At 41.9% G+C, this 144,179-nt stretch overlaps 1 protein-coding gene across 1 annotated transcript; it reads left to right on the top strand.

Moving 5' to 3' along the window:
* The first annotated feature begins 36,360 nt into the window (after positions 1-36,360).
* SLC7A14 (solute carrier family 7 member 14) lies at positions 36,361-141,822 on the top strand. Its single transcript, XM_045539651.1, has 9 exons — positions 36,361-36,520; positions 72,928-72,932; positions 90,386-90,842; positions 113,850-114,086; positions 116,007-116,224; positions 124,822-124,968; positions 127,403-127,611; positions 129,478-130,355; positions 141,228-141,822. The coding sequence occupies exons 3-9, from the start codon at positions 90,539-90,541 to the stop codon at positions 141,548-141,550; spliced, it is 2,316 nt and encodes a 771-aa protein (XP_045395607.1). The 5' UTR covers positions 36,361-36,520; positions 72,928-72,932; positions 90,386-90,538; the 3' UTR covers positions 141,551-141,822.
* The last annotated feature ends 2,357 nt before the right edge of the window (positions 141,823-144,179 follow it).

Below are 144,179 nucleotides of genomic sequence, written 5' to 3'. Positions count from 1 at the left end.
TATTAGTCCAACTGTGACAGGGGAAGTGTAAATATCTTCTCATATTCAAACACTAGTAACAAACAATAAAAGTCTGACACCAATAAGTAAGTGGACAAAGTACATAAACTGGAGGATGCATTCAGAAATCATATTTGATGAACAAACGTGGGGGGAATGATCAACCTCATTTGCTCATTCATTCATTCATTCATTATGTATGTATTAAGCACCCACTGTGTGCCAGGTGCTACACAAGACCATGGGAATATGTAGATGAATAAAACACAGACCTCATCCTCAAAGGGTTCCCATTTTAGCAAGGAAGATCCATAAATAAGATCTATGGAACAGGTTGTTGTGTTCAGGGAACTATAAGCAATTAAGAAAGCTAAAACGCTGAAGGTAGGAAGAGTGAATATGGCCACAGGAGAACTCAAACAAATGCCATTTTCAATGAGAAATTAGCAAATATTTTTAATGTTAATATTTAATGTAGTGCTTGCTTCGGTAGCACATATAATATTTAATGTTGTAAAGTAATGATGAATTGGCCTGACCCTGTGACAACTTAAGTAGTGATGATCATAGTTCTCTAATTCTATTTCTGGAGTTCCATATTAAGGGTATAATCTACCAGAAAGTCATATGCCATAAGATGTTTATATGTCATATAATATTGTTACATATAATAGCAAAGGCCGGGCATGGTGGCTCATGGCTGTAGTCCCAGCTAATCGGGAGGCTGAGGCAGGAAGATCGCTTGGGCCCAGGAGTTTGAGTTTGCAGTGAGCTATGATGGCACCAGTCTGGGTGACAGAGCAAGACCGTGTCTCTAAAGAAGAAAAAAAATTGTAGTCATCCTAAATGCCCAAGGATCATGGAAAGATCAATGAATTATAGTATATGCATTTGCTTGAATATTCTGCATCTATTAGAAATGCTTATGGTATATTAACTGAAAAACTGAAAATTAAATGTACACTAAATAACAGTTATTTTAAAATGTGCACAAAAAATAAAACCTAGAAGGAAACACATTAATATGCTGACAGTGATCACATGTACGGTATTTTTTCTTTTTCCTATATTCCAAAACATTTTTAATATGATTACTTTTTTGTAGAACAAAAAGTCAAACTTGTATAAAATGAGTCCTACCTACATCATATTAGTTGCCGTTTTCTCCTGGCTTGATTTCAAACAGTGGGAAAAGCAGTGTTGTCAGTTGTGAGTCCTGGATGGAGGGCTCATGCCTCTAATCACAGTGTAATTTTGGTGGAGCCCCTTGTCTCTCTAGTTGCATTTTCAGAAAATAACATAAATGCACTGAATTCTCTCAAAAGCTCCTTCCGGCCCCCAAATCTATGAATCTTGACATTCTAGAAGGAAGAGTGTGTACCTCAAGTCACTGAAATCACAAACAGGCATTGAGACACTTCTTCACATAAATCAGGTGCAAAATGTCAGATGGAGCAGCGGCATAATCAGAAAATAACATGTTTGTCTCATCAGACATTTCTCAGAAAAGATTGAACAGTGTCTTTCCCCACTGAATTCCTAACATCCTCTGGTTCTTGTTCTTAAAACTAGTCTTTATGGAAGAGCAAGCTTTATCAATTATTTAACACACATGTCAGTCTATTGTTATTCAGCCATGTGGAGGCGGTACCTTACATGTAGAATTTGGGCTCTTATGCCAATACCAAACCTGTCACCCTAATTTAAAGGCCCTCCTGCCTTTTTCATTCACAATATAGCACACTCCAGGCATCGACAGATGCTGTGTCTCAAGCTAACGGTGATCCTGAATAGTAGAATCTACCTAATTTCTTCAGACCAGGGGAAAGTGCAGCATTAGTCGGGTATTTATTGGCCTACTTGTGCTTTGGGGCCTAGAAATATTCTCAATTTCTTTTTCCAATTAGAGAGGTTTTTAAACATTGGATTGGTTTTTTCTTAGGATTCAAAGCAAACACATAATCTCTTGGATTAAATGAGGCCTGAAAGGCTTCCCTTGATCAATGAAGTTCATCAGTGATTGGTGAACTGAAACTTGAAATAACTTTTATTTTATGGGTGGCCATGGGTGAGTTGATTTCCTCACCTGTAAAACAGAAGGCTTGGGCTCTATTCCTTCGAAGATCACTTCCAGCTCCTAACTTTACAGTCTTGCTATAGAGCATCTATAGCCACTAAGCCTTGCCTCACAAACCACTGGAAGATGAAGAGGTAAGAGCTTGCAGGCTCTCAGGGGAAGACCCATAAGAGTTATTTATACCCATGAAAACAGAAACACAAATGGGTAAATACTCTGGCAGCTGTGCAGAGCTTTCAACACAGAACCACTTCAGGTGACAGCCTACACAGTCACTGAGCATGAAACACCATATTCACACTTTCCCTCTCTTTTCCCTGCAGAAGGATTCCCAAGGTTCAGGCAATACCAAAACTAGGAGAGGTAGGCAGGAAAGAAACAAAAAGATCTGAAAGAAAAAAATTCTCTGCATACTTTCCCTGACCACTGAGGGCTTATTTATAGTGAAAACGTACACTACAAATCTTCAGAGAGCTTGACTTTCCACAAGTTGAAGATTTACTTCTGGTCTTGATTGAGCATCTCTGCAAAGTTACAGATCAGTCATGGGTTCCTTCTCTTCCCCAACTATACACTCTGAGGGTCTCATCCAGTCCTCAGGCTTTAAATATCGTCAGGCTACTGGCACCTCCCAAACTGATCTCAGATCCATGTATCTAACAGCTCTCCAGTTGGATGCCTCCTAGGGCATCTACAACTTAAATATCCAGAAGAAACCTCTTGATTTCCTGCCTCCCACCTCTAAATTTGATGCTCCCCCAGAAATTTGGGGAGCATCAGCTTGCTTTCCCCTCATCCTTCATGGTCTGTTCAGCTGGCAGTTCCACCTCCTGCTGAGATGCCCCTGTCCATTATTAGTGTCCATCTCCACTGCTACCACTCAGGTTCCAGCCATTGTCCCTTCTAGCTGGGCAACACCGACAACCTCCTAATTACTCCCTCTAGTTCCACTCTTGCCATCCTCCAATCTGTCTTCCACAACACAGAGGCCAAAATGTTCTTTTTGAAACATGATTGAATTATGCCATTCACCTGTTTAAGCCCTTTCCCTGGCTTCACACTATACTTCCAGTGAAATTCAGGCTCCCACTGTGGTGTCCTGGGTCACCCATGATGGGGCCTGTGCCCTCCTCTACACTCTTCCCAGGCCACACTCCCTCTGCCCACTGAACGCAGTCCCAGTAGTCTTAGTCATCTCAAGCGTGCCAGTTTCCATCATGCCTCGGGGCCTTGGCTCCCGCTGCCCACTCTTTCCCCTTCTCTGGTGTGGTTGAATCTTTCTTCTCCTAGAAGTTTCAATGTCAGTGTGACGTATTCAGAGAAGTCTTCTCTGGCCACTTATGTAAAGGATTTCCTGCCTTCATTTCTATCTGTGATAGTGCCCTGTTTACTTCTTTCTTAGCATTTGCTAAAACTTGTAATTATTTTATTTATTATTTCATTGCTATTCTATACCCTGTCTAGATTGTCAACTATGAGGGTACAGAGGTAGAGGTCCTGGTTATCTTCTTCCCTACGCATTTCACATCCAGCACATGATACGTGTTCGGTAAATATTTGTTGATTAAGTTAATTAATTAAAGAAGGTCATTGGTTATTGATACTTTATGGTAGTTGTTAGAAAATCAATCTGATTAACCTAATCTGACTGAAGTATGCTACTTTGCTCCCTCTACCTCTGTGCAAGTAGTTTCAGCTACAGGAAAGGGAAAAAAGAATTTGCAGCCTCATTTCCTAAAACCAATTCCTAGGGAATAGAAAAATCTATTCCTCTTTCAGGAGGGCATCTGAACAGTTTCTTCTTCTACAGCATCTCCCCTAGGAAGTTTTGATTTCACAGAGTATAGAGAATATTAATTATAATCATTGACGAGAGCTGCTCTCCATTTTATACTCAATTACCTTGCAGCTCAATGGCATTTATGTATATAATTCATATCATTAAATATGTGTCAGACTGATTTTCCTTTAAGATTTTTAAATTATAGCTCAAATAGTACAGTTATCCCTTTTTTAAAATTAGAGGAAACAATGCATCAACTAGATGAAATATTATGCAAGCATATAAAGTTATTATTACGGAAACATAACAAAATAACAATGTTTATGATTCACTTTGAAACAAAACCAGAATACATAATTGCTCTGATTTGTAATTAAAACTATCAAAGTAAAAATAAATAAATAATAAAACTATCAAAGTATGTATAAAAATAAGCAATTACTAATAGTAAATAAGAAAAAAACTTAAGTTTTCTAGTATGGTAGATTTATGTTTCTTTTTTAGTTATTTCTATTTTCTCAGTACAATATTAATTGCACAATAAACTTAGAGGGAATATAGGCTATAAATGTGATTGCTAGTGTGTACCTGCAGTTAGCTAGTGACTAGAAATATTTAGGGTCAGTCTGAGAAAGTCTCACTATTAATATTCCTGCTTATTTGGATTTTCTGAAAATCATGCCATTTTTGTTTAATGCCTCTCACTTTATCACCTGATTAAATCTGTTACTCAAATGTTTCTATCAGGAAATAGCAACAAGAATGAGCCTCTTCAAAATTTATATTTCCTATTCATTCTCCATGTGGGTATCTGTGTTAAAGTGTGTGTGGTAGTTTGGAGGAAGCAGAGAAGACAGTGCACTTAAAATAAATGCTACAAAATAAATTACAAAGAATAATATGGGTTTGTATGGAACAATTCCTAAAATATATTATTACATTAATTCTCTTTCAAAAATAGAGACATCTGCATACTGTGCTGGGATATTTTAAAAATAAAATAAAACAAAAAAGAAAATCAGAGGAGGAGACATATTTTACATATATATTTATACCTATTACATATGTAGAGATTTGCATAAAGCTTATGTTTGCATAAATATGCTACACATCTATAATATACAAGTGTATAGTATACACATATATATGCACGCATTTGTTTTTAAGCAAAGATGTATCTGGAAAGACAGTCAACATAGTGGTAATAGCGGTTTCTCTAGAGAAGAGAACTGAAGGAATAGGGGACTGAGGGATGAATGAGGCTTATCGTTCCCATATAATCTTTCATACTATTTAAAATATTTACCATGGGCATGCATTATCTATTCAAACAAAGGATTAAATCATTAATAAGACAGAGAGCTGTTTGCTAACAAACCAAAATAAACACATAATAAAATGAAATATGTTAAATATGTCTCATGAACAGATTTTTTAAATACATAAAAGGTAAAAAATAAAAAAATACAACTGGCATTAAGTGCTGTCTGAATTGTGTGCTGAGCATTCTGTAAGGCACCATGGGGCAAGGATGTGTTACAGAAGTATAAGATGTCATTACCTGTATTAGCTTGCTAGGGCCGCCATAACAAAAATACCACAGACTGGATAGCTTAAACAATGGAAATTTATTTTCTCACAGTCTGGAGCTGGAAGTTCAAGCCCAAGGTGTTGGCAGGATTGGTTTCTTCTGAGGCCTCTCTGCTTGGCTTGCAGATGGCCACCTTCTCACTGTGTCCTCTGTGTGTGCACATCCCTGGTGTCTCTCTGTGAGTCCAAATTTCCTCTTCTTGTAAGCATATCAGTCAGATTGGATTAGGGCTTGCCCTAATTGCCTTATGCTAACTTGATTGCCTCTCTAGAGGCCTTATTTCCATTCTAAAGAACTGGAGGTTAGGGCTTCAACATATGAATTTTGGGGGACCCAGTTCAGTCCATAACATTATTCTTGGGGAATTTTCAGTTTAGTCAGTGCGCTAAGCCATATATTCTTGGGGGGAGAGGGGAAGAAACAACATTAAAGGCAGAAAAAAAATGTTAAAGTGAGTAATAATATAGAAAATAATGAGCTAAAATTTTCTAGGGCAGTGACAATTTCCCAAGTACAATGTCCCATAAAAAGATGAAAATCAGGAATACATGAGGATGAAACCACTAGTTATTCCTTGCCATAGTCACTGTGCATAGGGCAAGGGGTCTGTCTGCTTTTGGTTTGGGAAAACAATTAGTTCATCAAATTATAATAACGTAATAGACATGCTACTAAACCAACCCATTAATTTAATCAATTCAGTGAAAAAAATATTATCCCTAACACTATTTGAAATTGTCTAAGCAAGAGAAAATTAGATTGTTGGACTGCTTTATTTGTTACCAGTTATTTTATGACAAGGGCAGGTGAGTGGGACCTATAGGTATAAAAATGCAAAAATCCCTTCATCCAGGAGGAGGCATTATAAGTCATCCCTACTGATCAGTTCATTCAGCAAATACTGAATCAAGAGCCCCTATGATGTACGTGGGCCATTTGGGGGCTTGAGACAGAGCAAGAAGGGCGTTACCATGTCTGCCTCCTGCACCACTCGTGTTGCTGACAACTGGAGCTTTCATTGGTTAAATAATTTACCTGTTACATTTAACACACTAACCTATCTTCTTTCCTTGCTTCTTCCTTCCCAATTTCTCCTCCTCATCTTCATTTTGTCCCATTCTGTGACCCATTTTTTTATAGACAAAAGAGCATGTGATCCATATCCACACCAAAGCGACTTAGTTCCTAACCTCCCAGATCCACAAATATCATGGTGAAACCATTCTACAACCTGCAGTGTACAGGGGCGCCTAATAATATTCTGTTCAACCTACACAGAAATTGTGAGGGCTTGGTTGGCAATGCATGTAAAAGCATTTTTAGAGCAGTGAAGCCCTCTTCAATGTTGGCTCTTACTACAGTGGAGAACTACACAAAATGAAAAACTAAAACAAAAACAGGGTCCCTTGAAGCTGGTCAATTGGTCAAGTCTACTATAACCATTAGGTATTTTGCTAGAGCTAGGAAGGTGTTTTTGCCCCCTCCAATGGCAAAATGAGGAGCCATGTCATTGGTAAATTCATCAGGAGCAAATATACATGTGGAACAAAGGGAACTTCAATATCCTCTTGCTTTTTTGTGAACTGTTTATAAATCAGTGTTTGACCTCAAGTTTTTTACTTGTGAAATATCTGTTTTGTAGGTGGCTCAAAAGGATACATCATAGAACAGAACAACATGGTGGCTCTGAATCGCAGAAACACACACACGAAAAGACCCAAGAAACTCAAGTGCCAGTCAGCTACCCAATATGGTCACTTGGTGCAGATGACACAGTGGCTCAAAGACAGTTTAAAATCAAACTAAATGATGGACTGGTAGCCTGCAGGTTGACTACAACAGATCCTCTTGCCCCCAAAATGGAAGCCACAGTCACATCACAACAGCATGATCTGTCTATGCTGCTCTCTGCCCTAAGCAGCCGCGGCTGCCCCCTCATTGCCTGGGCTGCAACAGCCACCAGGGGAGTGACTCTTCAGGACAACTCCCCATGCCATTGACCCAGGCTGGGTGTTGCCCTGCAATGCGGAATCTTAGGGGGAAATCCCAACAACAAAAGGGGCCATCAACTCCATTTCCTCAGTTTAAATCCATAGAGGAAATGTGCCATAGATTTTTTTTAATAACAGCAAAAAAAAAAAAAATCAAACCACTTTTTAGATTAATTGAGTCTCTTACACAGGTTTGTCTTTGTTTGTTTGTTTGTTTGTTTTTCCAACCTAACCAGTTAATCTAAATAGCAAATTCCATTTAGCCTGAAGGTCCAGCCTGGTTTTCATCAGAACACCTGTTTGTTTTGAACAAGAGGACTTCTTCCTACAATGAAGTGTTCACTTCCAATGTGGGATAAGGGACTTCCCAGTTACTCCAGGGGTGGGAGGGAAGCTCGGGAAGGCTGGCGCCACTACTCACAGTCTGTGACCTTTTCTACTAGATTACACCAGCTGCTGCAAAGCTGAGCCAGAAAGATGTGGAAAGCGCTCAGCCAAAGGGAACTCTTCACTGTCATCACTGTCTTCCTCCTTGCCCTGCTTTAGCACTTCCAAGAAGGGGGAGGCTGACTTGACCCCTCGGGGATCAGATCTGCTGTGCAGTTTACATGGACCCAGGGGTCATGGCTAGGCAGGACTCCTCTGGGCTGGCTGTGCTCACTTGAAACTTTCTCAAGCTCTCACTGGGCATATGTAAAAGGTGGTAGAAGAAGGAAAGGGGAGATGCCACATGCTGCACAGACATGGTGGCCAAGCCTCTGTGTCCTTCCTGCTATGAGGGTGTATGCTGAGAGGGAAAAGGAATGGGCTTTGGAGTCAGAATACTGTTTCTGCCACTGCATTTATCAGCCCAGGCTAAGGTATGCTGCAGTAACAAATAATCCCAAATCTCATGGCTTGGAATGACAAAGGTTTCTGTCTCGCTCAGGCTACACACCAATTGTAGGTCAGATGCAGCTCTGTTCCATGTGTTTGTCCTCTCAAGATATATGCCAAAGGAGCAGCCTCTGTCTGAGGAATTGATCTGTGGAAGAGGGAAAAGAGACACTGGAACCCTACGTTGGCTTTTGAAGTTTCTGCTCACATCATTTTCATTCATATTTTATTGACCAAACAAGTCACATGGTCGAGCCTGACACCAACAAATCAGGGACGTTTAATCCACACCCAGGGAGGGACAGCAAATATACTGAACAATAATACAACAGACCCCAGCCACTTACTAACTCTGTGTCCTCTGGCAAAGATACTGTGAGGCGAAGATAATGATGTGGACCTGGAGATGGGGATAGGATGATTAAATAAAACACGGATTTAAAATTGAGTATTATATATAAGGAACTAGATAAGTTAGTTCTCTCTCACACTTTATATTCTGGATGTATCAGTGAAAGAAATTCTCATCCCTTCAGAAATAGCTATTCTGATATTCCAATATGCAGATGTGCCCATGTTAATTATTTCTCTTGGGAAACATTTGCATTTTCATAATGGCTTTACATGCTGTTTTAACCTAAAGTCTTAACTCTAACAGTGAGAATTTCAGACCCTGAAGGTGTTGATCTACGTGACTATTTGCCTCCTGGAACCCCTGGCCCTCTCAGCTTTCCAGTTCGAACCATTTAACCCCAACCTGTGGATTCAGCCCTGGGCCAGGCTCTGGGACTCCTTCCCTCTCACTGGAGAGGATTACATAAGCCCAGCACAGACACTGGTGACTCGGTACCAACACAGCCTTGAAAATAGTGAAACAGCGTCTTTTCCTGTGGTTCCTACAGGACCTAGTGTCCCAGTCCCCTTGGGCCCTGGCCCTCAGGCAGTTTCTTCTACAACCTGCCCTGCTGCGACACTGGTCCCCACCACCTCGAAACCAGAGCCCTTCTGCTGACCCTTCAGCTTGTGACTTCCGATTTTACAGTCTTCTTATACAAATTAAAGAGTGCCACAGTGAATAAAATATCCTGCCAGGATATTCACTCTGTGCCTCCCACAGGACCTCTCTGACACCCGCTGCCCACCCATCTGGACTGCCACCTGCTGCCAGCTGATGGCACTGCCTATGCCCTCTGATGTCTTGGCCCCCGTTAGCCACCAACCATGCTCCAGCTTAGCACTGAGGGGTGGGGGCATTTTGTAGAGTCAAACAGTCGCTGGCACCAAAGTCAGGCCTGGCTGATAGCCCATAAATAGCTCCTCCAGGCACCAAACCATAAGACATTTTCTCCGATCACTGGGGTCACCACAGCTCCCCCTCGGTGAAGTCTCAATGCCACCACGCCAGCAACAGGGAGCAGGGCAACAACAGACAGAGGCAGGGAGTCCATGCCTGTGGTGACCAATCTGGGGTTTCTGAATCCCTCAAGGCTTTGTGATGATGATAATGAGGGGTCTGTGAACATGTTTTCATGTTTCAAAAAATCCCTGTCGTAAGATGCTAAGTGGAATGCTTTCTATTGCCCTAGGATTCGTGACTAGGTAGCTTTACTTTCTGTATTAGTTTATCTTGCATTGCTATAAAGGAAATACCTGAGGCTGAGTAATTTATAAAGGAAAAAGGTTTAGCTCACAGTTCTGCAGGATGTAGAAGCAGCATTGCACCAGCGTCTGCCTCTGGCGAGGGATTCAGGGAGCTTCCAATCAAGGCAGAAGGTGAAGGGGGAGCAGGTGTGTCACATGGTGAGAGAAGGAGCAGGAGAGGGAGGGGGAGGTGCCAGGCTCTTTTAAACAACCAGCTCTCACATGAACTAATAAAGTAAGGACTCACTCATTGTCATGGGGAGGGTACTAAGCCATTCATGAGGGATCTGCCTCCCTGACCCAAACTTCTTCCGCCAGGCCCCACCTCCAGCACTGGGGATCAAATTTCAGCATGAGGTTTGGAGGGGCCAAACATCCAAACCGTATCGCTTTCTAACAGTGCCATCTAAGGTTGGGCCACACACTGCCCCCAGAGCAAACTAAGAGCCAACAAAATATCCCTTACTCCTCCAGCCTCCACTCTAGCCCAGCCTCAGTTTACATGAGAAGACTGGGAGTTGGCAGAAGAGGGTGAGGCATCCATGCAAGGAGCTCATTGTTCATGGTAAGAGGTTTTTCTCTCTTTTTTTTGATGGGGGCATGGGGGAGCGTAAGGAGAGGCACTTTCTTCTCACATGTACTAGTTAGTGTAACATTAGCTGCTGTGATCAATGAACCCAAAACGCTATAATAGCTCAAGCACAATAGTTTATTTCTCATGTAACAGTTCAAAGCAGATGTTCCTGTTCAGCCAAGAGCTTTCCTCTGTCAGTTATTCAGGGATCCTGGCTTTCTCCATCCTGTGATTTTGCCATCATTTCCTGGGAGCTCATCATCTGCGATCAGCCATTGGAACAGAAAGAGTGCCTGGAATGGGCACATCTGCTTCTTAAATGCTTTGACCTGGAAGTATCCCATATCACTTCTGCTCACAGTCCACTGGTGAGAACCAGGCGCACGGGCACACTAGAGGCAAAGGGGGCTGGGACTTGGAATCCCTAGTTGGAAGGCTCTTTCTGAGAGACATGGGAAGGGGAAAGGGAGCACAAATTTTAATGGACACCTACCTACAACCACCACATCACCTAGTACCAACTGATGAAGAAAAGGCTCTGGGAGAATCACTTGTAGAGATCAGAGGTGCCCACAAGAAGGAAAAGCTACCACCTGACCCCTTGGATGGAGGCTTACTGAGCTGCACAATCTCAATCTTGCTCTGGTATTGCCTTCCAGAGAGGGGTGGAGTTCTTAGGACATCATAAACATACATCCACTGGTGGGGGAGAAGGAATGCTTCTGAGTACAAAGATTAGAGCTTGCTTTTTGTCCAGGTATTTCTAAAAAAGAGCTAACAGTCTGGTACCTGTCAATAATATATCAGGCCATGTAAGAAAATGATGGCTGGGACAGCCTCATCTAGTCCCTCATGTTTCTCAGAGGGTGTGAAGTAAACCTCAGTGGTTCTGATGGCATCATGCAAAGGAGCATAGAAGCCGTAGCAGGAGGGAGGAGAGGTAAGGTTGTCAGGGCAGCCGCGAGTCAGTCAAAGTGATACCCTACCAGTAGAGGAGAGTGAGGACCACTAGCTAAGACAAAAAAGAGACCCAATTGTCTCTCTATGAGGGGTCCTCAGTACCAAGTGTGAGGGTGGGATGGGAATCAGATAAAATTTGATGCTACCCTCAAGGAAACCTTGAATAATATCTGTGCAAAACCACCCCTCAGCAGAGGCCACCAGCATCAGACAGAGCCAGATCAAAACAGAGCTTGGCCAGAGATATCTCCCTATGTGGCCAGCTATGTAAGGTGACCCCTGCCTGCCCTGTGTCTCCTCCTGCCCACTCCCATCCCAGAGGATGGAGATCTACGCGAGGAGGAAAGATGGGCAAGGCGTGTGCATCTTTTCTCCTCTATTTCCAACATCCAAGGGTCACTGCTCAAACCTGTACTGCAGGGAAGGGAGTGTATCAGTTTTAACAGACTTTGAAACAGAACTGGACTCGGAGTTAGCAAAAGTGACAAGAAAGTTATGGAATCAGCTGGATATGCTATTGGGAAACAGAAAATGGGGGACTTATCAGAGCATAGCTTGAAGTGGTAATTGGAAAAAATAAAACTGTTATATTCCACTGAATTGAATCTCCTCATTACATTGTTAAATTATTTCTGAATCATTACCTGTGTATATTTGCCTGATTAAGGACTAACTTTCTAATTTCAGAGGTGGGGTTAAATCCAAGCTCTTTTTTCTTTAAATAATGGGCATAGATTAAGGAAGATGGGCCGGTAAGCATAGGTAAAACTTAACCAAGCTTTAATTCTGCCTTCCAATATCCCCTGTCGCAAAAGGGTCCCCCAAAGAAGATGGGGCTCCCAGCCAAAAGAAGAATAAAGTTCCTTCTCATTCTAAGCAGGATTTCATGCTCACAGATGGTAAAGAGGGGACGGAGTGATTCCAACTGCCTGTAATTTCCTAAGAAAATGAGGTCTTCTCCCTCCCGTCAGGGGAAAAGACAGCACAGGCATAGGTTTCAGAAGGTGCACCACCGCGGCATGCACTGGTGTGCCCCATTACCTTAGGCTGTCGTGGAGAGACTGGGTATAGTCCTGAATCTTAACAAGAGGGGCAAGCTCACTTCTTCACTGGTTAATGAATTCATTTAGCAGATACTGAGCACCATAGTGTGACAGGCATTCTCTGCTTCACTGTTGGGATACATCAGTGAACAGTCAGAAAAATCTCTATCCTCGTAGAGCTCACATTGTAGTGGGGGGTGGGGAGAAACAATAAACAGTGAAAATGTACTATGTGGCTTTTGAATAAAGTGAGAGAGTAGCCTTTGCAGTTACCTTAAGGAAGAACACCTCAGACAGAGGCTCTGAGGCAGGAGCTTGCCTGGACTTTTTGAGGAACAATGAGGACGCCAGTGTGATTGGAATGGACTTGGAGTAGAGGGGCATTTGGTAAGAGATAAAGTCAAAGAGGTTAGGTAGGGCCATCTTAAGGACTCTGGCTTGGGCTGAGTAAAACTGAGAGCCATCGGAGGGTCTGGTGCAGAGGGGTAACATGATCTGAATTACATTTAAAAAGGATCATTCTGGCTACTCAAAGAACACAAAGGCAGGCCCTAGGGACAGCAAGGGTGGATGTGAAGAAACTTAGTCGGAGGGTATGGCAATAATTCAGCTATGAGATTATGGGAACTTAGGCTGGAATAGTGAGAAATTGCTAGATTTGCGTATTTTTTAATGTAGGGCTAGCACAATTTTCTAATAGATTAGATCTGGGGTATGAGAGAAAGACAGAAATCATGAATGACTATACAATTTTTAGCCCAAGCAACTGAAATATGAAACTGTCATTAATTTAGATAAGGAAGATTTCAGTGAAGCAGGCTTGAAGGAGTATATCAGAAGGTCAGTTTTGATCATGTTAAACTCGAGATTCCCAGGAAAAGGTGTTGAGTTGGCAGTTAGATATGTGAGCAGCATTTAGGAAAATGGTCCAGGCTGGAGGTAAAAATTTGGGAGTCACAGGCATATCGATAGTTTTTAAATCGCAGAGACAAGATGAGATCACCAAGATGGGGGTGGGGGAAGTTAGTATAGACAGAGAAGTGGACCAAAGACTATGAAATGGGACACTGAAATGTTAAGAGGTCAGAGAAAAGAGGAGAAATCAACAAAGGAGATGGAGGAGGGACCAGTGAGTAGGAGAATAGCCAATGGTGTGCTGGTAACTTTATAACCACCAGTTCACCAGAAAAAAAAATCTTTATATGTAGAGTTTTCCGATTTCCATGGTGTAAATACTCCAACTATAACCAATGTTAAGTTAACTAGTGTGGCATCAACCATTCATGATGTTCTTAAAAATTTAACAATCACCAGCTTTCGTGAGCCAGTATTAGCCACCTCCACCACACCACTTCTATGACTAATAGGAACAACTATAAACCGATAAATATGAAATCTTAGTAAAAATGAATAACCTTCTTGCAATATATGGAAAATGACAAAATTGACACAAAAAGGAATAGAAAAGTTTTATACAGCAATTACCATTCAAAAAGTTATAATTGCAATTAAAGCTCCTTCTTTCTTCCAAAAAAGCATCACACTCAGATGGTTTTATATATGAGTTCTATCAAACTTAAAAGAACTGATAATAACTCTCTAATATAAGTTGTTCTAGAAGAAAAAAGGAAAGCTGTCCAACTTACTTTATAAGGATTGTATAATTTTGGTAATAAAACTTAAAAATGGCAATATAAGATTTAAAAATTTACAGACCAATTTCACTTTTGAACACAGACACAAAATGCAAATGAAAATGTTAACTGCCTCATTTGGGGATCTCCCAGAAGCAGACCCTAAGATAAGGCTTCATGGGCAATGACTTATTTGGAAGGAAACACCAGTAAGTAAGTGGAGAAGTAAGAGAATAAAAGGAAGGAACCAAATGCATTTTCAGACAAGTTGCCACTTTGAGTAAGTTGAGTTTAATGTATTGGGTTAGACTGAAAGCTAGTGTGGAACACATGCCTCAGTGTTATCCCTCCTAAGGGCCATGGAAACTGGGTTTTTATCCTCCTAATTACATCAGTCATTGGTGGATGGCTCCTTCTGCCTGGCATATACACAGGCAGAGGAAGCCCCAGGGACCAGAGAAAACTCTGAGGGCAAGAACCGCAGATACTGGTAGTCAGCTTGACATGCACAAAAATGGTCCATAATGAACAGATATGAGCAAAACAGAAATAGCACCTACTACTTTAGCTAACTGAGTTGAATAGCATATTAAATAGAATATTATCATGCTCAAGTAGAATTTAATACACGAATGCAGTGAACATTTAAAAATCTATCAATGTGGGGTTTTTTGGTTTGGTTTTGTTTAAATTAGTTTTTGTAGAGACAAGGGCTTGGTGTGTTGCCTAGGCTGGTCTCAAACTCCTGGGCTCAAGCAATCCTCCTGCCTTGGCCTCCCAAAGTGCTGGAATCACAGATTTTAGCCACCATTTATACCACATTATAGCACTACATGTGAAAACCCACACAATTATCTCAGTAGAGGCAGAAAAGTTATTTAATAAAGTCTAAGACCTATTTATGATTTTTAGAAAAGCTTTTAAGAAAAGAAGAGAGAACTTAACTTCCTTTTGGAACAGCCTACATGCATAGATACACATTCCCTTTAATCTTCTTTGCCAACTGGCCAGATGCCATGTGAGCAGCTTCATACGATAGTGTCAAGAAGCTATCCATCATTGCCTTGATCCTCAGTGTCAAGAAAGCTTATAATAAACTGATGCCCTTCCTTGTAAAGACTGTCTATGAGAAAAAATGATGTACTCTTAGTCCAGGCAAAATTATTAGAAAGCTTCATCACTCTCATGCGTTGGCCAGAGTATATGCTCTCTTTTCTGTACCTAATTCATAGGGTTGTATTGAGAATTAAATTAGAAAAGATCTTTCAAAAATATCCAGAATATGGCCATTTCTTACCAAATCTATCACTCCCACACTGATGTAAATGACCATCATTTCTCATTTGACATATAATCAAAGTGTCAAACCAAATCAATAGTGAAAGAACATACTATTTAGAAAATGATATTCGGGAAAAAACATCAATATGTTTAGAAAATTAAGTGGAATCTCTACTTCTTACTATATTTTTTAAAGACCCAAAACAATAAATTGTATAATTTTATTTATATAAAGTGCACAAAGCAAAACTAAAAGATGTTAAAAGTAAAGATAGTTGTAGTGATGGTTTCAAAAATTTGTCCACAAATTCTTTGATATTCCTGCCTTCAAGATATTTCTCTTCCCCCTTCAGTGTGGCCTGTACTTAAAGAATAGCTTCTAATAGATAGAATAAAGTGAACACGACAGTGTGCAACTCAGAACCTAGGTCATAAAAAGGCACTATGTTTCCTCTCTGTCTGTCTTATCCATCCATCCAACCATCTATCCACCTATTTATCCCTCTCTTCCCCCACCCTGGGGAAGTTAGCTACCATGTTGGGAGCAGCTCCAGGGAAAGGCCTATGTGGTGAAATACCAAGGCCTCCCACAACAGCCAGTGAGTAAGGGACGATTCTAGACAACAGCCGTATGAGTGAGCCTTCTTGGAAGCAGATCCTCCATTTTTAATAAAGCCTTCAGATAAGTACAGCCCTGACCAGCAACTTGACTGCAATCTCGTGAGAGACCCTAAGCTCAAACCACCCAGTTAAGCTGTTCCTGAATCCCTGACACTCAGAAACTGTGAGATAATAACTGTTTTTTTTAATTTTAAGGCACTAAGTTTGGGATAATATATGATATATGATAACATATGATTTATACAGTAATTTTAGGAAAGAAAGGGGGGTTCTTAAAGAAAAGAGAGCGGAAGAGAGGAATATATTTGTTTTGTTCTATTTCTTGTCCTGGAGGATGAACATAGGAGTGTTCATTTTGTGGTAATTCATCAAGCTGTACACTTATAATTTGTGTTAAATTTTATATCTATATTTCTATAAAAACCCAGCCTGGAACTTTTGCTAAATACAACTATATCATACAAAAGATTTTTGTTCATTAGAAAGACACTAAAAACAAAACTGAAAGATTGGTGATTGTCGAGGAGAAAATATTTATAATGTCCTAGACTGAGAATAGATTAATACCTAACATGCACAAAGAATTCTGCAAGAAAGGCAAGCAAATAGGAAAGTGGTCAAATAATAATAGCAATTCGCAGTAAAGGAAACACAATGAGTTAATAACTACATAAAGAAATGTTTAACCTCACCAGTAATCAGAGAAGTTCAAATAAAACAATAGAAAGATACTACTTTACACACATCTTATTAGCAAAAAATGGAAAAGCAGATAATATCAAGTGCTGCTGAGGACATGTGAAAACAGAAACCCTGTTGCTTTGCTAGTGGAAATGCAAGGTAGTGCAGCCATTCTGGAAAGCAATCAAACTTTCAGAAACTGTGAGATAATAACTGTTTTTTATTTTAAGCCACTAAGTTTGGGATAATTTGTTATGCAGAAATACATGACTTGTGCAGTAATTTTAGAAAAGAAAGGGGGGGGTCATAAAGGAAAGGGAGCAAAAGAGAGGCGTATATTTGCTTGTGCTCTAGAACTCTGTAATTCCATTCCTGGATATATACCCAAAGAAACTTTCATATAAGTGCACAAGGAAACTTGTAATTGAATGTTAATTGAGTATAGTTTGAAACAGTAAAGAATAAGAAGTAACCACTAGAGTATTTCCTAAGTAAAATGCAGTATATACATAAGAAGGAAATCTATGCAGACATCTGATAGAATGAACTACATCTGCATATTGCAATGAAAATAAAACTCAAATAATTCTGAGCTTTAAAATCAGAAACAAAGTGATATTTCTGACCAAATACCATTTCTGTACATTTAAAATTCACACACAATATTATGTACTTTCACTTATATATATATATGTATAAATAAATATATGAATTGTGAAATAGACATTCATAAAACAAGCAAGAATAGGTGCCTTTGAAGAAGGAGAGTCAAGTTGGATTGGAAGAAGTAGGGAGAAAATAATGAAATAAAATACTAAAAAGGAAAGATTTTCTTTGAACCAATGACAGTAGTGAGGACCTGAACTTAGGGGTAGGTAGGATGAACTCAGTTCTGTACCTTAGAGTGCAAAAGAAGAAAAGGAAATCCAAGAAGGGTGAATAACCCATTCCTAGACTACCCTGGATGGGTAACTAGCTTCAAAGCCCTCGAGGGCTCATTGTCTGACTGCCCCAGCTTCCACCATATACGTACCAGTCAGCTTCTTTTCCAGCAAGAATTAAAGAAAAATAAAGGTTCTCTGGTCTTCTTACCTGCAGTGATACTGTATTGGCTCCTATCAAGAGGTAATGCCTTTTACTTCTCTGCCCCCACACCTGTTCCCAGGAGGAAAAAATGCATTACTGGAAATAGCAATATTTAATTTTAGTAACTACCATTTATGGGGCACCTACTGTTTGTCAGGAACTATGTTGGCACTTTACATGTGTTATGACAGTAAATCCTCACTACAATTTTTCAAATTAAGTCTCTTACACCATTTTATAGATTAGCAAACCAATGTTCAGAGAATTAATTAATTTCCCCAAAATTGTACAGCTGGCAAATAAATGAACCAAGCTTCCAGCTCTATCTGGAGCTGAGGTCCAGGTCTGTCTGGCTTTCTACTACACTATGCTGACTCCGCACTGGTCTTAGGAAAAGGAACAAATATGAGCTCTTTGGAACAGAAAAATATTGACATCATGTGACTAGGGGATGGAAAGCCGCCCATGATTAAACATAATTTTTATAAGTGTGTCTCCAGAATTAGTGCATTTGTAAAGATGGTCTTGACGACAGCAATGAGAGCAGCTGCTGGGAAAGCGGGACCATGAGCCGCTGGCATACTGCACCTTTCCAGACACCCACCCTCCAGCTGCATACACATGTCCATGGCATTTGCTGCACTGGGACATGGGGACCAAGAGCACCTCTGCTCACTGTGCTGTTCCCACACTAGTATGGGGGCCCTTCCCTGGAGCCAGTGAATCACATAAGGAATTAGGCTGTGAAGGACCTGCGCTCTGTCTCTGTGCTGACAGCTCATCAACACTTCTATCTCCATTTGTCAAAATAAAGCCTGCCCACCCTTTGCCCAGCCTGCCCGCTAGGTAAATATCTTCATCCACTAAAACCACCATCCGTTTTAGAAATTAGTACTGTTTACTTAATCTACTCTTCCTGCCCAGAAATATCTCTTTCAGCACCAAAGACAGAAACTCTTTGTTTCTTGGGTGCATGGGTGGGGACCCTACCATTTTAAGAGCCATACTACGTTTAAGGAAAATGTCTTCAGCTGGTAAAAAGGGACTTATAAATATTGCCTGGAATATTGTCTGACCATTCCTGCCAAATTGACCAACCCTGCACTATTTCCAGGCCAGTTCACGGAATGAAAGCTGTAAACACTAATCATTGTTTTAGACAATCCCTGATTCTCTTAGAGTTTTCCAGTAGCACCTACCACAGTGAGCTGTAATTTTTAGTTAACTTCTCTGCCTCCCCTATTAGAGAGTAAGCTCCTGGAAGGCAGAGATTGCATCTTCTACCTGTTTATTTCTAGTAACTAGCCTGGCACTGGGCACATAAAGACTGTATAAATGGTTGCTTAAAGAAATGAGAACTGGAGCCTGATGATGAGTCTAAACAAAAACCCAGAGGATGCACAAGGCTTCAAAACTAAAATCAAGGGCTAAAATCTACTATCACTTCTCTTGGCTTCTCCCGCTACTCCAAGCCTTCCCCATCCCATTCATTCAGATTACCATATTAAATCAAAACAAGAATCATAAAACAATTCTTTCTATACATCTGAAAATATGATCTAAAAACTGACCATGGCTGGAAAGATGGGGAAAGGGAATCTCTATGGGCCAGTAGCTAAAGGAGGATGATCTCACTCAAGGTAATGTCAATTCCCAAAATCAAAAGAGAAATCAGAGGAAGAAACAAAAGCATGCAAGAAGTGCCCAGTGAAAAATGCCAGGAGATTGTCCAAAGCCAAAGGACGAGCAGGTATTGAAGTAAAAGTACCGAGTAAAGATTTAAAGTTGGTAAGATGGAAGCAAGAGCAAGCATAAGTGAAAGTCATTATTTTTGAGCGTGGAGGAATGAAGCAGAGTGCAAGTCATACTCCCTTTGTAGATGCTACATATCAAGATAGTTTAAGAGAAACTGAACACAAATCCCTCTTAATGTAATTTTTCCAGAAAAAAATTTCACAAATACCCCCCTGGCATAAACACAGACAATTTATAATCAAAGCACTTAGTCACTTCTGCCATCACTGAGTGGCTCCAGACATAATTTAACAGCAGTTCGAATTTAATATGACTTAAGATATTTTAAGAACTGTTCACTTAGTTTTACAACAGCACACAAGTGCTCTGCTCCAAAATGATGCACTTTTTGAAAAATCGGTGCTGAAGTATTAAATGATTCACAAACTCTGATGCATACTGTTGCAGAGTAAAGCAATATGGAAAAAGAAATTCCACTCATTTTTTAGAAATTCACAGTCTCTCATGCATGCCCTTATTTTTTACCTATTCATCTGTGAAATGAATAAAAAACATGATAATTTAACTGGAAGAGAATTTTAGTTTATTAAAAGTCTCCACTGAAAGAGAACAATTTGTTGCATGGGCATAAGGAAGCTCTGACAGGTCAATCATTTGAATGGCCATGACTTCCCATAGTGATGTCAACGTTACTAACAAACATTCACTGATGGTCAGAGAGGACCATCTGGCTAAAATGTTCTATAGCTAGTAAAACATATTTAAAATAAGAATGGCTTAAAGGATTTATACATTAATTTTTCTCACATAAAGGAAGGCTCCAGGTAGGAAGTCCAGGCTGGAACTGGCAACCTAAAACCATGAAGGATCCAGGGACCTTCTATCTTTCTGCTTCATTATCCTCAGCTCATGGTCTTTGTTCTCAAGATCACCTGCTCATCCAGAATGGCTGACTGGGCTGTAATGATCACATCAAAATTGAAGGTAGAAAGCAAGATAAAACAGATAAAGACCAAAAAAAAAAGTTGCAAAGCTGTCAGTTCATCTTTTAAGGAGATTTTTCAAAAGCAAAGTAGCCTAAGAAATGTAGACTTCATCTGGCACTTTTCCAACCAGAACAAAAAGGAGGTATTGTTACTAAGGAAGGAGAAAATTAATATCATGTACCTGAGTAGCCCTCATTATTTGGATAAGAAAAATAAAGCTAAAGTGGCTAGCTGGCTTGCTCAACCTCAAACAACTGGTAAAAATAGGTCCCAGACTAGTGTCCTGAGCATCCATTCCTTTCTTTGTCCTGTTCTCCTAAAAGAATTTTGATTTTCTTCAGGTATTCACTCCCCCACACACAGAGCCCTTATATTGACAGAAGCCATCCACACATCTCGCCCCAGAGGTAGGCTTGACTCATTTAAAGGCCATCCCATCGCCCTTGCTACAACTGCCTCTAGACTAATCACATGAAGTCACCTGTGTCAATTAGATGAAAGAAGTTGTTTTCCCATGGCTTCTAGAAAGTTCTTCCTTGATCTTCTGGGAAGAAGTCCCCGAAAGTAATACTTTGTCTCCCTCTGTCTGATCTCACTAGTAGACATATGAGGTCTAATTCTAGGGCAACTCCTCAACACCAGCATGAAACCAACATGCAAGGAAGAAAGAAGAACCAAGAAAATGGCACGAAAACAAAGGTGGAATAAATGGATTAAGTTAACACAGTGGTCTACCCTACGTTTGGATTCCAGGCAAATTTTCTTATTCTTTAAGGTGTTTTGAGTTTGGTGGCTCTTTCTGTGAGTTTGTGAGACACACCTGGTTTGACACTGGTCCCCGTTGCTTGCCCCCACCACCCTGAAATCCTCCTCTTCTTTCTATAGTGGAAGCCGTACTATTAACATCCTGACTGCACTTTGAAAATAACATGCAAAATGCCATGTAAGTAATAATAATTTTCTTGCTCGAATTTAGGCTAACCCTAAGGGTACTTTCATATTTAACTATTCACCATAGTAACTATAATAAAGTTTCTCTTTTTTTTTCTGCTTTCACAAATATCCATGTTTCCTTTCGCTACTAAAGTCTGGTATAATAGTAATAAGGGTCACAGCATGTCTTCTCTACCTCAACAATCATGTCAGCTTTGCTGCTTGACACAGATCAGGTATCTCTTGACTTCCTGTGGCTTAAGTCTGAATATATTCCTCATTACGTCTGATCTCCAGCTCCTATAACATGTCAGCTGTTTGCTTAAATTATTACTTTCTGGTGCATATTTATGGCAGCAATTTAATCAGCTGAAAGTGATACTGCTACATTTGGGAGGCGTTTCCATCACAAATACTATATTGCAGCTTGAGTGAACATGCCATGACCAAAGTCCACCAACAGGTTAACATCTATCAGTGACTGGCTTTTTAGAATTGTACATAAGCTGTCTTTACTGATGGCTGTTTACACATCCAACAGTGTTTGTTGATACCAATGCTCATCATTACTGAACATTTTAAAGCTTTTTTGGTTGTGCTAAATATTTTTGTTATTGATAGTTAAATAAAGAACAGACCATTAGAGGATGTAAGCACATGTATCAACAGGTGCACAAATATTGATGAGAGAGTTATTAATGAATTTTATTAATAATTAATGGACATCTGCCATAACAGAATATGCACAAATAGGTAATAGTGGCTATAATAGAACTTATTCATTTATATCAAGATTGAAGAAAGCATTTGATGTAATATTTATTAATAGGGGAAGAATATTAGCAAATTTGCTCAAAACAGACCTGTTTACATCTCAGTTATCAATGCAGTTTACTATAGTAACTGCCTATACAGAAAAATGTACTTCAATCTCAGATGTAGTAATACAGTATATATTTGGAGTTTGCTCTCTGAGGTCTCTTCTTCCTCAATAGTTTTAAACAGCAACTATTTTTATAAAGGTAGAGGGTATTACGCTTAAAAATAGCAACATTTGGGTAGTAAATGTTAGTTAATTTGCTACAAGCTATTATCAGTTTTACAACTGTAGCTTAATTTGGTTCTTTATTCAAAATATATACTACATATTACTTATAAGGGTAGAAACACAAAATGTTAAAAGCTAAAGGCAACTCAGCAATTATCTAGTGCAACTCCTAATTTCCCAGAAAAAGGTATTGAAGCCAGGGAGGTTAAGTGATTTGCCCAAGGTTGTGAAAATACTTTAGATATTTTAGAATAAATACATCCTAATTCTTAGCCTATCATCTTTCTACTAAGCCACACAGTATTGAATAATTACCATTGCTTATAAATATTTGCAGTCACCCTTAACCATAAACTTTCATTCATTTGCATGATAACTACAGCTTTTATGAGAGTACAAAGTTTACATGGAATTCCCAGGTGGACTGAGATCTCTGTAGTATTTCCAGGTCCAGAAACAAAATTCTCAAGTTCAACCTATAAAAATGTCTAATGATAAGAGTTTGTGCATGAATATAGATTTTAAAGAATTAAAATAGAACAAAATACATTTAGCACTAAAGCTAAATATGAATGTAATATGAATGTTTCTCAGTCTATGTCTGATGATTCAGAGGCACTAGCTATGTTTTAGGAGGCACCATTACAGATGCTAACACCGAACTATTAATTTATGGTTGCATTGGCTAGTAGAAATATCTTCCATATAAAGATCAAAATTGATTTTCCACATTTCTAAGGACCATTAAATTTTCTTAAGTTAAAAAATGAAGGCTAAAAAGATGCTTTATAAATTTTTCAAAAGGTAAAAACTAGAGTTATAAGTTGACATATTGATAACTAAATAGATGGCTACTTGTTTGTATTTCATATCCAAATCATTCTGATAATAGAAATCAATTTTAGAACATAGAGCCAAACATCCTAAGACATTTAAGGAGGTTCAGAAATCACTGCCTGGCTTTAAATATCTTAGTGTCATTTCTAAATCATCTTTCCTAGGGTTAAGAATGTAAAGAATGATGCCTGTAGTCCCAATTACTTGGGAGGCTGAGCCTGGAGGATTGCTTGAACCCAGGAGTTTGAGGCTGCAGTGAGCTATGATGGAACCACTGCACTCCAGCCTGGTGACAAAGCAAGACCCCTTCTCTCTTAAAAAAAAAAAAAAAAGAATATAAAGAATGCTATTCAAGGTGTTTATAGACTTCTAAAGCATAGAAAAGAAAGCTTCAGAGATAAGGTCTTCCTATTATTATCCACTTGTAAATTTACTGGTTACTGCAGGCAGCCAGGGAAGTTACCATTTAGTAAGCAGATACTATGTGCCAGGTACCATTTGGCACTGCATAGACACCAGGTTATATAACCATCCCCCAAATATTATGAGATCAATGCTATTATCCTGTCTGTGTTATGAAAAAAACTGAGGATCAAAGAGGTTAATGATTGACTCAAGGTTACATGGCAAATTGGTGTCTGTCTGTTCCAAAGCTCATGCTTTTTACCTCTGGATATTCCAAGGGGAATAATTAGTACAGTACCTTATACTGCAGAGCATAATCTCTCCCCACATGACACTGTCCTGGAATAGTGAAAATGTTTCTAAAAATAACTCCTCTGATCACAGAGGCATCCATCTGGTCTTTCTCCAGCTATTCCAAAGTCATTGTTTTCTGTGCTCAGCACCATATATCTAAGAGCCACTGCTGCTGCTTTTTTTCTGCAACTGGAGACTTGGGAAAGAACATTTTCCAAAGCAAATCTGCTGTTCTGGATGATTGCTCTGAAATCTCTCTTCCTTATTAAATGATGCCAACCATAAAAAAAATAGTACTAACATTTTCATTGTAAACTAGAAAAAAACTACTAAATTCATGATCTTTTCTTTGATAATAATAACCTTGGTTATTATTGGTAAATACAGTAAATATTATTTTAATTCCACTTATCCAATGAGAGACGCTGAGTTTCAGATATGAGATATGGGACTCACCCAGAGTCATAGATGGGATATGGCAGGGTCACGCCTTAAACAATGAATGCCACATCCAGTGATCTTTCTATTATCCCCAGCCTTCTCCTATAAATGGCCCAAGTCTGCCTGAAATCCTTTGTAGAATGAAGATAAACAGATAATATGTCAACGTAGATGGGAAAGAGAGAGAGAAAGAGAATATAATGATACGATACCACTCCGGTGGGCTTTGTTTGAAGTTGTTTCCCCCATTCCTTGGTAACCACCCATTTCACTCAGCACCCATATGTTTGAGGGGAAGCTAATCTCATCTGGCTTCTGGGGTAAGCAGACAATTAATCAGCATAATTCAAACATCTGGTTAGAGCTTTTGGACAGGAAAGGGTAGATGACCTAATCCAAGTCAGCAAGACTGGAGAGGATGTTCTCTCGGGGCTCATGGGAAAGAAAGGCATACTCTCTCCTTCTGGATGGCATATGGGGCCGATGTGAAGCCTGCAACCAGTCTAGCCATTCTGACACCATGAGAAGTAGTTCTTTTTGACCACTGTGTTAAGCCCTAAATCAAACAAACCCTGAACCCTGCCCTACATATGATCTACAGTATCTATCTATCTACCTATCTAACCATCCTTGTCCTAAAAGAGAATCTAAGGCAGACATGGGGTTATAAGAGCCAGTAAATCCCCTTCATTTTTAGGTCAGTTTGAGTTGGATTTTCCTTCACTTGCAAGCAAATGCATTCCCACTTATACATGCAAACATATGTTTATGCATTTCTGGATAAAAACAAATTACCTAGTGCTCAGTGGTAGTTACAACTAAGTCATTCCAATGTCACTGCCCTTGCACATAAATAAATAGCTTGGGATCTGGTCCATCGCTTTCTGCCACGGTTTGGACTGACAGCTAGAAACAACTTGCCAGTCTTCTTCCTTCAAGCAGCCCTTTCTTCTGCTAATTCTTATGCCATTAAAATAAAACATTTTCACCAAGGTAAAATTAATTAGCACACTTAACATCTTCATTGAGAGTTTTTGGGTCCAGTAAAGTGACAAGTTGAGCTAAGGGAAGCTGAGAATCAGGTATGATATTTTGACAACTAATGAATGACAAGAAGACTGATGTCTGGGTCATTGTATAATTAACTTCAGTTGATGTTATCTAAGAGCTGATAAGATGGTATGTGGAGGAAAAAACTTGATGAAATTTAAAGCATTGAACAAATGCAAAGTGGTACTATTAAGAAATTTATTCATTATTATTGTCAATATCGCAGTTTCTGGGGGTATCAGAAATCAGGCAATACTTTTTTTGGCCTTATTTACAAATAACTTTAATGGAGTTCAAGTATGAATCTCTAAAGCACAAGACTATGATAATTATGTGAAGTGATTTGGGGACTGGATCACTTAAGATGGGCATTCTACTCAAGAAAAAGAATTCCATGGTCAATAAAGTTTGGAAAATGCTCCACTGTTTTCACCTGCTTAGAATCTATTTCTTTTTCTTCTGGTAACAGTGTCCCAACCCCACTCCCAGTCCATGTGGTTTATGGAGTACTAACCCCACCTTCCAGAACTATGGTGGGCATAGGGTATAAACCAGACAATTATCATATTCCATTTCCCTAAACTTAGTGATTATTAAGTAGTGGGCAAATGACCCCAATCAGTCCAATGAGAGTCAGCCTTGGTACTTGTGCTAGAACTGTTGGAAAAGACGTAGTCTCCTTTCACTGGGGTTGTTAATCTGGTTTTTTAAAAAGTAAGCCTGGCCAGGCAGGGTGGCTCATGCCTGTAACCCCAGAACTTTGGGAGGCTGAGACAGGAGGATCGCTTGAGGCCAGGTGTTCAAGACCAGCCTGAGCAACATAGCAAGGCCCTGTCTCTACAAAAAATATAAAAATTAGCCAGGCATGGTGGTGTATGCCTACAGTCCTAGCTACTTGGGAGACGAAGGCAGGAGAATTGCTTGAGCCTAGGAATTTGAGGTTGCAGTGAGCTATAATGACACCACTCCACTCTAACCTAGGCAACAGAGCAAGACATTGTCTCAAAAAATTAAAAAAGTGAGCCCAGAGCCATTGGTGGTCATTTGCCACTTATGAAGAGAACTAGGCTAAGGATACAGTTAACTCAGAAAAAAACAGAGCTGAGAGATGAAGACAGACACCTCATGATGCTCTTTCAGCACCTGGACCCAGCTGTGCTTGAAGTCCCTAACTTTTCAGCTATATGTGCCTACCATTTAGAGAAGGCGAAACACAGGGAAGACTAAAGAGGCCAGGCCACAGTCACATTCCCCTTACTGTGCACTCAATCATAGACCACAGCAAGACTGGCAAACCGCTGGGCACCACTTGCCTCTCACAGGTCCATGTACTCTTCATTCATGTACATCGTCCCACAGTGCACACCACAGAAGGATTTCTCAGTCTGGTAAGCAACTCAGGGTTTTGAGCAGTTCTGTTCCTCCTCTCTTTTCTTTTATCTCAAAGACCCAGCCTGCCCACTATACACATACTAGGCTTTTCAGGAAATATTTTTTTTGAAGTTTGTTGAACAAATTTTCCATAGACAAAATGTTCAGAAGTTCCTTCTGGAGAATACATAGGTCAGATTTAGCCTTTAATTTAGTCATTCTGAGTTTATTTTGACTAAAATAGTCAACAAATGACTGAGATCTATGACTTTCCCAAACAGTGTCTGCTACATAGTTAGCACATAATAAGTGTTAGCCATTATAATTTTTATTTTTAAAAGTCTTTTGGATTCACACCATTTAGGATAGCCTTTATGGTGGTTATTTTTATTTTAAAAAAACTGAAAATAACAAAAAATAATAAGTGTTGGCAAGGATGTGGAGAAATTGGAGCCATTGGGCATTGCTGGTGGGGAATGTAAAATAGCGCAGCCACTGTGGAAAAAAATATGGCAGTTTCTCAAAATATTAACTATAGAATAAACCATATTATTGAGACATTCCACTTCTAGGTATATTCCCAAAAGAACTGAAAGCAGAGTCTCAAGGAGATATTTATACACTCATGTTCATAGCAGCATTATTCACAACAGCTAAAATGTATAAGCAACCCAAGTGTCCATCAATGGATGAATGAACAAACAAAATGTGGTACATACAGACAATGGAATCTTATTTAGCTTTAAAAAGGAAGGAAATTCTGACACATGCTATGTGTTGTAAGGATGCATCTTGAAAACATCATGTTAAGTGAAACAAGCCAGTCACAAAAGGACAAATACTGTATGATTCCATTTATATGAGATATGTAGAATAGTCAAGTTCATAGAGACAAAAAAGTAAAATATTAGCTATCAGGGGCCAGGGGAGAGGAAGGGAGAGTTATTATTTAATGGGTATAGATCTCAGTTGGAGATGAATTCTGGAGATGGATACTAGTGATGGCTGCATAACAATGTGAATGTACTTAATGCCACTAAATTGCACACTTTATGATATGTATATTTTACCACAAGGAAATGTAAAAATAAAATGCCTTCTAGTCTTCTTGATCAGGCTGAAATCTCTCTCTCTCTCTCTCTCACACACACACACACACACACACCAACACACACAATGTTTTTTTTTATTTGTGTCTTCTCCAGTTCATTCAGGTAAGCATTTCCTCCAACAAACGTCCTAAAACAACCCTAGCCTCAACAGGTGAGGCTTCAGACCACAGTAATCATTTCCATATCTCACATTGTTGGCAGTTATGTTACCATTCCTTCTCCAACTCACCCCAACATAAACACAATAATATACAATTTGGGATTCCTTCATCTTGTAATTTACTTACCAGATATGAGAAAAAGGCCTAATTCTCAAACTATCCAGTGCTACTCCCTTGACTAGACACGTGTCTTCTCACAGCCGGAGATCACATCTCGATTTGGGGCGGAACAAACACTCTACTGCCGTTCTTTATACACTGACCCCTTTTCTCTTGTTTGATGAGGACTCCTAACCAACTGAAAGCATTAGCATGTATGGGATAATACAAGTTTCATGCAGAGTTCATTTATTATAGCAAATAATCAGAGATGTTAAAGCTACTTACAGAATTCAAAGGAGATGGGCGCTTGCTTGTTAAACCAGCCATTGTCAGCATCTGTTCTGGACAAAACAATTATGGTCTTTAAGCTATTGTGAGATGGGATTAAGTTTGCCTCATTTCCCATTATAGCTTAAAGTACTTCTTCTGATGACATATGAATTGGTACAAATGTTCCCAGCACTAAACATAGTGAAAAGAGCAATAGCTGATTCAGCCAGGGTAGAAGGCTTAGGGCAAGGGGAGTGAGAAGGAAGCCATAGACATTGTTGTGGCACTGTCGTCATCATCATCATCACCTTATCTTCAAATTAGAAGGCAGAGATTCCAGAGAAGCACAAGACTAGAAACAGATCTTGTGGATGAAGCAAGCCATGGCAATGCTTGTTAGGGGGAGGTAAGGGTAAGGGGAGCTATCCTTATTTCTTATAACAGCATTATCCATGAAATAGGTGCCTCCAATTTGATCACCATCTTCACAGAAGATGAATCTTCCATTGAATATTGACATATAGCATAGATCAAACAAGAAAAATGTCAACGTGTTTCCTCTATAACAACATAGGGCTTGGCTAGACTATTAAAAACAGGACCTGCAGGGGCAGATCCAGGAAGCAGTGAGCCAGTTCCAGGCTTGGTCCAAGAGGCCAGTCATGTTTCAAGTTTGGAAACATGGATTTGGAAGTTTGCTAGAAACTGCCCCAAGTCACATGAGAAAGATGTCCCAGACCAGGCTGAACACAGAGTTCCTAAAGGCCAAAGTCCAGAGTGATTGGCCAGTCTGAAGACAGAGGGCCACAGGGAGAAGAGACTCAGGTGGAACTACAGAATCCTCCCAGTAGGGCATACTGGTTTTTGCTTTCAGTCTTCTTAAAGGCACTCCTGGTACCTGACAAAATGAGAAGTAGGGAACCTTAAGGAAAGGATGATTAAAAGCTACATTTCATGGAAGGGGGAGGAGTGGAGTAGCCAAGCTGTGAACTAACTCTCCCTCCCTGGGGATTCTGAAAACAGACATCTTGGTTGATGCGTTAGACTTTCCTCAGCTGGAACTTGGAGGAGATAAAGACTGGAACGTCATTCCTTTTCTAAATTGTCTCATCACTTTTATCTAATGTGCTGGAATGCTTTGTGAGTCTTTGGTCTTCTTAAGAGCTTTAAGAAATAAGTAAATGGAATGAAATATTCTCATTTTCTAAAAGTCATTGAATTAAACAGGAGAAAGCTTACACACAGCAGGTGAATACATATCTGTAAAAGGCTGACAATAATCACTGTTTTACATGATGGATGCTTACTCAGAGGGTAGTGATTTTCTTGCCCATCTCACAAAGGGAATCTGCTGTGGGCGTAATTGACCCACTACCAGTATAATCCATTACCCACTTGGTGGCATTTGCATGGGCTGCTGAGACTGGAGGAAGCTAACAATCCCATTAGAGTGAGCATCATTTCTTTCCCTCCAAATCTCTCTTGTACTTATTGATATTTTTATTTTGTATTCAAAGCTGCAGCTGTGGCTGCTACATCAGCAATGTGGCCTTTCTTACACGCAAAGGTGGCTAAAAAGACTACCCTTTGACCTGTGGTCATGCCTCCATTACCTATTGTTGTAACGGATCATTGGTTGGTGGCAATGGCAAAAGAAATGAAGCCCATACTGCCTGAGGCTCAGGGACTCTACTGATGGATCTAGAGACTCCTTTATTCAGTGTATAATTGAGCTGTTACCCTTCTGGTTGCTGCACTGGGTGTGGCTGCTCTCCAGACTATTCTCCAGCCTGTCCCAGGAAACCACTCAACTTCTGGCTTGTAGACTTGAGTCTATGGAAGAGCTAGTAAAAGAAATCTCTTCCCATTCCCTCACTTTTGTAAAGCACAAATGGAAACTGCCATGTCTGAGCTCACTCAAGTAGATAGAAGCTGAACCTCTTTAGTCCCCTCATATCCATCTTATTGTTAATAACACTGAAATCGCCACCAATATTGAGCAACAATATGTGCCAGACACTTTATGTATATTATTTTCAATCTTTACTACAATTCTGCAGTTAGGCACTATTATCCCCTTTCAGAGGTTGGAATACTGAATCTCAAAAAACTTGAATGATTTGCCAAATACCACATCACTAATACATAGTTGAGTTTGGATACAAACCCAGGTCTCTTTGGCTCCCTGCTTCTTCTCACCATGACTTAGTCCATGGGACAGTTCTAGATGCCACTGCTCTCAGGCTCTAGAGAAAGACTTCCCAACACCCACACTAGCCTTAACTATCCCGTCCTCCCAAGCCCAACACAAGATAAACTTCCAAGCGTCTGTCTGCTTCTACACCACAATATATGTCCCTTAATACTTTGTAAAGTTTTCCTAATGTTCATTATAGGTTTGTCATTGTGGGTTTGGAATGTATGTTTTATCACAGCCTTAGACTATTTATTTCATTCAACCATTGCCCTTAACGGCAGTACATGGAGTCCTATAGGGAGATGTTATCATATGGTAAAAAAAAAAAAAAAAAAAAATGGGGAGAGGGATGAACCTGTGGGGTGAGGAGGACTCACGAATACATTTCCCCTCAGGGCAAGACTGTGGCGCCTCATGTAGTAGCCTATAGGATCAGGACGTTTCAGCTGTTTGCGCATGCCTAATACACAAAGCCGAGTCTCAGGAATTCCAATGTCAGTGTGAACAGGTGGTCCCGTCTTCAGGACCAACACTGCCTTGCTCTCTGAGAGTGACTTTCCTACACTTCTTGGGAGAGAGTCTAGATTTGCAGTCTGGCATTGATCTGATTTATTTTCTATGTTGACCTTGACAAGTTATGTAAGCCCTCTGAGCCTCTATTTCCTTGTGTGAAGCAGGATAATAACAACTTGATAAGGATATTATGAGGACAAAATCATATTGATGTCCTACTACAGAGCCTAACACTTGGTAGAGGCCCTCAAAAAATAAGAGCCTCCTTTCTTTCCCTTCCTTCTCTTTTTCTCTCTCTGCTCCCACTCAATCACCCTGGCCACTTTCCCTTATCTCTTTTGATGCCCCCACTGACACTGAAGTTTCCTGGCATCCTATGTTCCCTCTGCCACTATATTGCCTTTCCCCTGTGCATGATGAGAGGGATCCAGGGGGAAAATGAACTAATATTGGCCTCACTGGCCTGGGAAGCTTGGCTGTAGGAGATTATGAGAAGGATCCAGATGACAAAATCAAGGATTGCTAGTCATGAGAAAACTATCTACATGGTACAGACTTGTACTGTTCACCTTATCTGATTCTACTCTTATTCCAGGCAGAAGGAAGTATTATTCCTCTCCAATCACCTTGTGATTGCAGTTGAGTGGGGTCATGCGAACAGTTCTGGCCCACGTATTGTGGGCAACAGTGATGTGCATCACTTCCAGGACAGAGCATTTGGTTTCTGGCGCAAGGTCCCCCAGCCCTAGTCTTGCCTCCCAAGGTGAACGCTGAAGTATAATTTGAAACAGGGCATCATGAAATAGCATAGAGTGACTATGTGAGCAGAGCCCAGAGTGGCCCACAGTGGTGGGCCCATAATGTGAATAATAAATAAACTTCTGTTATTTTGAACTACTAAAAGTTTGAGCATGTTCGTTACCACAAAGTAACCTATAGAATATAGCCATCCAAACCTTGACTTTCATGTTGTACCCCCTTGAAAAAGGATTTTTTCCCCTAAAAAAACAAGTAAATGGCCTTACAGACCTTTTGGGAGGAAGCACTGGTCTGGCAGAGGTGACCTGTGAAATGTGAGTTTCAGCTCTGGCTCAACTTACTATAGGACCTTAGGTTAGTCACATGCTCCAAGTCCTAACTTTTCTCACCTAGAAAATAAGAGTTAGCATCTCTCAAAATATGGGACACATACCATCAATGGTACTTTAGATTGTTGCTACTGAAAAAGTGGTCCAAGAATCAGCAGTACCAGCATCACTGAGATTGTGTTCAAAATGCAAGTTCTCAAGTATCCCAAGAATGGAAAAATAAGCACCACATGTACTCACCATCAAATTGGTATTAACTGATCAACACTGAAGTGCACATATAGTAATAACATTCATCAGGTGTCTGGCAGGTGGAAGGGAGGAGGAAGGGGTGGGTATATTCACACCTAATGAGTGCGGTGCGCACTGTCTGGGAGATGGACATGCTTGAAGCTCTGAGTTGGGTGGGCCCAGGGCAATATATCTAACCTAAACATTTGTACCCCCATAATATGCCGAAATTAAAAAAATTGAAAAAAAAAAGAAGAAATGCAAGTTCTCACGTCCCACCCCAGACCTTCTGAATCTAATTATGCATTTTTAAGAAGTTCTCCCAGATGGTTCCTATGTACATTAAAGTTAGAGAAATATTGCTTTAGATGGTCCTAGAACTCAACACTAATTGGCCTATAATCCATAGTGTCAAAGTTATTCCTTTTCCATTTACTCAATCTTTCTGATTACTTTATGGAGAAAGGCTCTGTTTGATGCCAGTATGTCTTTAACACCTCACTAACAGCTGCTGAATTTCCTTTCTAATAAGGAGAAAGCAAGGTTTAGGTTCCTGGGAAGGCAAAAGTATTTATCTTAATTACAATAGCATTATTTTATTTTAATTTTTGTATTTATTTAAATGGTTGTCTTGTATTTATGGCAACCGACACAACTTCTCTACTTAATGTAGTGACAGAAACCTCTTTAAAATCAATTAATATAAAAAAGTGAATGTATTTAAAGAATCACATAATAAATGGGAAGAAGTGTTTGCTTTAATGTTTCCTTCCATGTCAGGGAACTCCATCGGTTTGACATTCCTGACCTCTGACTTCTCTCCACAGTTTTACTGATTAAGCAACTTTACTTACCCTGTGGGGGTCAGAGTGGAAAGAGGGCTATTTCTGATTATAAATTTGGGTATGAAATGGGCATGCTCAAGTCAACATCCTCCTTCTTCCTCCCAGAATTTAGATACTCAGAGGGTAATTTACTCATAGGTAATTGGCTTATAAATTTCCAGTCCAATTGGTAGGATCCTAGCAGCAGGTTATTTGTTTAATAAATCTTTATGGTATAATAATGATACACTGGGTTCTAGTTATGTGTCTTATTTTCTGTCCTCCTGTTGCCCAGAGGTACTGCTCCCTTTGGAGAGCTTGGACCAGCCTCTGGCCAGGCTGTCCCAGTGTCTTTCATTTCTCAGCTTCTGAATCTGCCCAGAACCAGCAGTCAAGGGCATTGATGAGCTCAAGGTCCTTCTAGAAGAAAGTATCAGGTATTCATCATCATGAATCATGAGACAAAAACAGGTAATTGTTTTTAAGTCATCTGGCCAATCCCCTCGTGTCCTAACCACCATCATCCTAGCAGGCCAATCATGAAGGATTTTAGTGATTACTCTGCTAATGATACAGTTTTGGCAAAAGGCCCTAGGTAAGAGGCTGTGTACCTTCCCTGGAGAGTAATAGCATTTGTGTTTGGACACCACATTTTCTTATGCCAGTTCTCTACCACTTAACTAAAGGGATGCCCCTTCACTTCTTATTATATTGCTCTGTTTTATTTTCATCATGGTACTTATTTCCACTGTTTTGTTTACTTGTTTATAATCAGACCCTCTCCCCAGACTATAAACTCAAGGAGAGTAGAATCATTTCTATATTGCTCATGGCTGTATCCTGAGTGTTTAGAACACGTTGAATAAACAAATCAACAGCTCCATATTCCAACTGTTGGAGCAAGAAAACTAGGATGTGTACTTTCAAGATCTAATTAGCAGTCACTCTGTAATATCATTGTTTAACTCTGGAACTGAGATATGTGCCAATTTTTGCTGCTATCTGTGGTTCTAAATACCTAACTGTGTTTTTGTCTACTGCATTTCTATCTATTGATTCATTAATGCTCTACCTACAGCTGGAAAGTGTTTTCAGTGGCTTATGATAAAGTCAACAGTCATCAGGCCAAAGATAAAAGCTTATAAGGGAGAAGGACCCAAGGGAAACTTTAACAAGAAATCTTTGCTAAGATGTAACTTTCCATTGCACTCTATGCAAGATCTGTCCCCTTAGCTCCCTTTTCTGCCTTTTGCTGGGTAAAATTGACTTGGGCAGTGGTTTCTCATGCATTATCCCATCTAAACATCACAACTATCTTATAGAAAAGGCAGATAGATATTTTTTCCCATTTTAAAGATAAGACTCTGAGAGCCTGTGTGATTTGCCAAAGATCGTATGATAAGTAACTGGCAGAGCCTGCAGTGAGATTCCAAATTTCTGATTCTTTAACTTTACATTTTTTCTGCAATGTTTCACAGCTTCTTGGGAATCCCAGGAGATCTGACACACCCTACAAAACTACTCAGAAATTATGGGACTATCTCCAGACTTCAGGCCTGGATGCTGGTCCAAGGCAGTAATGAGTTTGAAGTAGGTGAACTTACCAGTATTGTCCTGGCAACAGTCAGCCATCTTTCTGGGGAGAACTCAGGGTCCTTGGAACCCAGGGCAGACTCATGACCTAGAGCTAGATTTGAATTGAACAACTCCACCTTAGAAAGGGGGTGTCAGTCAGCTAGTATTCTCCCCAAACACAAGCCCAGTGAATTTATTTCCAATGGTGGGGTAGTTACATTTCATCAGCTCCCATGTATTCTGAGGGCTTGGACCAAAGGTACAAGAATTCATGTAGATACCTTCCATCCAAATCAATCTATGAAATGCATGCTAAATATTTTATTCACTCAGACAGCCAAGCACATCTGGGATGGTACCATCTAGTCCCCATCCTTTTGAGACAAAACTTGGCTCTGGCACATTCACCTTAAAAGAACCAAGGCAAAATATAAGACTTGCGTTTCTCTTGTCCCCACTTAGACAGGTTATCTATCTAGCCTGACCTCACAGATGTCTCCTTCCATGTTTAAAAAAGATGCTTCCACCTACTAGCACATAGCACATCCCTTTTGTTTCCTAAAATTTATTTTAACAGAGGCAGGGGAAGAAGGACTCTCATTTACTGAACTCTCAATATGTGTCCAGCACTGGGCTGGGAAATTCCAAGAACATAATGATTTCTAACTTATGTGACAATCCTGTAAGGTGGTCATTTCACAGATTACAGAAGAAAGTTAAATGCTCCAAGGTCATGCAGACTGGAATTCCAGGTGAGTGTTCAAATCTCAAATCCATGGTCTTTGCATCCATAAGATGTTGTGACCCTAAAGATAAACTGGGACTACTTGAGCTTTGGAGAAGGAGGTGGGTCTTGTCCACTTTAGGAAGAGAGAAGAAATCAACCTCCACCATCCTTCCTCTCCAGCAGAGCTGAGGGAGGCAGAAGTTAAGACCAGTAAGGGCTCCGCAGAGGAGGGGGAAGCTTCCAGAGGGCGGGAAGCAGGTTTGGGTAGCCAGAGTCTAACAGCGGGAGCTGCAGAGACACCGACACTACACAGTCCTGCCCTCCCGCTGTTTTCCCAGAACAGACGATTGCCCCCATCCCCAGCCCCCTCAGCCCCCACGCAGCCTGAGACGCTGGAGGCGGCACCTGGAGGCTCAGGAGGCCAGCGGGGAGTTAGGAGCAGCAGACACAGCGGGGTAGGGGGAGGGGTGCCTGGTGCGAGGCTCGGGCTCGGTACTGTAAGGGGTTGGCGGGCCACGTGACTCCGAGGAGGCGGAGACAGGCGAGCCGGAGGGAGGACTGACGGGCGCCGGGAGGGGTGTCGGGGAGGGGGCGCGATCTGAATAATTGAGGAGCTGTTCAGCAGCCGCGGCTGCCTGCTGCCTGCCTTTGCCGCCACCGCCACCTCCCATCGCAGCCGGAGGGGCGGCCCCGCGCTGTAGGTGCGAACCGCCAGCCACCAGCCTCTGCTGCCAATCCGTCGCCTCCAGCCCCTCGGGTGAGTGACAGCCCCCTTCGCCGCAGTGAGTCCCCCTCCGCGACCTCCGCGACCCAGCCGAACCCCTGGGACCGGGATGATCCTCTCTCCCTGAATGAACCGGAGCCGGAGCCGCCGGGCGGGGGGAGCGGGAACATGGCGCGGGGGCTCAGGGCGCCCTCCGGGAAGGGGTCCCCGGAAGGAGGAAGGCGCTGGGTCGGGGTCCCCCGGCTCTGGCCGGAATAGGGCGCCGACAGCCCGCGCGAGCCTCCAGGCGGGGCGGGGGCGGACGCAGCCCGGCGCGGCGGAGCGGGAGGCAGAGGACCCAGCCGGGGCAGCGTCCGGCCCGTCCCGGTCTCGGCGCACGCCGGGCCGGCCTCCCCGCCGGGCCACTCCCCCGGCTCCGGCAGCCGGTGCTCCGCCTGGGACTGCGCCCGGGAACGGAAGAGCGGCTTTCCCGGCCGCAGCCCGAGGGCAGGGCGGGGGCAACATCTGCCCTTTTACCTGACAGCAAACTCTTCAAAGGGCTTGCTGAGCTCAGAGCCCGGACAGGCCGGTTGCTCCCCGAGGGGCATCTGTCCCCGGAGAGCAGTGACACGCCGGGGGCAGCGAGGAGGACGTGACGGGAGAAGTGTCCTGGGAAGCGCTCTGCTGAGAGCGGGCAGCGCCGGGGAGAGGACTGTCGCCTGCGCTGCTTCACCGCGTCAGGCTCCCCTCTTCCCCACCGCAGGGCACATCAGTTTCCCACGAATCCAGAGGGCCAGGCTGGGGCGGCGTGTTCGCTCGGGACGCAGCCCTCCACCTCCTCTCTGTCCTGTCACCCCGCCACCAAACGTGCATTTCATATTGCGATTGAAGAGCAAGCGAAGGAAAGACAGAGAAAGGTGCGGGAAGGCTGGAGCGGCGGGGCTCTCGCCTGATCCTGGCACTCCTCTCCTCCCCTCCCCCGGCGGAGCTCGGTTCGTTGAGGTCTTGAGCTGAGGGGCTCGATTTAACCGGCTCTGGCGGAGGGATTCTCGCCCGTGTGGCGGGGGAGGTCACTGGCCGGAGTTGGCCAAGGGCCACAGCATGATAACCCGCCTCCCCCTGAGGTATGGGCTGTGGGAGAGCGCCGGGGTCAGGGTAACACCTGGCGGGAGCCCGGGCCGCGGAGCAGACGACCAGGGCCGGGGGGAGGGGGCGGGGGGCCGCTGTCCACGGTGCTGAAAGTTCTCGGAGGCTGGGGCGGCTCACGGCTAGCCAGCATCCTTTGCAAGCAGAAACTGTGTTAGAACCACGTAAAGGGGTCTAAGCAAGCGACCTACAGAAACAGATAAAGGGGCTCTGCCTTCCTTGGTTCTCTGCTTCCCCGGACTCCGCCTGGGAGGAGGTTCCCAGGGTGGAAGAGCAAGGAGTGGGTGTCACTCCAGGATCCAGCTTTGCTAGCTCCGGGTTCTATTTCCTCTGCTTTCACACTGAGTCTTCCTGTTAGTAAAGTGTTGAAAAGGCAGTTAGGGATGCCTGTTTTGATAAACATTTCTGTAACTTTCACGAACCAGAGAATTGGAAGGCTATACAAAAGACGAGGCTTCCTGGTTATGGCTTTTTCTCTCTTTAGCACCCTTCCCCACAGCATGCTCTAGATGTAGATCTCTAAGAAGCCCTGTGTGTTTGTTTCTTTAACTAGTTTTGTTTGTTTGTTTGTGGTAGAGACAATGATGTCTCACTATGTTACCAGACTGGTCTTGAACTCCTGGCTTCAAGTGATCCTCCCACCTAGGCCTCTCAAAGCGCTGGGATTACAGGTGTGAGCCACAGCCTAGTTTTTCATATTATGGGTGAGGTAGGGGAGGATTAAGCCAATTTTGGGAGGCCTAGTTAAGAGAAAACTTAGAACACCTACTAGGCAATATTATCTCATTTAAATATTAACAGTAGCTGCTAACCATAAGTGTCACACAGAGAAGAAAACTAAAGCTAGATGTCTCGAATCCGGAGGTTGGATTCAAATTCATGTCTGCTTCACTCCAAGGTCCAAGCCATTTTCATCCCCTTATTTGATATTTGGCTTTGAATAGCTGTTATTGGGAATTATAGCAAGAGAATGACAAAGGAGGGAGGCCTGATTTCCCCTTCCACACGCTCTGCTCTCTCTTCCAACCCTTTCCTCTTAATCTGTTTACCCACCCACTGTCACTCACTCCCACCCTTCCAACTGTTTTTATGCATGCTGCTTGAGATACCACTGTTTACACAACTTGAGCTCCAGGATTACAGAAACGGGTTAGAGGACTATACCAGTAGGCTTTCCTGAAAGAGCAGCAGGAGTTCAGGAAACCTGGAGAATTAGAGATCACATGTGCTTTCATATTTAGAGTTATACTATTGAATTTTAGGGCTGGAATACCTTAAAGATTATTCAGCACTATTGTTTCACAAGGAGAACTTGGGAACCAAAAGATGGTCATTAGTCTAAGTCATATGATTGAAAGTTAGGATTAGGACACTGTTAACTTGGTCCCAGGGCCAGTGTCCTTCCCACTACTCCATGATTCTTGAAATACTCTTCCATGCTGCCTCCTCTGATTCTCTTTGACAAGAACATCAGCATTCATAAACTGTATTCAGTAATATACCACAAATACAAACACCTAAAATACAAGCAATCCTCTTGGCTACTTTTTCTTCCAGTTCTTTCCCCTCTGGTCTCACTATTCTAGTGTTGTCTGACCCAATCACCTGAGAGATATGATCCACCTTTCTCAGTAACAGTTTTCTCTATGGCAGCAAATCACAAATGGGAATGGTGGTATGTAATTTCTCTGTTTGCCCTTATGTTGTCTTTATTTCCTCTTCTATGACCTATTCCCAAAAAAAAAAAATTTTCCCAAAATTGATTACCTGAAGCAGCTTCCCACATTCTCCTAGCAACATAGAAGAGTCCCTAAAAAGATCTAGGCATAAAGATCATTACAAGTGCTCATATATATAAAATACTTGCCATATGGTAGGCACTATGCTAAATTCTTGTGTCAATCATTTCACCGAATCTTCACAATTCTATCAAGTAGGTAGCTTCATTAGAAATGGTCCTAGAGCTCTAGTGCACTCTAACATACAGCAGAACCTCACATTATGTTCCTATCTTCTTGCTTCTCTTTCCAGCCCATAGTACAACCTCATCTTCATTAACTGGATTTCCGTATTGAATTGATAGTTCTGTCCCAATCCAATACGTAGGGTCTAAAAATTCAAATTCAATTCAAAGGACATTGTTTTGCTCTGTCATCTCTTAATATTTACCACAACATATTCTCTTCATTTGTTATAGCTTACTTAAAAATCTTCATGTGCCTTCTTATTGCTAACACTAGCATCCTGCTTCAAGTTCCCTCTAAAGCCAATTAAGACATAACTCATAATTAAATACATAACATCTATTGTACCCTCTCTAGGTGATCCTGCAAAAATGTTATTGATGAGGTACCCTGGGCCCTGTGAACAAGAAATTAAACTGTCTAGAACTACTCTGTCCAACATAATAAGCACTTGCTACATGTAGCTATTTACGTTTAAATTTTAATTAAGTAAAATTTTAAAAATGAAAAATTCAGTCCCTCAGTCACACTAGCCATATTTCAAGGGCTTAATAATCATATTTGGCTAATGGCCACCTTATTGGACAGTGTAGATATAGAAAGTTTTTATCATTGCAAAAAGTTCTATTGGACAATGCTGTTTTGAAACAACCTCACAGCGATCAAGAACTAGGAATTGGGAAAAGTAAGGTCCTACTTTTTGTTGAAGCTTCTTCCAAGAAAGGAGGAAAATCCACTTATGCCTAGTATATCCAGCAGCCCAAAGATGCCCAGGACAATTAGGCTAGCAAGGAGAGCACGTGTCTCAGGTCTTAAGGAGCTGGTTACTTCAGGGGTTTGCCTCATATGGATTCCATTTTACTGTAAAGTAAAATGTTCCATAAATGAGATTTTCTGGTTTCCTGAATTTCAACTTAGAAATGATCTGAAAGCTCTTATTCAAAATCCAAGTTCAGATATCACACATCTGTGTGATAACATGTGTGTGTATCTTGTCTTCATAAGTGTAGTATGATAAACATGGAAAGAATTATAAGACTTAGAGTCAGTAGTACATGTGCTACTTAGTACTTGGTGACGTTATAAGGCCCTTTAGAGCTCCATTCCTTCATCTGAAGAATATTGGTGAGAATTGCCATAACTATGTCAAAAGGCTATTGTGAAACTCAAAGTGTAGGTATATGAAGGTACTTTGTAAGGAGCATGACTGAATCTGCAGTGGTTGATCATTTTTATATACATATGGTATAGTCAATATGCAAATAGAGTATTTTAAGCTGAATGCATTTCTAAATGCTTTTAATCACTGATATGAATGTATTTTGGCTTTGTTGTCATTTATTTCACTGAAGAGTGGAATGTTGAAGGAAAAAAATTTTGGTTATTGAAATTTCTGGTTGGTCAGATTCCAGCAATTGAAATACTGTGCACTGTTTGTGATTTGGTTTATTTGGCCTTGAACATTTCATTTTCAGGATTAAATTTTTTTTTAACTAGGAGATCTCAGTAGTTTGAAACAGCTTTTGCCTTTTAACTAATAGTTTTCTTTTCTTTTTTCTTCCATGAGTTGGGAGAAGGCATAACTAATAGTTTTAAGTTAATTGTCAATAATTGCCCTGTCATGGTAATAGGATTTCAGAGATAACAAAAAAGTATTAGGGATATTCTTCAATGTGAGTGGGTGAGAGGGATAATTTAAAAGAAATATTTTTACTTATTACTAATTAAAATAAGCTTCTACCCATTCTCATAAATCAATAACAATAAGATTAATTCTATATCATGTATTGATTAACTAAATCCTTGAAGTTGCATTAGGGATTCTGACCTTAAATAAGGAGTCTTCATTCTCTAAGGTAATATCTGTTGAGGTTATAAGTAGAACCTTAATCATGTGGCTAACTTTTACTCCCAAACCTGGCATCTATTGCCTATTCCTGCACCTTGATCTATGCCATTTATGCCTCAAGTAGGAGTGCCTTTCAAATGTAGCCATACCTTGTATACTGGCTCACCATTCTAATACTTAAATATTTTTCTCTTATAACACAAAAGCTAACCCAAGGCCGGTCACGATGGCTCATGCCTGTAATCCTAGCACTCTGGGAGGCAGAGGCGGGCGGATAGCTCAAGATCAGGAGTTCAAGACCAGCCTGAGCAAGAGTGAGACCCTGTCTCTACTAAAAAAAAAAAATAGAAAGAAATTATCTGGACAACTAAAAATATATAGAAAAAATTAGCCGGGCATGGTGGCACATGCCTGTAGTCCCAGCTACTCGGAAGGCTGAGGCAGGAGGATTGCTTAAGCCCAGGAGTTTGAGGTTGCTGTGAGGTAGGCTGATGCCAGGGCACTCTAGCCAGGGCAAAAGAGAGAGACTCTGTCAAAAAAAAAAAAGCTAACCCAAAGCTCAGACACTGTAGACAATAAGCCTGGAAATGAAGCTATTCCATCAGATGATTCTTAATTGTATTTATTATGGTTGTTACTCTTCCTGAAAGCTCAGTGAAGTCTATTTATGTATTTATTTACTGGCAAAGCCTTTGAGAAGTTAAGCTGAGTATGGCCAAGGGCATTAGATTTTATCTCTGGTTCCAGGATCTCTAGCAGGTTATTTCCTTCTTTAGGGACCTAGTTAAGACTTTGTTAAGTGTCAACAAAGGCATGGATGGTAACTTGTAAAATGCTCTGCCGGAGAAATAGTTGAGACATACTCTTAGCCCCTGACGCTGGTCAAGCATGCCATTCTCAGGCTTTTTTTGCAAATAGAATTATATTACTGAAGGGAAAATTAGTGAGGTTGTCACCTCTGGCCTCTGGTAGATCATGCTAGCTTTAATAATAAATACCTTTTGTTGGGAGTCATGGTTTATTCACTTCGTGGTACTTATACCTTGGAAAGGCCTGGATTTTGGAAAGGGGAGAATGGCATTACATTGGAGCTGAAAAGAGTTTAATTTTCTCTGTCTGTAGCTTAAAGACTGTCCCTGATTTTATATTCCAAGAAATAAAGAGAACTGACAATGTAGCTTTGAAACTCATTCATATAACATCTGACCATCCATTTAATCAATGTTGAATTGACGAATGTCCTATACTGTCACAGAAGTGCTGTGGTGAAGAGTGTTTGGAACTCCTATAGCATGGCATATGTGTGCTCAATAAATATTTGTTGAATTCAGGCCATTGTTCCAGGTCAGTTCATGCCATACACTCATCTAGCCAACCTTCTCTATCAAAACATGGGTATTCTTTATGGCATTTTCCTTTAGCAAATAAAACAGGAGACAAACACAGAACATCAAATCTTACCCCAACAACCACACTCTTAGGCATAAGTAGCAATGGCCAAAATAGGCTGCTCCAAGAATTATGTCTTTCTGCTTTCCTCAGAGAACAAGGGATACTTTAGCCCAAGGTCTTGCATTTCACTGTGATGAGGCAACTTCCTAAACTCAAAGCTTAAATAGAGTTGTGTGCACTTTTCCGCTTTTACCTTAAATAAATACTTGTTATTTCCTTGAGAAAGTATTTATTTGGCCTTTGTGATAATGGCAGCCAATTGCTATTGTTCCTAAATTCAGAAGACACTTAGCTTAGAATGAAAGCACATATGTTAATTAGAGGAGAGTTGGTGACATCACAGTTTGACAGTTCACAGAATATTATCCCTTTTTCAGGAATAACTGAGTCTCTCTTTAAGAGTTTTAAACTGGTGATAACTGATAAAAATGAAAGAAAAACAGATCATTCCATTCTATCAAGTCAATAAGCAAATGCCTAGAATTAACTGATTCTCATTTGCCAAAGGCAGAATATTCCAACCCAATAAATTGTCCCACAAATAAGCAAGCTGTTTCCATGGCCTCTTCACTTTTTAAATTTTTTTTCACTTGTTTGTTTCTTTGAATAATCTGTAAATAAAAACAATTGCACCCAGGTGTTTGAAATTCTGATGACAAAATGGTCTTTATAATTGGAAAGACTTACTTGTTCATTAGAGAGTATATCTATACAAAATGCTATTATACCAGCAATTTGTAACAATAACATACCCAACTCTATCACTTTTCAGAGGAATTGAGTCTGAGAACAGTCACCCAAATTAATGGCAGAGGCTTAAGTAAGACTTGAGTCTCCTCTTTCTCAATCTACTTCTCTTTTCATCTTTTATTTTATGTGTGCATTTATTTATTTTTAATTTTAGAGACAGGGTCTTGCTTTGCCACCCAAGCTGGAGTGCAGTGGCATGATCATAGCTCATTGCAGCCTCCAACTTCTGGGCTCAGGCTATCCTCCCACCTCAGTCTCTGGAGTAGCTGGGACTACAGGTGTGTGCCACCACACCCAGCTAATTGTTAAGTTTTTTTGTTGAGATGGTATCTCACTATGTTGCCCAGACTGATTACCAACTTCTGGCCTAAAGTGATCCTCCCACCTTAGCCTCCCAAAGTGCTGGGATTACAGGCATGAGCAACCACACCTGGCCTCTTTGCATCTTTTAACATCATTCTTCTTTTCATTAGTCATGAAAACTTGTTTCATCAATGAGTTTAACCACTTCCATCAAACTTTTATCAGAGCTTATAGGAGTAGGAAAGTGAATATATTTTAATTCAGGTTATTTCCCTTTGTAGCTCCAGGTGAAAGAACTTCTGGTCAAGGATAGTCAACAGGTAGAAATTTCATGGGTGAAACTACAAGCCATAGAAAAGGATTCAAAACTCCAGAATCCCTGTTGCAAGAACTTGGGCAAGGATTTAAATCCTTTTACCTTCTTTATCTTCATCTCTTAAATTAGATATTTGGTTTAAATAGTATTCCAGGCCCTGCAAGCTAAAACATTCCATGGTTTTATGAAATAGGGCTAAGGGCTTGAATAATCTATATTCTGCCTTATTAAGCCCAAAGAATTAAAAATAAATTAAGACTCTTATTTTTACATCATTACATATTGGAATCTCTGAATTTCATGCCAGTACTTCACCTGGTAACAATAATGATGATAAGGATAGCTAATATTTATTTACATTTATTGTGACCCTGTAAGGTTGGTAATGTTATTGTCCCCACTTTACAAATGAGAAACCTGTATCCTAAAGCAGTTAAATAATCTGCCCAAATTCATACAGCTAACAAGTTTATGTCATCATGCTACACTGCCTTTATGAAAACCAGAAGTCTCTCAAATAACTGATATGTGTCACTTATAGACCACTTACTACACAAGCCCCTTCTCTCTGAGGATTTTATATTTTGCCTCCATCTTCTGGCCAGAAGAGCAATCAAAAGGGTGAACAGAACCTCAAGTTTGTGGTTATGTTGACACCACATAGGGATCTGCATTGTCTTTCTGTAAGATGACTCTTGTCCTTTTGCAATTGATGACACTGATCCATTGTTTCAATTGTTCAGTATTGAATGTTGGTGCTCTGCAGGCTGCTGCATGCAATGAGAACCACTCTGCTGCCTCTTCCCAGAAAGTGGGGACAGCCACACCACCAGAAATGAATGTTAGCTGGTGCAGTACCCAGCACCTTCTAAAGCTACAACATCTTCCCTGTTCAAGCAGTCTTCTGGCTTATGCCTCTGGGTTTTTGACTCAGAGTAACAATCTAAACAGCTTTGAAGGCAGAGGAGAAGTGCTCTCAGAATGCCGTTTCCTGGATGTGGGTTTGGGTCAAGAGTAAGACTAACATTTTCAAAGTCATGTTGTAAAATTTATTTTCTTCTCATTAAACGTATGCTACCAAATTAGTAATAAATACAGTACACCACAGTGCCCATCTATTTCATTGTGGATTTCAATGTGTACTAAATCTGCTAATGAGCATCCAGCATTTAACGTGGCATGTCTAATCATCTGAGAATGCTCTGACAGTAACCAAATATGCATGTGTGTGTGTGTGTGTGTGTGTGTGCGTGTGTGTATTCTTTGGCTCTAGTTTCTGGTTTATTCTTTAGCTGTAGTTTCTAATATATGTGGCTGATAAACTAGCCACATATCCTATGAACACCAAAGCTAATTATAGAATGCATAACTCTACTTCTACCTCCTCGGTTTTCTAGATACTTTGCGGGGAGTGGGATGGTTTAGGAGTTAGAAGATCTGGTTTTCAGTCTTACCTTCAAAATGTACTGGCTATGAGACTAAGCCAGTGCCATTCAACTTCTTCAATACTCAGTTTTCTTATCTTTAAAATAGCAGTAGTAGAATTTGTCCCTCACATCACAAATAGGGCCAGTGAGATAGCATTTATTAAAGCTCCATGTAAGCCATAAAGTCTATACAAAGGAAAAGGATGGATTTTTCCATCCTTTCAGTCCTTCTCAGTGGCAAATAACTCTCAAGTTTCTGATACCCAATTCTGAACCAGGGTTGACAGCTAAATCAGTGTCTTTTAGGGTTAAGATCTTGACTCTAAACTTGCAAGTCTAGAAAATGGTACTTACATTACAAGGAGGCCTCCTGGTTTCTTCTAAATCAATGGTTCTCAACCTGGGGCAATGTCACCTCACTAAGGAGTATTTGTTATTGTCACAGACACTGGGAGTGTGTGTTACCACTGGCTCTTGGTGGACTGCAATCTGGAATGCTAAATATCCTGCACTGAGCGGGATAATCCTGCACAATAAATAGGTGTCCCACCCAAAATGCCAACAGCACTCTTCCTCCACTGAGAATACTGCTCAAAGTAATGTTCTGTTCATTGCCCCTAATTGTCTAGCTGATGGAGACAGAGAGAATTTACTTGTAGTTTCCTCCCCCAGATGAAATCCAGCCATGCTCATGTGAGGTCTATAATAGCTCAGAAGCATTACTGGGCTTCCAATAATTGTACTGAGAAGTAAAAAATAGGGCCAGAGATCAGCGGTTTTATAATTGGCCCCCATAAGCTTCTATAAGAAGCCCCCTCCAACTTTAGCAGGGGCAAGGAGTCCCAATAGGTTAATGAGCCCATATGTGAGACCCAGCCTAAAGGTTTGCATATAGGATCCCAAATCCATAAATTATGATTCTGAAAACCACCATCTTTGTAGTTTATTGAAGAAACATTGGATTCTGCCCTTACTTTATGACAAGCATGGGTCTAGCTAGGCACTGGACATAAAACCCAGTCCCTGCCCTTAAGTCACCAATAAGCTGACAGTCAGACAGACATAAACTCCACTAATTATGTATGTAACAGGACACATGCTGTCATGTGTTATTAGGAAGCCTCCAAGGGGAGACCCGGGAACAATTCACCTCCATAGAAGAAATGACAATTGAGCTGTACCTTGAATGGTGTGTAATATTTTCTCAGGTGGATAAATGAGAGAGAAAGTTATCGTAGAAATGGAAACAGCATAAGCAAATGCTGGAGGTGTGACCAGAAATGACACATATGCAGGCCAATGTGCTTGCCTGGCTGAGAATGGTGGGAGGTCATATTGAGGGACTGAAGACACTTGAATACAGCTGGGTGGATGTATTTACTCAGCCAGGAGTTTATCCTTTGGAAAGGGTTTTTGTGAGTATTTTAGGAATATCATTTGTATTCATGGGTCTTGGAGTCCAATCTCACAACTAAAAGGAACCTCAGAGGTCTTCCCAGCATTCTCCTTTCCCTGTGATTTACAGTTGACGTAATTAAAACCCAGAGATGTTAAGTGACTTGCCCAAGGTCAGCTAGCAAGTTTGTGGCAGTGTAAGGACTAGGACCTAGTCCATCCTCTCGGTTCATAGCATTTTGTCCTGCTCTGTGCTGCCTTCGGGAATTTTATTCATTGAACATAATCCAACGTAACAACACAAAAGGTGATTGAAGCTCCAAGTTTTCCATTGCCCACTATTAAGATACACTGCAGTTCCTTCCTTACAACCAGGTGATAGATAAGATTCTGAGCTGCTTCTACACAAAAGCATTCTGTCCAGAAGCACAAACAACAATCCAATGCGTGGGCATGACATTCTTCCCCCATATCACACGTCCTCCCCTGCCTCCTCGTTTCAAACTGCCAGAGATTATGGAGGCACAGCCTGAACAGAAGGCATCTTAATCTCTGGGGGTTCTGTAAATAATATGCTGTTCATGCTTGTGTATAAAATGATCACAGTCTATTTTCTAGATGAGGGAGCCTTCAGAAAGATGCAGCTGCAGACATATCAGAGATAGGATTTCAGACTCCAGAGTTTCAGTGATCTTTGTAACAGGGTTGAATTTTTCACCCATCTGGACACTCCTAATAATTTATCCAGGCTTATGGTCTTAAATTTCACCTCATAGTCAAGTTAGTCTGTGCTTATTTAGGTTTCTGAGATCGGTTATTTCGCATTTCCCTTTCTCTCTGGCCACCTTTCCTCCACCCCTCATCCAATACACATCCAGTAGAAACCACCTAAGCTAATCCACTCGGTTTACAAGAGTGGAAACTGAGACCCAAAGAAGAGAAGCCACTTGCCCACATTTGCACAGCTAAAAGCAGTCATGTGACTTGATTCCCTGACTCCCAGTCCAGTGCTTTTCCCTTCACACCAAACTGCTATTTCCCAGGGATAGATAACAGGGCATTTTCCCATGCTCACACCCCTCACTGTCATTGCACAATCCCATGAGGATGGATGGAAATAACTGACTGCACTGTGCTCCAAGTTCATCCCAGGACCTTGTTTAGAATGCTCACAACCTGTTGTTATCCCCATGCTGTATTGGTTCATCTATCACATTAAGAAGCTGGTTATGGGCTGGGCGTGGTGGTTCACGCCTGTAATCATAGCACTCTGGGAGGCCAAGGCAGGAGAATTGCTTGAGGAGCAATTGCAGGAATTGCTCAGAAGTTTGAGACCAGCCTGGGCACTAGCAAGACCCTGTCTCTACTAAAAATGGAAAAAATTAGCCAGGCATGGTGGCATGCACCTGTAGTTCCAGCTACTCAGGAGGCTGAGGCAGGAGGATCGCTTGAGCCCAGGAGTTGGGGGTTGCAGTGAGCTACGATGATCCCATGGCACTCTACCCAGGGTGACAGAGTGAGATTCTGTCTCAAAAAAAAAAAAAAGCTGATTATGGAAGAGTTTAACACTTTATGGTCTAGAGGATACTTATGATCAATGTCATCACTCAGGTAGTGATAACCACAGAAAAAAAATGTGCCCCAGAAGAAAGATGTCTGGGTCCATGGCTCCCATGATTGAAGAATGAAGCAAAGTTCACTGTAAGTGGCAGGTTATTAGATTCATATTCCTATAGACCAGAAAATTGGGTTATTGGGTGGATTTAAGCAAGATTGGTAGTGGCCAAGAAAGTGAAAAAGGACAACTGCCAAACAATTTCTTCTTCAGGGGCAAGGCATTTTGCCTGCATTGATCAGCATGATGCATTTCATTTAGTGCAGACAAAGGTTACGTTGATAGAAGATTTTTGTAATCAATGGAACTCAAATTTTCAGTGTAAATTACTTCTGAGGAATCATTTAAAGAAAAAAACAGGTGATATTTCAGTAAAGATTATATCGAAAAGAGAAGCAAGGAAGAGGGAAAAGAAATACAAGAACTAACTTCTCAGGTAGGGCTTTGTTTCACAGTCTGACAGGGATAATTCGGTACAGAAACTCGATTTCATCAATTCTATCAAGAGTGATCTAGCTCCAAAGAACAAAGCCATGCTCCCAAAATCTCAAGAGACTGTTGTAAACTAGATGCCAATGTAGGCACATACAATGGGGATGTTTGTAAGTGTTGCCCAGGTTACTTCCTTCCTGCTATTAGGATAGTGAGAAAACCCAATGAGTGATCAAAGATAACCTGTGGGCACAACATCAGGATTAATGGAGTTGGAAAGTCTGATGAAATATGCCCTTCAGGCTGCAAGAAAGATGAGAATTTTTCCAATTTCCATGCAAGAACCCCTTTCGGGTTACTGGAATAGTTGTGCCCTTCAAATAGAGGGTCTTGTTCCCTCTATTTCTCTAGTAGTGGAGAAACGGGCAACTTCTTTTGGTAAAAGATAAAGACTTTTTCTAGTCTCTATGTAGCCCCCAGCTTCTGTCAGGATGTTGCTCCAGACATGTTGTAACTACTTAACTTACAGCCTATCTTATATCAGTGATATGTTAGTCCCCCTTAGGGAGCTCTGGTAAATGCCACAGCTTAACCACCAACTGTGAATAAACCATCCAAGTGGCTGGGTTATTTATGTAAGGGACAAAGCTCTGGTACTTTGTGCTGATTCTGTTTATTCTGTTTCAGAGGGTACCATGATCTGGCCTTGCTCTCAGTGCACCTCTGGGTTATCCTTGTCAGTAATCTCCATGTGTGGACCCTGACATTTGAAATATATTGAGTGTTAGTCATTCTCAGTATAGTCATGGGGTGACTATGACTCATCTACAAAATGCTGAAGGAAACGACTCTCAAAAGTATTTTTAAAAATCAGACAACACTGTTACCTCTAAAAGAGGCCAAACAACCATTTTGACTATTTTTATTTTCCCCTTGAGCTGACTGGTTACCCTCATTCCAAGTTGGAACAAACCACACACACAGATTGGGATTCATTTTAGGTTCTGTCCTAGTCACAAAGACTTTTGACACACTTTCTATTCCAGCATCAGAACACAGAGGAAGAAAATATCTGAATGAGTATAGATCGTTATGTCAGAAATAAAATTTTAGTACAGACAGCTAAAGTGTGCCACTAGAGAATTTAACCATCAAAACAGAAACAAGACTTCCCTGTTTCCACACTATCTTAGTGAATAGCCTCTGTTCTTCCTTTCTGCTCCCAAGTCTATTCCAACCTACAGTTAGAAATAGATTTTCTGGTCCCATGACAGTATATTAAGAATCAGGGGGGGAAAAAAGAATCTAGGGAAAACTTGTCATTTGAGCATTATGATGTCATCTCTTTGCACATGTGATTTCAATATGGCAAGTTAGTGTTCTTCTTAAAATCAAGGACAATGACACAGCTATATCATAATACTTCTGACAGTAGCAATCGCTCACATTTATTCACCTAATCCTATGAAGTAGGTACTATTATTCTCATTTTACAGATGAGGATTATAGAATTTGAATGACTTACACAAGGTCTCACAGCCAGTAAGGGCTAGGGTTGAGACTCCAATGCCATGCCGTTTGACACCATGATCTACCCATCTATGCTGCCCCATCCACAATTTTAAAATTCTCTCTGAAACAGACTACTCCTAATGTATCTTATATGAGTACATGGATGATAATAATGACTTTGTGGGTCTATCGCCATTGCCTTAGCAGAGAATGAGGCCCAGGAGTTCAAAGATTTGGTGTGGGACTTTGGGCAAGTCATACTTTTTCTAGGACTTAGTCACTCCTGCTAATACAGTGAGAAATAATAGCTCTTTGTTCATTATTCATTTCATTATTCATTCACTCATTAAACAAATATACTAAAAACTGAAGCTACAATGGGAAAAATAGACTACGAATTATTAATAAAAATAGGAACCATTGTCCTGAATATTATTGTTAAAATAAAAATAACATGAAGTCCCAATTGCCTAGGGTATGTGGAGGATTGTCTTCAAGATTGGTTGTTTTGGTTTAGTTTTCTTAATCAGTGAAGTGATTTGAATTCTTCTCATGTAATTGTCAAGGAAATAAAATTACAGGCCTCAATGACCAACGTAATATAAGTTACTACTTACAAAAGCAAAGGCCTAGATCTTCAAGGTTCCTGTAAGTGGTTTGTGGAAGACAGATTTGTCTTAAACTGTCAGTGATACACTCTACATCTCAAGACTTAAATTAATTTTCTAGAAGTTCAAGATACATCTTCATGTGCCAGGAACTCGTTTCTTTCAGCAAAGGCTGAGATTGTTTGATTACCCCAAAGCAAAACTATAGTACAGGAAGACTAATAAGCTGTAATGGGAGAACTGATGGCAGAAGTGATATTTATGAAACAAAACACAATGGGGGTTTTAAAAGGAAGGCAAGCAATCTGAAAGGCCATTTTGTTCAGTTTAAGAGAATTCTAAAGTTTAACCTTTCTGATGGACTGGAGAATATTAAGGAAATGTTGAGTGAGAAAGTAAAAGGGAAAATTAAGCCAACAGTAAAAGGGTGGAAAGAGATCACATTCATTTTAAAGTACTCTCGACTGTGGAGAATGTTAGGGTATAAGGCATAGGGCATTTGCTGGGCAGTGAGAAGTGAAGATGCATCTTTTTCCCCCAATCAAAGCCTTTACTAGTGTCTGGGGCTTGGGAGTAAGAAGTACACACAAATATAGTTGGCTCTTTCTTAGTTCTGAGTCATTCAGTTCGTCCCAATTTTCAGAAATCATTTGCAAGAGACATCATCATGAAGCCATTAACTAATGGATCCCAATTTCACCAAGCCTGGAAGCCTAATTTAAATACAAGAAGCTGTTTGGGCTTTAAGGTGATTTTCTCCTCATAAGACAAGGGACATCAAGCCTTTCCTAGCATAAGACCAAATAAAAGGACAAACAAACAAAAAAATCAAGAGGAAACCAGTCATTAGAAAAATGAAACAAATCTGCCAGCTTAATCTCACAGCTCAGCTTGTATGCAGGGCCAATTTCTAGTCTAGTAGAATAGTATCACTTATACATTGGAATGTTTAAGGTGTAACCCATGGCGTGAATGCTCAGGGTGGTCTATTTCAACTTTGCTTTAAGTGTTAAAGCAAAAGTCTCAGGATTGTGGAGTTTTTTAATGAACTATAAGGTGATCCTCACCAGATTTTGTTTTGGGCTCAGCTGCTTGCAGTTTTGTAGAGAAGCATTTTATTATAAGCTCAATGGCTGTAAGATGAGTGAAACTCACCTTTCTTGGACATTGAATGCTGATCTACCGGGATTAGACTTTTTAAGCCACAAGCAGTGAGAGCCACTAAAGGTTGTTGTGACTGAGAGAGTGACAGAAGGTCCTGACTACAGTGAGTGGGATGGATGAGGGAAGAGGAGAGGGAGGGAGCAGTGAGAAAGAGAGAAACTGCAAATAGAATGTCAAGTCAGGAGATTAAACTGTGAAAATTGTGCAAGAAAACGAACATTTCATATCTGTAGAATCAGGATCTATTGTTGCTATTTGTTGGCTAGTGTTGTGGTGTTGAACCATGTCATCCAAGTCTTGTTTGAAAAGAGCACAACTCCAAAGTCTGAGGAGATCACCACTTTTCTTTTTGGCTTCACCCCCGACTTCAGTTGCCCCGGTTTTCTCTCTCAGCTGGCAGGAGCCACTCTATTTGTTGTAAAAGGGTTGGCAGAAACGAGCAGAGGTACAGAGACAGAGAAAAAACAGATAAGATTTGCATGCCTGGAACCAAAACACTGCCAAGGAAGCACCCAGAGAGGTGGAGCTGGGTGGTGGTTTCAGTTCAGCCCTCCTCCAGCTATGTGAGTCTCAACTCATACAGGTCCCTTTGCTTCTCTGGGCCTGAGATTCCTCTTCTGTAAGACAGAAAGGCAACCATAGATGATTGCCATGGTTCTTTCCAACTTGAAAATTTATAATGTCAGCAGCATATTAACAGTTTAAAGATGGATTGCATGGATCACATTCAATTCAACCCAATTCCAGGATGGCCCACTCGACAAAATGCCAAAGCTCCTAAGGGCTTGCTTTCCTCACTTTATTTTTCTACCTTCCATTTCTTGGATTTTTGCCATTACATTTCTGATGCAGTATTTTTCACCTCTTCCATTTTTTCTTCATTTTCTAGTGACAGCAGGGAAGGGGGGCTTCAAAAAGACAAGAAGCTGAGGTTATCAGCTTATCCACAGGACAAGGAGGAGCCAAGGCCCAGACAGCTCTTTCCCACCCAGCTCTGCTGGTGACCCTCAACCCTGTACCGGCAAGCAGAGGAAACTGAACTCAGTCTCCCTTCTGACTTATTTTTTCTCCTTTCTCCACCAAGCTGCAGGCTTCCAGGTGTTCTAGACAACTCTCCTCCTCACTGCCTACAGGCCAACCAAGGTGCCTGCTGTCACTCCCGTTTCCTAGGGTAACTATTAAAGAGGGAGTCAATTTGCACAAATCTTGCTCCAGCTTACCTTTAAAATAACCACTATGGACACATGCACATGAACACACACAGCTCCAGGCTTCTGTCTGCAACTGCTTATATTTAACCTTGGCCTGCTCAAATCCAGCAGGTCAGCAGGGCCATGGCAGCCTTACTCCCAAGGAGAGGACCAGACCCTGATTAGTCCCTTATCTTTTAGGCCCCTTAGCTACTATTGCCTTTGAGAACCATCACCTCCTTGCAGCTGAGCTCAGACAGGGTCTCCTTTACCTTGCTACCCTCCTCCACCTCCACTCCCAGCCCAGGGACTCCTACTCACCTCCTATGCCTACCTGGTTCTCTTTCTTTTGAAACAACTGAAGTTGACGTTGAAATATTAAGTGAAGGACGAAGAACCTATTTCTCCTGGTCTTCAGAACTTAAGGAGGCTAGAGATTTCCTCCTAACAATTCAGGATTCTGCAGCAAGAACAAGATTACTCAATTGCTAGAAATCCTAAAACGAAAAATAAAAACCAAAAAAACCCCACTCAATTCCCAAGATAGGTCTACGGAGAGCCCGAATCTACAAGGCTGGAAAGATGGGGAAGAACTTAGTTTCCAAACAAGTGCCATTGATAGTGTAAGTTACATTAAAATTAGAGGTAGCAGTTGGTCCACCCCCAACGCCTAGAGTAATGATAACACTATCTGAGCTTTAATCTAGTATGTACTAGGCATTTCATATCCATTAACACAAATTAGGACGACAATCCTACAAGGTAGATATTATTAATCCTCATTTTTTTAGATGAAGAAACCATCGTTCAGAAAGACTATAAACTTGTCACAGGTAGGACAAGGACTCTAACACAGACCTGTCTGACTGCCCAGACTACAGGCTTTGTAGAAGGCCATGTTGCCTCTGCAAAAGGGTAAACTGCTGAAACTTAAACTTCACAAAATAAAACCAAAATCAGTGAACTGGAGGGAGACCCCTGAGTCCTGGGACTACTGCCTCTAACTAGCAATGTGTCCCCGGGTGCATCTTTTGGGTTTCAGTTTCCTTTTATATGAACTTAAAGTGTCAGATACAATTATTTCTTCTCGTTTCAGCACCTGGGAGTGTCCTTTCTAATCCCTGCATGTCTCCTCCACAGGGACAGCAGCTAAAATCTAACCACAGCACAACAGATCTCTGATAACAGGAAGTGTCACTCCAGAGGCTGTGGAAATGACTCAGAAAATAATTCTATTCTCCAGAGAGAGTCTATAATTTATATGACTGCAATTACCCACTGGTCAGGGCTGGCGTAGGTAACATACACTGCTGTTTATTCCCCCACCACTCCACGGCACTCTCTGACGACACCGGAGAGAGGATACGAGCTCCCGGGTATTTAAAAGGGGTGATGACTCAGAAGTGAAATGGGGAGAAAAGATAAATATTGCACACCCACACATAGCTCTCACATGAAAACGCATCATGAGAACCTGTTAACAGTAGATAGTGCTGGAGTTATTTACTGGCAAGGATTCTTCATTTAATAAAAGGAATCACCAGGATTCCTTCTAATAGAGTGTTTATAGTCCAGCAAAGACTGAATGTGATGGAGAGATAGATGCTAAATCTAATGTGCTGGGAATCAATGCTAACCGAATGCAGATCAAAACCAGAGAGGGAGCATGTATTGTTCAACGTGAAATTCTGTTTGCAAAAGTTTGCTTTACACACAACCTTCAGGACCAGTGTTTGCTGAATTGATGTGAGTGCATCTTTTGTACAGCAGGAGGCCCATGAGCGTGAATCTATACAGAGGTGCTGGGTGCACCCTGGTGAGAGAGGGAGGGAGAGAGGTGGAGGCCAGATGTGAAAGAGCACATTCCTGCTGAGAAAGGCATCCTGTAGCAAATATTGTATTGGCCTTTTTTTAATGGAAGGATGTTGCTAGAAGGGAGGATGACACTTGATGTAATTCTGCGAGTCACCTAAGCCATCTAGAATATCAGTGGGGCTCCTCTGGTCAGTATGTTAATCAGTAAAGGGAGTTTGACAGGTGAAAACAATATTTCCTGTATCAAGGCCAAAGCCAAGCAATGCCAGGATAAGCACTGGGAAATCTCATTACTGCTTCTGTGCTTTACCATGTCCTGATCCATAAACAACAACACATTATCAACAATTCCCCATGAATAGCCTTTTAACATTTTCACCACTTTTCCATATGGTATTTTTCATTTAATCCTTGTCACAAGCCATGGAGTAAGCAGAGCAGATATACTAGCCTCATCTTGTAGACAAAGAAACTGAGGTTCTGAAAGGTACAATGACATATCTAAAGACACACAATTTTTCTACAACAGTTAATCTAAAACATGGCACTTCTGACTCCTCGTCCAGTGCTCTCTCCAGGGGGCCCCAATAGGAACTGAGGTTTGAAGCACCACTAACTAAATAGCTTACATATTTTGTATGAAGATACACACACAGCAATTGCCCAGACTGGGGAGTTTGTGGATCCATTAACAAATATTCGTATTTGTTGTGAGAAGCTTGCTAGGTTCTACATTAACCCTGAAAAAGACTGAAACATGAGTGATGTCCTCAGGGAGCTGACCGCTGTGGGGCCTAGACTGTGAAGGGACTTTGGGCCACAAGAGGCATTATCAGAAGTAGTATGAGGACCAACTAAGGCCCAGAGAATGAGGAGGTGAAAGAGTCAGAGGAAAGAAATAAGACATGTTCTTGCAGATGAGGGTGAGGGGAAGAAAGGGTTTTAAGACCCAGGAACTGACTGGGCACGGTGGCTCACACCTGTAATCCTACCACTCTGGGAGGCCGAGGCGGGTGGATTGCTTGAGCTCAGGAGTTCGAGACCAGCCTAAGCAAGAGCGAGACCCCGTCTCTACTAAAAATAGAAAGAAATTATCTGGCCAACTAAAATATATATATAGAAAAAAATTAGCCGGGCATGGTGGCCCATGCCTGTAGTCCCAGCTACTCAGGAGGCTGAGGCAGTAGGATTGTTTAAGCCCAAGAGTTTGAGGTTGCTGTGAGCTAGGCTGACGCCACGGCACTCACTCTAGCCCGGGCAACAAAGTGAGACTCTGTCTCAAAAAAAAAAAAAAAGACCCAGGAACTGCTACTAATGTATGTGTGGGGACAGGGGATGTTTCTCCTGCTATGTATTGTTATAAGTTCCAGACGCATGATGTAAGTGGTTATATATGTGAGTGAAACAATTCAATTTATAGACTGAATTAAAATAAGTCAAAATTAATTGAACATAATTTTTCACTGTAAACAAGAAATACTGACTATGCTCAGAACTTTCTTCTTTTCGGGAGAAAAGTTTCAAATGCTAAGCCACCTTCTGCTCTTTTTATTGTTTTCCATGAACCAAAACCTTGGTCTGTTTTGTACAAACTATGAGGGGATCTATAGAGAGGCAATACTTATTGTTTCTGCACATCCTCCTCAACACCTAGTGTTATCAAACTTTAAAACTGCTGCTTATAGTGGTTTGAAATAGCTTCAGGTGGGTTTAATTTATATTTCGCTGATTATTCATGAAGTCTTTTCGTGTGTTTCTTCACAAGCAGGTCCTTTCATGTGTTTTTTGATTGAGTGGATTTCCTTTTCTGTGAACCACTTATTCCTAACTGTTGCCCATTTCCTACTGTGCTGTCTGTTTTTTTCTTTATACATCCGTAGGAATTTTAAAATACATATTATTTGTACTACTCCTCTGTTAGTTTTAAGCATTGGATATTATTCTCTAGGTCTGTGGCTTTTCTTTCTTTCTTCCACCCTCCCCTTTTCAAGTTCAGTTTACTATGGTGTCAAGGAGATTTACAACTAATGCGCTTACCATTCTGCTGACAGAATCCCAAACTTAAAAAGGAATTTTTCTTTCTGATTAAAGGTTTTACGATCTTCAATTCAGAACCTTGAATTAAAGATTGTAAGATTACTTGAGCAAATGTAGACCTCCTGTGCTATTTCTCTTCACCCCTGATAGCACATGTAAATTTTGTTTCAAACGGCAATTTAGTTGGGATAATGCCTTAAGTCATTCATTTCTTATGAAATTACTGATGAGAAAAAATTTAACAACAACAAAAAAGAGAGCTAAGGGGATGGGATTTCTTTTATTTAATACTGCTATGTCCTTCCAAAAGCATTTGGTAAAAACAACTTCCATGTTTTACAACCAGAAGAAATCACTTACCAGGAGGTGACTCTCAGCCAGGCCGGAGAGGTGGTGCAGACGGAGCCGGACCTTCCCACCTCTGAGAACCCAGTGGGCTGCAAGTGTGGACACGTGTGAGTCCAGAGTTCCACTGCAGCCACCTGTGGTGCAGCCTCCCAAATTCAAGAGAAACTGAGGGAGAGAGAATCTATCTGTCAGTTGAATCTATTTGTTTATTTTTTAATCCAAGTATCAGAATTTGTAATTTTTTTAAATCTATGGCCTTTAATTAGAACATGGATTAATCAATATTGATTTCTCAAATAATCCACACTAATGAGTGTTCAGTTATGAAAATAAACTTTTCATACGGGAAAAATATGAACAAAAAATTACTCTGTGAATGCTATATCTCTTACATAAAACTAATTTAAAACTGGTGTAATGGCAGATGTGTTAAAGTGATAGGTTATAGGTCTTTTTCTCACTTAACAAATTTTCTATAATAATAATTATCAACTATTATTTTTATAGTAACAATTTTTAAGGAAAAGAGGTAATAACGTATTTCTGAAATCAATTAGTCCTGTTGGTTGAGAGAAATACATCTTGTCTGACACTCAGAAGACAATCACTTTTAAAGTCAGCTTTAACTTAGTAACAGTCTACCTCTCTGAAAGATTTTATGTTTTTCCCTTGAACAAATCATCTAAAAGTTGAAACAACCCTTTGAAACCCCTAACGAGCTGTTTAAATAGGTCCTCTATCAGTATTAGTATTGGCAAATGATAAGAACATATTAATTAGTAATGTTGTGGCATACAAGTTTAGAAATCACTGTCATTGCAGGTTTTAGGAAACAAGCTCCAAGCAAGTCCAAGAAGTTGGACTCCTACATCAACCTTCCAAGACAGTCACTTGGCCAGGCAGTTGCTAGCATGAGCATGAAAATCAACAGCTCACGTCCTTCAGTGGAGCAGACCCACACACAAGAACTGTTTATAACAAGACTAAGCACTATTATAACAGGAAAGAATTACCACCCCTTTTGCTTAGGTGTAAGGAGAAGCTTAAACAAGCCATTTTTATACTGTAACCTTATATTTATAGCCAGTGAAAAAGCCCAGTTATTGAAATCCAACTTTGTAATTCTCCATTCAGAATGACATTGTAGGGAAAACATCATGTTTAACTCTGTCGTTTGACATTTTTCATATGAATTGGGTGTGTTTTCTATTTGAATTTCAGCCATATGGTCTTATTACTGAGCTACTCACATCTATCTTGGTGATCTGAAAATAAAACTGGCTATTTGCCCAGATATCGTGGTGTACAAAACACAGCAAGTTAGAAGTAGGATGGGGATTTAGAACCTGAGAATTATAAATCCGAAAGGGAGTTTAAGTAGTTAACTCCTTCCTTCCACCCGCCCTTTATTTTCTCAACTGAGAACGCTGAGGTTCAGAGCAGTCCTGCCTGACCTAATGGTTGCAGATTCCCATTGACTTTAACCACAGGACATGGGAGTACTGAGACGCCCCGGGGACCGTCTGTATTCCAGACAGACTCCTTCTTGCCCTCAGTGTGCAGTATAACCCAGTTTCCACCTTGCTAGTCAGGACCGATCAGCCCAGCCAATACAGTAACTCACTTCCTTGCCTTCTGTTTCAGAGGCATGCGTCCTGCCCAAGATCAAAACCATTCAGTGGGAAGCAGAACTGGAATTCAGGGTCCTTGCCTCTCAATAACAATAATAAACAATATTTACTACTGCTTGTTATATGCTCCAGTTTTCTAAGCACGTTCCAAGGAGCATCTCATTAAATCTTTATAATAATATTTTGGGGGAAGATACTATTACTATTCCCATTTTACAAAAGAAAAAATCAAACTGAGATGTGGTGAGCTCAAGTAGTGAGGTCACACAGCTGGGCAGTGACAGAGCTGGGATTTGGATGGAGGTAGGTGGATGCTGTGTCTCTCTACTCTTACGCACCAGGTCATACTATCTACTTACAATCCGCATCTCCCAGTCCAGTGACATTTTCACTATGCTGGCCAGAAGCAACTGAATATGGGATCCCTGAGGGCAGGAGCCACGTCCCTTTCACCTCCTGCCCCAGAACCCACACCAGCACCTGACACAGAATCAGCATTTATTAGGAGTCTGATGAGAGGGATTGAACCTCTCTAGTTAACAAAGCTGGACAGCTCCAGTCTCACTGTTCTCAGGATAAGTATGGAAATACATGACTTAGGGACAACTACAAATGAAGACTGATTGAAAACTTTCTGACCTGAAGCTGTGATATTGTAAATAATAAAAAGGTTGGTTTGGGGTTTTGTTTGCATTCGTTTTTTAGCACTTCCAGTGTGTCTAGACTATGCTAAGAGCTTCACATACATTATTTCATATAATTTTTCACAACAATCCTGTAAGGTAGGTGCTCTCATTACCCCCAAATTACATGCAAGAAAATGAAATCTTAAGGAGATGCAGTAACCTGCCCAAGACCATGAAGCTAATAAGTGGTACAGACAGGCTTTTAATACAGGAACATCTCATTCCAAAGTATGTACTTTATTACTATAAATTTAAGATCTGTGGGAAACCAGCCATTTTGACTTTTTTCCAAAATCTCTTTATCAGTTTGTTAGTGTAACAGGTATGTTGAAGACTCCCCACCCCTCTTCCAGCTGCCCAGAAGGATCCCCGGGACCCAGCAGCTGGAAGGAGGAAGGTGCCAAGGCAGAGCCTCCTTGGGAGGGAGCCCAGGCCGAGCTCCCTCTGGAGAGCATGGTCTGCTTTTGCCCAGGCAGCCTGCACATGCCTTATTTATAACTGGCCCCACCCTCCTCGGCCACACTTTCCTCCTCTGCCGGGCCAGCTCAGCCTTTGCTGCCTCTGCCTATGGGATGCCTCCGTGTCCCCACCCAGCTCCCTGGAGACTTGGGCTTAGCTGGGCAGCAGAACTGCCCACCATCATGTGGCTTCTGGAACAACAGGCTCCACCTTTTGAAGGATGGTCTCTCCAGTGGACCCTCCATGACACCCTGTTAGAAAGTCCCAGATGGCCTATACCCAGTAAGGGGACCTACCAATTCATCCAAAAATAAATATTAATTAATTAATATTAATAAATAAATAATTACCACAGAACTACACTGAGAGGAGAACCGTGTTCCAGAGTCTGCCTGGAAACCACTGGGAAGAGCAGACTGTGAGACTCAGAGGAAGGCCGGTTCACCCCCCTGACTGACTAGAGCTGAGAAACGCGTGCGAGCGGAAGGAAGTCCTTCAGGGACCAAAAAGGCCTCACAAACACTATTTTTTAAATGAGGCTTCTATTTATTCATTTATTAGTTTTGTTACACAAGTTGTGATGCGGGCGGGGAAGATCCTGGTGGGCTATATTTCAGTGAGGATTAATTATAGATCTTAAAATAATTCACCTGGAAAACAAATGAATTTTCTTCCTTCAGTGCGTCTATGTCTGTCTATGGGAGGGAAAAATCAATACCTTGTTCCTCTAGATTTGCTGGGGAAGTCCTAAGTAGTCCCTGTGTCTAGGTTCTGCTATTAAAATACACATGCAGAAAACAGGCTTTTACAGTGACTCAGTATTCAGTCTGCTGAGGTTGAAAAAGAGTATTAATGCCTTCCTCAAAGAGTAACCCCGGTATATCCAACTTTTTTGTGGTCATCCAGGGTGCATGATGCCTAAGTGATTTACTGAATTGTGCCTTACACTAATAGCTGTAACAAGTAAAACCCTACTATTACAAGGAACTCTACATACATTGTCTCATTTAGTCCTCCCACCAACCTTGAGAAATAGACATGACTAACACTGTTTACAGAAGAAGATCTGAAATTCAGAAAGGCTAATGTACTTGCCCAAATTCGCACAGAGGAAATTGAAGCCAAGGCTAAAGGAATGAAAACCCCATAGACTTCCTACCTTGCCATATTGCCTCTGGACAGCTATATAGGTTTCAGGCTGTCCTAAGCCCCATAGAAAATTAGTTACCCATGTAAGAAATGGGCTGTGATCACAACTATTTGTGAATATCTATCTTAATTACATATTAGCTAAGGTCTTAAAATACAAAAACCATAGCATCTCAGTGCTAAAAGGTGATATAATTCAATACCTTCATTTTACAAATGAAGAAACTGAGGCCCAGGGAGGCAAAGTGTCTTTTAGTTCAGCCAACATCTGTCTGTAGTGCACCCACTATGGGCAGAACTTTGTGCCAGTTTGTACATTTAATAGGGGAGATAAAATAAGTATGCCAAGCATTAAAGTAATGAGCAGAAGAATTGTAAGGCACCATCTTCTAGGAATTTCTTCTAAGCAAATATCAAAATTATGGTCAAAGATCTATATGCAAGTAAGTTTATTGTAGCATTATTTATAATAGTAAAAATTTGACAGAAACCTAAATGTCTAACAATACCAAGATGATTGATTATGTCAATTATGTCACAAGTATAGTCATCTGCCATATAACAACACTTGGGTCAATGATGGATGCATATAAAACAGAGGTCCCATGTGATTAGACCATATTTTTACTATGCCTTTTCTATGTGTAGGCATGTTGGGATATACACAAAAACTCACCATTGTGTTACAATTGCCTACAATATTCAGTTCAGTAACATGCTGTACAGGTTTTTGGCTAAGGAGTAATAAGCTATACCATAAAGCCTGGATGTGCAGTAGGCTATACCATCTAGGTTTGCTAAGTACACTCTATGTCGTTACCACTATGACAAAATCACCTAACAATGCATTTTGCAGAACATATCCCCATTGTTAAGTGACTCGTGACTGTATATAATGAAACATTGAACAACAACTCAAATCATATTTTATAAGAATAGTTTACTAATCTGAACAAATGTCCATATGCAATAGCATAATGTAATAGTGTAGTAGCATAATGTAATAGTGAAAGTAACAGAATACAATATTGTATGCACAGTTTTAGCATAATTTTGGACCTTTTTGTACCAAAATGTTAGCAGTAGCCAATTCTAAACAGTGGGACATAAGTGATTATAATTTTCTTCTTTATACTCCTTATATTTTCCAAGTTGTCTACGATGAAAGTGTGTAACTTTCCTAATTAGCTAAATAAGCAAGGCCTTTTTCAAAGTGTTTGGCAACCCCTTCAGAGATTACTTTCCACTGGAGCCATCTTCAAGTAAGTGAATATAAGTAAGGAAAGGTAGAGGGTGGCAAATAACCTTCTAAGGGCATGAACTCCACCCTTTTTGCATCAGGGGATTGTTGAAGGCTCCTGAGCAAAGAGGTAATAACTTTAGGAGGCTCATCTGCCCTGGGGCAGAGAATGGAAGAAAGGGACTGAAGCAGATTAGGCTGTGACTGCAGGGGTCAGGGCAGCTGATGGCTCCTGGAGACTGAGGCAGGTGGGTGCTGTGGGAAGAGAGAAGGGAGATGTGTCAGGAATGTTGCCGAGGCCGGGTGCTGGCTGTTTGTGGAGATGAAGGAGAGGCCACCCAGGCGGGAGAAGGAAATGCTGCACATCGGTTACGATGCAATTGCAACATGGCCCCTTGGACTTCGTACTAAATAAATGAAACACAGACATAGGAAAGAAAATGCTGAATTAATGAACCCCCTTACCAAAAAAAATGTTTCTCCTTAGCTTAACAAGCCAGGAGCTGCCATCTGACTCATGGTTAATTTCATTCTGGCCATTCTGAATTGCATTATGGACGTCGTGGCTGTGCAGTGGAAGATGTAATAGAATCAATACTCTCCCAGCTGTGCCAACACAGCCCTGGACAGAGGAGAAGAGCTGGCAAACTCCTCAACATTTCTTGTTTCCTTTCTTGCTCTTGCCTTTTTCTTTTCTTTTTTAGCTCTGAATTTGCAGTTTTCCTTAACAACTGACTATCGGAGTCACACGAAAGAGGGGTTAAAAATACTGGAGGGAAACAAAAGTTACTGAAAGCACGTACACCAAAATATTCACAGTGCCATCTGTAGGCAATGGAATTCATAGTGATAGATGCTGCTGCTTTTTATTTGGCCATATTTCCCAAGATTTTTCTAACTAATGTTTACTAAGTTTGGAAAGAAAGCAAAAGTAATTTAAAAATGTCAAAAAAATTTTTAACAGTGGCTTGTGCACCAGGGCTGCAATGAGAGGACTAATGTCCATGATTGACTCCAATGCCAATGTTTGCAAGCAAGTCACCTAAATGCAGAGCTGCTACTCAGACAGCCCTATTCTCACACCTAGTCTCATTTCAAATGCCTCTGCACTGTGGCTCCTTTTAGATCCTAGGGCTTCCTCACCTTTCCATAGCTTCTGCTCATCTTCTACCCAACCTTTCCACTGTCCTTGAACATCTCACATGGAATATTTGAGTTTTAAACTGCCTCATTCACTATGGATCAAAAAGACTTGGCCCCATTAGACAATTCCTACTAATTGGAAGACTTTCTGTTGTGGTGGTCGTGTTGATGATGTTTTGAACTGGCAGCTTCCTTCCTTTACTCCCTGGAATTACACATACAGACTGCCTATCATCTCAAATAAAGGCAGATGGATTGTATAAACAAATGTCAATAAATCTTTATGAGCTGCATGGTTAATCCATGTCTCAGGAGAACTAGAGAAGTTAGTTTCCTAAGTTCATAAGAACATATGGCAATACTAAGGATCATTTCTTCAGCCAAAATTTACTGATGCCAATAATGTGCTAGGCAGCGTGCTCGGGACTAAAGTAGAGCCAGGGAAGCCAAGGTGAACAAGGCAGGGCATTTGCGGCCAGTGGCAGAAAGACAATCTAGCTCTTATATTTCAGAATAATAAATACCAGAATGGAAAGGCACTTTGGGAGCTCAAGGCAAGGCCCCAGCAACTGGAGGGAAGAACAAGCCTTCCAGAGCAGGTGATAGAGCTAGTTCCAAAGGGTGAATGTAATTCTCAAAGACCTGCAGGTGTACTCAGGAGAGGGGCAGCACATGTAGAGGTTGGTAGTCTCCATGCCAGTTCCACAGGCCAGGTGGCGTGCAGGACTAGGATTTGGAGGGTGATCAAGCTGATGAGCCATGTAGAAAAGTTTGAACTTCATGTCACAAGGCATAAAGAGCCATTGAAACCTTCCAAGCAAGGAGTAAGCTGGAAAGATTCATATTTTCGCCATGGGGGAGATGGGCTAGAAAAGGCCACGAAGGAAATAGGCTGCAGGTGCAGAAGGTAACTAGAGAAGTGGCTCTCGATGGGGGAGGTATTGCTGCATGAGGGATGTTCTAGAAATTTATGAGACGCTTTGATTGCCACAATGGTTGGGGGACATGCTGGCATTTAGTTGTTGGGGGCTGATAATGTTAGATATACTGCATTGGACAGCATTGTCACACAGGAGGAAGAACCGCCCTGCCTCCCATGTGGCTTCCAAATACCGGACCAGACAATCGTGCGGTAGAAAACCTGTTCATAACTGTCTAAGCCCAGAATATAATTCCATTTTACATGTAAACATAAAGCACTGTGCATAAATTTCTTCATATGAAGATTGATATTAAATATGTAGGTTAATGGAATAGAATTGAGTCCAGAAATACACACTTACATTTATAGGCAATTGATTTTGACAATGGGGCCAAGACAACTCAGTGGGGGAAAGAATAGTCTTTTCGACAAGTGGTGCTGGGCCTGCTGGATACCCCCATGCAAAGAAATGAAGTTGGACTCTTACCGCAGACCTTATACAAAAATTAACTCAAAACGGATCAAAGACCTAAATGTAAGAGCTAAAACTACAAAACTCTTACAAGAAAACATAGACATAAATCTATGTGAGCTTGGATTAGGCAATAAGTTTCTTAGATATGACACCAAAAGTATAAGCAATAAAAGAAAAAAATAGATAAGTTAGACTACTTTGAAACCAAAAACCTTTGGTCTTGCAAATGAAACCATCAAGAAAGTGAAAAGACAAACCACAGAATGGGAGAAAATACTTGCAAATCATGCATCTGTGAAGGATTTGTATCCAGAATATATAAAGAACTCTTATGACTCAATAATGAAAAAATAAATAATTCATTTTTAAAATGGGCAAAGGATCTGAATAGACATTTCCCCGAAGGATATATACAGATGGCCAAGAAGCACATGAAAAGATGCTCAAGTCATTAGGGAAATGAGAAGCAAAACCACAATGAGGTACAACTTCATACACATTAGGATGGTTTTAATTTTTTAAAAAAGATGGACAATAACAAGTGTTGAGGAAAATGTAAAGAAATCTAAACCTTTATACATTGCTGCTGAGAATGTAAAATGGTGCTGCTGCCTTGGAACACAGTTTGGCAGTTCCTCAAAATGTTAAACATAGAGTTGCCACATGACCCAGAAATTCCACTCCTAGCACATATCCAAGAGACTCGGAAATATATGTCCACACAAAAATCTGTGCACAAATGCTCATGGCAACATTTCATAACATCCAAAAAGTAGAAACAACCCAAATGGTATCAACTGATACCATGAATGGATGAACAAAATATGATATATCCATACAATAGAACATTATTCAGCCATAAAAGAGAAATGAAGTTCTGATACATGATGAACTTTGACAACATAATGATAAATGAAAGAAGCCACTTACAAAAGGCCACATATTGCATTATTGCATTTATATGAAATGTCTAAAATAGGCAAATCCATGAAGAGAGAAGGTAGATTGATGGGTGCCAGGCCTGGGGGAATGAGCAATGGGGAGTAACTGTTCATGGGTGTGGGTTTCTTTTGGGAGTGGCAAAAATGTTCTGAAATTAGATCATTGCAATGGTTGCACAACTTTGTGAATATATTGTACTAAAAAACATGAAATTACACACTTAAAAGTATGTGAATTATACCTCAATTTTTAAAATTTATATGTGCTGAATTTTTGAGAAAGACAACATATAAATCAAGGAAAGATAGTATTAGGTTTAGTTTGGAAGTGTACAAGAGTTGTTCATCATTTCAGAAAACCACTTCATCATAAGCCCTTGCCATAGTATTTGAATCACCAGCACCCACACTTTATCATTTGTGGCTATTGAGATCACGGTGATTTTTATGCATAGGTGCAAGTTCGAGTACTTCATTGTAATGTTCTTGAGCATTTATAGCCCGAAGAGCATTTTTTATTACAAATTAATTGCCTTCTAGTTCTTCTTCATATTATAGTGAGTGCACTATATTGATTTTTCTTGAATAATGTGTGTGGGTTGATTATATTATCTATGAATTTCATTTCAAGATAGGAATGGGTGTAATGCCCCATCACATTTGTCATGCAATGTATGCTATAAAAAAGGTAGCATTAAGGCTGATAGAATTGAGGAACGTTGACCTATATTCAGATCAACCCTTCATTACACACACATGTCCAGTCACAGCCATCATTTAATTATAGCACAAGGTCTTCCTCTTTTCCCCTCTGCACATGAAATTGCAGATGGATAAGACCACAGCAGCCCCAGCTTTCGCTTTTCCCTACACTAACGTCTTCACCCATCAGGCCTCTGCCCCTTGAATTAATAATATAAAGATTTCCTTGTAAAGGCTTTAAATTGCTTTCCATCCTTGCTGTCATTCAGACTCCCCATGCCCCCATGGGTTTGGGAGGTAATTTTTAGCTGACTGATCTGGGTACATGTTCTCCCCTGCTCATGTTAAAAAAAGCAAAACACGGAGGTGACCAGAGGAACCACTGTTTATTCTCAAAGGACGCAATCTTCCTGTCACTATTCAAGCTAAGTGGCTCTCCCCAGGACATCAGGGAGGGATAACTGTTAGCATTTTTAATTTCTGAGATCATAACAAGTGTCACACTGGGGATATTTGAACAAATTTCCTCCACTTGGGCTGAGTATAAGGGCTACAGAGGAGCAGCCTAGGGTTGCGGAGAGGGACGAGGCTGCCCTTCGGAAGGCCAGTGTCCGAGTCTGGATTCACCCCATGTTATCATTGAATCAGTTACTTTCTCTCTAAAAGCCCTCTTTTTTCATCTGTAAGATGAGGATATTAGTGCCTGTACTTCTTGCCTTACAGACTTATTATTATAATGGAAAGTGAAGATATTTATAAAGTGCTTTATGTGTCTACTGACTCATCTGTCCCTGTGTCCTGAGTGCCACCGACTTGCCAGCAGGCGCTGGCTTGGCACCAGGGACACTGCAATGCCCAAGGCAGGCACAGCTCTGCCCTCACGGAACTCGGAGACTAAAGGAGACACAGACTTTAATGAATAATGACAGGATTAATTAATTTATTACATAAAGTGCTCCAAAGGAAAATTCGTGCAGGGTGCTATAAAAGTTTATAGTGGTGGGATAGAATCTAAATTCATTCACTGGTCAGAAGTGATGTTCAGAGTGAACAATAGAGCAGAGTTAGGAGGAGCAGCCTCAACCGTCATTGCAAAAATCTGGTCTTGCGATTTTCTTTAAAATACTGATTTTGGATCGCACTCCCAGAGATGTGGATTCAGAAGGTCAGGGAAGCAGCCCAAGGAGCTGCGTCTGTGCTGTCGGCTCGTTAAGTTTCCCAGGTGATTCCCATGTGCAGCCAGCTACGGGAACAACTGAGCCGGGCAAAGAGGGGGAAGAGGGAACAGTTGCTGTGAAGGCCCAGAGGCAGGGAGCCCCGCTGCTTGGTGCAGGCCAACTGCACAGGCATGGGTACCTTCTGGAAGCTTCTTGGTAGACGCTCAGGCCCCATCCTAGACCTATGGAGGCAGAAATTGCATTTTAACAAGATGCCCAGATGGGTTTTTTTTAATTAATTAATTAATTTGAGACACAGGCTCCACTTCATGTCATTTTCTATGCACACTAAAATACTCACAAGCACTAAGGGAATTAAAAGCTCCTTAAAGGAAGAGCCTATACGTCCTGCTATCCTTAGCACCCAGCACATAGTAGGCTCTTGGTAAATACACCTTGAATTGAGTTGTACAAATGTAAAGTTTTATTTTATGGGAGCTGCCAAATTCAAGGATTGCTAAGACTGATGAAAAATTAATCCTTCTTCATAGGGAAATGGGCACTACATTGAAGAGAGGGTAAAAGGGCACAGTCTTTCAGAGGGCACTCTGGCAAAGGGCACCAGAACATGAAAGGTGCACGTCCATCAGCTTGGTAACTCCCCTGCAAGGAACTTAGCCTAAGGAATTATACAGATGCCTGTGAAATGTATGTCCACTGCAGTGTTGCTTATAAGAGCAAAATAATGAGAATTGCTTCAATTTCCATTAAAAGGAGATTAAACCATTGTTGTACACAAAATGGGCAGTCCTGCGGCTCTTTAAGATGATGCAGAGACACATCCGGTCTTGGATATGTGATATGTCTGCTATATCAGGTGAAAAAAAGTCATGAAGTAATATCTCAATTTTATGATATGTATATTTCTAGAAAACATTCTAGAAAAGTCATACACCAAAATATTAACAGCTCTTATTTCTACTGGAATGTTATGAGTGGTTTTGACTTTCTTTTTTAGAACTCTCCAAATTGTCTGAATTATAACTGATCCTTGAACAACATAGGTTTGAACTGTTGCAGGTCCACTTCCACATGGATTTCTTTCAGTAAAAGTTACACCGAGGGTGCTGCCTCTCCTGCTTCCCCTTCCATCTCTTCCACCTCTGCCAGCCCTGAGACAGCAAGACCAACCCCTCCTCTTCCTCCTCCTCCTCAGCCTACTCAGTGTGAAGATGATGAAGATGAAGCTTTATGATGATCCACTTCCACTTAATGAATAGTAGATATATTTTCTATTTTGATTTGCTTTACATTTTCTTTTTTCCGGCTTATTTTATTGTAGGAATACCGTGTATAACACATAACATTCAAAATATGTGTTCATCGATTGTTCATGTTATCAGTAAGGCTTCCAATCAACGGTAGGCTATTGCTGAAAGAGTTCCATTTTGGGAAAGTCAAAAGTTATACTCGGACCTTTGACTGCATAGGGGTCTGGGCCCCTGACCGCACCCCCATTGTTCAAAGGTCAACTGTATTTACAATTGGTATATATTGTTTTGCTTATGGGAGATGGAAAATATTTTCATGTTCATAAGAGAAAACAAAACCCTTCACTTCAGAAGGTTGAACACATTCCATCTGCCTCACAGAGTCTGCAGGAGACAGTGAGGAGGAGGAGGAAGGGGAGGAGGAGGGGAACACGGTTCTGACAATCTTACGTCTTCCTCCAGGTGGACTCAGCCCTGGCTAGACGTTGGAATTACCCAGGGAGCCTTCTGACATCATTGATGCCAGGTTCCCACTCAGACCAATTAAATATAAATCTCTTGGGAGTTTGGCTGGAGATTATTATTTTTAAAATCTCCCCAGGTGCTTCTAATATGTACCAGGGTTGCAAACCCCTGTGAGCTAACTTGACAAACCAAGGAGATCTGTCCATCATCCATATGTGATATTGTTCATGGTGCTACAGCTCTCACCAATAGTACGAATTCAAGTCCAGCCTGCAGGGAGAAAAAAATAATTGGAGGAGTGAAAGACTGATCCAAATAATCTCCTAAAGTAAACCGTCCATCAGTGTAAGGGGTCTACACTTGGATTGCTTTGTAGGTTTGACATCAGGATTGCTCCAGAAGGTAGCTTGGCGGTCTGTTGTTTGGAAACAGCAAGAACTTCTGCTTAAAAGTTTAATGCTAGGTTTCATATCTTGTGAAATTATAAAATGCCTTCTTATCCCTTTCTCCTTCTCTGTTTACACCACCATATGAACTTGTTCCCTTAACTGAGTCAGTAGAAATGGGGACACTAATTTATATCAAAGTTCTGTATTTTTTAAGTGCCAGCAGGTTAGCTGTACTGACATAGGTCAATCACCATTTGAGACCCACCAAGTCCAGGCTATGTCACAGGGGAATTAGAGGCATCAAGGAGATTCAAACACAAATGCCCCTTCTCCCCATAGTTCACTGTCCTATAAAAAGAGTTCTCCGCAGTCATTTCTCAAGGTGCTTTCCAACAGACTCCTACTTTCCAGGTCACTGGAAATACTGGTGTGCTCTTTCCCACCAGGTAACGTTAGATTCTGCCTGCTTCTGTCTGAGAGCTGGATGAGGCTTCGTGTCCAGCTAAGACAGTGATCACAGTTTGTGATTACATGGGCAGCCTGCTATCTGACAAAGTAACGGAATTTCTTCTCTTCTAATGCCAAAAAGGATTGCCTGGGTGCTTTAAGCCTGGGTGTACCAGTAATTGAACTTGGTTTTTCTTGGTTGAACAGAGTTCTGTTTTCTCTGTTCATGCTCAGTGGTTAAAGTAAGGTTTCCTACTCAGGTGAGTCCTAAGTCACTAATGGAAAGCAGAGGAAGGCAACACAATTAAATGTTAACAGTACTGGGGAGGCTACTGGGTACAAGACACTGTGCTTGGCTTATTAGAAGTTAACATAAAGTTGGTTCATTCAAAACTGTGCTTAGGAAAAAGTGGCAGTCGCCCAAACCATAAATGATTGTATATTTTTTCTTTAATGATAATATTAGCTAATGTGAATCTAATTGAATAAAAGCTTTTTGACAGAGAAGGGGGATCTTCTAACTAAATAGCAAAGTTTCAGGTGGATATAACTTAAAGACTTTTAGCGAAAAGCACTTCTGTTTATATATTAAGAACATATATTTTGTTACCAGTGATGGAAGAATTGGAGTAAGGTAAGTGAAAGAATAATCAAGAAGAAAGAGATAGCAAAAGAATGGTTTGAGATAACCTTTTAAGGATGTTAAGAATGAGTACCCCACTTAATACCAAGTCAAGCTGTTTCAGTTTGGCCAGTTAAACTCTGCAGGGCCATCCCACCTCCCCCACACATGTGGTATGATGTTCTGTACCAAGTGCTGTTCTACCATTACTACATTAATAATAGAGGAAGGGAAAAAGAGGCTGTTGGATAAGGATGAAGGAGGAAAGATATTCTTTCAGATGCTATATGGAAAGAGATGAAGAGCCAAGAGTGGATTGCAGGGGGAAGGCAGACACTGCTGGTGACCAGAGCATGTGGCATTGGACGCTGACATCCTGGCTCTCCCAGTTCTAGCTTTGGAGGCTTGGAGAAATTCCCCAGCTGCCCTGATACCCAGTGTCCTCTTCTTAAATGATACCACTACCTTTCTGATGTTAATTCTAAAATTATTAAGTACAGACTCCACAGTTGTGCTGTCCAGTATAATAACCACTAGCTACATGTGGCTATTTATATAAAAATTTAAAATTCAGTTCTTCAGTGACTACCATATTGGACAGCACAGAAAACACCTTCATCATCAAAGAATGTCTGCTGGACAGCACTGCCCTGGCTAACCCAGTCTCTAGAGCCACTGAGACTGGGTTCGCATCCCAGCTCTCCTGTGGAGCAGCTGCCTCACTTTGAACAAATACCTTAACTACTCTGTGCCTCAGTTTCCCCATCTTTAATTTGGGAGTGGTTAAAAGTAATATCTCTCTCACAGGGTTGTTGTAAGATTCAATATTCAGACTGCTCCTAATGTACGGTGATTCTACTTACGATTTTTGTCTTCCCTTTGGGGAGGAAGCACTATGCATTCGGTAGAATGGTCCTCTCCCAATGCTGGGCAGCCGTAGCCAGCCACACCTCCCAGTCAGCCACATCTTGCACAGGAAATTTTCAACTTACGGTGGGTTTATCTGGGGGAATCCCATCATAAGGCAAGAAGCCTCTGTATATAAACCAGTTAAAATTGTGCCTGGCACATAGTAAGCATCGTATACGTGATGCTCTTATTTAGGTGAGGATGACCAAAGATAGGACATTGGCAGCAACTGGAACACAGGAGGGGATCGACAGATGTTTCTACCTCAGGTGTGTAAACATAAAAGGCGGAGACAGAAGACCCTCTTTTTTAAGCACCATGATTTGCATTTTAGATATATGACCATTTAACCTCCCAGTTTTGAGCCTCACCATAAGAGACTTTTTTTGGTCTATTTTACCCTTTATCTGCTTGCAACAGAGTGAAACTCAGAGTTCAGAAAAATACAGAGGCTCTTTCAGTCCTGTGGTGTGTCTCAAGGGGAGTTCAACCCCTTTTATTTGGAGATTTCTCACTAAAGGAATGGAACAGGAGCCCCGGTCAGTCCCAAACCACAGGTACGGCAGACTTAACACTCTCAGCTCTTGCCTCTCACAGGCAGAACAAATTAAGCATTCTTGATACAGGCTCTGGATGCAGAGGCTTATTTATTGGAATACTCTTTAGTTGTCAAAATATGAAATGCAGTTTGGCCCATCCCCTATCCCACCCTCTTGATCCTAGAGAGATTGTGCTTCTTATAGATAGAGGAGCCATGACCTCATGGGTCTCTTTGTTGCAGAACATAGTAAAGTGGGCTCTCCTTGGGCTGATTCTAGACACTAGGCATCACAGCCTTCCCTTCTGGAGGAGACACAGAGGAACAGCTGCAGGTCCACCAGTCTGGCGTGGCACAGGGGCTTCCTACCACCAACCTGAGCTTCAGATGTCAGAGACAGGGACTGTCCCAGACAGGTCAGCTCCAAGCACCAGTCAAGTTGCAAAGACGATCAAACAGTCCAGAAAGACCTGAAAGTATGTAAACCATCTGACCCCTCTACCCCAAGGAACTTTATTCTTATTCAGCTTTGTCAAGTAGATTCTCCCATTTCTTTTTCAGGTTGAACTAAAGGCCATTTAGATAGTCTCTTTCCCCATTCTAGATCACTCAGCAAAGACATTCCAGGCATCATGGCAAAATGGTTTCTTGATGTTGACTCACGTTGTGCTGTGCATGCTCACATCTAATTATCATTCTGAGATTCCATCTAGTAGTAGACATCATATTAAGGACTGCAAATGTATCAGCAGTCAAAATCTTATGGAGATGTTCTTCCTAAGATCTTTTAAAATCCTAATATACTAAAGAAGAAAAAAATCACAATAGCTTATTCCTAAAAAATGATATGAGGTCACTGTCATGCTTGCACGTGAACATACACACACACACAATCCATGGCTCTCGCTGCTGTAGGATGAAATCCAAATCTCTTTGTCAAGATGTAAGTGTTTAAAAAGGAGGATTTGAACAACTGTGTTGAATGCCTTTGCTAGCTCAAGTGAGGGAGACAAGGGCTTGAAATGTGTTCATTGGATTTGGCAAGATGGAAGCTGGTGATGACCCCAGCAAAAGGAGTTGTGGTGGCCAGGAAGACTCGAAGGCAGGGTGGGGAGGGCGACGGCTGCCAAGACATGAGGAAGCAGAGACTGTCTAGAGGATAGCAGTTAAACTGTGGCAGTGCCTCAAGGGACATCTTGCTGCAGAGATGCTTTCACCTGTTTGTTTTGTAAGAGGGACCTGCTGAGGATAATTAGAATTCTTAAAACAGTCCACGAAGTCAGCAAAATAAATTGCTTTTGGGGGAGTGGACATGAAGAGAAAGAAAACCAAGCAAGGAGAAACCAAGGTCATAGCACTGAGGTTTTTGCTTCCGGGGCAGATTCTATCCCTGAGCTTTGTGTAGCAACTGGGAAAATCCCACCTCCAGGCTCCTGGCGATTCGATTCTGCTGTGTAAAGCTGATTCTGTGACCAAGGAAGAGCTTTCCTTGGCCTAAAAATTATATCTCCAAAGTGGAAAGAATGATGATAGTGATAATGTTGGCAAATCTAATTCAGCGGGCGGAACAGACTCTAAAACAGTTTGCCATAATGGAGATGCATAGAAGCATTACTACAAAAACCAAGGATATTTCTTTACAGCCATGCTCATTATTCTGGGAGCTCCTGTGTTTTGTTTTTTAATTACATATTTTTTTCTTATTTTAAAAGAATACATGCTGACTATAGAAAAGATAAAAGTAGAAATCATTTCTAATCCCACCACCCATAGATTCTCCACTTACGAGATTTTGCCACACTGCCTTTAGCAGAAGATAATTAAATTGAATTATATTCTATGCACAGTTCTGTATTCTTTATTATTATAGTTGTTTTAATTTAATATACCCTGAGTAATTTTCATGTCATTAAATATTGTTTTGGAACAATATTGTAATGGTTGTTTATATTTTATTCTCTGAATTCTTTTAGCCATGTCACTATTTATGGACATTTAGGTTGTCTCCAACTTGTACCACTTTCAAATTGCAATGAATGCCCTTGAAAAAAATCTTTTTGTCCACCTGATTATTTCCACATGATATAGTTGCTTTCCAAAAACATTTATATTAGTTTATACTCCCACTATCCATCAATGTATGGAAGTATCATTTCTTTGACCCCATACCAGTGATAAGTATTTTTATTTTTTTAAGCTTTTTTCATTAATAAGTGAAAATGTCTCCTTTTATTTGGTATTTCTTTGAATATTAGTGATAATGAAATACATTTGCATAATACTGAGTATATTTTCATTAATAGTTGCTCTTTACTGTGCTTTACAAAGAATACATTCAAACTTCAGAACTTGCAGTCTGGAAAAATTTTAACTCAACAGTTTGGAAGCAAGCACTTCTCAGTTGAATAGCTCGTAGGTTGGAAACTCATTTTAAAAGTCACCAAATGACATCTGGCATTTCTTTGTGAGCAAGGGCTGTTAGCATTGAAAGATGCTCTCCTAGCTTTCAGATTTCCTAATGGAAAAACATGATGACAGTCTGGAAAGGAACTAGCTCCCAGAAAGGGATTCTCTGGTCTATGGATCCAGAGTGTACCCTGAGGGGTGGCGTAGGCGCTATCTTCAAACAGACTCCACAAGCTAGAAGTGAACAGCACACCCACAGGGCAATGCAAATCTCCACTTTTCAAAATGTTTTAAATTCCCAGACTGCCAAAGGTCTCAACTATTTTCCAGATGAAAAAAAAAAAAAAAAACATGAAGAAAACTAAAAATAAAAATATACCTTCTCTTTTATGTTGCATACTCTATGATTTATGAGGTTTTTACTACTTTGATTGGATAAAAGACTGAGGTCTCCGAGGAGCTACATGGAACCTCTACATCAAAAAGTATGACCCTAAACCTAACTAATTTCTAATATTTTAATGTTAAAGATTTTAATATTAAAGTAGTTTCCTTATATCCACAGTCTTGTTTTTCCATGATTTCAGTTACCCACCATCATCTGAGGTCTGAAAATATTAAGTGGAAAATTCCAGAAACAAACAATTCATCAGTTTTTAAATTTCACATCATTCTGAGTAGCATCACAAAATCTCTTGCCATGCTTGTGTTCAAGTCACTGTTATTTTATTTAATACAGGTAGACCCCAAAGCACAATAGTAGTGATGCTGGCATATTTGTATAGTTGTTCTATTATATTATTAGTTATTGTTGTTAATCTCTTATTGTGCCTAATCTATAAATTAGACTTTATTTATGCATAGAAAAAAACATAGCATATATGGGATTTGGTATTATACATGGTTCTAGGGATCCACTGAGTATCTTGGAATGTATCGCCTGCAGATAAGGCAGGAACTACTATATGGTACTGTGGATTTTTAATTCAGGTTTCCTTTAACTTAATGAATATAAAAGGATGAAAAATAGAGATAATTTATTTTTGATTAGATATAATTATGTTTAGATAATTTACTTTCCAAAAAGGATCTGTGGAAGCATTCAATGAAAAGAGAGTTTTCTCATTTGCAAAATCTGGTACTTGGACCAGATAATGTCTAAGGTTTTGTGTTCTGTGATTTTATGCACAGAGTAGTTAACAAAAAAAGTTATCTTACATTGCAACAGATGTCTCAAGATAGCAGGAATTATTACAAACTCTCATAAATGGTATATTTTTATGAAGAAACATTTTGTGCCCAGTACTTGTTTAAGTACTGTGAGGGAATCATTTAATTCTACAAATATCTGTTGATTATCTACAACAGGTAAGTACTTGCTCTAGTCCCTGGGGATTCAGCAAAGAATGAGACAAAATCCCTATCTTCAATGAGTTTACAGTCTAGAGGGAGGAGACAGATGGTGATAACATAGACAATTAAATGTCAAGTCAAGATAAATTACTCAAAACTGAATTAATAAATACATAGGTGAATGGATGGATACACAGCTGATTGATACATAGGTAGGTAGGTAGATTATATAGATAGATAGATAGACAGATAGATAGATGATAGATAGACAGATGATAGATAGATAGGTGTGAGGTAGATAATAAGGAAAAGAATATGAGAGATCACAGAGACACAAGGGCCACTTTTAGCTCAGGTGGTCTGGAAGGGCCTTCCTCTGCAGAGGTGACATTTCAGTTGAGACTGGAATCATGGTGAGTTAGACATTCAAAGACCTAGGACAAAAGACTCCAGATAGAGGAAACAAGTGCCAAAGCCCCGAGACAACAGACAACTTAGTGCATTTCAAGAACAGAAAGGAAGTCAGTGTGGCTGAACCAAGAAGGAGGGTGGTAGGAGATGAACTCAGAGAAAAAGTAGACACCAGCTTGTGTAGGGCCCTGGAGACCATTGTAAGGACTTTGGATTTCATTTTGTTTGCAATACGAAACCACTGGAGAGTTTTAAGAGATCCCAGACTTCACGTATTTAACAATCTGCACAAGGCAATTTAAGGATATAAGTTGCACTGAGGGTCCCCTAGGAAATCAGAGAAGAGGAGGATCAAGTGGTTAACACACATTTAATGACAGATAGGATATGAGCTGAGTCCCAAAAGAACATAGAAATGTGAATAGCTTCAGGGGAAAAGGTAAGAAAAACAGGGGAAGAGAAGGCTGAGAAGTGGAAATCATTACAGCCGGTGGGGAGACCTGCTTGTTGTATCATACTGGACGGTCATTTAATGCCTATCTCCCAGCCAGCCTAAGAGCTCCTGGAGGGCAGGGGCCATCTTTTCCCTTTTTTTGTCTCTGCACGTTACCACACGTTAACTAGGTACTCCATAAGTATTTACAGAAATCCTATGAACCCATTAAGGGAGGCGGTATGTAGTGAGAACAGTATAAGCCAAGAGTAGGGTGGGACTGGGTGTGTTAGAATCAGGCTTTATTTGAGAATTCAAAGTTCATGAAATATGTGTAACAACCTACACCAATAAAATGAAGATTCTATCTGTCTGTTTATTGTTGTATCATGTAAAATGGTCATTCTCAAAATTTTGAAAGGTTTACTTGAAATTATCTGACTTAAAATGCAGATTCTTTAGAATACTAGAAATTCTCTTCAGGGGCAGTAGAAGGAATCTCAAAGAGACAGGTGACCAGCCTCCAGAAGAGCTGAATCCAAGATACAAAAGAGGCCTGGGTATGGATTAAGACACAGTGAATAAAGAAAACAAAAGTAATTTCAAATATGAGCTGCAAACCCAAAAGCACAGGGTCAGTTACCCAAATTGCAGTTATTGATCTGGGAGGGAACTTCTCATATGGACAACTCTATTTAGCATATCCAGGGTAACTAGCTGTAGGGATGTATTCACTCAAGGATTTTCCTGAACAACACTGGGGAAGCAAATGGTTAATATTAAGTGAAAAAATGCATTTAGAAGACTCCTGCTAGAATCATGCTTCTCCAGATTAGGATGAGGAAATTCCCATTGAAGCCAAGTCACTAGGAAGAGTTTTAAGGTTAAGTCACCTTTCTCTCTTCCCTCAGCTCCTACAAGGAACACAGATATTTGGAAGGAACATCACCACATAGATAACTGGGCAAATACCTAATTCTCCTCTGGAGATCATCCCAAGCCTGGCTTGGGAGTAACATCATACAAAGAAAATATAGGCCACTCTGTGCACCTTCATAGGGAGAGCACTGCTTGGAGGTCAGGAGACCTACCATCACCTGGTGTGTGACCCTGTACAAGTCACTTCAGTGCTTAGGCTTCAGGGCTGCTCCTCTGAAAGTAGCTGGGTAAATGACTCTACCATGTGTGTTCCTGAGGGACAGTAGGTACACGTAGTTTGGGTTAAGTTTTTGTTTTAATTATGGACAGAATTTTAGAGAGAGCGTATGGAGAAAGGCTGAGCCAAGTCTTTTCAGGAGAAGAGGTGGCAGTTTACCATAGAGTGTGGGAATATGAAGAGAGACATGTCTAAGATAACAGTCATTCTTAGAAGGTATGTTGGCTGAATAATGTTCTCCCAGAAATGTTCATGTCCTAATCTCTGGAACTTGTAACTATATTACCTCACACGGCAAAGAAGACTTTGTAGAGGTGACTAAATTAAGGATCTTGAGATGGGGAGAATACCCTGGATTAAATGGTGGGCCTGATATAATTACATGCGTCCTTATGAGAGGAAGGCAGGAGGTCACAGAGGAGAGAAGATGCTATGCTGCTGGCTTTGAAGATGAAGGAAGGGACCACAAGCCAGGGAATGCAGGTGATCTTTAAATTCTAGAAGCTGGAAAAGGCAAGGAAATAGATTTTCCCCTGGAACCTCTGGAAGTTATGCAGCCCTGCAGGCCCACAGCTATAAAATGATAAATTTGTATTGTTTTAGGCCACTAAGTTGGTAGCCATTTGTTAAAAGCAGCCAGAGGGACCTGATACAGGAGGAAGCTCAGTGTGACATGTGACAGCACATCTACACTTTGTTAGAAAGCCTTCAGTAAAGTCTGCTTTCCCTGCAGTATCTTAGGAGTCCAGGTGGTGTTTCTGTCTTGGGTATGAGGACGTCCTGAGATGGGCATCCAGCCAAAGTGGGTACAGATTGGCCTTGGGAGGCTCAGCAACATTCAATTACATGTGGAATGAAGGTGCCAAGCTGCATGATCTCAAACACAAACATCCTATGATCTCATTTGTGGTGAGATCAGAATTTTTGCGCTACCATAAGCATCACCTGTGAAGGCACTTCGCAACCCATAGTGTTGCATTAAAAATAGGTCATTATCATCATTATCATCATTTTCTAAATGAGAAAACAGCACCCTTAGCAAGCTGTGGCTTACTCAGGTCTTATCTATAGCTTGTCCCACAGGGCTGAGACAAAACCTCAGGTCTCCTGATGCACAGTCTTGTGCTCATTGTATGAAAGCGTACTTTCGCCTTTCACAGTGTTACCTTCAGAAATCTGCATGTGTTTTAGAAATGACCTGTGGGTTCACCATATTTCTCAATAACGTTTGCATGCAGTTAAACCTCAAGTAACTGGAATGCCTGGGAAATATGCTCTAACTAACTTTTCTGGCTAACCAAATGTAAACCAGAAAAAATACTGATATATCAGTCTTCCATTCAAAGTTTTTCTAAACTTTAATGATCCACTCTCCTACCTTGGTAAAAGGAGTGTCACAAACAACTTTTGATCGACTTTTGCTAATTGCCAAGTCTCCTACTATGTCTCAACCATCATTTGGGGCATTGGTCACCTTTTCAATGCCTACGCCAGTAGGCTGCTTTGTAGGTTCCAAACTGCATCCATAAGTAGCATCTCATTAAATTCTCGTGACAGCTCTTCAAGGTAACTATTATTTCTCCTATCTTTCAGATGAGAAAACTGTAGCTCAGAGATTTTAAGAGACACACCCAAGGCCACACAACAGAGTCAAAGTCCAGGCCTCAGTGTTCTTATTTCAAACCCAGTATCTCTGTAGACATTGAGGGTACAGTTGCTTGTCCTGAATCTCTCTCAGCCAGGATATACTTATGTATCAGTCAGGAATCCCAGCAGGAAGCATGTGGTATATTCAAATCTGGTATTTTGAAGAAAGTTAATGAAAAGAACTATAGACAAAGGTGTGGGCAGTGATTAGAGAACCATGAGGCAAAATGCAGTTTCAGGGGCTAGAAACGTGAGTACCATCCTCTGCATGAAAGGACAAGAGGGAAAAAAAGTTATCAGGACCAGAGAGAGAGGGCTATGTGGAGAGGGCCACCCAGCAGGAGCCACGGTCTCTAACAGATGGACATAGCCAACCCACAGCAGGGGCTGGGGACAAACACATAGGCTCTTTCTTTTCCACCTTCTTAATCACTTGCTGTACCTCTCATTCACCAACCCAACCAGAGGGAAAGGGAGCCTTCAATGTGCTCCACACTTGCCAGCTCCCCAGGACACAGAGGATGGGCTGGTGAGAGATCTGGAAGGACAGACAGAGGACACTTGCACCCACTAAGGCTGCCTTATGTCTAAATTCCCGACATTCTGTGTCTTGCAATAATTGCTTTTGTGGCCATAATAGCTACCGTTGAGCTAAGCACATAGTAGGAACTTACGAAATACTGTTACAATAATTAAATTCTTAAATCTTTTATGGTGGCATAGAAGCATTAACTGTTATATTTGTATGATTCATCCCTTCTAAAAGAGAGCTTTCCCAATAAAATCTGATTAGTGAAGAGTTTTTCATTTCTTGGGCTCTGGTTTTATTAATATTGCCATATGTATGATGAATAACACATGACACCAAGAAAAGGCCTGTGGTCCTGGACCTGGGGTCCAGGGCAGAGGAGAGAAGAAGGTGATGTCAGACTGTGACACCTTCCCCGACTGGGGCACGGGAGGAGAAAAGTGGCATCTCAACGCTGAGGGACCAGATCTCTGAACAAGCTGCTCCTTGCTTCTCCAAGTAGATGCTCTCAAGAGTATTTTCACAACAGTTTCTAACAAGTACACACAAGTTAATGTGTTCAACCCCAGGGTGTTGACAAACAAAGGAACAGAATGGGAAACTACTTTTTTTTTTTTTGGCAAGGATATTTCACAGGTGGTACCATGTACTTTCTATTTCATCACGTCAGGAGGGCACTGTGTGTGATGTCAAGGTGATGTTAAGGCCGATCATTGGATTTGGGAGGTGTCAGTCTGACACATCCATTACAAAGTTAACCAAATGGGACATTTTAGAAGTAAATGGGAGTGATATTTATTTATTTATTTATTTATTTGTATTATTATTTCAGCATATTGTGGGGGTACAAAAGTTTAGGTTACGTTTATTGCCCTCGGAAACTACTTTTTTAAATAGAAATATTGTCCCAGACCAGGCAAAGATCAATTATCCTCATAAGGTTTCTTTAAAAAAAAGGAATTGTTTATTTCAAGCAAACAAAGTTGAACTGATTTCTCTTTGTTTTGTTTTGCTTCATGTTGGAAGCAGATGAATTTTTAATTTATGTATCAATTTATAGGAAATCATTATTTATACTTTTAAATAATTAACTGTGGAAGTACAGGAGTAAACACTTCAGAGTTTCTTTTAAATTGATACCTCAGATGTGCAGACTTTTGCCCATTCCAGAAAAAAAAGCCTCAAAAGAAAAATAGAACCACTTTGCCTAGTACATAGTAGCAGCTCAGTGAGATATTATCATCACAACTATTCACATCCTCCTCTATGAGAAAAGTCATCCCACTAACTGGGCTTGGCCATATGACTTACCTTAGTCAATGGAAATGCCAGTTCCCACCAGAAGCAGAAGAGGCATTTCCCCCATTTCCCCCAGTCCCTTGTTCTTGGCCTGTGCCATGAGAGAACAGCATGTGTCGGGTAGGGATTGCTCCTTTAGCTTGAATCCTGGGATGAGAAGACGTGTGGAATAGACCCAAAGTCCAGATTGAGGAAAAGACATGGAGCCGATCCACAGCCTGGAGTAGAGCCACAGGGAGAGATGTCATTGCTGTAACATACTGAAATTTGAGATTGTTTGTTACTGCAGCAAAAGTTGATTAATATACTCAATAAATTTTTAGAAATAGAAAAAAACCAGCAAGCTTTGAAAGGAAGCTTCATTGGTACAACCTCATTTGCATAGTGAAAATATGCAGTTGTTATAGATTCAAACTCCCCTTTAAAGGCATTCCAAGCAAAATAAAGTTGGCTGTGTCTGAGATTCCACATACAATATAAACAGGCTAGCACATTGTTAAGTAATATTATGAGTAATCAAAAAAGCTTTGAAGTGGGTTTGATCAATCAAACACTTAGCCAAGACACAACTGGAAAAATTAGCAATGCAAAAATCAGGAACCCTATTTTTAAAGCCAATCATACATCTGAGTGAATTTGTCACACACCAGCATCACATGATTTAGGAGGTGCATGCTCGTGCACATACATACAAACACACACACACACACACACACACACACACACACACATACAGCCAGTTGGATCAGAAAACATCTCCCTTCCCACTCTCTCATGGTCCAGAAACATCAACCACAATAAACTGCAGCCTGTCCAAGAAGTATAAATCAGAATGTGATTGATCTAGAAGCTGTGCCATGTGAAGCACTGTTGAACACAGAGAAATTGAAGATTTTTAGTCTAGGAAACATAGGACTCCAAAAAATATGTTAGTTGTCTTCAAAACCTTCAAGATTCATCCCACAAATAGAATAGCCCTAATCTGTATGGATACAGAGAGAAAAACTGCAACAAGAAGAGAGTTACTGGGACACATATCTCAACCCAGTTTCCTAAGGTGTTCCGTTAGGGCTGAGCAGACCCTGAAAGTCAGATACATCTGGCCTGTACCTGGCCACCCAGTATAAAGCCATAGCGACTGACATGCAAGCACAACCACAGCTGGGGTGCAGACATAGACCATATCTGGCAAGCTTGGAAGTAGAAGAGTAGCAGAAGCAAGGACCTCAGAAGAGGACCCACCTTCCAAGACTAGCTGCATGAGCCAGAGTAAGCTACCTGTATAAAAGTCAGAAGGGGATCGGGTTTTCAGGGATAGGCTTGTGGCTGTAGGTGAACCCACCATGTCCAAACCATGGTACCTGTGCATATTGGGGGGAAAAGTCAGGGTGTAGAAGAATGAAAGGAGATGTAGTACCCAAAGGCCTAAGTGAATATGCTAAGGAGCCCCTTTAGATAAGGAAACACAGGAAAAAAGAAAGCCATTCTCTAAGAGCTGGAGAAAGGTAAGCAAGAATCCCTTGGAATGAAAATACCAGGGCATACAGTCTGCAGCCAGGAAAAACCCAGGGGAATTTTGGCAGAAAAAAAGCCCCGGGTAAGGACTGGGCAGCAGGGCCAAGAGAGCTGCCTAAGAAGGCAGGTTGGTGGGAGGGGTGTCAAAAATAGGGCACCAAAAATCCTGGTCGGGGCCAGAGCAGGGGACACTAGCTAATGCTCCAGTGGCACACACCAGATGGCAGGCACAGTGCTAAAAGCTTCACAGATACTAACTCTTTCACTCCTCACCACACCCCTGTGAGCTAAGTGCCATTGTTATCCCACTAAACACAGAAGCACAGACAGGCTTTGCCAATGGTCACTTAGCTAGTAAGGACAGACCCAGAATTTGAAACCAGGGACCGGCTCCTGAAATTGTGTCCTTAACCAGAAGCCAGGAGCTCAGCCCAGAGGAGGAGAAGCGGCGAGGTGGGTGGGAGGGTTAGCCCAAGATCCTGGATGCAGGATGGGTAGGGGCCTCAGATCCTTCAGTCACCAGGCCACTTTTGCCCCAACTGTAAGTAACCTCATTTTGCCTGGAAATATTGATTAGAAAAATTTTGTAGTAATCATAACTATCCAACCTCGTGAAGGGGCTGCTTCTATCAGCCAACGTTCCCTCCTGCCCTAGATGTTCCAGCAAAGGCTGGATAACTATTCATGGGGAATGCCATGAAGGGATTTTTATAATCCCTTAGTGTATTTGCAACACCAGGCAGGAATGATTTTTGGCTGTTTACTGTTTTGTTAGCTGTCGTTTCCTTCCTCTCCTCACCTCCAAGGGCAGGCTCCAACCTAATTCGATAATCCTACTTATTCAGTGAACTCCTAAACCGTAATTATTTTCATCCTGAAACAAACCTGCTTTTACCATCATTATACTTAGAGCCCACTGAACCCTCAAGCATGCCAGCAACACCACAATGATGACTCTCTCCTCCCAGGGGCCCTGTAAGCCTTCCTTAGTTATAGCTGTGAAGTATTTTGAGAAACTTGAATTAAAGTGCTAGAGAAAGCACAACACACATTTATTGCTCATCTTGGAAAGACAACAGCAATGAGCTTCCAAAACTATCTTTGATTAACATAATCTGGGGGTAATGAATATGGATGTTGTCAATAGTCACCTAAAAGCATGTTTTCTTTTGTACATTTTGTTCTCTCCAGTAAATTTCCTACCAAGACAGGAAATGTCCCAAGACCCTGTTTGCATCCATAAAGCAAGCACTCAGAGGAGTTGCATGGAGAAAACAAGACCAGGAAGGAATTCTTGCCACCCTCAACCTTTGTTTTAGTTGATTCTCCACATTTTCACCACAGTTTCTAATTATCAGGAATACAGAGTGCAAATAGAAGCTGTCACCTCCCTAACAAGGCTGGTTTACTTCTCAGTGTCCTTGTGACAGTGTCTGATAAAGGGCTGACCAGTGCTAGTGTCCAGAGTGTATCTCCAGACAGTGCAATCCATAGTCATTGCAGAGCTGGGGAGAGCTGTCAAGAGGCCCCACTACCTTCCCAGGAAGGAAATAGGAAGTGCCTGTTGGACTAGTGGCCTCCTGTGGAAAAAGGCAGTATCTGGTTTTCCACACTGAGCACTTGAGTCATTATGCCTGGCATGGGGCAAGGGACATCAACCCTGCTTGCTGTGCTAGAGTCACCTGGGGAACTTTGAAGAATCCCTATGTGCAGGCCAGACCTCAGACAAATTACACGGGAATTTCTGGGGTAGGGCACAGGCACCAGTGTTTCTGAAATATCTCTGGGTAATCCCAATGTGTAGTCAAGATGGAGAGCCACTGCAACGGGGTCTGAAGAACCCCTCAAAAAGCTGGCATTAAGGCTGTCACATTTACCACAGCCATGCCTGCCACAGGGCCACTGTCCTTGTTCCCAATAGCATGTGGTTCCTGAGCCTCTCCTCCACCCTGCTGATGGTTCTTCCCCTCCGCTCCTGTATGCCCTGTCCTTGGTGCAGGCGCTGTCTGGGCTGTGGAATTGCACTGGCTTGTGGACCTCTATTTACCTGTCAGCCTCCCCCAGCAGCAGGTCTGCACCCCACTCGCCTTTTCACATCCATCCAGGACCAACTTAAAGGGTCCTGGGCCCATGATTCCTCCATAGCAGCTACAATGAGCTTTTAGAAATGAAAGTCATCTGATGTTGCTCACCTGAACAAAACCCTCTGTGGCTTCTCCCTGCACTTAGAGTCACACTCACACCCCTTACCTTGGCTTACCAGCCCCTTGCAATCTGGCCCCTGTGCACCTCAAGCAGGGGAGCCAGGAATCAGATCCTCAGAGCCGAGTTCTGGCTCTAGTGACTGTGGGCAAGTGGCTGCCCCTCTCCTGGCCTCCTCTGCCTCATCTGTAAAGGTAGATTTGTTGTGAGGTTAAATTAGTTGATTGACACGACACTCAAATCCTCCTCCTCACCCTGGACCAGTCTCACTCAGATCCTTGCAGAGGCCACATTTGCTGTCCCTCTGGACCCACTATGCAAGAACACTCTTCCCTGACACCTGACACTACTGGCCCCTCTTGCTACTCAGGAGCCAATTACCATGTCCACAGAGACCTTCCCACCCCTTCATCACCCTGTTTTATTTATTTCCTCTATAGCCTCCATTAGTTTGCTAGGGCTGCCATAATGAAGTACCACAGACTGGGTGGCTTAAACAAGAGAATTTTTTTTTTTTTTTTTTTTGAGACAGAGTCTCACTCTCTTGCCTGGGCTAGAGTGCCGTGGCATCAGCCTAGCTCACAGCAACCTCAAACTCCTGGGCTCAAGCGATCCTCCTGCCTCAGCCTCCTGGGTAGCTGGGACTACAGGCATGCGCCACCATGCCCGGCTAATTTTTTCTGTCTTTAGTTGTTTGGCTAATTTCTTTCTATTTTTAGTAGAGACGGGGTCTTGCTCAGGCTGGTCTTGAACTCCTGAGCTCAAGCAATCCTCCCGCCTTGGCCTCCCAGAGTAATAGGATTACAGGCATGAGCCACCGCGCCCGGCCAAGAGAAATTTATTATGTCACCAATCTGGAGTCTAGAAACCCAAGATCCAGATGTCAGCAGGGCTGGCTTCTTCTCAGGACTATGAGGAAGAATGTGTTCCATGCCTCTTTTCTAGTTGCTGGTGGGTGGATGGCAATCTGTGACATCCCTTGGCTTTTAGGAACATCACCCTGATCCTTGCCTTCGTCTTCACATGGCTTTCTCCCTGTGTGTGTGGTTCTGTGTCCAAATTTCCCTTTTCATAAGGACACCCACTATATTGGATTAGGGGCCCACCCTAGCTCAGTGTGCCCTCATCCTAACTAATTACACCTGTAATGTCCCTATTTCCACATAAGGTCACGTTCTGAGGTAATGCAGGTTAGGACCTCAACATACAAATTTGAGGGTGGGAGACACAGTTCAGCCCATAGCATAGCCCTTATCCCTCTCTGGAAGGATCTAGTTTTATTTGTCAACCCATGTATTGCCTTGTCCCTTCTCACCGAATGTCAGCTCCACAAGAGCAGGACTCTGGATGCCTCATTCACCACAACAACTGTGGTAGTCTTCCTGGTACACATGTGGTATATTTTCTCACAAATCCATAAGTCTTTAGGAGGAGAGGAGGAGGAAGAGTAAGAGAGGCAGGAGGAGGAAGAGAGGGAAGAGGAGAAGGAGGAGGAGAAGGGGAGGAAGAGGAATGCAGACACTCTAGGCTTTTTAATAGCTCTGGCATGTACAGTGACACTATCCAACCACAGTGATATTTAAGGTGTTGTCAGAAATAATAACACAGCATGAAGCAATACTGTCAGATCTAGGAGGCAATTAAACCAGAAGGACTGTCACCCAACCCTGTGAACCAAGCTGCCACATTTCACCTGATTCTTCTAAATTAGTGTTTGCAAAGCCTTTAGAAGCAGACAAGTGCTACATTAAGTGCTAAGTAGTATTAACTAATAATATTAGCAGTGTATGTAGGTGGTACTTATTGATTATATAAATGTCCTAGGCTTATCAGTGCAGTACTTGGAATCAATGTTTGATTATACTTCAAAAATTCTATACATTTGTACATTTTGTAAAGTGTCCTCTTCCAAAGAAAGTAGCTTCATATGATATTTGCATTTTCTAATTTGACAAAACTTTAGAAATCACCTAACACGGTATTTTGTCAACTCTATCAGACCTGACACCCCTTTTCATAATAAATATTTTGTTACACCCCTTTTTAGTATCCTGAAGTGAAATTCATGGATAGCCTGCATATATATAACATATTTCAGTATGTAAATCGTAGGCATGTCCAAATGCAGCTGTCAGACATTTGCACATGAAGAATCTCAGTTCCAGATGTCAGGGTGTTACAGGGTGCTGCATCAGAGAAGCAATACCATGGGAGGCATTCTCATGGGGGCCTTGGTTTCCTGAAATGGTGAACAATTCTTCTTAAGTTCCAAACTAAACAAATTACAATCTTCCTTTGATTTATTCTATAATTGCCTTTCTTGGAAATTCAGTGTACTTGTATATTAAGACTATCCAGATATAAAACCATCCTCATATAGCCATCTAGTCTTTGACAAAGCAGACAAAAACATATACCGGGGAAAAGAATCCTTATTCAATAAATGGTGCTGGGAGAACTGGATAGCCACATGTAGAAGATTGAAACAGGATCCACACCTTTTACCTCTCACAAAAATCAACTCATGGTGGATAACAGACTTAAACCTAAGGTGTGAAAATGTAAGAATTCTAGAATAAAATGTTGGAAAAACTCTTATAGACATCAGCCTAGGCAAAGAATTTATGGAGAATACTCCAAAGGCAATCACAGCAACAACAAAAATAAATAAATGGGACCTGATCAAATTAAAAAGTTTCTGCACAGCCAAGGAAACTATCATGAGAGCAAACAGGCAACCTACAGAATGGGAGAAAATATTCACATGTCACAATAAAGGGCTGATAACTAGAATCTATATAGAACTCAGGAAAATCAGCAAGAAAAAAATCATTAAAAAGTAGGCAAAGGACATGAACAGAAACTTTCCAAAAGAAGATAGACTAATGGCTAACAAACATATGAAAAAATGCTCAACATCTCTAATCATCAGGGAAATGCAAATCAAAACCACAATCAGATATCACTTAACTCCAGTGAGAATGGCCTCTAATCAAAAAGTCCCAAAACAATACATGTCCGGGTGGATGCAGAGAGATAGGAACACTCATACACTGCTGGTGGAACCACAAACTAGTGCAACCTCTGTGGAAAGTAATATGGAGATACCTCAAAGAGATATGAGTAGAACTACCATTTGATCCAGCAATCCCATTAGTGGGCATCTACCCAAAAGAACAAAAGACATTCTATAAAAAATACAACTGCACTCGAATGTTTATAGCAGCACAATTCACAATTACAAAGATGTGGAAATAACCCAAGTGTCCATCAATACATGAGTGGATTAATAAAATGTGGTATATGTATACCATGGAATTCTACTCAGCCACAAAAAACAATGGTGATATAGCACCCCTTGTATTATCCCGGATAGAGCTGGAGCCCATTCTATTAAGTGAAGTATCCCAAGAATGGAAAAACAAACACCACATGTACTCACCATCAAATTGGTATTAACAGATCAACACTTAAGTGCACATATAGTAATAACATTCATCGGATGTCGGGAAGATGGGAGAGGGGAGGAGGGGATGGGCATATTCCCACCTAGTGGCTGTAGTGCGCACCGTCTGGGGGATGGACACACCTGAAGCTCTGACTCGGGTGCAGAAGGGCAATATACATAACCTAAACATTTGTACCCCTGTATATGCTGAAATAAAAATAAAAATAAGACTATCCAAAATATCCCACGTGTTTATATGTAAAAGAGAGTTTCTAGGCTCAGATCATCATAACCAGGATTTTCATCTACAGGAATGTTGAGTAAGATATCCAAAAGTTATGTGACACTGTCCTACACATTCAGCATCTCAGAGCCCCCCTCCCTCAAATGGCAGGAGCACTCCCTGCCACTCCCATCTTTGAGCACAAAAGAATGACCAAAACCTTTTTCATTTCATTTGAAAGCCAAGTTCCAAAACAACCCCATGGGGTGGCATGGCCTCTTGACACTTCTGGATCTAATTTTACATCCTATGTAAAAAATGAGGATGTTGTATCCCCTAAAACTATATCCAAGAATCACAGACCCTATGCTCAGAGGGCCAAGTAAGAAGTACTTAGATTTGAGTCAGACGAGTATTTTCTATGTACCAGGCATTGTCTTAAGCTCCTTATAGACATATGCTCATTTAATCTTCACATCAACACTCTGAGGGAGGCTTCGTTATCCCATTGGACAGTTGAGACTGAAACAAGAGAAGGGAAGTATCTTACCTGAGGTCCCAGAGCAGTAAGTGGCAGAGCCCTGACTCAGACCATCCTTTTTAGAACGACTATGCAACACAGTGCAAGCTGCAGGCTGTCATTTAAGACTGGAGGGGAAACACCAAGGGGAAATGGAACCCATAGAACCCATCCATGTTATGAACACACAGGATAGACCAGTTTTACCAGTTCAGGACATTAACCTCCCGTTAAGGACATTAACTATGCCTCCAAGTCATAGTTTGTTTCCCACTTGGTCTCATCTTCTCCTTTCTTGTGTTTTTCCTGCAGACATCCATGCCCAGGAGAAGGCTGCTTCAGGTCCCTCTGGATCTTTCCTAAGAGGGAGATCCCTGTTCACTAGATGAGTTCCAGAACCATCCATTAAGGCTTTTGTAGCCCTCTTCCATCAGCTGACCTCCATCGCAACCCCTATCTCTCAAGATGAGTGGCTTTCTGGCCTCACTGGATCCCCGGCGGGTGCAGTGGGGAGCTGCCTGGTATGCCATGCACTCCAGGATCCTGCGCACCAAACCGGTGGAGTCCATGCTAGAGGGAACTGGGACCACCACAGCACACGGCACCAAGCTAGCCCAGGTGCTCACCACCGTGGACCTCATCTCCCTTGGCGTTGGCAGCTGTGTGGGCACTGGCATGTACGTGGTATCTGGCCTGGTGGCCAAGGAAATGGCAGGACCTGGTGTCATTGTGTCCTTCATCATTGCAGCTGTCGCATCCATATTATCAGGTGAGTGTCTCATGCAGGAAGTCCTGTGGACAGCAGCTTCCTGGACTGCTCACTGTGCATCCCACTTTTCTAGAGTATTTAGTGGTGAGTTCTGTAAAGTGGCAGAGAATTGTTCGTTATGTTCTCTTTTTTCCATGACTTCCAGGGAAATCAGGGCGAGGTTTTAACTCAATTATAGTAGTTTCCCTTTTTTTTTTTTTTTGGCTTTTCAATACAAGTAATTATTCTGGTGCACAGACATCTCCCAACTTCTCATTCCCTGTCATGTTCTAATGGTTATATTTTTATTTTAACTCTCCCTTTCACTGGAAGATAAGTCAATCCCTTTGGGGTAGGAGAAAGGACACCCTAGGATATAAATAATAAGGGATAGACAGAGTAGCAAAATGACAAGTCAATAAATCTGATATGATTGGGATTTCATAAGCCTCAAGCTGGCATTGTACCTCCCAAGGAGAAGGAAGACAAGCTAGGAGATCTGAGGCCATTGTGAGAGTCACAAAGCACCATCTGTGGTGCCATAGGTGCCCCAACGGACTGATATTCTGCAGAGGTAGGTCGACAGCTCCTTCTCTCCCCTTGAGAAAGAGTCATAAAACTCAGTTTTTAAAAATAAGGTGCCAGGACTCCCATGTTGATAATTTGTAAAAGGCCCTCCTATGGCCTTTTCCTCTTCCCTTCCTTCTCTTGAGTTGGCATCCACAGTATCTTCCCAGAATTGCTGGAGTAGGCCAATGGACAACTTAAAAAACACAAAATCTTCCTGCTTTTTGATGACTGTATCACAAAAGTGTGAGGCTTTGCTGGGGCTTTGGGTGGCAGATCATGTGGGTCAACCCAAGTACTGGCAGTGAATGTCTCGATCTCTTCAATTGTTTCAGAAGAAATAGAAATTCTAACTTATGTTGGGAGTTCTGTGTACTAGTGCATACTACCATAAGAAAAGCATAAGATTAATATCATACATCCAGATTAAATAGCCCTCATCCATGCGATGCAAAGACAGACTGCAGACATGCAACCAGAAAGCATGCTGGTTTATAGTTGACATTGTTTTACTTTGATAAGGGAAATATTTCCAGACTGAGTTTATTAATCTCCAGTGATGACTTATCCTTCCTGCTGGTTTTACCACTATCCCCTTTTCCTGAAGTCACACTGTTGTATGTGTGACTAATATCCTATATCCTAATAATTGAGGTTTCTACAGAATAGAGGATTTTTTCTCCTCATAGATGAAAATAAATTATTGACATGAATGAATTTTATGGATACTTGAAATTCTATTAACATGATTGTAATTATTTCCAAACATTTTTTGACAAAGAAATTTACTTACCATGAGTTTATAGATCCAAACGTGTTATCCTATAGAATAGAATAGCAATGGTAGGAAAAAAGGCAGACATATAACCAGGGGGTCCCACAGAGGGCACAGGGCAGATACATCAGGGTCCTGCCCAGTTAATGAAGACTACACAATTTTCTCTAGATCCCATCCTATTTCGACCCAGCCCCCAAACCACGATGATTCCTGAGGATGAATCACCTCTGTCTTTTCCTTCACAGGATATATTATAGCTAGAAACCAGAACAAGGTCCAGTTGCATTCTGGGGACCCCCCCCCCAATGCTCATAGGCACTGTATAGTCTAGACTTTTCCACTGCTCAGATGGAGAGCCCAAGATTGGCCCAGCCAGCGTTGTGCTGGAGCCAGCTCGCAGCAGCTGCCAAGAGCCCTGATCGTATCTACTTCTTTCCAACTTTACATTCAGCGATGTCATGTTGTTAACTTGAAATCAGCTATGATGAGACTATGTGTTTGTTGTTGCGGTTGCTGTCGTTGTTCGGAGAGTCAGTTGTTAAACATTTACAAGCACCTCATTAACCCAGCTCCACCGAAGACCCTGGTACTGCCAAGTAACTGGTGCCTTCACCACCACATCAGGCACCAGAAGAAAAAATGCTGCCTCTCCCCCAGTCCACATATGGCCCCATCCATAACACTTCTCTATACTTTGTGACTGACTCATCTACCGACTGAAGCCAGCCAGAATCCTCCTATGGCCCCCAGCCAGGGCCAGGACCAAAATAACTTGTGCCAATGTTAGCATATGTAGACCAGGTTTTTTCAGCCAGGCCTCTCACTCTCATAATCCTTGGTCATTAAACTTAAGGAAGCCCCTCCACCCTCTTTTTTCCATGCCCACATCATCATCCCAGTATTGCCTCTCCCTTGGCCAAACTTCCCGCTGCTTCTCCATAGCACAGTAATCAAGCTCCCCTATATCTTACCCTTTCTAATACATGGTCCTTTTCTCCTGGTCTTAATTAAAACCTGGCCTGCCTGAGGGTGAGCCCAGTTTCCCCAGTCATGCGTTTATCTCCAGCAATAATTGCTGCTTGGTTACAAGAATGGAATAAAGAGAAAATTGGAATTTGCTAGATTTAGTTTTTTCTAAGCAGAAGGAGAAAAAAGCAATGGGGTTAAGGATGTTTGCAAAGCAAGAGTAAACCATGCCGAACCACATAATCCAGGCTGAATAAGGAGGGAAGTGAAAACGTGAGAGTGATGTTGATTCATGAAAAGTGGGAGGATCTGTGGAAATTGGAGATTTCAATGAAGTCAGGAAACCATTGGGATAAAAATACTGAGAAAGTGAGATAGAGGCTAGGAAGTGACAGCTGAAGAGTGGGATGTTTGAAATATAGACTGCAGGAGTGGTGTAGTAATTAAGAATGCTCAGTTTGGACTTAGAACCTGGTTCAGCCACTGACCCTCAGCAAGTTCCATAACTTCACTGAGCCTCAATTTCTCCAATTTGAAAATAATAATATCTATTTCATAGAGTTGCTTATAAATGTACCTGCTATTAATATATTGCCTAGCACATAGCACTAAATAAGTGGTATCATGAATATCATTTTGTGTCAAATCCTTTATTAGGTGGTTGTCAGTATAACATTTAAAACTCATAATATCTCTTTAATGGAGATTTCATTATCTCCAATTTTACGTATGTGGAAAATGAAGTTTAAATGACAGAGCCTAGATTCAAATCTGTTGTGCCAACAATATCTCTCAACCCTGTGAATTTAAATCACTTGACAGCTTTTTTTCTGCAATAATGAATGGGGTGGGGTTGGTTGTATTGAGTTATAATTATATATAGTAAAACACACCCTTTTTATATATACTGTGAGTTTTGACAAACACATACAGTCATGTAACTTTCACCTCAGCCAAGATATAGAAGAGTCCCATCACCCCCAAAGTAATTCCCTCATGCTGCCTCTTTGTAGGTAACCCCTCCCCCAACCCCAGCGCCTGGCAACCACTGATTTATTCTCAGTCCCTATCGGTTTGCCTTTTCCAGAACATTATACCAATAGAACCATTCAATATATAACCTTTTGAGTTTGCTTTCTTTCACTTAGTGAGATGCATTTGAAATTCCTTCATGTTGTTGTGTATCAGAGGTTTGTTCCATTTTGCTGGGGAGCAGTATCCCACCATATGAACACACCAGTTTGCTTATCCATTTACCAGTTGGAGGACAACTGGCTTGTTTCCAGTGTGTGGCCAATATGAACAAAGTCAGTGTACATATTCCCACACAGGTTTTTGTGTGAATATCAGTTATGATTTCTCTTGGGTAAATACCTAGGAGTGGAGTTGTTAGTGTGTATGGTAAATGAATGTTTAACTTTATAATAAAAGACCAAACTTTTTTCCAAAGGGGCTATACAATTTTTTATTCACACCAGCTATATATGAGCATTCCTGTTGCTCCATTCCTTGCCAGCTCAGAGTTGTCAGCTGTTGTTTTTTGTGGTTGTTTGTTTGTTTGCATTTTATAAGGTATATAATGATATCTCAATGTGATTTTAATTTGCATTTCTCTAATTACTAATGATACTGAACATCTTTTTATGGGTTTATTTGCCATCCCTGTGTCTTCCTTAGTGAAGTGTCCATTTTTTTTCATTTTTTTATTGATACATAATAATTGTACATATTCATGGAGTACATGTTACATCTTGATACAAGCACACAACATACAATGATCAAATCAAGGTAACTGGGACATGATTCACCTGAAACTGAAGTGTCTATTTAAATCTTTTGTCCATTTTTAAATTAGGTTCTTTGCTTTCTTATTATTAACTTTTAAGAGTTCTTTATACATTTTGGATACAAGTCCTTTATTAGACACATGTTTCGCAAATACTTTCTCCCTGTATTTGGCTTGTATGTTAATTTTCTTTTAATTTCTGTCTATTTCTTTATAAAAACACTGATGCCCAGGCTCCACTCCCAGAGATTCTAATTCAGATGGACTGGGGTGGAGCCTCGGATTGGTACTGGTTTAAAGTTCCCTAGGGACTTCCATTGTGGGGCCGGCTTGAGAACCACTGTGTTACAGGAACTGGAACCTATCTTTTGCTGCAGCCATGCCCTATAAGAAGAAGAAACATGCTAAAATAGAAACTATTTGGACAGAAGAATCTTCAGAGATTTTTCTTGGCCTTATGGCATCGTCCCCTACGCTATGCAAACCTGCTTATAATGTGAAACAAATCTGACTCAGAGAGAAAGAGAGGAAAGAGAGAGAGGAAGCACACTATTTTCTTTACAATTTGACAAGACTCAAAGTTACAGCAACTTCCCAAGCTCCTCCTACCAGTCCTGCCCCAGCACCAGAATTGCCCACAGCCCTGTCACAGGTGGAGGGAAACTTATCAGAGGAAGCAGCTGTACTTTGTCCGAAAGGCCTTATCTACTCTTTCATAGCTCAGGAGGCCACAACCAGACCCCATGCCCAAGCCAAACCTAAAAAACCCTTTTGTGTATTTCAGGTTATATAAACCACATAGAGGAAATCATTTTTTTCTTCCTGGTTTCCACCTACAGCCTGGTGAAGAGACTGAGGGGTGGAGGCAGGATGGCTTACAGAGGGTCTCTGATTGAGTTGGCTGGGGATGAAAGGAAGCAAAGCCATCATGCCAGGGACATCGGGCCATTCAAGGCCCCAAGAGGCTGCTATGAATTTGAATGGCAGAAGAGTGGCAGGTTTGACTTTTTTCGAAGTTTATATCCAGTTCTCTTTTAATATTATTAAAATTGAATCTCAAACAGAATATAGGTCTGAATATCTCCTAAGCTTGGGCACTTTCTGTAATTACCCTTTAAGCCCATATCTTAAATGGTTTTTAATAAGGATTAAATGACAAGATCCACATGCAGCATCAGTCCCCTGCCTGGCACATAATACTAGTGATTTTTATCATCTACTCACAAAAAAAATGGCTGGCAAAAATCTAATAATGTATGGGTCAGTAAAAATGTATTGGGTTCCCAACATATACCAGTCCTGGGGCAGTTACTAAAAACAGTAAAGAAATTGTCTCTGTCCTAACGGACCCATTGCTTACTGATGGAAATGAATGCCAAACTTGATAAGTAGCTATACCAATAATAGTAGTAGTAATAATAATAGTAGCAGCAGCAGGTACCATTTATTGAGCACTTACTGTGTACCAAAAAAGCTTGAAATGCTTAACACATTTTACTTAATCCTCACAACACCATATGTGATAAATAGTGTTACACTTCTCAAATATTACAGGTGAGAAAACTGAAGCTTCTGAAAGGTTTGGTAACTTGTTTAAGGCTCCTCCTGCTTAAGCGGTGACAGAGTAAGGAATGGAGTAAAAGCTGACTGACACCAGAGCTCATTTCTTAATCATTTTGCTATTCTGCTATTGTATTAGCAGATTAGGATTAGATTCAATCACAGACAACAGAAAACCACAAATAAGAGATAATTTCATTTCTGCCCTGTGTAAAAGAAAGCTGGTGGGAGGGTGCTACTGTGGCCCAGCAGCCAGGGGACGACGCAGGGCCCTTCATGCTTCTGCTCCACCATCCAGACACTTGGCTTCCGGTGCAAGGTGTCTTCAAGCCCCAAGATGGCTGCCAGAGCTCCAGTCAGTACGTCTGCATTACAAAGGCAGGGAGAAGGGAAAGTTGAGGCAGGTCATCCTCCACCCTTCTGTCCCCTTTTGAAGAAGGTTTCTCGTAAGTCATTCCCTATAGCTTCTTACATCAGCCAAAGCCTAGACAACTGGCCATCACGAATGAGGCTGAGGAATGGAATCTTCTACCTGGACATTCTGCTCACCCCACTATTACACAGCTCTGTTGATAGGAAAGAAGGAAAACTGGCTGTCACTGCCACATCTATAATGGATGCATAACCCCTAAGCCCTCCAATTTGCTGAGGTCAATTTGTTCTGACATATTTAAATAAAGTTGGATGTGATTTCTAGTCAATTTACAACGAGAAAACCTAAAGCCCCCCTCAATAAATCCAGGGCATTGTGAAGCCCACCTTTCCCCTATCCTCCCGGCTCTAAACCACTGCGTCCACAGTCTGTCTCTGCGTTTCTTTACCTGCTGCCCCCTTTTCTTTACCTCTTCACCAAACTAGAAGCCATCTGATCCCTCCTCCCCTCGAAGCATCAGTAGCGCAAGGCAGTGTGTGCAGTGGACTGTATGGAAAATTTGTACCAGAGACAGGGGCATAATACAGTCAGCCCCCGTGGACAGCAAGCTCACACCTGACTATGGGACACCCTGTTCTCTCTGCCTTTGGGGAGCTCTCTCTTGGTCTTGGCTCCAGCCTCCAGCCTCCAGCCCCATTGATGGGCAGACTTTCTCCTTCAACCTTACCTTTCACTGCCCGGTCTGCTCACTGTCAAGCCCTAAAACTCTTGTCCATATCTCATTCAAGTAGTTTACTTATTTCTTCATCACCCTCCAAGTTCATCCTGGCCATTCTCCAAAAACTATCTTTCCCCAACCAAAATGGTCCTTCAGGATAATTCACTAAACAAAGAGGGTACTTAGAGGAGGGATTTGGGGGCCAAGCCAGGAAGGTTGGTTATCTTTCTGTAGGCATTCAGCAGTTCAGGGCCATGACCAGATATACACGTTAGTAGCACAGTGCAGAGAGAGAACAGAGGTGGAAAACTGGTTGTGCCCATATTGTATAAAACAGGCAAGAGATGATGAGGCCTTCATCTCTGACGATGAAGGTTGAAAGGAAGCTTAGGGTGGAGAGGATTTGGGCATGGGTGGATGAGGGAAAACGAGGGAGAGGGAGAAATACTCTTTCTAGCCAAGAAAATACATGTAATAAATGAGAATGATTCTGAAATAATGTCATTAGAATAGTGGATTTTACAACACAGTTCTCATGACAGAAAGTGAGAGTAGAAACAGAGAACTCTAGCAAAGACGACCACCACAGAACACCATGGGGGACACAGGACTCATCTCTGTGTGCAGAGCACTACAGAGGTGCATTATGTAGCACCTCCTTCCCATCTCACCACCCCAGAGGAGGGGGGTGACTTTAGTTCTGCTCTACAGATGAGGAGCCAGAGGGTCAGAGGTTAGAGCAACTTCCTGGAAGTCGCACAGCTATTTAGTGCAGAGTCAGAGCTCAAATCTAAGACTATAGAACTCCGAAGCTCACACTCCTCCATTTCAGCCAGCTGTCTCTGAGACCTTTGAATCCAGGAAATCTGTCTCATTGATGTGGATTAATAAATTGCAATCAATTCTTGTTGGTTGGGTCTAAAAGGCAATAAAAGGCCATCACACTGAGTAGCGTTTTTCTTGGCACCCTTAGTTTGTGGTTTAGCATTACGGTTTGTAAGTTGTGTTTCCTGCCATCATCGCTTGCTCTTCAGCACTCTCTGCTCCATCACCATGTGAGCCCTTGGTAACAAATCCTGGGGAGGTGGCGGGGGCAGAGCTCTGCCAAGCAAATGCCTTTCTGCAGGGAGGCTCCCAGGCTTTCCGCATTCCGGGCTCTGCAGACCCTTGCAAAGCACAAACATAGGCTCCCCATTCCAGTATTCATCTCAGGTTGGAGCTTCATGACTAAGGAAAGATTTCTAAAGATTCAGAGTCTATATAGATAATCTGATAAGTTCTTTTTTTTTTTTTAGAGCAATAAGCCATTTCCCCCCCCCCCCTCAACTTGAAGTCAGACTTGAGAGGTGAACCAGGAGAATTGGTCCTTTACAAATCCTTCTCAATGATCTAAGATCACTCATTCACTCCACAAACTTGCATTTGTTTGCTCCCACAACACTTCTTAACCACAGTGGGGGGTTGGAGAGGCAGAAATATTGACAGGGTGGGGAAGAAATGCAAAGATGAACAAATGCATGCCAGTCCTCAAACCTCCAGAAGACTAGCTCTCCAAAATGTTGCCCAAATACACATCCATATGTTAAAATCTTAATAATCATAGCAGTTACCCCTGATCTTTATAAAGTCAGGTGGGTGTTAGTGTCTCCATTTTATGACTCATCACAATAACTAAACTCTTTGGGACTTTGATGTGCCTGGCACTAGCTGAACACTATTTGCATAATCCTTCCAACAAACCCTACAAAATAAATGTCACTAGTGTACTCATTTTGCAGATTACAAAACTGAGGCTCAAAAAGGCTAGGTGACTTGTCCAGGGCTACAAGGTAGTCAGCAGCAAAGGCTGGGTCTGAATATGATTCTGCCTGGCTCCAGAGACCATTAGCCTCAAGCTGCTTGATGCAGACACACACTCTCAAATTTAAAAACTCATCGAGAAGAATCAAATGACCCAAGGAAACCCTCACTCTTATTGGGGTTTCAAAAGAGCCTGTACCTCACCTATTCTATTGATTAGGAGAACAATTTTCTAGATCAAAACTTCTGTAAATCAGGTCATGAAAATGAATTCTAAGTTCAGCTTCTTTCTGTCACCTGTCAGCAATGAGGAGAAAGGTGTTGTGAAGTTCGTGTAGCTTTTCTACATAAGGCTCGATTGACAGCCCTGTAGGAAGGATGTCAGTTACCAGTTCAGAGAAGGTGAGCACATGTAATAGAAATTTGCAAGTTTCTCAAACTGCTGGTGGTGAAAATGCGTTTTCTCCAGCAAAGCCAGGAAAACCTGGGCTTCTTTTTCATCTTCTGAAGCACCTGGAAGATTGGGCTGTGAATACTAAGAGTAGCTACTGTGACTGTGGGGGGGGACTGACCGCTTTCTCTGGGCTCAGCAAGGCATAAAGTGCTGCAGAACACAGGAAAGAACTCTGAGACAAAGAGCTTGACGTCAGTGCAAAGAAACAAGACATGCACACGTGAAATAGTTGTGAGCGCTACAAGAGACAACTAGGCCTGGGTCAGAAGCCAGAGCTCCCAAGATCTAGTTTCAGCTCTGATCCTCAGCAGCTCAGGGCCCTTGGGCAAGTCGTTTACATCTCTAGACCTTGTTTTCCTCGTCTGTAAAATGAAGAGTTTGAATTAGATTTCCTGTAACTTGAATTAGAAAGAAAAAGAACCTGGGGAGGGGAAAGATTTATAAAGAAGGGCCTATTGTCTCAACTCCTGTCCACAGACACACACACATACACACATCCCAACCCCATCTAGCATCTGGGAGCCAGATGCAATTAGTCCCCATAGCTGAACTGCCTCAGTTCAAGCCCTGCCATTTACTTGTTGTGTGACTTGGGAAATATACCTAACCTAGAGCTTCCCAAACAGGTTCCTGAAAGTTACAGCAAGGAAGGGATCCCTCAGCCCTCAGGACACCTGGGAGGTGGCCCCAGGCTAGTCACCTCCACCTGTGAGCCGCCTCAGCCTTTTACACATTACCTCCTTCCCTATCCATACAAATAGTATCATTTTCTAGGTGTGTTATGTAAACTGAAAAAGGCTGGGAAGTCCTGATAACCTGTTGAGATCTTGGATTCATCAACTGCAAATAGAAATAATAATAATTTCTGCATCATAACCATCTTGTGAAGACTAAGATTGTGTATGTAAAGTGCCTAATCTAGCCTATGCACACAGCAAATGTTCTGTAGTGTTTGCTGTTATTGTTGTCACTACTACCACTATTATTGGCCAGTCTCCAACCTAACAAGCCTAAGTTCTTTCTTAATGCAAATGAGCAGTTCTCATTCTGAAGCCCCTCAGCCCCTAGCAAAAAGAGCCAGTAAGCCCACTTCCTACTCTCCCTTTCTCCAGATAAACCTTGTGCAAAGAGCACACTTTTGGCTCTGAAGGTATTTGCCAAGAAGAATTCTCTTCTTTACAGGAACAGCCTCCTTTAATAAGGCTTCAAAAGGCTGTGCTTCGATTGTGAATTATGCAGCAATGAACATTCGAGTATAGATGTCTTTTTCATAAAATGACTTCATTTCCTTTGGGTAGATAACCAGTACTGGGATTACTGGGTCAAATGGTAAGTCTATATTTATTTCTTTGAGGAATATCCATACTGTTTGCCATAGAGATTGTACTAATTTGCAGTTCCACCAACAGTTTATTAGTGTTCCTTTCTCTCTGCATCCACACCAGCATCTATTATTTTTTGACTTTTTAATAATAGCCATTCTGACAGAAGTAAGGTGGTATCTCATCGTGGTTTTGATTTGCATTTCCCTGACGATTAGTGATGTTGAGTATTTTTTCCTAAGTTTGTTGGCCATTTGTCTATCTTCTTTTGAAAAACTTTTGTTTGTGTCTTTTTGCCCACTTTTTAATGGGGTTATTTGATTTTTTTCTAGCTGATTTTTATTTGAGTTTTTTGCAGATTCTGGATATTAGCCTTTTATCAGATGTATAGTTTGTGAATATTTTATCCCATTCTGTAGGTTGTCTATTTACTCTTTTGATTATTTCCTTTGCTGTGCAGAAACGTTTTAATTTAATCAAGTCCCATTTATTTTTTTGTTGTTGCTGTAATCGTCTTTGGGTCTTAGTCATAAATTCTTTGCCTAGGCTGATGTTTAGAAGAGTTTTTCCTACATATTCTTCTAGAATTTCTATAGTTTCATGCCTTATATTTAAGTCTTTTATCCATCTTCAATTAATTTTTCAGTGGTGAGAGATAGGAGTCCTGTTTCATTCCTGTGCATGTGGCTATCCAATTTTCCCAGCACCATTTATTGAATAGGGCTTCCTTTCCCTGGTGTATGTTGCTGTCTGTTTTGTCAAAGATCAGTTGGTTGTAAGTAGATGGTTTTATATCTGGGTTCTCTGTTCTGTTCCATTGGTCTATGCCTCTATTTTTGTACCAGTACCATGCTATTTTGGTTACTATAGCCTTGTGGTATAATTTGAAGTCTGGAAATGTGATGCCTCCAGATTTGTTCTTTTTGCTTAAGTTTGTTTTGGCTATTTAAGCTCTTTTCTGGTTCCAAATGAAGCGTAGAATTATTTTTCCTAGATCTGTGAAATATGACATTGGTATTTTGATGGGGATTGTGTTGAATCTGTAAATCACTTGGGTCAGTATAGACATTTTAACAATGTCAATTCTACCAATCAATGAGCATGATATTTTTTTCATTTGTTTGTGTCATCTGCGATTGCTTTCCTCAGTATTTCTCAGTTCTCCTCATAGAGATCTTTCGCCTCCTAGGTTAAGTATATTTCTAAGTATTTTATTTTCTTTGCAGCTATTGTGAATGGCATTGAGTCTTTGATTTGACTCTCAACTTGACTGTTATTAGTATGTAGAAATGCTACTGATCATAAAATAGGCTGTACCTCAGAAAACAAGTAAATAAATACATATAACAATTATAAATCATAGTAAGTGCTATAAAGGAAAACAAACAGGGTACCATGACAAAGTTCTCTCTCTCTCTTTCCCTCTCTCTCTGAAGTGATATTTAAGCAGCCTCAACTCTATGCACTGAAATAGGTGCTAGAGATGCAGAGATAAGTAAGGCACGGTACCTGCTGACAAGCATGGGGTAAACATCCGAGACAAGAGTATTGATGGAAGATCATGAAGAAGAGTTATGCCAAGTGCCAGCCCTTGCCCTCACAGGCCTATACAAGGCAAACTTTGTGTGTGGAGTCTAATCAGCTGACCACAGCAGCTCAGGAACTTTGCACGTGCCAGGCCATCTGCTTTGAACACTCTGGCCCACTCTTCACATTGCTAGTTCACAGAGGCTGGTACCAAGGAGCCACAGCCACCTGAGGGAACCAAAGAGCCCTGGCACTTGCCTGGCTCTTTGGTGATCAAGAGATCACCAGAGCAAGGGGTGTAAGGAGAGAAAAGAGCTGAAGACAGAACTTTGTGAAATGGCTACACACTGATGGAGATGGAAGCAACAATGGAGAAAGCAAAGAAGTGGGCAGAGGAGAAGACATAGAACTGAAGGAAGAACAGATTTTTACACAAGGCAACAAAAAGGGCGTGAGCATTTATATCACAAACTGCGGACATGCTGATAAGAGGCCAATCCTACTGACAGCTTGTGGGTTGGAGAGGGCAATTTCTGGGATGCAGGGAAGGCAAACAGCACAATGCAAACAGTAAGGTTGGCATGGAGAAGAGGGAAAAGCAAGCAATAGAATGGATTCTTTATTTAATAACCCAAGGAATGCATTGTCCACGATGCAAACTGTGCCTGTGCTTTATTAAGAGCCATGAGTGTATGTGTGGAAAGCATTGATTTGCTAAGATGCATCACAAACATTTCGCACTATTCCTCACCACTGGCCATTTTCATAGATCTGACTCCAAAAAGTCCCTTGCAAAGAAATGGAATATATATATATAATGTACACATTTATATACATAAGCATATATACATAAGCATTTTTTTTGAATTTTCAGCAAGATGCCTTGTTGCTTGGCAGGCCACTGGCTCTGGGACCAGCAGTGCAAGCCCCTCACCAGACCAGGGTGAGACTTGGACCCAAGGCGGGATGGTGGGGCTGCCACAGCCCTCCTGGGCAGGGTGGAGAAGCCACACTGGCATAGACAGCAAGAGGACAAATGCCTGGCAGTGCCTCTTGATGCTAGCAGCACTTAGCAGACCATACTGGGCACCAGAGATGGGCTGACAGCTTGGAAAGAGGCCCCTGCCCTCAACCTTGGGCTTAGATTCAGGGATGCCAAATACCCCTTCCCAGGGCAGGTCTGTCTTTGAGGTACCTCTGCCAGCCTCTCCTGGCATCCTTCCAAACACCCCCAGGCAGCCCAAACACACGCACCTTTAGATCCCATCCATTAACTCTTTAGGCATTTCCTACATTGGAATAAATTCAATAATAGCCCTTGGGTATATTTATTTATCTTAAGACTGTTTATAAATACCCCAGCTTATAATTTCTTAGACTTTAAAAAAAAATAACCAATATAATGAATTTCTCTTATATGTGAAACATAAACACAAATGCCTGCTCCTTTGAAAACATTTCTAAGACTGTTTTAATTATGACAGTGTTCATGTGTCTGAATACTATAAATCCAGCCAAGGGCACTTGAAGTTTTCCTTGGCAGGAATGCCCCTTTCAGGAAGCCACCAATGTATCCGAGAGAGTCACTGTTCCATTCGCTGAGTTCCCTTGTACAAAATTCAGCTAAAAACCCACCGTTGCCACTGCACTCGGTAGGGACTGCCTGGTGGGAAACACTCCACCAGGACCATTGAGGTGAGACTGTTAGGAAGGACAGTGCTTAAGAGTCTTGTCAGCTGTGCACAGAAGATACAGCGGCCACAGCTTACCAAGCACAGACCACCCTTCCTTCCTCGTAGACCAGCAGGTGGCAACATTGACCCCTTAAAATACGAATGTAATACTTGGGCCCTATGGCAGGCGGAATCCTCCCGGAGCTCTGAGGGCCAGGCAGTAGAAAGGAGGAGGGGAGAAGGAGGAAGGAGAGCATGGGAGGTGTTTGTATCACAGGAGGAGGAGAACTTTTAGATGGGGGAGGATGCCCACACCCAAAGATTCTCTCCTATGAGTCTCCTAAATCCTGAGACTCTGGCCCTGCTCCTTTTCTCCCTGCATGTTAGCCCAGTGTGGGAAGACTTGAGCTGGCATTGTGCTCGTGAGGGGTCTCTCATGTCTTTGGGAAGATCCTCCCCAGAGAGGGCGTCCAGGCCCATGCGAGACCTGCTGTGTCTTACCCGCCCCCCAGCCTCCCTGGGCATCTGCTGAGACTGCGTCCGCTCTCAGTGAGGCCCCGGTCTCACTTCCTCCTCACCTGGGCTGAGGGGGCCACAGCAGGGCTCAGGCGGGTCCCCTTGACACTCACCTTGAACCCTGTCTGTTATATTCCCAGGGTGAGGGGGCAGTGGCCCGCACCCTCCCCCCCACGGAAGCCTCTCAGATCTGTCATCTCTGCCAGTGCCACGTTCATCTGCTGTAGAAATGGGACCCTGCCTACCTCCTGAGAGCGATGAGCTGAGAAATATTTGGGTGGGGGAGAATTGCTGGTTGTCATGTCAGCCCCCCCTCTCCTTTGCTGTTCTGCATAAAGCCTTTAGCCCCGTTATTGGAGTCACCTGGATGAGGGGCAGTAGTTCTCACGAAGAGAGGTGGAGTGAAAAAAAAAAAAAACTTTCTCTTCACTCTCACAATTTCTAAGAGTTGTGGGAGTTGTGGGATAGAACAAGAAGTTTCCAGATCAAAGATTTAAAATCTAGAAGAAGTTTTTCCAGGTTGTGTTTTAGAAGTGCATCAAGCATGCATAGGTCTCCGTCTAGCTAGATTTTTAATATTCCTGCCAACGCTGAGTCTCTAAAACCATCAGCCAACAGCACTTGCTTCCAACCTCTTTTCTCCCACCTCTGAGGCAAAGGCTCCTGTATAAATACTCCGGAGCCTGCTGCTAAGTAAAGCTCTCTGAGATTCCTTCTCCTCGCCAATAAGTAATATCCATAGCTCCCACTGACAGAGTGCCTTCTCTACACCAGGACCTGTACACATGTCCTTGGAAGAACTATGACGACCTGCACAGTAGATATCACCTTTTCCCAGGTAGGGAAACTAAGGCTCAGTGAATTGGGTGACCTGCCCAACATCACAGTTAGTAATAATTTTAGTTGTCCTTTGTTAAGCACTTACTGTGTGCCAGGCACTGGGCAAAGTGGATCCGTGTGCTCCATTGTATTGAATCGTCATAACCACTGTTGGGGTCTCCCCAGAGGCCATGTGAATTCTGTGACCCCTCACTGCCTGTCCTAAAGCAGAGCGGTTGCTGGCGCTGGCCTCAGCATCCCCACAGCTTACCTGAGGAAGCAGGTACAATAAGGCTGGCACAGGCAGATGCCAAAAAAACATGTGCCTTCGCCTTTCTTTTGTAACATCTTTTCCCCTCCAAGACGGCCTTCAGTGCTCACCTGAGGCCACCCACATAAACATGTTAGAGGCAGAGAAAAGAGCAGTTCCAGCCCACCTGCCACCTCAGCAGAGAAGAAGGACTAATCTGGGCTAGAAGATTGGCCCAGGGAGCAGCTAACCTTGTGGATTCTTTAGTTGAAAGCAACCACATGAGCATCATCATCATCATCATCACCATCACTGTCTCCATTTGATATAGTAATCAAGTAAAATAACATGCATAATGATGATTATTAAAAATAGCATAAGACAACTTAATACTTGAATTCATCATATTATGGAAAATATGTACCTCCAATAACCTCTAAAATGTTTTTATAGAGGAAGATCTAGAGAAGAGAATAAATAGATGGGCTGGTCACATTTAATCAACAAATTATTAAATTTCCTTGACCTGTTTTAGGAGTCACTTCTCTGACTGTAAGGACAGCTTCTTTCCTTCCTGATTATATGTTGATATATTGGTGCTGTGGTTCGGGGGACTTGAGAGCTCTCTGTTCCCTACCCAACTTTAATTGGAGCCTTGTCAAGTTCAATAACTAATGGTGTCATACACCCGCTGATTAATGATGCTCCCATCCCCTAAAAACGGGCAGCTACTGTCCACCTGGAGCCTGCTCGGGCAGAGAAATCATAAGTCTCTTCTTAAACAGAAAGAAACACAGGTGTTCCCAGACAAATTGCTTTTCCTCCAGACACATTTGTAAAAATGGCCTGGGCTCTACTGACAGGTGACAGAGTGGACAAGGTTGCTCAGGTGGAAGAGACAGCAGTGAGGCGGGAGGGGAGGGTGCCTGACAGTCACTCCCCAAAAAAGAAACCCACAATTTTCTTGGCTAACCAAGAGCATCAGGATGAGGACATCATTGCAGGCTCAGTGGGTCCAGCTGCACGTGACAGGGGACTGGATAGATGGTCCTTGGGATCCAGCAACCTGCTTCTCAAGGGAGACAACAATGGTGGAGACACTGCATTACCCACCATCTGGAATTTGGCGTCACAGAGAAAACAAACGCTTCAGAAAGAATTCACACTCTATTTCTCTCTGAGGTCTTGTGATTTCTCCTTATACCCCACTCCCAATCCACATTAAGCAAGACCAGCAACCATCACAATATATACATGTCCTAGCCCTACTGTGACTTCATAAAAGGAACAAAGATGTTTTAAGAACACTAAGAAAATGAGAAGGAAATGGGTAAACACCTTCCCAGCAGAATGCTATATTTGGTGAGGACTTTCTTAAAGGCAGGTTTGGGCCTAAGTGGTGAGTTGTATAGCACAGCCCAACCAATCCCATCCTGTGTCTGAGAGACAGCAGGTAATGGGCACTCGGGAGGACCTGACTTCATGGATGAGGAGTTGCTGACCTCAGCCATTTGCTAGTCAGCCCACCCAACCTTCCTATTTCCCTAGTATAAAGTATAGTAGACACAGTACATTCAAAACCATTAATTGGGCCTGATATCTGCAACCCGTGGCCCACCCATAGCAGCTCTGAGCAACATTCAAGTGGTTGCTGATCTCAGAGGCCTGGATAAAACTGCAGAGTTAGCAAATTATTTTCTGAGATGCTTCCCCATTCCCTCTTGTATTTCTTGATGCCTTCTTTCCCTTTGGACAGTCCTTTTGTCTGGCTGGTTTTCTACTCTGTTTTCTCCACTGGACTTTAAGGACCCTTCCCTGCAAAAAAAAAAAAAACTGTATTCTTCCTACTGACCTTTGAATCCCTAAAATCTAACATAGATGTATAGAGATGATACCTTATAAATGTTTTTGATGACTGAATGAGAGATTGGAAAGCTCCTAGAACTGGGTGTCAGGAGACCTCCATTCTAGACCCTGCTCTGTCATTCACTGAATATGCAACTTCAGGTCTGGAGCTCAGTTGCATCATCTGTAAAACAAAAGAACAACCCCAATGACAGTGAACACCCCTTCCCACTCCCATGCTCAGTGCAGCCCTGGGGGCTATAGAGGAGGGTCGGGGGCTTTGGGGAGGTGTGGCGTGAAGGAGATCCTGAGCAGACCAGCCTCAGTTCTCCTACCCCTTCAAACAGAGCCACGCTGCTTTTACTTATTTACGCAGTAGGCTCTCAAATAAGATTTTGTGTGAAAAAAGGATTCTACAACTAAGAAAGAGCTTTAAAGCTACAGGAGGAGATGAACTATACAGTCCTTTTCAGCCAGATTCAGCCAATCTACTAAAAAGGTCCTGCCCCCTCAATTACTTGATCCCAGTCCTCCTCTGCAGACCCATCTTCCCCAGTCCCCAAAGTAGCCTGCACGTGTCATTCTAGCTGTGACTGCCAAAGCCCAGCTCCCCTTCCAAGATGCAGCTCTAAAGCCTCCCCCCTCCAGCCTTCCTATTTTCACAGCAACCAAAGAACCACGTCCCTAAGGATCACACTCACCCAGTGGGCTCCAAGAGCACTTCATAGATACTCTATGGTATTAATAGTGGCTGCATGGAATAAGTTGTGTATTAAACTCTTTCCTGATTGGAATATAGATGCTTCAAAAGTCAGGAAATCTGCTTGCCTTAGTTTTTGTTTGTCTGATATTCACTACAGTGCCTGATTGAACAATGTGTGTCGAATAAAAGAAGGAAATTAGGAAGTCAGAAGTTATTTAGGAAATTGCTAAATTAGTTGATAAGTAGGTTAAGAAAGTAGTCAAAGTAAGGTAAGCTACATGTTAACGAGAAAACCTCTGTTTATCTGAGTAATTGACATTTAAGTGTGAATAACTGCTAGATTTAATCCTTCCAAGTGAAAGTACATTTATTTAAAAGTACTTATTTATCTAATGACTTTCTTTGGTGGAATGTGAAGGGAAATATATTTCTTAAATGGAGAAGCCCTTTTCCACCTTTTGCCTACTTCCAGCTGGGTCTTTCTCCTTTATACCCTCTTAAGATGGAGAATCGTTGTCTCTTTGTTCTTAGAGGGTCACAGGGAGCCAGGGTAGGCTGTGAGTGATGTGATAAAATTGGGTGGGCGAACATGAAGTGGTTATCTTTACTATTGGGCAGTATTGTATGAAGCACAGTTTGGAACTTTCGATGTTGTTTGCAGGCTGCCTGAGAGCAATGCACCCAGGGCAGGCTCTTTATTCCTGTATACAACAGAACCATAGACTCTGACTTGGAAAGAAATTCACGTTTGAAAAGACCATATTTTTCTGAACCCCAAATTACACAATGTCTGGGATACTTTGATACTCGGATACTCTTACTAAAAGGGGATTAATACAGAATATTTCAAATAGAGAATCTTCTGGTATCTTGTCCCGATCCTCTTTCAATGTGTAAGTCCTCTCTAAGTCTAACTTCTTTTTAGGCTGGCAATTTTTCAATTTAATCACAAATAGTTCTGGGTATAGAAATAAAACAAAACACTAGGAATGTGACAAAATGTAAATAGGAATATGTTTACAATATACTTGTGTGGTGGACGATTGAAAAGGTGTCAGAGTTACAGGCTATGAGGAATCACTTCTGTTCTATCTAGTTCTGCTGAAATGAATTCTTTACATTTCTCAAAGATCCAGATTTTCCATTTCTCATCACCTCTAATGGGAAAATTTCCTTCATGTGGTCTGCAGCGTGCAGTTACTCATGGATGGCTGCCTGCACCCCAACATTGATATTCTCCAGCTGTATCAATATATACTTTTGGAATCACCATGCCTCTCCCTCTCCAATCACATGATGGGTAACCACAAAATGCAAAATCACTTTGATGATAGCATAAGGCAAATATGAATAGGAAGGTAACTCTGAGGCAAGAATTTTTTAATGGATTACCAAATTAAGTAAAGATTATTTATACATTTATCTCTCACTTAGAATAGTAATTCTTCACCCTAGTACACCCAGGTCAACTTTTGGTTAAAAAAAAATACTTTGTAATGCTTCCTTTACTATTCTGGAATGAAAACTACAGATAATGTTACCTTCCCACACACTTAATTTTTTTAAAAAATCAATATGCCCTGAGTATGAAAGATAAATAAAGGAAAGTAATTCCTAATAAAAGTAATATTTATTTCAACATGTGAGTACTGGGACATGAGTACACTGGGAAACAATGAAGTCGTCAGATGTTTACAGTCATTTGTAGAACCCCTATGAATACAGCTGCTACAAATGCACACTCACGTAGGTGTGTTGTTTCCTGCTCAAAGACCATGAATAATGTTGCTGTTGATGATGTGGTTTTCCAAAATGGTGACCAACTCTTGGTAAATTCCAAACAAAACAAATTACAACTGTCCCTCAATTTACCCAGTTGTTGCAGTCCTAGAAAATTCAATGTACATAAAGCCATGCAGAAAAAATGCTTTGTGTTATATATAAAATGGAGATAAATTCAGATTCAAAAATTATAAACAGGTTTGTACTCACATGCATGCCCACTGGGACCTTCAGCAGTCATGTAAGGTACAAGACAATGCTTCACTCTATGGGATGGTCCCACACATTGCAGAATGTCTAGCAGCCCAGGCCCCTGCCCATTTAATGCCACAGGTGCCTACAATCATCATGTGAATCACAGACAGCCCCCCAGGAGGCAGCACCACCTTTGTTGAGAACCACTGGTTTGCAGGATTTTCTACAGGGCTTCCCCCATTGATTCAGATGATTGAGCGTTGACTCTAGTTGTGAAACCAAAGACTGATGCGCTGGAAGGGACACAAAAGCTTACCTAGTTGGTCACCTCATGTCACCCAGGTGAGGGTAAGTAACTTGCCCTCAGATGCTCAGTAATCTGGGACACTAGATAATCTAGGTAAAAACCAAGGTTTCCCTTTCCATGGTTTTTATTTTTTATTGAAATTAGAAAGATACCCTTGACTGTGTTCTCTTACACACCCAATATTTTAAAATAGTTGAATGATTGAGAACATTTTCTTCAGGATATTTGGGGTTGTAAACACTCAATCCTTACCGCTGAGCTTCGGTGCCAGGGTAGATACTCTCTAGTGCTCACTAAAAGTTTGCATTTCTGCATCAAACAAATCAGAAAGATTAGAAAATAGAATAAGATCTTTAACAATGTGTCCAAAAGAACAGTTTCTTGGAGCAAAAATTGTCTTATATGGTTAGTGGCTGATGGATTTTCTCACTGTTCTTCCCAAACTTACAGTCCATCAGGATCCCAACAGGACCTTGGGAAATGACTGACTATGATTCCAAATGCTCCTTGCACTATGCATAGCCAGGGCCTCTTCCTCTGACTGAGGACAGCAAGGGGCTGGTCCCTTCACAAAACCTAAAGAAGACTTGGCTGTTTGCTAATTGCCCTTGGCAAGTATGTTCTGGTGGTGAATTGGGCATTTTCACATTTAATTTGACAGATCAAGTATTATGGAGAGAACACTTTGATTCCACGAACTTCACAATATTGGCTATCCAAATTAAAATTGCTCTCAAATCAATGCCTGTTTCAAAACCACCATTTGGAAAAATTTTACTTAGAAATCTTGTACACTATCAAGGGGGTAAAGATGGGTGGAGAGAATAAGCTCATAGGATATAGGAATTATTGGAAAATGCTCTGGATTCTATATCACAGAGGAGAAATTAGTTGCCTCCTAATCTCTTCCTCACACAGCACTAAAAGAGCAACCTAATCTCTAAGTACAAACTCGACTCCCAAGAACCCCGAAGAGAACACAAAAGTCCTCCAAGCATGCAAGAAAATATCATCAGGTTCTCATACCAAATTCTTATATGCACTATACTTTCCTCACGGAAGAGTTCTTCAGGCCTTTCTTCAAAGACCATTTCCTCTTAATTTTAGACCCACTCTAACAATGTAAACATCAGGTGTTGGAAGCAGCAATTTAGAAAAGAGGTAGTCTGACTGCTCGAGGTAAGCACTGTGGCAGCAACAGGAAGTAACAACTGACAGTCTGACAACAGGAAGGAGATGGAAAACTATTTTACAAAGTGAGGGAAGGAGGGCTGACATAGGAACTCAAAGTAAATAGCATCCAGGGTCATTTAATGTAGGGACAGATGGCTTCACTATCCAAGAGAGCATCTCTATAATACAGGACAATATAGTAATTGATGTAAAAGAAAAGTTAAGTTATTGTTAATGGCTTTTTCAGCAAAATTCAATACAACAGATGGAATCCTAGAGTCTCAGAGTTAGGAAATCCTTAAAGCAGCATCCAGTATAATACTTCTATTTCAGAAATCAGGACACTGAGAGTAAAGGGGTGGCACTGAGACAGGAGCCCAGCCTGCCTGGTCCAGTGCTCCTTCCACGTGGACACCTTGACAACTGGAGCTACTGTGGGAAGGAGGAGACAGTACATCACCTTGAATTGCTGATTGTGGCCTTGCTTTTGACATCTCTGTTTTTGCTTCCTTGCATTGATTTCACCCCCTTCAGAAGGAGAAGAAACATGCTCTCTTTATTCACAAAAGAGTGAACTACTGTTCCCTGGTTTGTGATGAGAGAACCTCAGGGTTGACCCTTAACAAAATTGGGACAGAAGGTAAAGTTCACTTTGAGCTCCCTCCCACATTCTCCTCCATCCCACTCCCGGTGTGTTCCCTCCACGCTGTCCTGTGTCTGTCCTCCAACTTGTTGCCCCACCCATGGGCCCACACCCAGAATCCCCAGCACAAAATAGGAGACTCTCCCAACTCCCAGAAGTTTGGTGTATTCTCAATCTCTTTCTAATCTGATCTCTAATTATATCAAAGGATGAGGCAATATTCCAGTGTTTTTCAAACACAAGCAAACACACGCATTACCTGGGGAGCTTGTTAAAATGCAGGTTCCTGGTCCCTATCTCCTGAAATTAGGACTCAATAGATGATTCTGGTAGAAGTGGGCCCTGAACCCACTTTGGAAAACACACAGCTTCTGCTTACCCATGTAGCCTTGTCTTGCCTAATACCCTCTGCACACTCCACTCCACCCATATACTTCATACTGTCTGTGTCCACCGTGTCTTTGCCTCATGTTCCACCTTGTTTATCCAACTAATTCTTCCATATACCTCAAAACCAGCTGAGTACATGTCTCTTATCTCTGCTCTTATTGATCTTATGCCTTTCTGCATTGTCAAGCTTACATAGCCTACAACATGTACTGGTTTTCTGGCCTATCTCCCCTGAGGGCAGGGGCTTGTGTCATTCATCTTTTTTATTCTCAGCCCTAGCACCCTGCTACACACATAGTAGGCACTCTAAAAGTTACTCTTAAGTAACTCTTAAGTTACCTTTTGCATGTGCTGAATTTGCTTGTTAATAACTAGTAATTCATTTATATTTGCATCTTTTATCTACCTGCCTAGATATAGTACAGCATTTTCACAGATTGCTTGAAGCATCGCTCAAATGAGGAGCACCTTTTGTAATATGTAAAAACTGAAAGAGAAGAACATTACTGCGGAATATGACCCTGGTGCCATCAAGGGTGGGGGTCATATTGATTTAGGCCCATGTTCACTCAGGATATCTGACACTTAAGGAACACAAGAGAGTTACACACAACAAGTGGGAATTTTTCTAAATAAAGATCAGTTTCCAATAGCTCAATAGAATTATGCTACTGCTATTGCTAGGCATTGAGGTTAAAAAGTTTTTCAGAAGTGAGGTTGGAAGAGATTAGAGTTGGCTTCGAATCGATTCATGCATATAAAACTTTGTGTATTTGTTCTAAGATCCCAGAGATTCTCAATATTTTCTACCCAAGATTGTCAACCACCAAGAGGCTAGCTCCCTCCTGAAGTCCACCATCTGTGTGTGCTTATCCTCGCAGGCGTCTGCTATGCAGAGTTTGGAGTCCGAGTCCCCAAGACCACAGGATCTGCCTACACCTACAGCTATGTCACTGTAGGCGAATTTGTGGCCTTTTTCATTGGCTGGAACCTGATTCTGGAGTACCTGATTGGCACTGCAGCGGGCGCCAGTGCTCTGAGCAGCATGTTTGACTCCCTGGCCAACCACACCATCAGCCGCTGGATGGTGGACAGCGTGGGAACCCTCAATGGCCTGGGTAAGATGGCCAAAATCTATCAAGAGCCTTAAATGGTTTTTTTTTTTTTTTTTTTGCACAGTAACTCTTTCTCTGTGAATCTATCCATCCTGAAAAAAGATTCTAATTTTCATGAAAGCATTATATAAAGAGATGTTCATCACAACCTTTTTTCCGACCACAAAAATTTAGAGACAGCCTAAATATTCTACAATGGGACAAATGATTAAGTAAATTGTGGACACATATTATGTAGCTAGCAATTTAAAGGATGATTAGGAAGACTTGTAGTAACATGAAATATGTTTTAATGTAATGTCATATGTGAAACAACACAAACCATACAAGCACCATGCCAATAACTATATAAAAATAAAACCAATGCAGGAAAAAGAACTGGTAGAACTTCTCCAGAAGTTTCATCAGAATATTTTTTTTATTTTTCAAATGAAAAAAAATCTTTTAAGGAACAGAATGGATTCTAGTCTAGTAGAGGTCCAAGAGGGATAATATAACTGGGTGGATGCCAAAAACCAGAAGCTCACATAACAAATGCCATGAGACCTCAGGCTCCTCCAGCACTTGCTGCCCACTCTCCACCCTGACACCTGATAAACTCCCATATTAGAGGGAAGCCAAACAATAGTTGAGGGAGCTTTGGAGTCTTGCCTCAGAACTTCCAAGGAATGATTCTGTGGCTGTGTCGAGTCCTTTGATTTTGGTGTTTCTATCTCAGAAAAATTAACAAAAATGCTGAGCACAAGGATACCATGATAAGATAAAAATATAAAGACCAAGCCTGTTCCATATACTGATTTCGCAGAATTTTAGGTCTGAAAGGGCCCTTCAAAACCAGGTCATCCATGTCCTTCCTTTTACAGGGAGGTGAGGCAAGTTGCCCAAAGCCACAGGGCTGGCTCCCGGCCGAGTGCGCTGACTGCCGAGGCAGTGCCGCCTCCACTCTGTAGAGGGCAGGAGTCCACTGGCCCATGAGAGAACAAGCAGGCGGGGCATGTTCACTGGTCATTTGCTCTCTGCAACCACATACACACAAAGGAACAGAAAACCCCTCTTACAATAGTTTTCAAAGACACATTCTTAGATTTGCTAATAAGGAAAAGTTTGTTGGAATGGAATGGAAATTTTATAGACTATAAAATTCCCAGTGATGAAGATAAAAATAATTTTCAAGTAACATATTAGACCTCGCTATATATCCCATCCAAGGACAGTTCTGACTTCAAATGTCCTGTGCCAGGCAGGGTGCCGTGGCTCACGCCTGTAATCCTAGCACTCTGGGAGGCTGAGGTGGGTGGGTCGTTTGAGCTCAGGAATTCGAGACCAGCCTGAGCAAGAGCGAGACCCCGTCTCTACTACAAATAGAAAGAAATTGTATGGACAACTAAAAATATATATAGGAAAAATTAGCCAGGCATGGTAACGCATGCCTGTAGTCCCAGCTACCCAGGAGGCTGAGGCAGGAGGATTGCTTGAACCCAGGAGTTTGAGGTTGCTGTGAGCTAGGCTGATGCCACAGCACTCTAGCCCAGGCAACAGAGCGAGACTCTGTCTCAAAAAAAAAAATAATAATTAAATTAAATTTTTTAAAAAAATGTCCTGTGCCATGGTTCCACAGGCACTGTTGTAATTGTCACATCACATGTCCCAATTTTTGGTCCAGGATAGCAGATCCTCTAATCTACCCAAACTTGCCCGTTTGCAACTAGACACAGCGTAGGTATGTGCAGGGACCTGCATGCACCTGTGTGTGCACACACACACACACACACACACACACACACAACACAGTTCCTCCTCCTCTCTCCCTAACAGACTGACCACCCTTCTCAAAACTGAATGAGGATGCCCTGGGGTGGGACCAGGAGTTTGCATGGCCCTTTCTTCCCTCTGGATGGTATTCACTCGTGTCTTTCCCTCTAGGGAAAGGTGAAGAATCATACCCAGACCTTCTGGCCCTGTTGATTGCTGTCATCGTGACCATCATTGTTGCTCTGGGGGTGAAGAATTCTGTGGGCTTCAACAACGTCCTCAACGTGCTGAACCTGGCAGTGTGGGTGTTCATCATGATTGCAGGCCTGTTCTTCATCAATGGGAAATACTGGGCTGAAGGCCAGTTCCTGCCCCACGGCTGGTCAGGGGTGAGTTCATTCCTAAAGCCTGGTCCACCTGTCACATGCTCCACCTTCCACCTAGTGACCAGCTAAGACATATTTTCAAACAGTGCTGCTCTATTCCATAATCACTGTGGTGTTTCTCTTTATCACCTTTTAATATGAATTTAGTTGGGATGTTCTGAAGAAGTGGTTCTCTTTTTTTCTTATTTGTTTCACCAGCATTTGTTGAGATCCTATTTTACACAAACAACAATGATAGATTCCATGGTGTTGGCCACTTGCAGTATGCCTAACACTTTGCCAAGTACTTTGCATGTAATATCTAATTTAATCATCCCAATTAAATGAAGAAGATATTTACACTTTAAAGATGAAAAACACTCCCATTCAGAGAGGTCAAATGACTTGCAATTAAACACACAGTGTAAGTGGCAAGACCGGTAGCCAGTACTGTCTGACTCCAAAGTCTGTCCAAGAATAGCTCAGTTCTGCAGGCTGTCTCTACAGTCTAAGAGAGATACACAGGTCCATAAATAGACAAGGCAATAAATGAGGTCGGGGAGAGTAGACAGGTGGGGAAGGAATGAGTTTTACCTGAGTATGGAACTAGGGAAAGAACGGTTTTTAAATCCAATGTCAACATTTGACCCTAGGAGGAGAGTCCCACTGGGGTCTGAGGGCAGTTGAGTGGGCCCAGTGGAGTACTAGTTATAAATCCCATTCCAGAGATGTGGTTCGTGGCAGAGAAGTCTACCTGGTGTGGTATGGGGGTTGGTAAGAGAGTGAGCTAGACCAAAAGGACATTTTCAGATCTCACCCCACAATCTGGGTGGTGTGTTCTATACTAAAGAAAAATGAGAAGGTCGAAGTGGCAAATGCTTTATACTGACAAGTGGTTCTAAGTTGCTCCTGGTGTCTTTCTCCAGTACAACTAAAAATGCTTATTTTATGGATTTATTGGTAAAGCTCATTAGTCTATCTTTTATAGAACGTAAATCAGAGTAAATTTTGAGCTGGCAGGGACCTTAGAGGTCACCTGGTCCTCTCTGCTCATTTGACAGGTGAATAACCTGAGGCCTAGCAAAGCAAATCTGTCTAAGAGTGGTGGCAGAACACAAGTCCAGAATTCCACACACTTGGCTTTTGCACTTTTTGCTTAGACTGGTTTTCCTCCAAAATGTCCAGGGATCAGAAATCTCTCTTGGAGAAGACTCAAAATAACCTCTGCTTATTCTGAACCATTCCATGCTGTTCAATGCAGAGAAATAAGCAAGGAAGCAATTGAAGCCAAGATTCCCAGCCTTCTGCTTATCTGTAAGAATTCCACAGAACCACAAAGTTCTACCCTCCTCTTTGAAACGAATAAATACTGAAACTGGTTAAAACCAGAAGGGACAAAGAAATACTGTTGACTCCATTCTAGATCCCCATATCTACATTATCTTATGATACAAATTGTTCCTTTCCTATCATATAAGAGAAAAACAAATTATAAGAAAAAAAAGAATGGAACTCAATTGCATTTTCATCATAGCACAGGAAAACTATCTCATGATTTGCTTAACAAAATAAGAAATTACTGGGTCATGGACTTACTTTGGCCATCAGTTAACTTCCGTGCTTTCAGCTTTTTTCATCTATCAAGTGGGAAAACTAATTGAACCAAATGTTTGCAAAACAAAACAAAATTTTGGAATTTTTATGTGCACTTTGTTCTGGTTAGCAATAATTAAAATGACAGGAGGAAGGTGCTAGTATTTAGGTGCCAAGCATTATACTCTACAAACACTATCTCACTCTTATAACAAAACTTTAAAGCTGGTGCTATTGTTCCCACCTTAAAAATGGAGACTCCAGGGCTCAGAGAGGCTGAGTAACTCACCTGACCTCACTTAGTGCTGGGGCTGAAATTTCTACCCATGTGTGATTCCAAAGCCCTTTCCACCACATCCAGTGCCTTGTGTGGATGACAACTCCCTTCTGAACCTTCTTTAAAAAAATTTTTTTTTAAAGTAATGAGGTAATGAATCTGACATGTTACATTTCCTTCCAACTTCCACCCATGCACCTTTTCATGTCATGGCTCTTTTGCAATGTTCCTTGGAGGAACATTAAGAGATAGTCTAGTCTCTTCTTATCATCCCATAGGAGTACAGTTAAATGGACCCAGGCTTGAGTGTTCATTGTTTATGAAGACATCCTGTCAGTGCAACTGAAAACTTTGCTTAATTACACAGTTCATGTTTAACTTTTAAAATCCTTCTAACAGCTCACCCAAATGTCATGCACTATAGTTTAGACCCCATGTGAAGATTGGAAAAAGTTAATATCCTCTGTGTAAATGCCGTTTTACTCATTCTGAAGATGAAGGACTGTGTTTTAGCCTTTCCTGTCACCTTGTGTTTTGTTCTGAGGTCTTTATTCTCTCTAGGGGTCTCCCCTTCCCTTCTCAGGGACTCCACATCCTTCCTCAATCAGGAGCCCACCTCACCAAGGAAGGAGCTAATCAAGCCAGCCTTAGGGGTTTTCCGTTTATACATCCTGGGTTCTCACTAGTTTAAATAAAAGATCAGAAGTCAGGCATAAAAAAGGAAGGATGCCTTTCATAACATTTAACATTTTCTTTGTGACAAACTCTTTCATATATGCTTTTCTTTTAATCTTCACAACAGCCCTGCAAAATAAGTACAACGATCTCCACTTTTACATGGAAATAACTAAAGCTTATAAAAATTAAGGTCACAGATCCAAACAATAAGTAACAGAGCTGAAACTTGACCCTAGTCCTGGATGACCAAAGTCCTTTTTTACTCTACTCCCCCTGAGTTTGGAGCCATGGGACCAGTCATCCTTTTTTGCATTTCTGCTCCCTGTCCTCACTCCAACCCAAGCCTACTACCTTCAGTAGTTTTTTCATTGGCCACCAAAAAACTGACTGGGATTCTGGAGTTTTTGCTGCAAATCCCTTATCCCTGAAGGAAACTCAAGGATAACGTATGTCCTAGTGGCTGTGCCTAAAAGTATCATTTGAGCACAAAGGACAGCCCAGTGTGAAGATGTTGCTGATTCATCCTGTCTGCTCTCTGCTTGGCCTTGGATTTCTGCATAGTACATTTCCTCTCCAGTGAATGGGCCTGGACCTGTTCCTTCTCTACTTTGGTTTCAGGTCACTTTTCCAGTCCAGCAAGGTCACTTTGAATTTAGATCCTATTTTTTAAGGTCTGACACTGTCTCATGGCCATGTCATCCACCAAGGTAATCAACACATCCCCTGCTTTGTCATCTAACAATTGTCAACAAAAGTATGTTCCCCAGTTAGCAGCTACATGAGCTTCTTCACTCCTTAGGGACCCCTACCCCTGACTAGTAGACTAGCACAGAGTTCCAATCCATTCATTCTTCAATCACTCTAGGTAGGATGGGACAGAAGAAACTACTGTGTAAGAGGTGATTTATAAGAATAGCATAGCATGACTTTACACACAATTCTCAAGTACTTTGAAAGAGTTAATGAACAAGCCATCCTCTGGCCATGGACCCCTCATAAGCCTACCCTTTCCTCTGCTCCAAACACTTCCTTCCAAAGAAAATAGCTTAAGGAATGGTTTACTCACTTACAGGTTCTGGGTCAAATGCTTCTTTGGTCTTGAAGAGCTTAAGAACAACAAACATTTTTCCCTATATCAAGTAACTCTGGCCCTCAGCTGAACCCCTGCCTCCATCTGCAATTCCTCAGCTGCTGGACAGTGTTGGATGTGTGTTCTTTTTATGTTATTTGTTCTTGATGCTATCTTATGGTTTTCCTTTAACCAAATAAGACACTCTACCAGCACAAATAGCTTCCAGGAAAATGGTCCATAGCAAGCATTTGTGGGGAATTGTGACAGCCTCCAAACAAAGGAAAAGTTATTTTTCATGTTCTCCACATCTGAATACATTTGTTGGAACCTATTAGCACATTCCACTGTCACTGTGGACAGGTTGCTAATAGAGCTGGGGCATGGGGGCGGTAGCAAATGCTGTTAAGTTGGAATTTTGTCTTGTTACTTTGGGAGTGAGTTATGTAAAGGTGCCTAATTATCTCCTAGGCATCTGGCAGACTGGCCAAGGTGGAAAACATGAGATGGCTGCCTCATCCTAATGCCTCTCAAATATCAGCAAGGCACAGGGGGCCAGCTTTTAAGGACCCCACACACTGAGTAGCAGGCCACTAATGACATTGCTTTTGACAACTAATTAAGCAGCAGCCCTCCAGCAACTGAGGCACGTGCTGCTTCCCTGCAAAGCTCTACAGAGGGATGGACCCGTTCTGAATTGCCGGGCTGAATATCCACACCAGGTTTACTTCGGAAAACAATCTCAGCTATGTCATCAAATTAAACAGCAAATACTATTTTTAACCAAGTAAAACAGTAAAATAAAGAGTTAGGATAAAGTACCAATGAACCCAGAAACACACATCCATGTGCACACAAGTGCACACACACACACACACACACACACACACACACACACTTTATCTACCAATTTTATTCCTAGATGCTCACTCCTGGATGCCACACACATTCTTTCATGCACGGGAGGATATCCTAATCATAAATAACAGTGGCCAGATCTGATATCTGTATAGCATGAAGTGGAAAACAGTTTTGGTGGTTATTTGGGTAGAGACACACCCATGCACCCTTTCATTTCACGGCTTTTTTGTATTTTCCAATCAGGGACCATTTGCTTACAAGGAAGAAAATCTCATTCAAACTAACTCAAGTATTTAATAAAAAGATGATCCTTTTTGCTAATTTCATTATCTTTTCTTTGATAATCTGTTTATTTAATCTATGTCTTTTTAGCCCAAGCTCTGTTTGACCTCGGTAGGTGGGCCAGCCATTCTCCATGTGCCTCCACTCCCGGATCTATTCTCCACCCTTCATACTCTGTTCTCTGCTCCAGAAAACCCCTTGCTGGTTGCTTCCTGTTGGCTTTAGCTAATGGGAAATATTATCAGATCAGAGGGTGAGGAGCGAGCAAGGCCGGGGCATTGCCTCCTTGCTGCCTCGCAGCCTGGGCACCACACTGGCTGTGCATCTCCACAGAGACAGCTGCTCCTGGGCAGCTCCAGCTCCCTCTGGACTCCAGAAACACCACCCACCCTTTGCCCCAGGCCTTGGGATGACAGCAACTTCTTACTGTTGTCATCTCTGATGCCTCCACATCCCTAGTTGGCTACTTTAACCCTGCCTGTACACTGCCCGTACCTGCCTGCAGTCCCTCTTTGAAAGCATGTCATTTGAATCACCTGAGTTAAATTCTGTTGCCTGCCTAACATAGTATAACCTCCGAAAGTTCTACCTTTGATCTGACCAGTCTTTCTCCAGTTACAATTGCTTTCTATTCTACATATGCAAATTCAGGCTGACACACATCCTCTCTGCACACTTATTTCCTCTCTTCCTAACTTGATCATAGTTAACTTTCTAGTAGCTAATCATTATCAGTAATCACCATCCATTCTATCATTCATTTGGAAACTAGAAGTATTTGTGTTTTATGTATAATATAGATTCTTATTAACCTTGTTCATTTTGTTACCACAGTCAAGGTTGCATCTGGGGTCTTGCAGTATCCTCTAGACTCCAAGCCCCATGAGGTCACTCTCAGAGTACTTTTTGCTTGTGACCATATCCCCATCACCAACACAGTGCCTGGCACATGGCAGCATTTAACATATACGTATCAAGTTCTGAAAGAGGGAGGAGGAAGAGGTGGAGGAAGGGTGTGGGAGGAGGAGGGGGAGAAGAGAGAGAATGAGGAGGAGGAGGAGTTTGTGTACTTGGGCTTCAGCTGCTCTAGAAAAACTTACAATAGCAATAACAAAACTGTGGTAAGATCTACTATTTATTGAGCACCTGCTGTATTCTAGGACTGGAGTTTACTATGTTGTCTCATTAATCATTATGAAAACCCTATGAGCTAAGTGCTATTATTATCTCCATTGAAGTGATAATGAAACTTAGGCTCCAAGAGGTTAGGACTTGTTCTAGGTCACCAAGGCTAGTATGTGGCAGAACAAACCTAGGTCTGACAGTCTACAAAGTCTACACTCCTAACCAAACCCAGTTGTGCCATGTCCCTCTGGAACCTACAGGACACCTCTGCTCCAGCTGCCAACTGCTGTAATTCACATATCTGAAGCTGTCCTTCATGTCTTCCACTGAGTCTCCTGCTCTTCTTCAACTTAGACATCTCCAGGTTCCCAGCTATTTCTCACGTGGCATGGTTCACACACCTCTCACCTTTTTCTAAAGTAGATTTGCCCCAGATCTATGTAGTTGTTGTGCCAGGTCACCATATGATACAAGAAGGATGTGTGTGTGTAGGTATGTGTGTATGCGTGTCTGTGTGTATGTGTGTATGTGTGTTCATGTGTATGTGTATATATGTGTATGTATGTGCATGTTCATGTGTGTATGTATGAGTCTGTGTATGTGTATGTGTGGAAGGGAAGAAAGATGTTGAAGGAAGAGAAAGCAGGACCTGTTTTCTGTAAGCTGTCTTAAAACAAGGCTTTCCTTTTTCAGGAAAGCTTAGCGAGCCTGCAATCCTAGCATCCATTCATCCTTGAAAACCAGTAATATTTTCTAGATAAGTGAAAACAAGCACAGTTCCAAGCCTATGAAACTTCATGTGTGATGAGGTGAAATCTGTTTTCTCCCCTTGTCTAGAGGACAAAGACATTTTCTATACCTTGATATGAAGGACTTTGCTGGAAGGAAAGTAAGAGTTCTCTTCTCTCCCAGAAAGTAGCCCTCTGGAGATGGGACTGCTTATGTTTGAGAAGTTCTTTCTACCTGACTTATTAGAATAGATCAAGAGTTCTTAAATTTTTTTGTGCCATGGACCCCTTGGAAGTCTGATGAAAATTATGAACCCCTTATGAGAATGGTGTTTTTAAATGAATAACCTAATTATTAATACTTAGGAATTCAAAAGAAATCAATTATACCAAAATGTAGTAATGAATATTTTTAAATTGTGATATAATAACAATGGGTTTCTTTATTGGGCTTTAAATACCAATATCTACATGTGATAACTATCATAATTTGGAATTAGTGATAAACATTAATATTTTAAGATCTCAGCAACAACTCTTATATGATATGAAAATATCTGATTGCTATTGGTGACAAAGGCACGGGTACTATTGGTTTGTCACCTACATGCATAATTAAAAGAAATGCTAACATTAAATTAGAGGTTGGTAAAAAAAAAAAAAATACAATATAATTATTTCCCAGCAAAATTCTCAGACCCTCCTGAATTCCGTGGATTCCAGGATTAGAACCCCCAGATTAGGGGATGGAAACATTAGAATCCTAATTGGGACAGACTGTAAAACACACTCGCTCACTTTACAGACCAGCAAAGGTTGCTTTTGAAGGTTTGCGATCTTTGAATGTGTGATGTACCTTACAGGTTCTAGTATTTAGTATTTTGTCTGTTCCTTATTGAGAAATCACTGGGGAAAGTAAGAGTGAAAATTCTGGACAAGTATCTACTTGGCATATATTTTGAATTTCATCATTTATAAACTGAATGTAGAAGAAAGGGGAAAAACGGATCCAGTCTACAATGGGTCTCACCTCCTGGACCCCTGGCTAGAGTTTGCATTTTATTCCCTCAGCCCATACACACAGGTCCAAAAAACTTTTGACTTCCCCTAAAAGGACATCCCTAAGCATTCAAAGAGGTACTTTTTTCACTTTCAGCTATTAATGAGAATACCAAGGTTGGGAAACTTCATTTAAACTTCAATAGATTCTTTAAAAGAAAGTAACACACTCCTCAATGGAACATTTTCACTGACTTCTTGACTTACAAAGTCCCCACCTCCCTGCAACACACATCCAGCAGACGTTCCTGGGTATCACCTCCTCAGCTTTACTCTGACCTCCTGCTCTATGCCCACGTAGGTCATTTAAGCCCCAAAAGGAGCAGAAAATCAAATTCTATCTTTACCCTGTCTTCCCAGACAATAGAAGCTCTGAAGAGCTGAAAATCTCTTATATCATTTCAGATCTGGAAATTACCATACAGATGATCCATCAGGGGCACTAATGGTCATTTGGGCAGGATAATTCTTTATGCAAAAGTATCTGAGCCCCCTACACTAAATTCCAGAAGTGTCCACCCCATGTCTGTGAGGTCAAAAGTATCTCCCCACATTTCCAAACATCCTCTAGGGGTGGTCACACAGCCTATGATTGTGGTTGAGAACCTGTGGATGAAAACAAATCACAGAAAGGTATCAGTTCCCTAAGACATAGAGATAGCCAACATATTGATTTAGTCACACTCCCACTTATCCCCAAAAAGAACTTGAATGTGTTCAATGATCCAGTTTGCATTTCGGCATAATTCTTCATATCTCCACTTTACACATGAAGGGACTGACCACAGCCACACAGCTAGAAGGTAGAGGTCCTGGGGTATTTAGCACCAGCTCTGTTATGTCCCTGCTCTGCCACTCATGTCTGCGGTCCATTGGGCAATTGTGGGTACCATGTTTAAGGCCCTGGTGCTGCCCTGACCTTCTGAGTCTGAAAAATGCATCCATACAGGTGTTGCAAGGAGCAGCCACGTGTTTCTATGCTTTCATTGGCTTTGACATCATCGCCACCACCGGAGAGGAAGCCAAGAATCCCAACACGTCCATCCCCTACGCCATCACTGCCTCCCTGGTCATCTGCCTGACAGCGTACGTGTCTGTAAGTACCAGACGCTCACGGGCCCCTCCCCACGATGTGGCCCTGGGCCTGTGTTCCCTCCTCTGTCGGGAACTAGTCCTTTCCCTGTGCCTTCTTGGGGTTGGTGCACCTGTGTGGTGTGCCCCCTATCGCCCCACCTCTCACCCACGACAAGAGGAAAATCAGGACTCCGAACCGGAGAGGAGGAGGAGCCCCGGGCCCTCGCTTCGTCCCGGCCTCCGTCCTGCCGCTGCCCTCCCCGCGCACAAGCTCTCAGTGTCCGCGCGGCCGGGGGCTGCGGCGGGGAGTGGGCCGCCGTCCAAGGAGCCCCGGTCATAGGCTGGCAGTAACGGGTGGGTGTGCGAGCAGAGGCATTGTGGGCCTCTATGCACATTCCTCAATGCTCTTCTGTCTTCGGGGAGCTTCCCGGCAGCAAAGAGGCGAGGCTCCCTGCAGAGCCGGGAAAGAGACTATATTGTCCTCCGGAGACTCGCTTCCCCTCAAATCTAGGGAGGAAAATGAGATTTCTTTCGGCCGTTGCTCCCTCTTTGGACACTGGCTCAAACTCATCCTTCGGGTTTCCCTGCCTGGGGGAGTCCTCAGAATGAAGCCTTCAGCCCTGTCTCCGCGGGATCACACCCCTGAGAGGTCGAGCCTCTCCTCACACTTTGATGTTTCATCTCTCTGCTCCCATCCCTGACTTTCTGTCACAGAAACAGCCCAGCCACATCCAAGATCGCCCTCAGCCCCTGCCAATGGAGAGATCAGCTGATAAGCCAATGAGCGTGTGGTTATACCCCCAGGGCCTCAGGGCCCCACTCACTCAGGTCTCCACAATTAGGAAAGAGGCAGCTGGGGGTGCACCCATCAGCCCTGCTGTTTCTCCTTCCCAAAAGGACATCCTTGGCAACTAATTAAGGAACCCAGACCAACTGATTGTTAAGACAAGCTGCAAAACAGAATTGTCCTAGAAGCCAAACACAAACGCAGAGCAGCTTGAATGTGGTGTGTAAACAGTTAGTTGCCCACCCAGACGTTTCATGGATGAGTCAATTATTGCCCCCACCCCATGCATACACACTCAAGTGCCTCATCCTGTCCATGCCCTGGTCATCCCTGTGGACAGCACTGAGGTAGGGGTGGGGGAGGGGAGCAGCAAAGACCCTCTGCTCTGCATTTCCCCTTCTCCTCCCTTCCCCACCCCTTCCCTCCTTACAGCACAATAAAGTCTATCATTACAGTTCCTTCCTTAGAATAGCACTTTACAGACTACAAAGTACTGCTATGCATCTACCAATGTTTTACCCGCCCTGATCTACTGTAGCCAGGAGACTGGACCCACATTGCTGTAAGAATCAATCCCACTCTCCTCCAGCCCACCCCACCCCACCCCCAAAAGGGATGTTGCAAGTGGTGATGTTACTGGGAAACCTTCTCTTTTAGACTGCATGGGTCTTAAACATGTCTCAGAAGCTGTTTAGTCTGGCACTGGTTAGCAGGCAGCCACTCCACCACGAGAAGAGCCTAACTGCGGGGCTGTGGTGGTACATCCTTCTATCCTCCCTGACAGGCCATGGAGGAGCTTAACTCCTGCAATAGGCAAAGAAGTGATTTACACATGACCACCATCTCCCTTTTAGCCTTTGAACTCCCTTTTTAGTAGCAGGCTGGAGCAGCCTCACATCTGGCTATATGACTGGTGGCTCCATTGCCTCTGTCCACTTCTAAAGAGAGGGATGTTTGGAAGACCTTGACATGTGAAGTGGGTAGGTCCCAGGAGCCCCCAGCCAAGTGGTTCCTGGTTAAGCAAATCCGTGGTGGTTGTATAGCCCTCGAGTAGGACTTGATTCCATCCTGACAGCACAATTTGTTTGTTGGCCTGCCTGGTTCCTGGGATTAAGCTAGAGAGAGGAAATGGAAATATGAGTCCTCATCTGGGTCCCATCAGTTAATTACCTAATGACCTCATCAGCACTTATCTTTGGAGTTTTGATCTCTGGTTTTCAGAGCAAGAGGGAGTGCAGATATGACCCTATAGGACCCTGAAAGTATAAAAGAAACGAGAGTCTTGTCCATGTGGGCAGGATGCTCATGGTCACTGCCAGGGCCTGGCTGCAGCTTCTTTTCTCTGGTAGTATCTGCTCTCCATCGAACTGTCAGTGTAGCTCTGCTTTCATAGGGCTGAAATGCCTGCAGACTTACTTCTCAGACATCAAAGGGCTGCTGAGAGATATTAGAGATTTTCTGGTCTAGTCCCCTAAATTCACATGTAGGGAGAAAATATTGAGGCCCAGAAGCCAAATCGTCTAAAGTAAAGGCACATGCCACCAAGTGGCAGATCCAAACTGCCGTGCAAGCCCCTCCTCCATGGGCCGGGCTCTTTCTTGTCCTGTGGGGTGTCCATCCATGCTGTTCAACCCCACACCTCCAGCTATGCCTTCTCTTGTTTTAACAGGTGAGCGTGATCTTAACTCTGATGGTGCCATACTATGCCATTGACACCGAATCCCCGCTCATGGAGATGTTTGTGGCTCATGGATTCTATGCTGCGAAATTCATAGTGGCCATTGGGTCAGTTGCAGGACTGACAGTCAGCTTGCTGGGCTCCCTCTTCCCAATGCCCAGGGTCATTTACGCCATGGCTGGTGATGGGCTCCTTTTCAGGTAAGGGCTACGCTCCATGAAATTTATTCTGCTCTGCCACGTCTATCCAGAGACTGTGTCCACCGCTGTCAGCCTGACTGTAATTTTAATGTGAATGGCATTCACACAGACTGCGGAACCTGCTGTATGTCTGGGAAAGAGTTTGAGTGAAAAGAGCTCAGGCCCTGAAACAGCCCCTCAGTTATTCTCCGGGTCCCTCAACCCAGCACAAATTGATATGTTCCCCCAGCCGCCCTTCTCCCTCTTGTGTGACATAGTGTGCTCCTTTGTGAAGACAACAGGTGCCAAACTGCTGCACTGGGTGGCCTCCAAAAGGAAGATCCCTTGCCAGCGACATCACATGGATGCCTGGTACCTGCCCCTCTCTCCATAACCCCTCTCAAGTTGAAAAAATCAATAATTAAAGAGAAGATAAGACCCTCTGAAGAGAACCTAATAATAGCAGCAACAATAGCCACCACTTATTGAACATTTGTGTATCCTGGGTGCTTTGAATACCGTATCCTATTTAGTCCTCACAATAATTCTATTTTGCAGGTGACTATACTAAAACTCAAAGAGGTGAAAAAAACACTTGCTGCAAAGCCCCCAGCTTCTGAGTGGCAGGTCAGGATTTGAACCCAGAACTATCCAACTCCAAAAACCAGACTTGTAACCACACCAATAGTTGACAGTCGTAGCCCTCCAAGTTGGCCATGAAGTGGCCTATCTGCCCATGGTACAAAGGGGACGTGGCCTCATCTCTTGGTTTCCAGCAAGAGGGGCTTGCAGGGAAAGCCTTCTTCAAGTGCACAAAGCAAAGAGTAAACCGTGGAGGCGGAGGAGCTCTCAGGGGAGCAGAGGAGTTTGGCTCAGGGACTTTATCTCTGTGGCTGTCATCTTCTGCTCCATTTCCTCGGGCACCTTCTGAAGCCATCACCAGGCCAGAGCTGCTGCATTTGGGTTGCTGGACAGATCAAGAAGGGTCTATGGTGATGGAGATGTGATAACTCCACACATCCAAAGGGTTTTTCTGCTATCAAAGAAAATTAAGAGGAAAGATGCTGGGGCTTCAAGAACATTTACAGTCTGTGTGAAACGTGAAAATAAAGGAGGAATGGAGGAGAGAAAGGAGGACAGACCAGGGGAAGAGAGAGGAGGGGAGAGGGAGCCTATAGGAACTGCTAATGAAGCGCCCGCCATTTCATCGGCCTTGTTGGTCTTCTCTTCTTCAGTTGGTAACTAGCTGGACTTGAGCCTGTATCTATGAGCACAGATTCTTAATCGTTGTGCTATTTTGCCAACTAAATCTCTGTACATTTGTTATAGAGCAATGTTTCTTTGGCATAAATCAGAATCCTCTGAGGATCTTTTAAAGCATAGTTTGCTAGGACCCACCCCCAAAGATTCTGATGTATTAATAGTAGATCCTGGATGAAACCTGAGAATCTACATTTCTAACAAGCTCCAAGGCGACACTGCTGCTGCTAAGCCACAGGTCTAGCGGACCCCCAAACAGGTGCATGACTCCCTCCAACCATCACTTTTTCCCACAAAGCCTGGACTTCAACACAGAGCTCTGATAGGCCTCCTAGATTGAATCAACCTTTCCCCTTACAAATGAAGTGGGCACTTTAATATAAGAATTTTGCCTTAAAACCAAAGAATTAAAGTGAATTCCCTTTAAATTATATTCCAGGGACCAAATTCTGGGTGGAAATAGCAGCTGGATTTGAAGTAGTGAATGCAGAATGAATTGGAGGAGCGGGACCAGGAGGAGTTAACCACACCAGCCTGTGGACAGTTCCAGCCCCTTCTGTTGGCCATGTTAGAATCGGTCACCGTCTGTAGCCCACCATTAACCCTCTGCTTGCACCTCCCCTCCAGGTTCCTGGCCCATGTAAGCTCCTACACAGAGACGCCAGTGGTGGCCTGCATCGTGTCGGGGTTCCTGGCAGCCCTCCTCTCGCTGCTGGTCAGCCTGAGAGACTTGATTGAGATGATGTCCATCGGCACACTCCTCGCCTACACCTTGGTCTCCGTGTGCGTCTTGCTCCTTCGATACCAACCCGAGAGTGACATCGACGGTTTTGTCAAGTTCTTGTCTGAGGAGCACACCAAGAAGAAGGAGGGCATTCTGGCTGACTGTGAGAAGGAAGCCTGTTCTCCAGTGAGTGAAGGGGACGAGTTTTCTGGCCCAGCCACCAACACATGTGGGGCCAAGAACCTACCATCCTTGGGAGACAACGAGATGCTCATCGGAAAATCAGACAAGTCAACCTATAACGTCAACCACCCCAACTATGGCACCGTGGACATGACCACAGGCATAGAAGCCGAGGAGTCTGAAAACATTTATCTCATCAAGTTGAAGAAGCTGATCGGGCCCCGTTACTACACCATGAGGATCCAGCTGGGCCTTCCAGGCAAAATGGACCGGCCCACAGCAGCCACGGGGCACACGGTGACCATCTGTGTGCTCCTGCTCTTCATCCTCATGTTCATCTTCTGCTCCTTCATCATCTTTGGTTCCGACTACATCTCAGGGCAGAGCTGGTGGGCCATACTTCTGGTTGTTCTGATGGTGCTGCTGATCGGCGCCCTGGTGTTCGTGATCCTGCAGCAGCCAGAGAACCCCAAGAAGCTGCCCTACATGGCCCCTTGCCTCCCCTTTGTGCCTGCCTTTGCCATGCTGGTGAACATCTATCTCATGCTAAAGCTCTCCACCATCACATGGATCCGGTTTGCGGTCTGGTGCTTTGTGGGTAAGCAACTTCCTCTGGAGCCTTGCAAGTTCCCTTTTAGCAGCTTAAGCATGCTTATCCCAAAATTACCTCCTAACTGGACTAGGCAACTCCATTCCTAGAGAATTCCAGCTTGCATTCTGCATTAGAGCCAGTAAAGCCAGTTGTTCCTTCTCTGCCTGTCATGGTCTCGGTCACTGGCTCTGGAAGAATGATGCTGATTAATCCATCACTTCACTGAATACGGAACTGTTGAAAGTTCTTTCTATGTTAGAATCATTAGTACCAGAAAAAGTCCACATAAAGTGAACCTACACTTTTTTAAAATGGACAAAGATATTATAATAAAAGTGAGGCAGGGAAAGGTTGATTGATTGGAATTCTATCTTAGAAACTAAAAATTGTGAAACAAAAAATTATGAAAAAATTTATTTATCTTACATTTGACAAATTACATTAAATTAGCAATCATGCTCTAGTTTTTAAAATGAACAAATTATGAATTAAGTGTGGACTTTGGCATTATTTTTCTGACAGATTTGCACCATTTAACATCTCTCACTTCATACTGACTTTTGTAAAATATTCAAAGGTTTTTCATTTTTTTCCCAAGGTACTTTTCTCATCCTTTGACATTCCAATCATTCACTTGGGAAGTACCCATCCTACCATCGTTCTTGTTGACTTTCTGTCTTCCGCTGTTAATAACTGATATGACTCTGTTAGGTCCTCAATTGTCCACCACTTTGGGTATGAATTCAAACTGTTCTCTAAACCCACTTTCACGGACTTCAAGAAGTCCTATACCTTTTCTGAGATTTCTAATTTTACTTTGGGATCAATTTATATTGTATTTTCCTTACATGTTTATCATCCCTGACAGTCACTGCTATTTACGAGGTGCTGGGGACTGATGCTAGTGATAACTTGAGAGGGATGTTTCGGTGAAGACTAATTTCAAAGTTCCCAGCCACTGTTTTAATGTGGTAACCCTGGGGTCTCTGGTAACAAACACTTAGCTGAGGAGGATCCTTAGGAGCTTGGCGGAATAGAAGAGTAACAGAATAGGTAACCCCTGCCTAAAGGAGAGGTGAGACAGATGCATATGAATCACCTAGCCTGGGCAAGGCCACAGAGACTTACTGGTCAGGAGCCTGTTGGCTCCTTGGGATCACGGACATGGGTGTTCACCGTGTGTCCTCTGTGCCTGGAACAGAGTGCCTGTGCTGTGTGCTCAATGAATACTTCTTAAACATTCTAAAGCACTCTTCAAGGAGAAAAAAAAAAAAAAACTTCCAGTCAGAATAGCCAGAAAGGACTTTGAGGAGGTAGAATTTGAACTGGGCCTGAAAGGTAAGATTTAGATAGAGGAAAAACCAGAGTGATCAAAGGAGAGGATATATGTCCTCCAGCAGATTTCTGGCCACTGAAGGCCATTCTATGCCTTCCTGTAAGCATTTTGTCCCAAGTTTACACTTTTCTAAATCCCCCTGTTGAATTTTAGGAAGATTTCTTGAGAGGACCCCACTGACTCATCAAAATTTTAACCATTTATATGATTTATTTACATTCTCTTATCTCCAAACATTTTTCCACTGGAACATGTAGCTCCAATGGAAAGATTCTACTCTGGACAGAAGTGACTGAAGTGGGCAGAAATATTTTAGTCATGTATTTTACAAATGAATGAAGGCGCAGACACAAATACACACAGGCTTATTCATTCAGTCACAGACTATTAAAGCTGAAAGGAGCTCCAACATCTAGTACACAGTTGCCCACAGTGTGGTACCCATTACATTGGTAATACTTCAGCTAATTTTAGAAAGTGTATGAATGAACTTTTAAAATATTGTACAGTTATTGTACATTTTCACATTGTATTAGAAAAATCACACACTCACCTGTGAATCTGGTCATTTCACAAATACAATTGTGTAGGAAGAGACTATATAGATGATTTTTTAAATTTAAAAAGTGAGTCATATTAAAGAAAACCATTAGTAGTAGTACAGGTGCCATATGATTCACAGTAATAATTAATACTTATATAGCATTTATCACATATCAGCCATTATTCTGAGGGCTTTACTTATTTATTTAATTTACTTATTTAATCCGCACCACAGTCTCCATTTTACAGATGAGGAAACTGAGGCACTTACCTGAGGCCACCTAGTTAGAATATAACAGAGCCAAGATTGGAGCTCAGGGAGTATAGGGCCAGAGTCCATGGTTATAGCCACCATACTAAAAAGAACTAGAGTTGCAAAACACTCATGTGTCCACCACCTTCCCACTCCTCTTTCTCTCCATTTTACAGACGAGTAAAGTAAACCTCCAAGAAGTTAAATAACATGCTCAAGGTCAATGGGAAGTTATTCAAAGAGCTATATTACTAGAATTCAGTATACCCACGCTCAGATCTGGGCTCCTACCACCCCACCAGGGTATTTCTGAGCAGACTTCATTGATCAGAACATTTGATGGGGATTAACAGATAATATCAGGACTGGCTTCATGGGCCTACAACCTGTGCAAAGGGTCCCATGCTTGGTTTAATACTCTGCTACTGCTATCTTGAATTCTTAATAATTTTTGAACAAAAGTCCCGAAGTTTTCATTTTGCACCAAAAATTCTACAGCCAGTTCTGCATAATATCTATGGTCTCTGAAGCGCCAGAGGCATTTTGCAAAACTGGTAAGAGGCCCTTGACTGTGGAGTCAAACAGTGCCAAGTTCAAATCACAGCTCCACCATCTCCTTTGTCTTGTGACTTTGGGAAATTCACTTATTTGGACCTCAGTTGACTCATCTGTAAAAAAGCAGATAATTCTATCAGCCTTGAACTGGTTGCTGTTTGGGGCTTAAATGAGAAAAATGTTGGAGAAAGCAATAAGAAACATTTGTTTCCTGGCTTTCTTTTAAAAATGTGAAGTGATTCATTGTCCACCCGTATGGACTTACTAGCTGTCATATGCTAAAGCACGATGTGAACCTCTGCTGACTCAGGCTGCCCTTCTAGTTATCAGGCAGAGGGAAACTCCCCGAGCGCCTTTTGTAATTTCGCTGAGAGCACAAACTCCAAACTCCCTCCAGAAACTGCTACTCACTAACTCAGAGGTATGCTACCCTGCAGCCTGGGGCTGGCCGGGCAGAGGGCACAGGTGTCTATAATTCAACAGGCAACAGGTAATTCCGATAAGCAGCCCACAAACCACATTTGGGAAGGATTGCTAGTATTTCTGGGCACCTGCTGCTAACTGCTCTAGTATCATAATTTTTGAAGGCTGCCATATGACAAAGTTTTACCCAGAACAAATATTCTCAACCCTGGCTACAAATTAGTATCACCCTGGGTTGCTTCTGAAAAATTCTAAGCCCAGACTCCCCCTACAGAGATTTTCTGATTCAACTGGTCTGGTGTGGCCAAGTGCTGGGTAATTTTTAAAGCTTCCCCAGGTAATTTTAATGTGCAACCAGGTTTACAATAATCTAGATCAGTGGTTCTCAAAATGTGGTCCCAGATTAGCAGCATAAATATCACCTGGAAACTAGCTAGAAGTGTGATTTTTTTTTTTTTTTTTTTTGAACTCCATCCCAGATGTACCAAATCAGAATCTCCAAGGGCAATTTGCTCCAAAGGCAATTTAGGGCTCAATCACCTGCAGATGATTCTAATGCATGCTCAAATTTAAGAGCCACTGCTCTAAAGAGAAGACTAGATTATCAAGCAGGGCAGATAATCTAATTACAAAAACTTCCTGGTTTTCAAAAACAAATTTTTGCATATATAAAATATATCCATCCCACAACCCCAAATTGGCTTATAAAATCTTTAACGATCTTATAAAATAAAGATCCCACCTCTAAACTTCTGAGCTTCCAAAATATCAGATTTTTCTCTGTATCTGAGATCGATTTATACATAGTATAACTTTCCTGGGGAGAACATTAGAGATATTTTTAAATGGAGCTTCTTATGAAACATCAGCTACTTTTTAAAAAGATTTACATAGTTAGGCTGAGTCATAACTTGATAATCTTCTTAGACACATTTTTTTATCCAACCTTTTCTAAATGAATCTTAATTACAGCATTTTTGTAACAAAGTTTTGCTAAGCTTTTGACCTTCAGAAGAGCAAACTTGGAGAGTACGAGGAGGCACAAGCCCCAACAAGATTTTCCATCACATTTCTTTTCCTTCAGACAAGAGGAATAGTTCAAATAGCAAATGTTTATTAATCCCAACAAAGTAAGCATAAAGCAGTACTCTTTTTTTCCTTTTCTCCCAGCTGACGCAGTTTTGTGAAAGAACATCTGGAGGGGTGGGGCAGAGCCTCAGGGAATATGAGACTAGCGGGGCTCAGTGAGAACACCAGGGCATCTTTCAGGTCTACTGCTCCCAGTGGGCCTTTATTATAAATTAATCATCTGTTACAATAGCTCATGGCACCCTTACCCTGGGAGCTGCCAAGTTGTCATCTGGAATTTTTTCAGTCCCTCTGAGGAAAATGAATTCTTGTCTATAGGTTTAGAGACGAGACAGAACTTGTGATATGGGCAATGGACCTCATGAATCCTATCCCAAAATATAAATATTCTCCAGTGAAGGCACCCCATATGGTCTTTACCTGAGCCACCATCTGAAATCCTGTTGAAAATTGACCCAATGCAGCCATTGTGAGAAAGGGAAGAGGAGGAGAGAAAGGGGTCGTGATTTGGGACCTGGTAACTAAATTCTTGATGTGTCCCATCAGTAAGTGGGAAATTCTCCTTGGAGGCAGAGGAGAAAACAATTGGCACTTTCACCGTCAAAATCATGCTTAGAAGAGCAGGAAAAATCCCGAAGGCCGGGATGAGGATGGCAGGAGGGCTAGTGGGATTCCAAGGAGGGAGCGTGGAAGTGGATCCTGCATCCGGCGAGCCTGCCTGCTGGCAGAGGGTGCCGAGCTGGACACAGACGCAGCGGCAGAGGGGGCAGCGGCTCCCAGGGTTCTGCAGCCAGTGGCAGCTGAAAGTCGGCTCTCCCGTGAGCCAGGATGAAGGGAGGCAGGGCGGTCGCAGAGGTGGAAGGCGCTGGAGCTGGTGTGTGGAGGGCACCTGGGATAGACTTTGAGCCACAACAGAGGGGGCATCTGCCTTCTTTCCCTACACACTATGTTCATGAAATTCAGGCAAGTTGTTGCTTGTAGTTTCAGTTTGTTCATTCTCATTGCTGTCTAGCCTTCCACCATGTCCATATACCACAATGTATTTATTCACTCTCCAGTCCATGGACATTTAGGTTGTTGGGGCTGTTACGAACAGAGCTACTATGAACATTACTGTACATGTTTTTGGTGGACACATTTCTCTTGGGTTTCTGTTGAGTTAGAAGTGGAATTGCTGGCCCAGATCACTAGATTTGTTTCACATTTTTTAACAAGATTGCACTGCCTCTCATGCCCCTTATACATCTCAAATAGAATAAAGGTCCCCAATTTCACTTTGCAGATAGGAAACTGGTGAGACATAAGGTAACATGACTTCCTACTAGATCAGTTGCAGGGCCAGGGAGAGAATCTCCCCACAACTCCATGCTACGCCTGCTCTTCCTGGCCACACCATGTTAAACAAACACTGCTGTTGTTAGAATCAACAGGGCTCTTGGTGGTATTTATAAAAATAATCAGCAACAGTGGGAGTTGGTGGGTACTGCTGTGGGTGGGGAGGACACTCTCATTACCATCCAGTCTCCGTTTCTGCATTGGCAAGTGTCTGTTTTGGAAAGTTGATCCCAGAGTAGTCAAAATAAAAAACCCTCTGGGCATAACAAAGTGCCTCGGCTATCTGCAGTAGGCAGGGCTTCCTGCTGGAAAGGCACCCCAGGAGGAGGCTACTCCACCCAGCCCGAGGTCAGGTGGCCCACGTCCCCTCGGCTCTGGGTGTGGAGCCGTGTGCAGAGGCCAGGGAGCTCCTGGGGACCCCGGACAGCAGGGAGCTGCTCTTCAACTGGAGTTTGTGCCCTCAGAGTCGGAAATCTGCTGTTATTGTTTAGGTCACCCAGTCTCTTTTTAGAGTTGAGTTTTTGTTCTAGGTTTTCTCCCGTATGATTGGGACCCATCTCCTGCACCCCTCTCGCTTGTAGGCTTGGGGTCCTTTGCTTAATTTGTGCTGGATGGATCAACACAATTAGATGAGTAGGTGCTTCATCAACTGACACTGCGGGGCCCCAGCATCTGAAGGCGTGCTGGACGTGCCTAAACCTTCCCTGGAGGCACCCGGGTGGGATGGGAACGGCCCTCAGCTTGGAGTCCAGGGATGTGTTCTAGTGCTATTTCAGTTACGGATTTATTGTACAGTTCTTAACTACTCCGGGATGATGGAAGAGAAATTGCTTTTTTTTTTTTAGTAAAGGGCTCTATGATCACAAAGTGTTTTATTGCATAAAGGAAGCCCATTCAATTGTTAAAGACATGATTTTTCATCTTGTCTAGCCTGAACCGCCCATAGGAACATTTTCCACCAGGGAACTACTCTATGGAAAAGATGCCAAAGCCTCCCTTTGAATATTTCCCTTAACTGCAAACAGACTTTCACAGGACTCACCTTTGACCAGGGCTGGCATTGAGCCTGAGTGCCCCGGTCCAACCATGTCTGTTGTTAAAATATTGATACACTTCTGTGTTTACTGCTAACTAGTCACTGTCCTGGCCACACCAGGCACCCCCCACCATGACCCATCAACTAAAAAAATAACTGCAGCCCAGTAGGGGAGCGTTCAGGACCCTGCTACAGCATAAAAGCTGACTCCTTTCTGATTTTTAATATCACAACTGCCTTTAATTTATTACAGATATAAGATGTGTAACTCCAAAGCAATGGATGTAAGTCATCTGTTTTTAAAAAACAGCAGAATTAAACATACAAATGGAATAAATAATATTATTAATTAGCCATCTTATTCTTGTGGCTTGGTTCCAAGTGACTTCTAGCTTATTCCAAAATAAAATCCACCCTCAAAACATAAAATTTGGACATCTATAAGTGTTTATAAAAGAATATGATTCCAGTCCCAGTGACAATCTTAAATAAGAGTGCCCCAAAACTATTTCAAGCAACAATGGCATCATTGAAATAAGTGTGTAGCCTCATAAGGTGAAGAGTTTTCCCCATATGTGTAACAATTCAGAGAAATTTTAATACCACTGGATATCAGACATTAAGAAATTATTAATTTTTAGATGGGCTAATACTTATGTTTTTTAAAGGAGTCTATTTTAGAGATACATAGTGAAATATTCACACATGAGACCTATGATAGAAGGATTCCTAGAAAGAAGGTATCAGGCTTGAGGGTGTGGGGGGAGCCAGTGATGAGTCCATGGGATTCGTTATACTGTTCGATCCCCTTTCTGTATATGTGTACAATTCTTCAGAATAAAAATTGAAGCAAAATTGTTTTCCACCCCTGGTAGGTGGGAGAAATAAGAGAGATTGAAGCACCCTGCATTAGGGCATGGAAAGCCCTGGAGGATTCACCGTCCAACCGCTCACCATGGTGCTGTGGTCAACCCCTTATTTTTTCCATGCTTCAGTTTTCTGTCTATGAAATGTACATAATCATACACACACACACACACACACACACACACACACTCCTTCCCCAAATAGGTTTAAAGGATTCTAAGCAAGACACCATTTGTATAGCATTTGGAGCTCTTTGGGAGAAAGGTGCAACATAAACGATGCATTAATATTGGACCTCAGCACACAGAGGTGTTGTGTGAAGTTTAGTTTAGATGATTCAGAATTCCCAGAAACCCTAGAGAGTTTTCAGAAACTACCTCATGCTTAGTTGTCTAAGCCAACTGGAAAAAGGAGCAGAAACAAAATCCCCTGTTCCCACACAGGAGGCGCTGAGCAGCTCTGTTTACTTGCCTGACACAAAGCCCTTGTTTATGTGTGACAGATGGTAGAAATTTCTCTCTCTCTCTCTTTTTCTCTCTCCCTCCCTCCCTTCATTTGTGCCTCTCTGTTTCTTTGTCCCCCTCCACTTTTCCTTTTCTCCAATCCTTCTCGGCCTCACACCACTTTTCCTGAAGTAGGCAGACAGAACGCCAAGACCTAGGAGAATGCCCTTCCCCGAGCAACTGCTGGCCCTGCCAGGCTGCCTGCACACAGCTTCTCAATGCAGGGCACTCGAATTCGAAATGTATTTTTGAAGACAGAGTGACACACCTTTGAAACTGTAGGGGGCTCAGAGCAAACATTAAAAGACCCACAAATATTTATGTGGCAGGTTTCCATGGGTCGCTTTCCCAAAGTAACCATAGTCAATGTGTGCACATACACACACATGCACACACACACGTTCCTTCCAGCTCTGGCCACTCCCAAAGACAAATGTAGACCTAACCTCTTGCTGAATATTTACTGCAGTAAGCACAGTCTATGAGCCAGCCGAGGGGAGAGAAGATGAAGGACTGGCTATGCAAGAGACTTTTCTTTCTTCATATAAAAGGCTGGTTCTGCCCCTCTCAGACTCGGGCAAGTCACTTAGTCTTTCCCAGCCTGTTTCTACTTCTATAAAATGAAGGTATTAGAATGCATAAATGATCTGTAGCATCTTTTCCAGCTCTAAATAGTTATGATTCTATGAGCAATCATACCAAGGTTTTTAGTGGGGGCAGGGAAAAGTCTGTTGGAATCGATGTCAAACCAGTGATCGAGAGATGACCTGTGCAGTAGCAGAGGAGAGAAGTCAGGGATGGGGGAATAGAAAAAACGGTATTAGGTTCAGTAGAGAAATAACTCACCTATAAATAGGGTCAGAGAAGGAGATCAGAAAGGAAAGAACTGGCATAAAAGATACCAAGCAGGAGTAAGAGATGAGATTTGGCACCTGCCTAGATGTCTAAGAGAAAAGATATCAAAAAAGCCAAGCTGTGCAAACAAGGTGTGTGCCTGCTGGCCCTGCTTGGTCACCTGAAATTCATTCTCAAATCTCAAACATGCTTCAAACAGAGGCACACTCCCGGACCCAGCATTCTGGCATTCTTAGAAGAGGCCTTAATGTGATGCCTGGTTCTGCACAAGGATAATAACTATTCCCCATGGCCACCCCCACCCCCAGACGAAAAAGAGTAAATACTCATGCTCAAAAAGATGAAGCCACTATTTGAGAAGTAATAGCTACATCTGCAAATAATTAACTCCAGGATTTATTATCAATTAGGACTATAAATCTCTGCTTACTTTGGCTCCTGGAAACCTGATTTCACTAGGGGGTTGCGGGGAATGTCATTTGAGACCAGGAGGGAGAAATCCGAGCTTGAAAAGACACACTTCAAATTCAAAAGGGAGCAAGATTTCTCAAGCACCAGAGCAGCAAAGCAGGCTTGATTTGTGGTTCTAAGCAAACAGCCCACCAGACGTCCACAGGGTTAGCAAAGTCAAAGTGGCCAGTGTCACTCAGAAGAGGGCGTTGGGGCCAGGAAGGAGGTTGAGTAGCTGAGGGGACCCCAGTGGCCAGGCCGTGGCATGGCCTGAGTAGGTGGCAGAGTTGTATCAGGTGCATCAGGCACAGTTCCTTATCTCAGGAGTTCCGTGACCACTGGAATCACCTGGGGAGCTTTAAAAACATACCTATGCTTGGGTCACACTGTAGACCAATTAAATCAGGATCTTCAGGGATGGGGCTTGAGTATCAGAGTGGTTCAAAAACTCCCCCAGTAGCTCTCAAGTGCAACCAGGGTTGAGAACCACTGCTTATCTCATTTCATCCTCAAGCAATCCCATTTTATAGAGTTGCTATAATCTCATGGTTTTACAGACGAGAACATGAGGCACAGAGAGTCTCAGGTAACAGGACCAGTGTTGCACAGCTAAGAATGATGACGGCAGGATTTGAACCCAAAGCCCACACTCTTACTTCTTATGCCTTATGGCCTCCAAGGCTGTGGTTCTCAGCTCTCCGGGCCCTGAAACTTCATGGGCTTTTCAAGATTAAAAAATAGGGGCTCTCAAATTATTTTTATATAGTATTCCAAAAAAAATCATAAAAATGAAGCATTATCCCATATTAATGCTACATATTAACTAGAGAGGCAAGTTTCTTTCCTTTGGTTGGAATGACATCGACACGAAGAGGTTGCACTGGACATATCATGCTCATCAAGAGTGCTCGCTCATTCATTCAATAAACATTAAGCGCCAGTTTTCTGCAGAGACTGTAACATAGTACCACCCTGTGCAGATAACCACACAACAGATGTTCTAAGGGCCATAACAGTGGCGTGCACTAGCCACTGAGAGCCCACAGAGGGAAGCAGGCAGCTTAGAGTGGCAGTGATATTCCTTTGGTGAATGAAAAATGGTGAAATAAATCAGAGGATAATACATGCATGTTGCTATGTGGTGAAACGAGATGGAGTCCCTCAGTATAAGTAGGGGATAATAAAATGTTATGAGAAGGTTGGGAATATACTGTTGCGGATCCATAAATATTTAACCCAGGGTAGAAAATGCGAATTCCTGGCTGGCAGCTTTATGAGTGCAGTGAGCCGGGTATCACCATGGGAGGTTGGGGCTGAGGTGACCTAGAGAGCCCGTATCCTGTCTAAGGAGGCAGCTAGTTCTCACCTCCAGCCAAAAATTTCCACGAGGAATGTGGATGCAGTGTTGTCAGACCTTTCGACTTTTTGGGAAAAGCTGTAAATATGGGTTGCCTAATGTAAGATCTCCCGATTTTTACATGGCATCTAATTCAGCGTTTTGAAAAGACACCATTTAGATAAAAGAAAACACATCTCCTCCAGCTCTGATTTCGCCATTGAGGGTGATCTCCCTGCCAGTCCCACGGATTCCCAAAGCAACTGCTTATTCACCTGTGCCCTTCCCCTCCTGCAGGTATGCTCATTTATTTTGGGTACGGCATCTGGAACAGCACCCTGGAGATCAGTGCCCGAGAAGAGGCCCTGCACCAAAGCACGTACCAGCGCTACGACGTGGATGACCCCTTCTCGGTGGAGGAGGGTTTCTCCTACGCCACAGAGGGCGAGAGCCAGGAGAACTGGGGCGGGCCGGCCGAAGACAAAGGCTTCTCTTACCAGCAGATGTCAGATGCGAAGGCAAACAGCCGGACAAGTAGCAAAGCGAAGAGCAAAAGCAAACACAAACAGAACTCCGAGGCCCTGATCGCAAACGATGAGTTAGATTACTCTCCAGAGTAGGAGTGAACACACGAGAGGTAGAAATGGTGATGCCTGATTTTCAGTAAGTTAACCTGTGGGCTGGAAGGTGAAAACCTTTCTGGCTCTCATTTCACAACTCCAGCCTTTCCCAAAGTCAATCCCCAGTCATAGCCTGTCATTTACTACTTTTGCTCTTCAGGATAGTTCCGTAGAAAGGCTTGACCTGGGTCCCTAACTGGTCCTCTTATTTAAAAACTAAACAAGAGGCTACACAAAGTTCCATCTTAGGCGCAACCATCAGAGCTGATGGTAGCAAATGTTTCCTAGGCCTTTGCTTTGCTGGTTGAATCTTTTTGCTACTTGCTGAGACCCCAAGAAGCAAGGAGCAAACTTTTTGGACCCCACTGAGGCTGCAGCTCCTCCGGGAGATGTGCCAAAGCAGGGGAGGGGCATGTGGTGTGGGCACAGGGCGGCATTTCAACCCCCTGCGACACGAGGGCAAAGCTCTGTTCTCAGCATGTCGGGCTGAGCGCTGCTCCCCCGGGTCAGGGTGGGCAGGTGGGCACTGGCACTTCCTCAGCAAGCAACATTTTGTCTTGAAATCTCACCCAAACAAAATTCATGGAGAAGACTTATGCTTCTTTTTATTCCCCAATGTTCTCACAGTTTCCAAACTATAATTTTAGGCTCCAGCAAAAGTCAGAGACCCTGAGACCATTTCCCCAAAGATTTCAGATTCACCATAAAGCAGTCATGCAGACCCAATCATATAGTAAGAAGTACCATCAAAGCTCTACCTAAATGCCCAGGAAAAAAATTAAATCACCATCTCCTGCAGTGAAGGCCAAAAGGGCACTGGCAGAAATTAACTCTCTTGTCATGCCTTCTCTTATAGCAGACACTAAGCTCCTGCTGACACGATGAAAAGAGGGCAAAGGTGGAGCATGATTTCACGGCGCTACTATGCCTTGAAGAAGTAGGCTGTTTGTCTTATAATCAGATAAAAATCTTTACAGGGAGAAGTGACCCAGCCACTGAGATCATATTGCAAATTCTATTCCATATCTCCGAAATTATAAATTCTGCAGTTGTTTGAGATATGCAGCCACTTGATTGGTGGGTGCTACTCTGAAAATAAAAAATGTCGAAGCACAGCTACTTAGGTGATTACGTTCCACGAGATCACATTTCACTTCTGAACCTTATTCCTCTGGGGTAGCTCACTTTTAGAGGTGAATTTTTTCTGTTACTTCCCACAGCAGTTTCACTGAATCCCAGAGAAATATCTACCCGGTAAGGTCTAAATTTGGGCCATAAGAGAGGTTCTTAAAAGAATTTCCTCAGAAATGGGCCATATGAGAGAATTTACAACAGGAAAAACCACACGGGCTACACATTCTACTCTTGGGTTACAAGGATTCCTGTGGCTGCACAGAGATGTGTTTGCACATATGAGAAGGCACCATTTGAATCAAGCTAAAACCTTGGTGAGAATTTCCTGAAAGGGGGTGCAAAACAGCAAATTCCTTGCCTTCTCTCTCTTGGATTTATTGTTAAGCCAAAAGTTTTCCAGAACACATTCACTAACATTTCAGTCTGTTCTTTCTTAAAGGTTGAGGTTGGTGCCGTCTTGGCATGATTTAGGGTTACGATGAGGAGGCAAAAGTCCGCATTTTCATTCAGCTAGCACTGATTGAAAATATACCAAGTGCTAAGTGATGGGAATGAAAAGAGGTCTAACATCTGCTCCTGGGGGCTCACAGTCCGAGAATAAGCAGCACTGGAGCTTGATAAGAACAGAGAACACAACCAAACTTGACAAGTCCTCATAACAGTACACAGGGCTTTAACATAACATATAAAGACCAATTGAAACTAGTTTTTTAAAAATACCCTTTAAATAAATTGCATATCACACCTATAGCCAATGAATATCATTAAATTCAAATAACTACAGTTTTCTAGATCTTCTTTTTTATTCCTCTGTATTAATTATTTAGAACTCTGGTTTCCTGAGGTCATTTTGTCATTTTAATGTAACGCTTGACAATGCTGTGTTTTCTCTTCCCTAGACTTAATCATAAAGACATAGTGCCTGGTCTGTGAAATATATCCCTGGGGATTAATTGTAAACTAATTTATCAGTAACCTTTGTGAAAACAAAGTTTTGAACTGGTTGCAGGACTCAGCAAATCTGCCTACTTTAAATACAGTCTGCTAAGCTTGATATAAATCTAGATACATGGGATGGGTGGTATTCATGAATACGTTCAAGAGAAATGAGTGCAAAATAACAAAATCTTAATGTGAGCAAAAGAGCTTCCTTTTACTAATGAGGTTTAGGTACTAAAATAGTAATAGTCTGGTGGCAGATATATGCATTTCGTAGCATGAGAAGAGAGAACACATGCTTTGGTTAATGCTGTTGGTATTGATTTTACACATCAATTTTACACATATCCTACAAACCACTCTCATTTTAAGAGCCATTTTTCCTGAATAGTATCTTTATATTTTTTGACCTTTGCTCTCTTTATTTGTCTAAAGTCGATAAGTCATCTCCCTAGCAACCTTGATTCCAAAAAAATTTATCAATATGGTACAAAATGCTTTTTAAGGTACGTAGACATGTTTTTTTCTCATATTTCCCAGCTTCTGTGAAACAGTC

This window comes from Lemur catta, chromosome 1 (assembly GCF_020740605.2).
Source record: "Lemur catta isolate mLemCat1 chromosome 1, mLemCat1.pri, whole genome shotgun sequence".
Classification (NCBI taxonomy): domain Eukaryota; kingdom Metazoa; phylum Chordata; class Mammalia; order Primates; family Lemuridae; genus Lemur; species Lemur catta.
This window is presented reverse-complemented; position numbering and strand designations above follow the sequence as displayed.

Excerpts from the sequence above, each read along its gene's own strand:
- SLC7A14 (XM_045539651.1), top strand. The coding sequence starts at position 90,539 with ATGAGTGGCTTTCTGGCCTCACTGGATCCCCGGCGGGTGCAGTGGGGA. Across the intron at positions 116,225-124,821 it reads TGCCCCACGGCTGGTCAGGG|GTGTTGCAAGGAGCAGCCAC; the intron begins GTGAGTTCATTC and ends GCATCCATACAG. Across the intron at positions 124,969-127,402 it reads GCCTGACAGCGTACGTGTCT|GTGAGCGTGATCTTAACTCT; the intron begins GTAAGTACCAGA and ends TTGTTTTAACAG.